The 137,650-nt window shown below is 42.8% G+C and overlaps 6 protein-coding genes, 1 long non-coding RNA gene and 7 other non-coding genes across 44 annotated transcripts in view; 11 read left to right on the top strand and 3 right to left on the bottom strand.

The window, feature by feature from the left end:
• Positions 1–47,020, top strand: part of RC3H1 (ring finger and CCCH-type domains 1) — a 63,983-nt gene extending 16,963 nt beyond the window's left edge. For 4 of the 15 annotated variants that reach the window (XM_085068732.1, XM_085068731.1, XM_085068733.1 and 1 more), the window contains exons 2-20: positions 7,551–7,916; positions 15,005–15,125; positions 16,366–16,605; positions 17,732–17,907; positions 18,734–18,934; positions 20,109–20,241; positions 21,752–21,870; positions 23,385–23,497; positions 26,168–26,449; positions 26,750–26,967; positions 28,245–28,621; positions 29,663–29,794; positions 30,358–30,534; positions 33,339–33,549; positions 34,966–35,056; positions 35,181–35,316; positions 37,269–37,439; positions 38,029–38,144; positions 39,127–47,020. In XM_085068732.1, the coding sequence (XP_084924858.1) occupies positions 7,686–7,916; positions 15,005–15,125; positions 16,366–16,605; positions 17,732–17,907; positions 18,734–18,934; positions 20,109–20,241; positions 21,752–21,870; positions 23,385–23,497; positions 26,168–26,449; positions 26,750–26,967; positions 28,245–28,621; positions 29,663–29,794; positions 30,358–30,534; positions 33,339–33,549; positions 34,966–35,056; positions 35,181–35,316; positions 37,269–37,439; positions 38,029–38,144; positions 39,127–39,280 (3,399 nt within the window). In that variant the 5' untranslated portion in view covers positions 7,551–7,685 and the 3' untranslated portion in view covers positions 39,281–47,020. Of the gene's footprint in view, positions 1–1,810; positions 1,953–7,550; positions 7,917–15,004; positions 15,126–16,365; positions 16,606–17,731; positions 17,908–18,733; positions 18,935–20,108; positions 20,242–21,751; positions 21,871–23,384; positions 23,498–26,167; positions 26,450–26,749; positions 26,968–28,244; positions 28,622–29,662; positions 29,795–30,357; positions 30,535–33,338; positions 33,550–34,965; positions 35,057–35,180; positions 35,317–37,268; positions 37,440–38,028; positions 38,145–39,126 lie in introns of those variants that run through there. The other 11 variants (XM_085068734.1, XM_085068738.1, XM_085068737.1 and 8 more) reach the window with 11 other exon arrangements.
• Positions 47,021–50,203: 3,183 nt separating this feature from the next.
• Positions 50,204–57,952, top strand: SERPINC1 (serpin family C member 1). 2 transcript variants are annotated; one of them, XM_085068755.1, is made up of 8 exons: positions 50,208–50,361; positions 52,897–53,122; positions 53,492–53,870; positions 55,619–55,834; positions 56,174–56,311; positions 56,396–56,789; positions 57,137–57,201; positions 57,422–57,952. In XM_085068755.1, the coding sequence occupies exons 3-8, from the start codon at positions 53,496–53,498 to the stop codon at positions 57,593–57,595; spliced, it is 1,362 nt and encodes a 453-aa protein (XP_084924881.1). In that variant the 5' UTR covers positions 50,208–50,361; positions 52,897–53,122; positions 53,492–53,495; the 3' UTR covers positions 57,596–57,952. The 2 variants fall into 2 exon arrangements, with proteins under 2 accessions (XP_084924880.1, XP_084924881.1); XM_085068754.1 differs by lacking the exon at positions 52,897–53,122 and having other exon boundaries at positions 50,204–50,361.
• A 1,595-nt stretch (positions 57,953–59,547) lies between these two features.
• ZBTB37 (zinc finger and BTB domain containing 37) lies at positions 59,548–80,588 on the bottom strand. Of its 8 annotated transcripts, none has more exons than XR_014853880.1 (6): positions 80,127–80,427; positions 78,584–78,726; positions 75,417–76,369; positions 73,942–74,041; positions 63,694–71,708; positions 59,548–60,068 (listed from the first exon to the last, which is right to left on the bottom strand). XR_014853880.1 is itself a non-coding variant. In XM_085068748.1 (6 exons), the coding sequence occupies exons 4-6, from the start codon at positions 76,337–76,339 to the stop codon at positions 71,220–71,222; spliced, it is 1,512 nt and encodes a 503-aa protein (XP_084924874.1). In that variant the 5' UTR covers positions 76,340–76,369; positions 78,204–78,452; positions 78,584–78,726; positions 80,127–80,427; the 3' UTR covers positions 59,548–71,219. The 8 variants fall into 8 exon arrangements, 6 of the variants coding, with proteins under 6 accessions (XP_084924874.1, XP_084924876.1, XP_084924875.1 ...); XR_014853879.1 differs by having other exon boundaries at positions 59,548–63,799; positions 69,007–71,708; XM_085068748.1 differs by adding an exon at positions 78,204–78,452 and having other exon boundaries at positions 59,548–71,708.
• Positions 80,573–108,676, top strand: NPL (N-acetylneuraminate pyruvate lyase). Of its 6 annotated transcripts, XM_085068758.1 has the most exons (21): positions 80,573–80,724; positions 81,759–81,805; positions 82,317–82,359; positions 82,633–82,678; positions 83,037–83,068; positions 83,456–83,548; positions 84,020–84,044; positions 84,494–84,541; positions 85,262–85,309; positions 85,939–85,967; positions 86,158–86,200; positions 101,586–101,659; positions 102,034–102,121; positions 103,254–103,311; positions 103,395–103,470; positions 104,761–104,853; positions 105,171–105,319; positions 105,515–105,561; positions 106,321–106,405; positions 107,044–107,083; positions 108,159–108,676. In XM_085068758.1, exons 11-21 carry the CDS (start codon positions 86,181–86,183, stop codon positions 108,308–108,310), a joined length of 882 nt encoding a protein of 293 aa, XP_084924884.1. In that variant the 5' UTR covers positions 80,573–80,724; positions 81,759–81,805; positions 82,317–82,359; positions 82,633–82,678; positions 83,037–83,068; positions 83,456–83,548; positions 84,020–84,044; positions 84,494–84,541; positions 85,262–85,309; positions 85,939–85,967; positions 86,158–86,180; the 3' UTR covers positions 108,311–108,676. The 6 variants fall into 6 exon arrangements, 5 of the variants coding, with proteins under 5 accessions (XP_084924884.1, XP_084924882.1, XP_084924883.1 ...); XR_014853881.1 differs by lacking the exons at positions 101,586–101,659; positions 102,034–102,121; positions 103,254–103,311; ... (5 more) ...; positions 107,044–107,083; positions 108,159–108,676 and adding an exon at positions 86,362–86,432 and having other exon boundaries at positions 80,574–80,724; XM_085068756.1 differs by lacking the exons at positions 80,573–80,724; positions 81,759–81,805; positions 82,317–82,359; ... (6 more) ...; positions 85,939–85,967; positions 86,158–86,200 and adding exons at positions 97,130–99,119; positions 99,921–99,989.
• On the top strand, positions 81,363–81,441 carry LOC146434263 (small nucleolar RNA SNORD74). The gene has a single exon (XR_014853901.1). It is a non-coding gene; the product is annotated as a small nucleolar RNA SNORD74 (small nucleolar RNA).
• LOC146434262 (small nucleolar RNA SNORD75) lies at positions 82,178–82,244 on the top strand. Its single transcript, XR_014853906.1, has one exon. It is a non-coding gene; the product is annotated as a small nucleolar RNA SNORD75 (small nucleolar RNA).
• On the top strand, positions 82,481–82,562 carry LOC146434261 (small nucleolar RNA SNORD24). The gene has a single exon (XR_014853893.1). It is a non-coding gene; the product is annotated as a small nucleolar RNA SNORD24 (small nucleolar RNA).
• On the top strand, positions 82,879–82,959 carry LOC146434260 (small nucleolar RNA snR60/Z15/Z230/Z193/J17). The gene has a single exon (XR_014853902.1). It is a non-coding gene; the product is annotated as a small nucleolar RNA snR60/Z15/Z230/Z193/J17 (small nucleolar RNA).
• On the top strand, positions 83,126–83,210 carry LOC146434259 (small nucleolar RNA snR60/Z15/Z230/Z193/J17). Its single transcript, XR_014853903.1, has one exon. It is a non-coding gene; the product is annotated as a small nucleolar RNA snR60/Z15/Z230/Z193/J17 (small nucleolar RNA).
• LOC146434258 (small nucleolar RNA SNORD79) lies at positions 85,120–85,195 on the top strand. Its single transcript, XR_014853888.1, has one exon. It is a non-coding gene; the product is annotated as a small nucleolar RNA SNORD79 (small nucleolar RNA).
• LOC146434257 (small nucleolar RNA SNORD47) lies at positions 86,016–86,090 on the top strand. Its single transcript, XR_014853899.1, has one exon. It is a non-coding gene; the product is annotated as a small nucleolar RNA SNORD47 (small nucleolar RNA).
• On the bottom strand, positions 86,202–90,825 carry HEBP2 (heme binding protein 2). Its single transcript, XM_085068764.1, has 5 exons — positions 90,661–90,825; positions 88,703–88,787; positions 88,473–88,608; positions 88,190–88,355; positions 86,202–87,572 (listed from the first exon to the last, which is right to left on the bottom strand). The coding sequence occupies exons 2-5, from the start codon at positions 88,775–88,777 to the stop codon at positions 87,398–87,400; spliced, it is 552 nt and encodes a 183-aa protein (XP_084924890.1). The 5' UTR covers positions 88,778–88,787; positions 90,661–90,825; the 3' UTR covers positions 86,202–87,397.
• Positions 107,662–110,710, bottom strand: LOC146434254 (uncharacterized). Its single transcript, XR_014853887.1, has 2 exons — positions 110,265–110,710; positions 107,662–109,945 (listed from the first exon to the last, which is right to left on the bottom strand). It is a non-coding gene; the product is annotated as an uncharacterized LOC146434254 (long non-coding RNA).
• Positions 110,711–110,732: 22 nt separating this feature from the next.
• DHX9 (DExH-box helicase 9) lies at positions 110,733–137,230 on the top strand. Of its 4 annotated transcripts, none has more exons than XM_085068726.1 (27): positions 110,733–110,928; positions 113,088–113,228; positions 114,212–114,326; positions 114,561–114,673; positions 115,042–115,187; positions 118,548–118,594; positions 118,996–119,129; positions 119,746–119,835; positions 119,928–120,089; positions 121,391–121,468; positions 121,788–121,979; positions 122,621–122,762; positions 123,244–123,326; positions 124,496–124,652; positions 124,824–124,924; positions 125,534–125,747; positions 125,935–126,029; positions 126,177–126,250; positions 126,885–127,037; positions 128,703–128,863; positions 130,529–130,640; positions 131,250–131,411; positions 131,514–131,641; positions 132,692–132,921; positions 134,707–134,822; positions 136,090–136,290; positions 136,767–137,230. In XM_085068726.1, exons 1-27 carry the CDS (start codon positions 110,818–110,820, stop codon positions 137,032–137,034), a joined length of 3,726 nt encoding a protein of 1,241 aa, XP_084924852.1. In that variant the 5' UTR covers positions 110,733–110,817; the 3' UTR covers positions 137,035–137,230. The 4 variants fall into 4 exon arrangements, with proteins under 4 accessions (XP_084924852.1, XP_084924855.1, XP_084924854.1 ...); XM_085068728.1 differs by having other exon boundaries at positions 110,861–111,000; XM_085068729.1 differs by lacking the exon at positions 119,928–120,089.
• Positions 137,231–137,650: the final 420 nt, after the last annotated feature.

Here is a 137,650-nt window from a genome sequence, read left to right as displayed (position 1 = left end):
TTCATGTCTGAGGAAAGATAAGACATTGCAGTGACAAGATCTTCCCCTCTCCTTTCCTTAGCTTACTTTGCATCTACCAGATGCCTATAGTAGTAGTTGTCAGGTAACTGTTGATTATTCTTGCATGGAAAAGAATTATACTGGTCTCAGTGATCCAGAACATGACCCACTTCAGTTGCTTTCTCTTCCTGAAGTCTACTACTTGGAGTTTTATTTTAAACAAGGTGTTTGTGTGGCTGATTTGTTGCCTTGTTTTAGTTAAAATGAGGTATTGGTTGTGTAATTGCTGACCACCCACATTTCTGCCTACCTGTGTTTATTAATAAATATCTATGTTTTAAAAATTCACCTGGAACAGCTATGCAACCAGTTCAGCTGGAATATCTTAGAAAGGAATGAGAAAGGAAGAGTAGTGATTTACCTAGCTGATGCTGAGAGGTAATATCTGTCTGTACTCTTGAATCTGAAGACTTCTACAAGCTTGTACTCTTTATCTTTGCTATGGCTTCTTTCAAACACATATCGGCTCTGGGAAAAAATTATTTGCTTGCCTCCTTGGCAGCAGGATTGAGAGCTCCAGAGGATTTGACCAGTTGAACCCAAGTCCCTGACCTGAAAACTGCTGGGGATTTTTGAAGTGCCTTCTGCCTTTCTTCTGTTATTCTGTTTGGTTTTCCTTTGATTTTTTTAATACTGGTTTAATCATTGTGTTACTGTTACAGTTATTTTCATTGACAAGTGCAAGAACCCTTAATTTGAAATGAAAAGAACGTGTTGTAGAGCTGTTGTCTGCTATAACTCCCTAGACTTAATCATCTATTGGTAGAAAAAGTTTTCTAGGTGATAGATCATGAAACCATTTGCTATTAAGAATTGGTCACTTCCCCTTTCTTTTAAATAAGCCTTAAGGGATGTATAATATCAACCAGAAATCATGAAGGTGGTCATGTGTATCTTCCCCAAAAATTTACAATTTTATTCACGTGCAGGTTTTATGTTTTGGGGGCATAAGCAAGAGCACTTAAACTTCACCTACGCATGTGTTGTCTTTTAATGTTCATGACCCTAGCGGTGCAAGACTAGTCATCAAATGTTGGGTGAGAATAGGAGTCAAGAAAATTATGTATCACATTTCAAAAATTACATATCAGGTTTCATTCCATGTTTTTCCTATTAAACATGATATAACTAACTTCAACATTTTTCTGTTCTATAGTAAGGCATGAGCTCTTGCCTCACAGGATGTTGTGAAGCTTAAATCATTGTAAATTGCTTTTAGAGCCTCTGTTGGGGAGGTATTGTGGTAGAGTTGTGATGCTGATTGTTTAGTTTTCTTGTTTTCCTTGTGTTATTACAAGGCAGGAAGCTTCAAATAAGGAGTAACATTTTGTCCTTAATTGGCCCCATTTTCCTAAGGTACATCACTGACTCTACCAAATAAGAGATTTTTGCATGAAATTACATAAATTTCTTGTGTTTTTGCAGTCAAAATAAAAATTACTGAAAAAAAAAGAAAGTAGATCTTGAATCTGATTTAACTGAGCTTCAGTTAGTTTGGGACAGAGTTTTGATGGTGTTCGTGATTTTATCTTTGTTTTTCTCCTTTTTTTTGTTTTTAAGAGCTTTATTATACAGCAACTGAAGCCAGCTGACACTTTGAAAGAAGGGTGAGAACATGCGTTATGTATATATGTACAGACTTGCGGGTTTTGGTGTTGGGTGGAGATTTCTTTGTTGGGGCTCTGTGTTGTGGGCAGTGTTTGGTGGTGCTGGGCGTGTTCCCGCAGCATGCATGCACCGAGCAGGAATGAGGAAGTCGGGCACTTGCTGCCAGTGTAGAGTTTACAGTGAAATTTCAGAGAGCAAACAAGAGGGGAAGAAAAGCCCTGAATTTATCAGAAATACTCTTCCGGGCTTATTGTTGTGTTGTTCATGGAGCTTCCTAGGCAGAGGTAAGACTATTTTCTTCTACCTACTCTTCTCTGATCAGGTATGGACTTCCCCTCTCTTTAATTTTTTCCAGACGTTTTTCTGTGGAACTGGATATAGAAAACACAGCTAGGATGATTTATCCTTTTCTGTGAACCGTGAAGTTTGCAGTACAGGATGTTTGTATAAAAACCCATTACTTTTAGCTGGTCAGGGTTTCCCATGGCTTGTCAGGTCAGTTTTTCCTTACATGAGATTTAGGACTTTTTAAAGTATTTGCTGAGGGAAAAGAAGAAAGCTACTTTAGTGTCCTCAGAAATGCTGTTTATTACAATGAGCATACTGGAGTAGAAAACCAGGAGGTTCTGTGAAGCACCGTCAAAAATTTATCTGTTTGGCACTAGACAAGAATGGAAGAGGTTCAGCTGCTGGCTAGAATTGTACTGTGGGTATCTGGTAATCTTTGAGTTAGGAATTGCTTTACTGTTGTCTGTTAATTTAATTTAGGTTGTTGATTTATTTTTAATCTCAAAGTGTCAGAGAGGTTTTGAAGTAGTAAATGTATCACAGAACCAGTCTCACAGAAAAGAAAACTGTGCCTAGTTACTTTTTTATTGGGAAAGTGTTATTACCAAGGAGTAAGGTCTTTAAAGGAGCTAGTGAAATGGTGTTTTCTTTACGGATTAAATAATAGATTAGTCAAGAGTTGTATCTGTGTGAGCAGTTCGGTTGGCAAGCCTGAGTTTGTTTTGGCAGTGAGAAACTGCTGTAGTGTTAAGCTTAGCACTAAATAGGCTTTACTTGTATTTGCTGTTAACTGCAACAGGAAACTGCTTGGTTTAGCTCGGAGTAAGACTCAGCAAAAACGAAACAGCTTCAGGACTAAAACAAAAGCAGATAATAAAAACTGCTGTTATTCGAAATTTTGGTTAAGAAGGTGATGATGCTGTTTGGGTAATGAAATGCTGTGGGAATACATAAAACTCAGGAGTGAGTAATGCTCTTGAGACCTATATCTACTGAATTGCCAGTAGCTAAGCCAGGGATGCCCCTTAGGTGTGCTGAGTCATCTGCTTGAACTGTGACATGACTTACTGTGGTCTGCTGCTGGGAGAGGGCAGTGCAAACTTGGTCGTGATGAAGTAGCACATGATGTGTCCATACCAGTGCATGCTGGGTCCAAATAACATGTTTGTGGGAGAATTTGGGGTGTGTTTGGTACCTGCACCAAAGGACTCCCTCCAAGAGTGCGCTTAATTCAAACTGAAAGCAGAAGAGTTTTCCTGTGTCTCATTGTGTGCAAAACTTGATGCCCAGTGGATGTTGGTACAGACTGTTCTGCATTTTACAAACATCTTTTTGTCAAGAGATTAATCTGCAAAGGACATGGGGAAGACTCTGGTTGCTGTGGACATAACATAGCTTGGACAGGAGGCTACATCAGCCCTCTGCATTGTAGTCGGGCAGAGTAAGGATTGGGTGGTTCTTCGGTGGTTTATGGAACGATCAAGTTTTTCCTTGAAGTACTGGCAGGGTCCCAGAGGAGACGGGTCACTGATCTGATTACAGCGTGACATTTCCAGTCTAGGTTGAAGGATGGAATTTCAAAGATTTTTTTGGCAGGCTGGGAGGCCCAGAAGAGAGGAGAAGTTTTCCCAGGTAGTTCTAGAGGTGGATAAAACAGCTTATATAGGGCTAAACAGGATGATGAGACTTGCATCCAGGTATTTTATATTTTTAAACTCAGAAATAACAAAATCAGTCCGCAGTGTAGTATTCAAGGTATGTGGCTTGGGGCATCTTCTTTCTTAATTACACCTTTTTGTCTTCTGGTTTATGTACTGTGGATCTGTCTTTTTAGTTTTTTGCTTTCTTGGATTTTGACATACCTATTTTCTTCGGTCATGCACAAAGAAGTGTACATGGATATACATTTTACAGTGTTACAAGCTATTGAGTGTGAAATACTTAGTGAACTGAGGGTGGGTTAAAAATGTCATAATATTATGGGGGGTTATTTAAATAGTGATGTCTTCTATAAATTTTTGCATTTGTTGTGTTTTGCTCACCTCTGGTATAATGCTAAAGAGAAACATATTGTTTTAAGAAGCATTGTACCATAAAAGTGAATATACTTTTCCTACCTGACATGCATAAGGATGTGTTCTCTCTCTGTATTTATGATGGTTCCAACAGCAGACAGTGATAATGAAACTGTCTTATTTCCATTATTTTATTGCCATTTGTGGTGTCTCCTGTTTAAAGTAGCTCTTTGGAGTTAGAGACTGGTTTTTTTCCCAGCTATTTCCAAGGTCATGGGGAGTCACTTGTCTAGGTCTACCCCATCTGTAAGCTTCCATGCATAGCATGGAAGAGATTTACATTGTATCTCAGTGCTTGGCTCTGCTCCCTTGCCTAGAGGTAGAAGATCTGGCAGGAAAACAGGACCATATATGTGGAAAGCTATGGCACCAGCAGCTGTACTGGGTTTGGTGCCAGCGTGTGTGCATGTGGCTTGTGAATCCTCAGTCCCTGTGATGCCATTTCTGTCTTGTGTGGGACTGGAAGAATTCCACAGTTTTGTGCTGATCTGCTGTGGAGATTCTTTAGCAGCATAGGGTTTGTTGTTCCAACAGCTATTTTTTTCTTCTGTAGGGAAAAGGTTGGCTGCATCACACCAGGTAGCCATCTGTTCTAGCAGGTAGACTGTGCTGAAATAAATGTCTTTCTGAGGTTTCTCACAGCTGTATGTTCTATTGTCAGTGCTGTCTGTGGCCTTCCTTTGGCATTTAAGCACCAGGACACAGCTGTAGACACTGCAGAGTCTCTGAGAGCTGTGCTTATGTATAAGCTTTGCTTCCCTTGTTCCCCAGTCTTTTGAGACATGCCTTGATGCAAGATCATGGATGCCACTAATTAGTCCCTCCATGCCCAGACTCTTCAAACTTCTCTTTTAACTGTAGAGTTTGTAAATAAATATGACCTATTTTGTTATGCCAGAGGTAAGAGTACACACAGCATGGCTCTGTTTACTGTTTTTGGTTTTTTTTAAATTAGTTAACTAATGTTAAGGTTGCATTCAATTCCTTTCTTCCAGTTCACAGCTTTGGATAGTGGAGTCTCCATGTTCACATCTGCTTTCTAGATGTGATGTGAAACAGCTTCATGTTAGCTCATGGTTTTATATCTCCTCAGTTCGTAAAAACGTCTTCTCCTGATTGCTTGGTTAATAATCTGTTTTAAATAGACTGTTCAGTTTGTTTCTATATTACAGAGGAGTCTGGGAAATTGTTGCTAGATACTTTAATAGCAGCAGTGTGGTTGAAAGGAAGAACTACTATTCAACTCTTAAATTTTGAACCTCAAATGATATTTCATGCAATAGATTTGTCAAGCTGTGTACTGCTCTTTGCAGAAGAGTTTTTTTGTGGAGTTGCTGGGTAACTTCTGTTGCAGATTTGGTTTACAAAGAATGATTCTAGCTGGAATGCTTGATACCAAAGTTTACTCAGTATATAAGAAGTCATGTAGCAAGGGAAAGGCTTGGAAATGAATTTTTTTAAGGGTTTAGGACATTGTCTCTCAGTGAGGTAACCAAAAGTATTAGATTTCGTTTGGGTTATGGTGATACAGTAGTAATGGGAATGATTTGACTGTATGCTGACAAGATGGAAAAAAAATGAGTGCCATTAATGAGGTATTTTGGAAGGGGGAGCCCTAAACAACCTTGACATCTTGGTGTTGTGCAATGCTGGTGGTAGGGTTAATCACATGTGGTGCCTCTTCTTTGTACCACCCTGCCTGGGTAATATTGATTTCTTATTGATTACTTATTGGCTGGGAACCAGAGGCTGTGTGGCATTGAGTGTTGTCTTTTGAAGAGAGAAATAACTTTTTACCCCCTAGAATGATAAAGTATTGAGTTGGAGGGGACTTAGAGGGATCATTGTAGTCCAAGTTCCTGTCATTAGCTTTAGAGCTAAGGTTAGGTGTTTGAAACATGGTTAAAAGCTTAACCAGTAACACTTTGTTTGCCTTGGCAAAATGTTGTTAACTGCGAACAACATTGCACTACATTCTGAAAAAAAGAGGCCTTTATTCCAAAAAGAAAGTGGCAGAGGCTTTTCAAAGTCTCTATTTTAGCATTAATTTTTTTTTCTGATTTAAAATGCCTTGATGCTGAATTGCTCAGGTCCTAATTTAAAGTTTCTCTCTTTGCCTTTAGATTTGAGTTGTAAAGTTGTTTTTTAAGCTTAAGATTTGATAAAAAGTTGCTATTTTGCTTATAAAAGAACTTTCTGTCAGAACAGATAGTTGCAAGCAAGTGTGCAGTCCTTGGTTTGAAACTGAAGCCAGTCGTGTATGGGAAAGAGAAACTAATACATCTGTATGGTTGAGGTGGGGTTCTTGTTGTTTTGCTACTTGATTTAGAAAATTGGTTGTGAATCGGTGACTTGCCCTTTTTTTCTAGATCCACTGGTGAGAGAAAGTAAGTCAGATATCAGAAATTATTTTATTACCAATTTTTTTTTGATAATGATTTCTTAGTATCACTTAATCTACTCTTTTACATTTCTCCACATGTGAGTTCTGCTTTTTTACTGTCCGAAAGGGGTGTCTTATTTTCCATTCCCTTACAATTAGTAACATTTGATCCTTCTAGTATTTTGATGAGAATGTGCCATGTAATAAAACCTCCCAGCATTTCCTCTATTGTAGTTTCAGTGTGGTCTCTCAATATTTTGCTTTCTCTCTCAATATAATCTCTAAGCAGGGAGTGAATTATATAAATCAGGGTTACAGAAGGAACAGTTGCAGAACAGCTGTCAGTCATCCAGTCCTAAATGACTTCTAGAAGTGTTCATCCACCTTTTGAGGTATGGAAGTGCTTGGAGGGCAGACTGAGGGCAAGTTAGCAATGCTGAATTCTACCCAGGAGTGCATGCAGATTCCTGGGGTAACTGAGGTGTGACTGGATGGGTCCCTGTGGTACCATGCAGCTCAGTGCAGATCAGTTTGTGCAAAGGTGCTGTAGTGGCAGCACTTAGTATCACCTAGTGATGTGTGGGAGCTGTATTGCACAGTGTCTGGCTGACCCTGAGCCATTTATCCTATTGCCCCCCAAGACCTGGGCAGTTCACATGTTTCCAGAGTCATTGTATGCCAATCCAGGGCCCTATGGACTCTGAAGAAAAGTTGCTTGTGATCGAGTCTATGGATGAAGCCTTGTCTAAACAAAATTATTTAAGTCTTACAATAAAAATAGTAAAAAATTGGATTAGTGGAATTGTCTTTTTTATTCTCATTTTGTTGATGTCAGTTGGCTCATTTTAAAAAGAGAACATTAAAAGTAAAAGCTAATTAGTCTTATAACTTCAATGTGATAGTTATCTGTCTTGATGTTTTTACGATGTGTAAGAGCAGAAATGGTTTACACTGGCCAGAGACGTTGCCAGAGACTGGCTGAAATTAAAGCAAGTTGTGACTCAATCCTGTATGTAATGTCAGAATTGCACTCCTAGTTCAGCTACACCTTGATGAGTAGTATTTCCTTAGCAGAAAGGAGCTCACATCCCTCTTCCAGTACAAAATACTAACTTCGTGTTTCTCTTTTCTTCTAGGTTATGTTTCACATTATGTGCTGACTGTCTGTACTTACAGAAGATATTTAAAATCAAACAGACTTTTTTGCAAAATTTTGATTCCAGTGGAATCTGTGCTTTAGGTTTTTGTCTTGTCAATTAACTCCTGAAGCAATGCCTGTACAAGCTCCACAATGGACGGATTTTCTCTCCTGCCCGATTTGCACACAGACTTTCGACGAAACAATCCGGAAGCCCATCAGCTTGGGTTGTGGCCACACTGTCTGCAAGATGTGCCTCAACAAGCTTCATCGTAAGGCATGTCCCTTTGACCAGACCACTATCAACACGGACATTGAACTCCTTCCTGTGAACTCAGCCTTGCTGCAACTCGTGGGTGCTCAGGTATTGATGTTTTTTGTAGGTTTTTTTGTTTGTTTTGTTCTGGTTTTTTTTTTTTTTTAAATTTAAATCTGCTTCAGTGTTTTCCTTCTTTTAGGAGGATAAGTCAGGAATAATAAAGAATGACACTGTTAATGATGTCAAGAGAAGGCATCTACCTTTTTGTAGATGTCTACAAAAAGTAGTAAAGGTGCCTGGAACAATAGTTTAAATCTTGATTCTGCTGGTCACTTTACTGTGATTTTTGTTACATCTAAGTCCATAGGCTGTCACCAGAATGGGTTTGTTGTGTTCCCTTCCTTCTTCCCTGACTCTTACCTACCCATGCTCTGCCAAGAGGATGAGCTGAATCAGTGAGCTTATTTTGTGGGAAGGCATTTTTCTGTGGTAGGTTATGTGCTATACTGTATTCACCCTATGGGACCTGTGGTTTGTTGTCCCAAAAACAAGAGAAGACTGTAAAGGATGTGGGACAGATCTCTCTGGTAGCAGTCTTTATGTAGCCTTATTTGAAACTATGCAATGGAAATATAACTTCCTGAGCTGACATGTAACTAAATCCATATAGGTGAGGGGGGGAAGCCTGCTTGACACTCCCCTTTTTGCTAGAATAGGAGCTGGTGAGGTCAGTTGAAGCGGTGATCTGATGGGGATGAGTGACACTGGTACTGGCAACAGCCTCAAGAAAGGGCAGGGATGTGTGGAAAGCAGAATTACCCAGTTCAGTTGCAGCACAGACTTCAAGTTGACAAAAGCTTATCAATGTTCGGTCACTAGTAGTTTCCTAGGCTGGTAGGCAGGATTTTGGTCTTGGGAGAGGAGGGACAGTCATGTCTAACTTACGGGTAAGGAATGAAAATGTAGATGGGGTGCAGTGGTTACTGTTTAGTTTTGTACTGCTTCAGTGTCTGGGCTTAGTGAAATTGAAGGCAGCAGAAAATAAAATGAGATGTGTAGTTCAGGGGAAAGGAAAGAATTGTGGAAGAGCTGTAAAAGGTATGGAGGAAAGACAAGTGCTCTTAGATTGCTTTTTATTAGGTACTGGAACTTAGAGTTCCAGATGTGCTTTTGCCACTTCTTATTTGATTTAGTAATATGGGTGATTTGTTGTTTTTCTTTTGTGGTATGGCATAGAGGTTACTTCAGAAGTTCAAAATGAAATGATGTTTCTGGCTATGCTAAATGACATGCTGCTCTGCAGAAGGAGGCAGTGAGATTGTGCACTGCCATTTCTGTGATGTGCTGCCATCTTTGAGGAGCTTCCAAGCAGTATGAAATCTGTGGGTGAGGTCATAAATAAATACTATGATTCTCTTTCTCTCTTACATGTTCTTCCTTCCTCTCTGCAGTTTCTTGAATAGTTTCAGTTGCATCCGAATGTCCACACTTGTGATGTCTTTTTTTCCCCCTTACATTTTTTAGTTGTTTTGCATGCATTTGTTAAGCTTTATGAGAAGCTGTATGATAGCTTCAACCTAACCTCTGCCTGAATTAAAATTTGTGTAAAAACAATGTCCTTTGTAATGAGATGGAAACCCACCCTGCTTCTGTACAGGTAACTGAGATTCTTTTTCTGGTTTTGCTAGTTAGCTAGCCAGAGTTTTCTCATCAATATGTGTGAGGCATGAAGAAAGGTTTTATAGTATAGTGTTTGTCTTGAGAGCGCTCTGAACTTTAGGTTCTGATTCTGCACTACTGACATCATTTTATGCTCCTTTCTTATCTGAAAATTTTGTGTGATTAAGGTTCACGGCACCTTGTTTCATTATGACCTTAAAGCTACAAATGCCACCAAAAGAGACATAATTCCCACCCCCTTTCTTTGCCACTTATTCCTGATTGTTTGCTACTCCCAGCATTCTGTTACCTGTAACAATAATTGTGGGTACTAGCTGGGTATTTATTACTGACAAACTTTCCCCTTAAGAGAAGTTTGAACCAGCTTTCCTGCCTAATTTCAATGAGTGTGTGAATGAAATCAGTGTTCAGTATAGCTCACTCTCCTTTCTCTTCCATTTCCCTTCCTGGCAGCTGTTGTAGTGTTTACCAGACACTGGACTACTAGAAAATAAGTATGCTACTTTGCTGTGAAGGACGGGGGAATGGTTGCTGTTTTCCAATAGACTAAGGCCATTTTTTAAGAGAATCTTTTTACAGAAAAAGGCTTGTGAAAGAACAAATTTTTTTTTAAAAAGGTGCTTTAGAGAGACTAGTGATTTTTGAACTGCATCCCACTAAGAGAGTGCACTCTTCTGGTATATATCAACAAAAATGGTCTGTGAGCAGCAGTCTAGCTTTCAAAGCATGAGTAGTGTCAAATTCAGTTGAAGGCAATGCCATTTTCTTTTTCCACTTCTGGGTTTAGTTTCAGGAGTGTGTATGTGTCATTAGTGTCCCTTAATCTCCAACAAACCTCTGTACACCTTAATCTGAGTCCACAGAGGTTTGTAATACTTCAGTTTTAAATGGTAAATTTCAAAAAAACAGGTTTCATTTTAGAAGGAAATACAGTAAAGCACAACTAAAGCTTTTATCTGTGAGGGGGAAGAACAGTTTGTTCTTTTCCCTTTGGAGTGACATCTGAGGAATTCAGACATTTATAGTGTTAAGTGCTTTTTTTGCTGGAGGCAGAGGAGGAGACCAGGCAGTTTAAAGAAACAGATCTATTCTGCTGTGGCTGGCAGCATTGACAGGATTCCAGGGCAAGTTACTTTGGCTTTTGCACAAGCACAGTGTGTAAAATGAGCAGGAGTGTACTTCTGGGGAAAACACACTGAATTTGTTACACACTCACCCAGGAAAGCAGTAACCTATTTCTCTGACAGTAGCATTCTCTCTCTGGATAGATTTTGTAACTTCAGTGGTGCAAAGAGTTGGTTTCTTACTTTAATTAGACTCTCCGTTTTCCCTCTCCCCACCACTTTCTGAAAATGAAACCTGTTGCCCAGGTTATAGCCGCACTTTGTGTGAAAATTTGCTGTTGCAGAGACTCAGATTTGTACCTGCTCCCCTGTAGCATGGTACACATCAACACTGGTTACAGGGGCTGTTGTGGAAGGCAGTGGTCATAGAATCACAGAATGGCTTGGATTGAGAGGGACCTTAAAAGCCATCTCACTCCAACGTCGTCCTGTGGGCAGGGACATCTTGCACTAGACCAGGTTGTTCCAAGCCCTTTCCAGCCTGGCCTTGGAGACTTGAAGGGATGGGATATCCACAGCCCCTCTGGTTGGGTAGTTCAGACCAGGCGCAAAGGCCTAAGACACAAATCAACAAGGCTCTATATTTGTGGGATACCTTGCTTCTTAGACTTCCTGGGTAAAGGAATCCCTTGAGTTTGTTTCTGTGGGAATAAGAGTTTGAGTTCTAGCTATTCAAGCATCCATTTACTACTGTATGCAACTGTTTTAAGCGTTCACCTGGCCAGTGTTTTAAAGGTGCCTGATCAGGGATCTGTCATCTAAGCTCTTCCCTCATGTTTTTTTAACCCATGAAACAGCAGCATGCACCTTCCATGCCAGCTGATACAGAGTGGCAGAAATGCCTGTGGTGCTTTAATTTTGGCATAGTCTCCTGCTAGACATGGTAAATACAATTCTAGATGTTAGGCAGTGGAATTGTACATGATGAGACTGGGTGGAGTGATCTTAACTCACAGCCACTTCAAAAGGGGAAGATTGCAAGTGCAGAGCTATTAGAGGCATGTTTGATAATTTTTTTATTTTAACTTGGTGAAAGGAAGTGCCACAAAAGAGGAATTACCTGTAAAGACGTCCTTAATGTAAACTTTTGAGGAACTGAAGATGGTAGGCCTTGGGTTTTTTTGGCAGGAAGCAAATCATTCATTTGTGGGGAGGGGGACGGAAATATTGGTAGAAACACTTTTCAAACAATACAAAAAGGGGTTTGGTCTGTTTAATATGCTCTCATTCTGTGCAATTAGATGTGTAATGGTAATTACTGACAACTCAAGATGACTTTCTTCATCAAATTACACTTAAATCACCAATTCAAAATCACTGCCTGGTATGAGATGATGCTTTAGCATTCTTTTCCGGTCCCCTTCCTCATGGTGTCATAACCTGTCTGTACCCACAGCCACAAGCCGTGCTGATGGGTAGCATTCCATTGCCAGGATACTTGCAGTCATTGCCAAGTCAGATGTGAAACCATTGCAGATTTAAAGCAACTAAACAACTGAGATAATTTTCCCTGTCTTGCTCTCCTCCCCATTGGGAGGTGTTGATTACATGATGTGAATATATTTGCAGTGGAAACTGTCATAAGGGTGTGATGTCTGAGAGCAGGGAATGTGGAACGAGGGTGAAAATAATGAGCTCACTCTGTGGGGCATCTATTCTGAGGCTCCCGAGAGGCATTGTGAACAGCAGTGACCATAGGGTCATGCATGCTATTAAAAGAATATATTGGGAATGGAAGTGAAAATGCTTTGGAGTTGAATTATTTCCCAAATGGCCCTCAGCAATTCCACGATGGAGCCAAAATCAAAATTCACATTTCCTGTCACTTTTATGAATTATGACTTTATGATTTTTTTTCTCTTGGTGGATGCTGTTCTTACAATCATTCTAACATTAAAATATTAAAATAAGTTTTGGAAGTGTATATAATAGAACTGGCAAAAGGAAAATTACCTGTACATTTTCTTGTGAAGTGCACTGCATGAATGAAGTGTGTGTGCAGGAGAAATCAATTCTTTTCTCCTGAATGCTTCTGAAACCACAGAAAAAGCATGTTTTACCCTTCTGTACTACACTTACTTTTAAGAGCTTAAGATGAAAGTTTAGTCTTTGGCTCATTTTGCAAATAGTAAAGTTGTACAGTGTTTAGATTTTTACATTGAAGCTTCTCTTGAAAAGAGAAGGAAGGGGAATGATACGCAGATAGTGTTTGAATAGCTTGATTAGCTCTTGGAAGGTTTTCTCTGCCAGCTTTTTCTTGGGGGTGGGGGAAGCTTTCTATTAGTTGCCTAGACAGTCCTTGTGTCTCGTTGGTGGAGTTGTGCTGTGTCTGGCATTCCAAACCACTGCTCTGAATGTGTGCTAAATCCACTTCAATTCAGGGTTGAAATCCTGGGCTGAACACAGCTTCCTGTCCCACGTCTGTTTTGAGCCCCCTTTGTCTGCTGGGGATGGTGACACTGTCATATTTCGGGTTGATGCTGATGCAAGATGGAATACTCGCAGGAGCAAGTAGGAATTTGCACAAAATATATGACAGCAGTAAATAGGGCAGAGATGGTGCAGTGTCTCACATATGGGCACATATGCTTGAGATATGTAATTTGCTCAATAAGCCAGTTCTGCTGTGTAACTTCCCTGGCAGAAGCAGACTGCTAAAATGGCAGTGTCTTTGAAAAGGAGGTATGAAATCTTCTGTTAATGTGCAGGCAAATACTGAAGGAGTCCCAATAAACCACTCAAAGATAAGGCTTTTGTGACAGTTTACAGCTGACCACTCTAACATACAGAGTTGCAAAATCTCCTTTTGCTGAAAGTGTTCTTGTTTACAGACACAAAAACTCCTCATACCCAAAAGCCAAAACACCCCAATCAAATGCTGGCCCAAAATCAAGATCGAAACCCCAAATGACGTCACAGGTTAACTTCAGTCAGTGAAAAGGCTAACCTTGTTGTCTTGGTGTGATTGAACTTGGGCTTGTTATTCTCTGTAGGAGGAATGAAAGCCTAGATCAGACGCAGCCTCTATGCTGTTTGTGTTAGTTTTAGGATGATACTAACTGTGTGAATTGCAGCTGATATGTTGCACACTGAGACTTTTCTTTGTTGCCTGCTGTAAAAGCAAGATAGTAACTTTTTGTTTTGCTCTGTGTGTCAAATGAGAAATTTAGCAGAGACCCTTATCTAAGGAGAAGTGCAATCATCTGAAGCGCTGCTTTCTATTGCAATTGATAGGAAAGCTGTTCACATTGGTGATGGCAAGCATATCTGTGTGTGTATATGTTTTATATACATTTTCTGCTTTTATTTGGTGCTGCCATCATAATGTTGCTCTTGCCATATCTGGCTTGCATGTGAAGGTGAGCAGGTTTGTAGCTGTATTTAACTGTAGTATTAAAGGCTTTTGCTTTTAGATTGAAGGCCTGGGTTGGTCTTTGTATGTATCTATGTGGGATTAGCGTGCTGTTATTTCCACTGGAAATAAGTCTGAGATCTGTTTGCACTTTGACAGCATGTGCAAAAAGTGCTTTTGTTTAGTCTTCTGAGAAATTCCAATTTTTTGTACTGTTGGACTGGGTGGACTGCTGAATAGTGATGTTGAGGACTGTTAGTTATAATATACCCTCAAATTTGCGTAAAGCTTTAAGAATTTAACAAGGAAAGTAGAAATGAAATTATAACTTGAGGAAAGGGTGGTCCAAATCCCTTGGAAAAAATCCCAGTTTCTGGGGAATGTCTGGAAGAAGAAATGAATGTCACCCGATAAAAAGCCAACACAAAACAGAAAAACCCCAAACATGTAACCAGCCTCTGTTGTCAGAGAAATACTCACAGGGTGTGTTTGTATGCACTATATAGGAAAATTTGGTCTTGTTGCTTTGTAACTGGGTCTAGTCAGAATATGTTCCAAGGGTGTCTTAGTGTATTTGCTGCTAAGTAGTTCTCCCACTAATCTGACTAGCTACCATCACTTATCCCTGGATGATTTTAGAGCTGTGAGACCACAGATACAAATTGCGTTTACCGGCAGACCAGGGTTCTCTTTTTTTTTCCTTGAGTTTTTTGGCCAGTCCGCTTTGGGGATGTTTTAATGTGTTCAATTTTAGCCCAAGTTTTATAGTTACAGGAAGTGCCATGTTAAGCCTTCTGCATCTAGTTCCTGTCAGCCACTAAATAAAGGAAGTCTACTAAACAAAAATTCTTTTTGTTTTCATTTTCGCTGGGATTTTTATGCTGTTTGTTCACTAAATAAGCTGAAAAAATGCTTACTAACAGAAAAAACACAGAAGGGGAAAAAAAGGAAATGCATGGTAGTAATAAGTGTTTGTAAATATGGTTGCCACTTACTTATGCATATTCATGGTGGATGTACATGTCATCTCTCTTCAGGTTCCTGAGCAGCAGCCGATTACCTTATGCAGCGGAACTGAAGATACCAAGCATTATGAAGAGGGCAAGAAATGCGTGGAAGAGTTGGCATTGTACCTCAAACCACTCAGCAGTGCAAGAGGTAATTCCTGCATTTGTTGGAAAAAGAAAGCAAAAGCCAAATAAGATGCAAAACAAGCTGTCCAAATTATTAGTTAGTATGTTTGAAAAATGGTTATAATCCTAGTTTAGAAACAAATTTAAACAGATTTCTTAAACATTAAGGTTATGTTTTCATGGTGGGATGGGGATTTAGAATTGGAGGGTGTCAAAAATAATTCTGAGAAAAGGCTGAGGTGTTTGGCCATTGTGTAGTGAGTTGAGACAAACTTTGATTTGATCTCTGCAGAGTAAAAATAGATAATTTTGCCTTTTTATATCTTAATTTCTGCTTTGTGATAACTGTAGTAATGCAGCTTTTCTGTAGACGATGAATAAACTGAAATGAGAAAGTTACTGCATATAAGATAAGGAAAATTATAACTAATACTTCTTTTATACAAGGTCATATACAAGAGCTGTGTCAATCGAAGTAATTCTAAGTTAGGAGAACTGCACTGTGTTCAAGAGTATGGATTTTGCATGTATTATATGTGTTGGATTTGGACAGTCTGTCATCCTAAGTAGTGGAGTTGAGCATCTTGGGCATCAGGTTTTCAAAAATGAATTTTTTCAAGAAGCTATCTGAGTCTTTGTTGACCAGTGCAGTGTGACAGCAGTATGACTCTGGGTAGTGGTGGCCCAGTGAGCAAGCTCTGGCTGTAGAGCAAATTCAGCATGGCAGCTGTATGTCTAGTGAGTCACTTGCTCCTTTAACCTGAGTTAAGTGGCTCTCAGCATGTTTGTGATTCAGAGTTTTGGCACAAAATTAAACATGACCCAAGCAGTTTAGGGCTTTTGTAAGCTCTAGATCAAAACACTGAAGGTTCCAGATGTAGGCAAGGAACAATATGTTTTGAAAACAAGCAAGCGTTGAAGTCATCCCTAAAGTCCATGAATAAGGGATGAACTGGGAATCTGTATGGGGAGGTATGCTACAAACTACCAACATGGGGAAAGGTTTCATTAGAGGTTCCACCTTCTTAAAAAGCCAGACCAGTCAATCACAAGATTTAAACCGGTGGGGAAGCTGACTCCCAGAAAACTGCTTTTATTGCTAGGTAAAACAAACTGGCAGAAATGATATGCCTTGACTCCTATTCCCTTTGACAAAGTGGACACCAAGAGAACTAGGTTTGCACTTGGACAGTACAGTCACTGAAGGCTGGCACAAGAAGAGGAACGTGAGGTAGTTAATTATTCTGTTTTATTTTATTTTGAAGGTGTGGGTCTTAACAGTACTACTCAGAGTGTGCTGAGTCGTCCCATGCAGAGGAAACTTGTGACATTAGTCCATTGCCAGCTGGTGGAGGAGGAAGGGCGGATCAGAGCCATGCGTGCAGCACGGTCGCTGGGTGAAAGAACTGTCACAGAGCTCATTCTCCAGCATCAAAACCCTCAGCAGCTCTCTTCCAACCTCTGGGCTGCGGTGAGAGCCAGAGGGTGCCAGTTCCTTGGGCCGGGTAGGTAACATCGCAGTATCACTGCTGTACTAAAAGTGTTTTGGGATTGAGCCATTGATAATCAATCAAGCCTCAGGCTGTCCAATTGCCTGAGTGATTTTATTAAGCAACAGCTTAATTTCTTAATAGTAGTCTTCAGAATAAATTACATATCTGTTGGGCTGCTGTGAGTCTTCTTGCAGTTTCAGTGCTTTTGCAAGTCTTCTGTCAAATTCAGAATCAGTGTCCTTCTGTTCTTATTATAAGATAAATGAGAAGTAGTTTCTCACTTGCTATTCCTTGAAACAAGATCTTTCTAAAAGTGATAAGGCTACTGGAAGTGCCTGGCATGGCTTCTTTTCCTTCTTTAGGGCAATAAACATACAAAACAGTCGTGGGGATAGATTTGTTAGTTGTGTACACATTTTTGAGAAATTATGCACTTATAAATTAAATTCTTTTGCTTGAAATGCTAGAAAAAATATCAATGTTCCTTAAAAAAGAGATGAAGTCTCTGAATTGAAAATATAGAGTTCACTTGGTGACTCTTGAAATATGAAGCCAATTTCTTAAACAGTGAAGCTTTTCCTGACTGAAACAGATGAAGACTAACTTTGAGATACTAACTTTCATACCACTTCAGGGAAGAGAGAGGTTGGTTACATAGCAAAGTAATGGTGCTGCAGCCTGGTCGCTTTGCGTGGTACTTGGTTTTTTTACTTGCATGGGAATGAACCTTGCTCTTCCTTAGTCTCTCAGCTTTTTTTTTCTGGGATAAGTGTGCAACATAGGCTATACACTTTGAAAACTCCTATTAATGATCAACAGATGTAGAGACAGGAGCAAAGAAAAATCCTCTTATCAGATAATACCCAAAATAGATGAAATAATAATAACAATGCAGAAAATACATACATAAAGGTAAAAAGTCCTGTTTTTCCCAGTCACAGTCTGGGAGTCCTGAAGGGTTCCTTCTCTCTTTGGCCTCCCTTCTTGTTCAACTCTCTCTTTTCTCTCTGTGGGTTTGTGTGTCTGTTGGGGGGAGTTTTTAGCTGTTCTTCTGACTGTAGGTGAGCAAGAAACTGCAGAAATCTTTCTTGGGCTTCTCTCATTCTTTGTCTTTTTTTGCATTTCCCTTGACTCTCAGCAATGCAAGAGGAGGCTTTAAAGCTGGTTCTGCTGGCTTTGGAAGATGGATCTGCTCTGTCACGAAAGGTCTTGGTTCTCTTTGTGGTTCAGAGGCTGGAGCCACGATTCCCTCAGGCTTCCAAAACTAGCATTGGGCATGTTGTCCAGCTCCTTTACAGAGCCTCGTGCTTCAAGGTATGAAGAAGATTCTGCCTGGAGGTTTCATAATGCTATGAAAATCATTGGTTTTCACCTTCAGTTTTCCCTGTCTTGTAACAATAATGTGCCTAAAAGTATGTGTAGTTATATAAAGTATTGCTCATTAAGTTCCACATGAATTTAGACAGTTCTTTGTCATTCAGCTGTGATGGCAGTGTAGACTGAAACAGCAACTTGAAGCTGTAAAGTTAGGTTTTGCCTCTGTCCAAGTTTCACAGAGGCACAGTTACAAAACCTGCATGTAAGGCAGCATACTTATCTCCTTAGAAATGGCTTAAAGCTGAAAAATCCCTAATTCTGTTAATTCAGTTATGGTGTGGTTAGAATCAAAGAAATAGGAGACTTTTGGGTGTCAGTTGTATGAAGAAAGCTTAAGCTGCTTAATGTACTTCACAGTATTTAATGTCTGTTACTAGATGCTCAACTTAAATGTCATTCACTTCTGCTAAATGAATAGAAAAATGCTTTGTTTTTGCTAATTGTACCCTCAAACAAAATTCTGCATTGCAAACAAAATCTTGATTGAAGTTGTGGATGCTGTAAAGTCATTTAGGAAGTGTGACGCTTTGACCAATATGAGTCAGAGTCCAAGTAAATAATGTTTTTTATCCATTTTATAGTGGTTCCACTCCGTGAAGAGTGTGTTACTTTAGTAGGAGCTGGTCTTCACTGAGTAGTGTCATAGTTGATTTTAGTTTGGGAGAAGGACTTAGTTGCTGACTGAAGATGTCATTTGCCTCAGACTTCATATAATCTTGGGCTTATCCTTCTTAATTGTATTTGGCTCATTTCTCCTTACTAGGTGACCAAGAGAGATGAGGATTCCTCTCTGATGCAACTGAAGGAGGAATTTCGGACTTACGAAGCTCTGAGAAGGGAACATGATTCCCAGATAGTTCAAATAGCTATGGAAGCAGGTTTGCGCATTGCACCAGACCAGTGGTCCTCTCTGTTATATGGAGACCAGTCCCACAAATCCCACATGCAGAGTATTATTGACAAGGTAAAGCCACCTAAAATCAGCCCAGTCCATCTTGTTTGTGACTTATTTATGTAGTAGATTTAAATGTTTTTAACACTGAACTTTGAAATTTTGCCCACATGGACTTGCCTATTAAACATTTGTCCTGTTATTTCAAAACCCATTATGCCCTAAATAATTAGAAATACGTATTTGTAACCTAATGAATCTTGCTCCCTCTGCCATCGGGAAATTTCTTGCTACTTCTTTCTGCAGATGGGAAGCCACAAAGTTTAGCTACACAACTGGGATGTGACCTTTATGGACAGCTGATGAGTGCCAATGTAGTGACAGAGGTTAATGGTCTATGTTTGCAGGCAGGAAGTAAGTGCATAGTAAGTGCAAGTTGGGAAAAAAATGAGTCCCCTCGTCTATACCTGAAGTAAGACAGAGAGGTGAAAGCACATTTCATAAATAAAGTACTTGAACTCTGGAAATACCCAGATCTCTCTGTTTTCAGAAGCAACATAGGATAAACGGGCTTTTAAATTAGGGGACTCATTTGTAAGTGCCTAAATTAGATGGGAAGAACTGAACATTGTTGAATGATTAAGAAAGCTGTGAAACAACTGCTTTGGCTGCTGTGCAGGAGGATTAGCTTCAGGATCAGTGTGCTGTGTATTTATGCCTTTGCCCACCTTTTCAAGTGTCCTGGCAAACATCTCTTGAAGGATCTAGGTAGAATTAAAGGTTATAAATACTGGAATTGTGTGATTTTAGGAAATGGAACATTGCTAGCCTAGCTGTCCTTTCCTTCAGCCATCTTGTTCTTTATTATCTGCTTGCTGTACTCAGTTTAAAGCAGGGTGCAAACCTGTTGGTTTGGGAATAGAGATATTAGACTCTCCAGGACTCTAAATTAAATGGTTTCCAGTATTGTCCTTTTTTATTTTTTCTTGCGTGGCAGCGCAGCACAAAAGAAGTGGGTTTTATTGCTAGGAATAACACCAACCTTTTTTTTGTCTCTTTAGAGCTTTATTTTAACCTGTAATGTCAAAGAATTGTGCATTCTTAATAGAGTTCACTGGAATGGGCTTGTGTGAAAGATGTTTTACTCCAGTTTTGGAAGACAATTATTGTGAGCTTGTGAAGCAACCTTCAGAAACTGTGAGGATTGCTATGCCTGTAGAAAGTTAATTATGATAATTTTTTTAAGTTGCAGACCCCAGCCTCGTTTGCACAAAGTGTTCAGGAGTTAACTATTGCTCTTCAGAGAACTGGAGATCCAGCTAACCTGAATCGTCTTCGACCTCACCTAGAGCTCCTGGCAAATATTGATCCCAGTCCAGGTAAATCTGGATGTTTTTATGAAAACCTTTAAGTTTAGCAAGATGAGCTTAAAACTGTTCAAGAATTGAAAGCTGATAATCAAGTGTAAGGAAGCATCCTCCTGACTCACCAACTTCAGAGTTTTGGATTCCAGAGTACAATTTTGATAGACTGAATAGAGAGAAACTGGGCAAAAATCAGTCTAGACAAGAAAGGTTTGTTACCCTACGAAATTTAGTATTTTTCTTGTTAATATATAATTCTACAAAGATGGGAAATAGTCTGGGAAGAGGAAAATAATTGGAAAGAATGAAACTGGGAAATAAAACCTAAGTTATTGACAGAGAAGGGAAAGATAGAAATTATTGAAAAAGTCAGCAGTGCTGTGAGGATGGACCACCTGAGGGAGAAGGGAAGAGACAAAACAGAATGCTGTAGCTGAAGTTTTGTTTTATACCTGCTAAAATTTGTAAAAACATTATTATATTTCCAAATAGTATGAAGATACAAACTACACCTTCAGAAAATGAAAAGTTGTACTTCTTAATTGTTTAAACAAACAGAAGCTAAACATGCTTTTCCAATGAGGACCACTTGTACTTCACAGCCAAAGGAGATGCAGTGCTTTCTTCCCAAAGTCTTTCATACTGAAATAAGCTGGGGACAAACTTGTGTACTGCAAATTTGTTAGCAAAAAACTGATGTGGAATGTGACATCACAAATAGCCTCCCTTGGTTTCAGTAGCCAAGTCTAGTCTTGATGTTTTTGTCTGTAGTGTTGAGTTGCCTAGAGAACAGCAGGGAAGCACGTTGAAGTATATCTGGAAGAATTTAGTCCTTGTGAGTGGAATGTAATGTATTTAATTGCGCTAAAGATCTTGAAGAGGCACTTTGAGGTCCTGTGCTTTGCAGCAGAGTGTGCAGGCACACAGTGGGAGTGTCAGCTGCTGGAACAGATTCAAAAACTTTAAAAAGTAAATTGGCTAAAAAGAAAAGGTGCTCCTAGAGAACTGAGACTACAATTTATTCACAGTCTTTTAGAAGGTCTGATTCATAGATTTGCCTTGTGATGTTTTTTCCAACCAAGAGGCATTCATTTCTGTTGCTGTTCCATGTCTGTGCCTGTGTAATCAAGCCAGCGATTATGATGTTTGTACAGAATGATTCCACCTCCATGAGTCTGAATGCAAAGTTTTATTATGACAAGAGTTTGTACAGTTCATTTACTCTGGAGTTCTTGGGAGATGTGAAAGTTCTTGTAACAGGAAATAATTTGACATGCTAATAATAGTCTTACAGGCTCGTTTGGTATTTTGTGCAGTCTTAAGTTTGTAGATACCTCTATCTTATAAGAGGTGAATGTCTTAGAATTAAGGTGCTGAATGCTTTATATCTATTAATAGAACATTTTTTATGAACTTGCCTAGTCAAGTTTTGTGATACTAATGGGGGGGTTTTGTACCTGGTTTTGGAAAATCCCTCTGATTTTTCTTTTTATATTCTGTGTTTGCTTTGCTGTCTATGCAACAGATGCTCCACCTCCAACATGGGAACAACTGGAAAATGGACTAGTTGCTGTGAGGACTGTGGTTCATGGCTTAGTTGATTATATCCAGAATCATAGCAAAAAAGGAACAGATCAACAACAGGTAAAAGCTAAATAATTTGGGAAATGGGTACGCCTAAGTTTTATTGGCTGTGTCCTATAGTAGAGGTTTACTAAAGTCACTTGAAAAGATTTGATTTCACAAGGGGCTGATTGAAAACATCACTGCTGGGTCATATTTTTCAAAAAAGAAACAAGAAAGGAAAAAGCCTGAAACAATGCATGTTTGCCCCCAAAACCTGTGGAATTAATTTTCACTAGGATGAAAAGAGATCAGTCTGATCCAGCTGCAGGCTTAGGGAAATGAATAACAACCCTCCTGAGGAGGGGCTGGGGAAAGGATACTGGGGTGCTGCTGTAATCTGTGGGAATTTTCTTTGTTTTATTTTAATGTTCCAGACATGTTCCAGCTGGCTAGCTCTCTGTTAATGAAATTATCCTTATAGCTGTGCTTATGCTCTGTCAAGCTTGAAGACTGAAGAATACTTCATATGAGGGTGCAATCCAAGTTCCTGAAACATTTTTTTTTCAGCAGTGAAATTATGTTGCCAAATATTACGCAGTAGCTTATCTCATAGTTACCTTATCACACATTCCTTTGATCTCATTTTGTTGTGTAGCACAGCTGATGTAAATGCTGCTGAAAGATGGAGCTGCTTGTACCAATCCCACTCCTCCCTTGCTTTGGCGTTCATCCTCTTGGAGAGCTGGTTTGGGGAGCTCAACTGGTAGAAAGATTATCTCTGCCAAAGAAAAGGACAAAATTAGTGTGAATTATTTCTGCTGTTTCACCTTTTTGCATTAATTGGGACGCATAATGAGTGCTGTCACCAGCAAAAGGAAAAGCAGTAGAAATGCATAAGTGGGAATCGGGGCGAGAGTTTTTGTTGTGGAAAGCTTGTGGCCTCGACCTGGTACATGCTGTGCTACTTGGAAGGGAACCTGGAGCCTCCCAAGTGAGAAAGGGATGTCGACTGAGCACTGGGTAGAGTTGTGCTACCTGGCAACAATGGCCAGTAAAAGGCTGTGTGGCTTAGGTTTACCCTGCCTGGATCATCTGACTACAGTAAATGGCAAAAAAAAAAAAACCAAACCAGTTTGCAGGTGACTTCTTACAGATACACACCTTTTGGCTGAGCTTCTCAGAAAACAAGAGTTGGCTTTTACAGACCTTTCCCTTGGTGGGAACTATTGATAGGGGTTTTTAAAGTATTGGTCATTTTTTAATCCTCTATTAATTTTGTCCTCTTAACTGTGTTCTAAAATGTACAGCTGTGTTTCAGTCAAGCTCTCCAGTAAGGAGTTGGAATAAAAATGTTGTAGAAACCTGATAGTGACTTCCTTGTCAAAATACGTGCTCTTGAATCTGTTGGTTCTATCAAAGAACCAAACACAAGTACTTCAGTTGTTTATTTCACGTTAGGTACTTCTGAAGCATTTAAATCTGAGAAAATTATCAACAGTTAAACATTAGGCCTTTGATAAGATGATATGTTCAGCTTGGTTAAGTGCACTTTCACGTTCAGCTATCTCACCTGGTGTCTTTAACCGTGTCAGCCCCCTCAGCACAGCAAGTACAAGACATACATGTGCCGAGATATGAAGCAGAGAGGGGGATGTCCCCGGGGGGCCAGCTGCACCTTCGCACACTCACAGGAGGAGCTGGAAAAGTAAGTGTACCTCTGCTAGAAGAAATCAGTCCAATCTTTGTTTCATCTTGTCTGTAAGTTATTTCTCATATCTAGGAATGAAGGGGAGAGTAGGTATTATGTGGCTGTTAAACTAGCAAGAAACAATGTGATAAACTTGTAACAGTCATCTTTTAGGTTTTGGAGCCGCTTGTTCTTCTATACAAGATAGTTGCTTTGTTCAGCACTAATGCAGCTCTGAAAGTTTGATGTTATGCAAGGTTTTTTGGAGGTGGGCTGTTTTCCTTACTTCTTAAGTGTGACTAAACATGCTGCGTGACTGCATTCACAGTGGCTGTTATTTGGGGGGTACTTCTCATCATGCCTTTATATTCAGGTAGGTTGCTGGCAGTTTTCCAGATGTAAGGAACGAGTCGCTAGCTCTCAAAAGAGCTAAAAACAAACTTTCCAAGATTTTTTCCTGCAACAGTCACTCTTTGTGCAATCTGTCAGAAAGTTTCATGTGGGAACCTTCAGTTGGATACATCTATTGTAGAGTTTAAAAACTGATGGTCATATCAAGTCTGGAGTAAATAATCTACATCCATTGCAGATTTATGAGGGCTACCATTTATGCAAGAGCAAGATGCTGTTGTTCTGCAGGTTGTTTTAATTTTTTTTTTTTAAGTAAAATAGATTATTTAAGAGTCAAAAAAATACAGTATATTTTATGTAGTATATTAGCTTATTACTTGCTTTTTGGGCTAAAATAATTCAAAGAAAAGGGCTTTTTAATGAGAAGAATACTGCAAAGATTTGGAATTGGCATGCAGTGTTTCTTTTTCCTTTCTTAATCTGAAACTCAAAGCATTAATATGTCAGGTCATGGACTGTATAGCCAGCATGCAGTGCATAGGCAAAATACAAAGAAAAAGAAGCAGAGCATGTGGTAGAATGACAAAGACAGTTATTCACATGAACAAAGAATAGGACTTCACTACTTGTGTGTTGTAGAAACAGTTGAGGGGGTTTTTGCCTTCTGTCATCACACTAATGAAATGGAGATTGGTAGTTCTGGTTGGGATGGTTTTGTTAACCTGTGTTGGGTGGTGGGTCAGCATTACACCTCTGAGGCAGTTGTATGTATCATGGACTGTTTGTTAGCTTTGCAGGTAGGAGAGGCCTACTGTAGCCAGACTGACTTGTATGCCTTGGTATTAATGTTGTTCTGGGCTGAAGGACATGAAGGAATGTTTGTTCAGTTTCAGATTCCAGCAGTTTCTGTGGGTGGTTGGGGAACTTGGGAGTTCTGACTGTTCCTTGTACCTTTTATTTTTGCTTAATTCCTTTAAGTAGCTATTGTGTTAGTGCTCCTCCTTTTAAAAATGTTTAGTGTGAATAGTATGCACTGCTGTTGCTGTGTGACTCCTGTATCTCTTTATATAGCTTTAAGTTTGAAGGAGGGTTATGGGGATATGTGTGGTAATGCTTTAGATAGAAAATTACAATCTAAACTTGCTTAAACAGCACCTCATTCCCCTCATGGCAAGGGACAAAGACCCTGTTTGCATAGGCAAGTACTGAACTTTTTAAAATTAATTTGTGTCCTGTACGTGTGGAGACTGCAACACCTAAAAAATAAAACAGCCCCAACAATAAACCCCCTTTTTGCCTCTGTTATGTTGCTATTAATGCATGTGGGCAAATGCAAATATTATCTAAAGATTTAGAAATAACTGCCCCATTTTTCTACAGTAATGTATGAACCTTCCTAGTTCGGGTTCCCATCTCACTCTTTTATTTATGGCATGAAAGTGTTGGCTTCAGCCATGCTGAAGAAATAGCCTCTTGTTCAATGAAAACACTCAGGTCTGCAAATATGACTTCACGCTTGCATTCTGGGATCTGAACAAATGGCAGGGTGTTTAGTGGAGCACCTTTAACTCAGAAATTTGCTCTCCAGTACTGCTGAACTACTGGTTTTTGTGGAACATTGGTTAAAATGCCTATGTTTGTTCAGGCTTTAATCAGAAGCAGTTCGATTTTTGGAATTGGTACATGTTCACAGAGTTTTTACCTCTGCAATCACTTCATCAAACAACAAAAATTGTGTAAGCTGCGTATTGATATGGTAATATAAATATTAAACTGTGCTTTAAAATATATTACACAGTAGTAAACACTTGGCTTATTATTGGACAAATGGAGCAAAAGGGTATAACTTAATATTTTTTCACTTAAATTTTCTGGGTTTAGTTTCTGCTCTAAATAAAATAGGCTTGAACAGACTGTGATTCTTACTCTGAAGCTTGTGTTACTACATTTTATGTGACAGTAGTTTTTTATGTGATGCTTGGTTTTGGCTTTCTTCTCTTGAGATGCATATGTGTAAAGAAAGTAGGATTTTAAAATTTGCTGTGGAGTTTACTTGTGAATCCTTGATGTACTTGTCATTGAAAGTTCATCCTTGTTCTGACTGAAAATGCTATTAATAGATCAACTGTCAGGGAAGTTGTATTCTAATAGGTGTTCTCACAAGCCCCTTGGGGAACTTGAATAAAAGGAAACGTTCAGTATTATCCATGTTTGAAAAATCTTGAAAGTACAACTCCTTTTCCTTTTTTTTTTTATTTTTTTTTGGGGGCGTGGGGGGGTTTGTTTGGTTTTGTTGGTTTTGTTTCAATTTTTGATATATGATTTCTCTTTCTGAAGATTCCGTAAAATGAACAAGCGTCTTGTTCCCAGAAGACCCCTTAGTGCCTCCCTGGGCCAGCTGAATGAGGTGGGCCTGCCTTCAGGAGCTATCCTCTCAGAGGAAGGGGGAGTGGACTTGCCCAATAGGAAAACGTCTGCTTTGCCAAATGGAATTGTGTCAACAGGCAGCACGGTGACGCAACTAATTTCTCGAGGGACTGATTCCAGTTATGACACTGCCCTGAAGCCAGGGAAGATGGACCATCTGAGTAGCAGTGCCCCTGGATCCCCTCCTGACTTGTACGGGTCTTCCTACCTGTTGTTCAGATTGTCATGTGTGTAAATGTGGAGTAAAAACAAAGTAAACCAGTTCTTAAAAAAGAACTGTTCTTGTGTTTGGTTGGGTTTTTTTTAGCAATTACAGAGTAGAAAGCTAAAGCTAAAACTAAACAGTGTTACTTCGTTGTTTGCTTATATTGTAATTGGAGAAGGTGGTACAAGCCTTCAGAAGGTGGAGTGTAGACGAAGGACAGTGTGTTAGATAGGGTACAGTGTGCTTTATCAGGCTTTAATGAGTAGTGCCATCTTTCCACTTTTTAGGCTGGAATCTGTCCCCAAGAGCTCTATTTCTGCCTTGCCAGTGAACCCTCATCCTGTGCCTGCTCGGGCACCAGCAGATCTGTCCACAGTGTCTGTCGCCAAGCAGTTGCAGATGGTACCACGAGGGTCTCAGTTGTACAATGCACAACAAGCAGAGATGTTTTATCAAGACCCCAGAGGAGCTGCCCCATCGTTTGAGCCAGCACCCTACCAACAAGGTAAGACTGACACCAAGCTCTTTCATCCTCATGCTGATTTTAGTCTTTCGTCCCACTCTGGGTTTTAAACCCTTAAATTGAAGTTTTCTTGCAGTTCATGTGGTCTAAAGACACTCAGATGGTGATGCCATAATAAAATGGAAATTGGCAGCATTTTATGCCTTGACTGAGGACTTCATTACAAGTGAAAACAATACTTGTATTGGTGCAAGTGTTGCAAGTCCTGTCTTCAGTTCTTCCTGACTGGGATGGATCAGGGACCCAGTACACTAAACCTTAACTCAGTTTGACTCAGGAAAAATGGAAATAAAGGTCATGTGATGACTAGAGATAAATGAAATTAGAGAAGGGTGTTCACAAAAAAAAGAAAACATTATAAAAGAAGAACTAAAAGGAAAAATTCTAACTGTAATGAGACCAAGTGGAGAAAGATAATATTCAAGGGGATTAAAAAGAAAAGATATGGCTACGTATGTGAAAACAGGGAATGATTCTTAGGCAATGTGTGGTTGCAGAGAGAAATGAGATAAAGTGAAGTTAATACAAAAGAAAAATAAGCAAAGGAAGACTAAAAGAAGTTGAAAGCAGAAAAAGTCCTAGAAAGGAAAGGTGAAATGGGGGAAGCCATTTCTGTGAGAGTTGCAGAGCATTTTGAGGAAAAACAAACTACTTATATTTGTTCATTATGTGCCAGTGAACATCTGAGTTGTCTACAAAAGTTGATGTCATGCGCATATTCATGCTTATTTTAAAATTATCCAGAAATCCCTGATAGAATAATAAAATCTTCAGGTAACCAGTCAATGTGATCTTAGTCTTTGGTGATTTACAGTTTTGAAATGTCTTTCTCCTGTTCAAGATGTAGAACAAATCTTATAATAACTTTAAATCCTAGTAATCCAATGTCCTCTACCCAGCCAGTGGTTCTGATATGTTGGCACAAATTGAATTTTAGTTGTGTGGATGAAGACATACTGGCTGATCTTCAGCTTGCTTTTTAGGTCTTACGTAGCTGAAAGCATTTGTAGCAATCTGCAGAGACATTCTGGTGATTTATTTTTATTTGGTGTGATGGCAGGACTTGTGGGCTCAGTCTTGCCACCTCTTCATCAGCTACTGTAACATTGCCACCATGCTGGTATCTTAGATAATTATACTGTGTCACTTGAGCTTTGGATCAACTTTTGCTTCTTCAGGGTTTTCTGCAGTCAATTTTTGTGGACAATTGTGGTAATCACTTTCTGTATCTTGTTTTTTCCCACCTTGCCTTACTTCAGGAGTGTACTATCCCACTCAATCTATGTCTCGCTTTGTCCGACCTCCTCCATCGGCACCTGAGCCGGGCGCGCCCTACCTGGAGCACTACGGGCCATACCTGCCAGAGCGTGTGGTGAGCCCGCAGTACCCACAGCCTCAGGGGTACCCAGCCCTGGCGCAGCCTGTGTATCCGCCGCACTACGACGGCCGCCGTGTTTACCCCCCTGTGCAGCCCTACCAGCGGGAGGATGTGGTGCGGGGCAGCCCGGTGCCCATCGACATCCCGCCGGCAGCTGTGCCCCTCTATGTACCCGAGTCCAGAGACAGATACCAGCAAACAGAGGCTTATTGCCCAGTGGCTCCACATCTCAGTCAGATCAGACCTGCGTGCCACAGGGTATGGGTTCTATACTGTGGTTTTTGTGGTTATTTTGAGAGATAAACGATAAACTGATTGAGAAATTGAATATTTTTGTACTAAGGATGTGGGCTTTGTGAAAGTCTGAACTTTAGGAAGCTGATCAAAAACTGGAAGATAATTTAGTTACCAGTCAACTCTGCAATTGTAATGATGTTAATATGTAAAAGTAGGCTGCTATTTAGTGCTCGAAGTAGAAAAGCATTGTAATTCCCTTTGGATGTCTCATAAGTCTGACTTCTCCAGCAAAAATTAGGCTGGAGAGGGCTACTTCAGTGCAGATTAAATACAGTGTGTAGAAATGGTCATGTGTGCATTCTTGTACAGCCCATCTGTGACTGACCAGCTCTGTACCTAAATAATAAACTTTAAACATGAAATGTTTGATAAAAGAATTAAATTCTCTTCTTCTAAATTTTTTCTAGCTAGATGGCTAACTGGAGGGTCTTCCTAGAATACGTTTAAGAACTTGTTTTGATAAATTGCCAGCTGGAATTGAGTTCTGTAGAATAGTTGGACTTAAATCATTCAGATTAAAGGCTCTCAGTCCTATTGCTGAGTCCAAGAAGTGTTTTTGATGAAACTTACAGATTTATCAGTTTTGAATTTGCCATGTTTGTGTTTAATTCTATTGCAAAGTGAATAATAAATGTGACTAGGTTATCATCTGTAGAGTTCTACTGATTTACAATATATGACTGTAATGGAGACTTGCCATGCTGAACATGTTCCAGTGGGAACTTTGCCAGGCTGGAATACATTCCCTGTTTGTGGGCTGTCTTTAACACTGACCAGTGTAGGAACATATATGTCCAATATGAAAGTTAACAGCTATACTTCAACAAAATGATCATTACTTGTTACTTTAACAATTCTGTCTGTCCTCTGTATTTCACTGTCCTTGCAGTATATGGCAGTATATAGCTTATTTTGTTCAGATAAACAACACGTAAAAGATTACTTGGTTTGTGCATTAATGGTTCAGGAGCTCTGAAACATTTTTCTGTTTCTTCATTTCAGCCTCATCCCAGCCTGGATGAGCTTCACCGACGAAGAAAAGAGATCATGGCCCAGCTGGAGGAGAGGAAGGTGATTTCTCCACCTCCTTTTGCACCATCACCAACCTTGCCTCATCCTTTTCATTCTGAGGAGGTAAGCATATTTTGACAAAAACATGACATACTGGCATGTTTAGAAAATACTTTGGAGTTTATATGCTGATAGGTGTCGTCAATAAGAAAATCAGAGCAGTGCATCACTAGCAAGTGTTGGGGCAAGTAGATTTTGTGCCTAGGTGGGAAGCCCACGTAGTGCAGTCTCCACTGTTTCAATTAGCTGTTGATCTACCACTGGTCCCAAACTCTTCACTCTTAGTGCCACCAAGAAAATTAATTTTGAGCCATTACTAATTGAAGTAATTGGTCTTCACAGTTACCAGACTTTGCTCCTGACATATTTAGAATTAAATAACAGCTTGATAGAGATTTATTTTCTTAACCAATGTCAAAATATCACCCTCAGACTGGCCAAGTGAGCAGTCAGCCCTGGGAGCATGGCCAGGGGATCAGAATTTCATGCACTTCATGCATTCTATGGCCCAGTTCCAGAGGATGATGTATCTGATAAAAAAATAATCCTGGTGGGTGTTTCTCAAGTTCACTGTAGTTGAAGTGAATAGGGATGACTGTGAAACTGCTTCTTCCCTTCACTTACAGAACCAGATTTTTGTTTTTGTGCAGTACTTGGATGAAGATCTGAAAGTAGCCGGGAAATACAAAGGAAATGACTACAGCCAGTACTCTCCCTGGTCCTGTGACACCATCGGCTCCTACATTGGAACCAAAGATGCAAAACCCAAAGATGTTGTGGCAGCAAGGAGTGTGGAGATGGTGGTATGCAAGGATAAGGGCAAAACAGAAGAAGAGTGGATATTTCTGTGGGTTGGGAAGAATTTTCATTTCCTTTCTAGGATGATGGTAGTGCTTTTGTTTAAGCTCAAAAGTGAGTTGCCATCACAGAAAGCATTTGCAGGTGTGTGAAGCACTTTGAAAACGAAGTTATGAACAGTCCTACGGTAGTGTAGCTGGTACAAAATTCTGCATATAGATGCAGGATAACCACTCTGCTCTGAAGCTACGGATAGCAAGAATATTTTGCAAGGATTATTCTTTGAACTTACTGAAATGCAAAAATTACTCTGTCCTGGCAGTTTGTTAATTAAGCATGTCCATCTGTTGCTGCCTGTACTTCTGTCAGAGGAAGATGCTGTAACTTTTATTCCTTGTAAAGTGGCTGTTACTGCTGCTAACAATGTTCCTAGTTTTTACTTAAAGGACTGTGATTTGTGGCCTCAAGAGTATCCAAAACTTGCATGAAGTTTTTGAGAGAAGCACAGTCAAAACAGTACTAGGCTGCTTCTTCTTGAAGACAATTGCTGACTCTGTGCTGTGCTTATTCAGCCCTTCACTGAACTTTGGGAGGTGAACCATGATCTTGTTTTATGCTGCTCCATTTTTGCTAGATCAGCATTGCAAAATGAAGGGGCTGCTAGGGTGTTACTATTGGGAGTCATGAATGGAGAAGAAAATAAAGGAGTCCAAAATACCACCACTATTCAGCTTCTTCCTAGCATTCAAGCATTACTCAACACAAGAAGTAGGCTGGTGGCCCATTAAAGTTCAAGAGAAAAGACTGTTTAGTCTGAGGGACTAATTTGGAGAGGTTCATCTGTTCTCCTTCATCTCCCATCTGCAAAAGTGATCTATTGACTTTTATTTCCATATTGTCAGAGTCATGGTGACCTTTCTTTGGCCGATAAGAGGTGGCAGGGGAGCATTTCTAATCCGAATTCATTCTTCTGTGGACAGGTGCTCACCTGTTGCAACTACTTAACTAAGTCAGAGTCTTTTTGGTTCAGCTTCTCCTCAAACAGGCTCCTGTTTTTCTTTCTGCCCGATTGGAATTACATGTATCTTTTTGTGGAATTACGTGTCTTTTTTCTGTCTGCTGAATTGCTTTCATCTTAAAACCTTGAAGGCATTGTGGGAAATTGACACAAAAAGGAGGCTTTCTCCTGAAAAAAGCAGAGCAAAAAACTGCATTTCATCTGCAGCTTTAGCCTTTTTACCTGTCCTCTTCCTCTCAGTCCTACACAGTGTGGTTGCCTGGAGTTATCACACTCTCACATTTGACCTGGGGAAGTACTGAGATTACTTGGAATCAGCTTATTGCTGTCCAAGTGGCAGCATCCAGGAATTGATAAACAGCTCTTGGCTTTCATCCCTGCTGCTAGAAAACTGTGCAAACAAACTGCAGCTCAATTAAGAGAAGTAGTAAGGTTCTGGAGAAACAGCCTCTTTTTTCAAGGCTAAACAAAGTGTACTTCTGCCCCAGAACTAATTTTGAGATGAGCAAAATGGGATCTCTGCTGCTCTTCAGTTTTTGTCTCCTCAAAGGAAGAACTATCAGGAGATCCTTACTGAGTTAATTCTTCAGTAATTTTTTTTTTTATCATTCTTAAGAGATTTATCATTTTTATCACTCGTAAGAGATTCCTTTTTTCAAGGACAGGAATAGTATCATCTGAGAGTGCATAATGCTGAATATTCTGCAGATTACATGAAGCTTTACTGAGTAAAGTAAATAAAAAATAAATTAAAATTGGTACTAGCATCCTGTAGCCTCAAGGTTAAAATGTAATTTTTTTCCAGAATTCCAAAGTAGATTCTCCATATAGTTTCGGTTTCCAAGTATTACATTTCTTGAGTTTAGCTTCCAACTTAGTTGTTACTGCCATTTTCACCCCTTTATTCTTGCCTCAGATATGTTAATTGTTTCTAACAGTCCTTAACCCACTGAAAACTTGTAGAGTTTTAATTTTGGACCCTACCAAAGTTTGTAGCCTTTAGACCTTTTTCTTGGTGTAGTGGCCCCACTTACTTTGCTCTTTTTGTTTCACTGTGTATAGTTTTACTTCTTTAGCAAAGTCTTAACTTGATTTTCGCAATTCTTACCATGTTACATTTTCTGGTAGCCAACAGATAGCTTTCCTATTTAACTAAGCTCTTTGAGGAGAGAGTGAACATTTTATCTGTTCATATGCTGACCTATCGAGGTGTTTGAGTCTGGAACTCATTTAGAAACCTGGTTGTTCCAAATAGTACTGCTGCTTAATGAAAAGTGCCTGAAAAGATATGCTAGACATGTACAAGTAAGTACTGTACTGAAAATTCCTATTCTGAGTAATTTGCAGGCTGTTCGGTGATACAATTATTAACCTTGGCATCAGAGAAATTTCTTTTGGATTCTAGAAGGAATATGTATTCCTCAGAAATGCCCACTGATCTCTTCTTTGAGTTTGTTTAGGGGGGAGGCTTTTCCCCCCCTTCTCTTCCCATTTTACTTTCTCTGTCTCAATATCCATTTGCTTCTGCTCTCTTCTTCTGGATTTGATCACAATTAGTTTTGCAGCTTTTTCAGTGTGGTGTAGTAATGGCCATCTTAAGATAGACCATTGAGCGGAGGTCCCCTCTGACAGTGGAGTTAGACACTGAAGAACAGGAAAGCTATTTGAAAGGTGAACAGAATAGTGAATACGAGAGAGACTTATAGTACTGTTACCAGCCTGTTGTGAAAGGAATGTGGTCCTGTTAATTTCTGTATGAGTTTTTGAGTGCCTTTTCTATGTCTTGTCCAGAATGTGGATAGTAAAGCCATGCGTGAGCAGCGACTGGACATGCAGCGACGAGCAGCTGAGACGGGGGATGATGACCTCATTCCCTTTGGAGACCGACCAACTGTGTCAAGATTTGGGGCCATCTCTCGTACTTCCAAAGCCATGTACCAGAACTCTGGGCCCATGCAGGCCATGGCGGTTCAGGGAGCTGCCACCAAATCCATCATTTCAGGTACGATCTGTGCTCCTTGCTATTTTTTTTACTGCTACAATGTTGTACAGGTTGAAGACAAGCTCTGTAAACTTGTATCTTAGAAATACAGCTGAGGTGTCTGTTAATGCCACTTAAAATAACTCCAGATAGGGTTATACTTAGGAGTCTGAATTCAGAAAAAGGTTGCCACAGCTTTCTAAGATCACTTGGTCTGTTCAGCCTTGACAAGAAGAGACTGAGTGGAGACCCCATAGCAGTCTACAGCTTCTTCCCAAGGGGAGGTGGAAGAGCAGGCCTTGATCTCTCTCTGATGACCAGTGATAAGTCTGGAGCTGTATTGGGGTGAGGGGGGGTTAAGTTGGATATTGGGAAAAGGCTCTTCCCCCAGAGGGTGGTGCACACTATACAGGGAATGGTCGTGGCCCCAAGGCTGCCAGAGCTCCAGGAGCGTTTGGACAACACTCTCAGGGACGCATGGGGTGGGATTGTTGGGGTGTCTGTGGAGGGCCAGAAGTTGGACTCTGATCCTTGTGGGTCCCTTCAAACATGGGATATTCAATGATTTGATGACATGTTTGTGCATACATAGTGTATTTGTTAGTGATATGTTGTTGCTATTTGGAAGAAGTTTCTTTGTTCTGCCAGTCCTTCTGATATGAAGCTTGTTTTAAATCTGTAGTAGCAGAATCCAGAAGCTTAAGGCTTTCCCAAATACATAATGCAAAACCATCTTTATGAAGTACCGTACTGCTGCTCTCCTGCTTTTTGGGTGGCTGCTCCTGCAAGCTTAATGCAGCCATTGTCTTGTGTACTGTTAGCCAGAGCAAAAAAGTAGGAGTAGTTAATTTTTGACATGTCTGCTTTCTAATCACAAGTGTTAATATGGCTGTCTGTTTTACTCCAAAAGTTTTTCTCTTTCTTGAAGTGCACTGAATAACCTTAAGAAAATATTTAATTATTATATTACCCCAAACTTCCTTCTAGATTTTTCAGGCAGTAACTTTCTAGACTTTATTACAGGTAGAACTCTGACTTCCCTGAAAACTTAATATTTCAACTGTAGTTACCTAGGTATGTCAGGATTATCAATCAATTCCTGAGTCTTTTAGGAACTTCAGTAGTAAAAACTGCAGTCGTAATGTCTGTAAGTTTTGTTCTGTGTCTTCATCTGCCTGAGTATCTGAAGTCCTTTACAATATCAGACTCTAGAAGGCTGTCACAGACCATTAGACATACAGGAAGAGTTACATATTAGGCATATGAGACCAGTCATACAGAGAATTTCTGGGTTCATTTAATCAGAAGGAATGTTAAACTTCTCATACCTAGAGGATTGGCCTTTTTTCTTCTCTGTCTAGTTCTGTGTTGGCTGAACCACTGAAAGAATGATGTTGTAGTAATGCAACCTGGTTTTCTTTCTGTTCCCTTTGGCAGACTACAGTCCTTACGGAGCCCATGGTGGCTGGGGAGGGTCTCCATATTCTCCTCATCAAAATATACCTTCTCAGGGACGTTTCAATGACAGGTAGGATTGCTTTATTTTTCCTTGCCTTTTTCTAAATTTTCTTTTATCTATATTCTTTTTTCTGTGCCAGCTGAGTAAAGCTTGTTTTGGAAATCTCCTTATTTTTGCTTTTCTGATCCCAAAGGGAGAGACTGTCCATGTCGGATGTGGCTGGTCATGGGAAGCAGTTGCCCTCAGCTGAAAGAGAGCAGCAGCTGCGCATGGAGCTGCAGCAAGTTGACCATCAGATCAGCCAGCAGACACAAATGCGAGGACTGGAGGTTGGTAGCAGCATTTGGAGCAGCACGGAGGGATGGTATGGAGAGAGATGAAGCTGGTTAAAGCTGACCTTTCTCTGACTGTAGTGATATAAAGTAACAACATTTAATCCTGTGATGCCAGGCATCTGGGCTGTGGTACAAGTGTCAGCCTCTCTGCTTAGCAGCAGAAACTTCCTCACACTCCATGTGCAAATCAACACCATATTTGAATCTGCACTCTGTGCTCAGTCTTGTTTACTGTCATTCTCTCTCACTCCCCCTCTGTTCAGCTCTACTCAGAGGCAAACTCATGGTGTAGGTGCCTGTTCTTCTTGGCTTTATTGCCATTGGAAATGTCTGATTTTATGTACAGAAAACCAAGAGCTTCATCAATTTAGTGTTTGGCTTTGTGTTTGTACCGGTTTCTTCCTAAATAGCACAAGCTACAAGAGTCGAGAAAGTAAATATGTAATATATTTAGCTTGAAAAATTAAGGCTTAATATTTTATGTCTCCTAGCTTAGAAGAAATGTAGTTGCAGCACAAGGAAAGATGGGTGTGTGTTTGTAAAAGAATCAATGAGCTGAAATATTTTGGTTTTGTGAGACACAGAAGGAGAAATGTCAAGCCATAATGAATCAGTAGTTTTAGAAAGCTTTAGTTTCTTTTTTTCCTCCTAGGAAAAATCAGTAAATACTTACCAGAAAACTGTTCTAGGTACCTCAGCAACTATTCATGTTAATATTTTCCCAGAAGAAATTGTTGTAAATAGTGGATAGCAGCTTCTGCTGAAGCTCTGGTTACCTAAGAACATGTGTTATAGAGGAGGGTTATTGCAGATAAGAGCTCACAATTAAGTCGCAGCAGTAGTTGCAGTAACATGCATTCTTATTTACTTGAAACACAGCTTGTGTTCTTGTACTCTTGTTTGGGAATGAGAGGAGAAAATGTTTTAAATCTTGAATGTCTGCCTTTGCCATAATACAAGAGTATTGGAAAGTTGCAAAACCACTAAGTGGCCTTCCTCTCCTGCTCATGATTGTTGTGATTGTGTCAGCGTTAAATCTTACAGAGCTGGATGTTGAGCCTTGATTTTGCCATAATATGAATTTGGCAGAACTAGTCAGATATTTTGAGTAACAACAGCTTTCAGTTTATCTCTTGTGTTCAAAGCTGCAAGTAGATATTGGAAATCAAGGAGTCTTCACTGGTTTACCAATTTACAAGGTTGCAGCAATCAATTCAGCCAGCAGATGAGGAGCTAGATAATTTTGATTTTTCATGGCATGAGCTTTTCTGCTTAAAGATCAGCCACAGGTTGGATTGTGTGCAGTACAAGATGGTGTGTTTATGTATGCAGAGCACACACTTGCTGAACTGATTCGGAAGTATTAGCAGATTTTCAGAGTGGCTGACATAGCTACTGCTTTTAGTAACTTGAAACTTGTAAACAGCCGTGGTCACTTGGCCCCTCTCTGTTTCTCTGTTTCCTCATGTGGGTCAGTAGAGACCTACATATTGGCAACTACATCTCTCAAGATATTTTATATGATATAATAATAATTCTGGCTCTGCTGTGGAATTATATGAACTCTAGTGCTGTAAAATAAAGCAGCAGATTTACTTATATGCAGTTCTCTTTTGTTGAAGATGTCGCTCAAACGACTAGTGTTTTTGTTCGTGGGCTTAGTCTTGGTTTTGAGGAGGGAGTGGTATATGAAGTAAACACATGCAAATTTATGACAGCAAGAGGTATTTAACACTGCTTGTTTAAAAATTAAAAGATTTGTCTGTGTGTAAATAAACATGTTGAAACTTGCACTGGAAGTGATTTCAATTGGGGTGTTGTGAAGTGTGGTGAGAGGTGGCCTTGGTTTTGCAAATGAGGAATACTCTGCAGTTACGGCCTTAGAGCTCTCTGTGCTTGGTGTGTCGTGTGCTCAGTTGTATATGTGCTTGGCTTTATGCACTTAGGCTGTTAGTAACAGGCTGCTGTTGCAGAGGGAGGCGACTACCCTGGCAGGCCAACCACAGCCCCCACCCCCACCTCCCAAGTGGCCTGGGATGATCTCAAGTGAGCAGCTGAGCTTGGAGCTTCACCAGGTGGAAAGGGAAATTGGGAAGAGAACCCGTGAGCTGAGCATGGTGAGTGCTGGGAGGGTGGGAGGCACAGAGATGCAGTGGAGAGCCATGTACCTGGCTTGCCCCCCTTTCATCCTGGCAGAAAGGCTCCCTGCTGGCTGCCCACACCTGGAGTCATCTATGTGACTCTTCACCTCTTTATTCTTCAAAACCTCCTGAGAAGTTTCCTGAGTCTTCTTCATTAAGAAGTTTAATGTAGCCACTTTAAAATGCTGTTATTTTGTTGCCATTTGAAATAAGTGTTGAATTTGATGGAAACTAAATCATCTCCATGGTTACTGTGCCATGAGTTCTATAAACTCCTTTAACATGAGAAACCTCTTCTGCAGGTACAGGCTAGTGTTCGAAAGTCTGTGTGCTGTTGCAGTCTGTGGCTTTTGCTTGTTTTTACAAGGATTATCTCTTCCTTTCAGGAAATACTGTGTCCAGAGTGGATGAGCATATCTAAAAGTCCGGTTTTTGTCTCATGGCTTTTGTGGGTTAAACTCTGTGACTGCAATTTACTGGCCTTCTTCTTCGTCCTCTTAAGGATGAAGTCTCCAATTTTTTCAACATACTCTTAAAGAATTTTTCATCTGTCCTTTCTTTAAAGGAGAGTCAGTCTTCACTGGATATGAAAAACAAACTGGGCACCACTAAACAGACAGAGAATGGACAATTAGAACCACAAAACAAGGTTCCAGCTGAGGACCTTGCATTGACATTCAGGTAACATGGGCCTTCAAACTGTCTTTGTGTAACAGGAGAATAACTTCTTCAGGGTCACTTTCCGAGTGAATAATTCCCCTTGCCTCACATGAGCTGTGATGGGGAAGCACCTACTAGGAAAAGAGGATACAAATCAAGTTTTTATAGTGCAGGCATGAATTAAGGACCTTTCTAGCTGGTGAGTAGGTGAGCGGAATGAGACTGTATATTAATTAATGCAACAGAAGACTTGCAGTGTCCATCAGAGCAGGAATCCATCTAGTCAGTATTGGATGATTAGTTGGGAGAAGCAGGAGTTACACAGCCACCACAAAAGAAATCTTTATCTGCTGTTTTAGTTTTGAAGAAAAGAAGTCTCCCAAATGTGAGAGGAAAGTTATTCCATCCTGCTAAGGTTTGTGATGTAGATGTTGTCTAGGAAGGTATGCACTTTGAAACTAAGTTTTAGTTGTAGGTAGAAGACCTGTGTAGATGCTGGGATTGATTTCAGTTCACATTTAATAGATGGCTGGAATAAGATGTTGGCTGGGAATGCTGGAAGTCTCCACAGCAAGTATTTTCAAATGGCCACAAGCATTTACATGTATTCAGGCTAGCACTGAACAGAGAAGCTCAGTTGTTGACATAACTTCATGTGTGAGCAGCTTGGAATCTTGGTATTTATTCAGAATGAGCATTTTTTGTATAAATACACTATTGCTGATGAAGTCTGCACCTTCTATTTATAACCAATGCTGGAGTTCTGTGCTGCACCGTCAGATTGACGCTTTTGAGAGCAGGAGCTAATATTTTCTTATGGTGCTCTGAAAGTAAGGAAATCAAAACAACTTTATACTTTCAAAATTAAAAAAGAAAAAGTTACCTAGGTAAGTTAAATATTCTGGAGTGTGTGCACTGAAGTCCTCTTACTTAAAAATAAATTTGAAATCTCAGTAATTCCTTTTTTTTACCCACTTCCCCTTTCTCTTCAACTTTTCTTTAGCAGTGATGTTCCAAATGGATCGGCTTTGACCCAAGAGAACATTGGCCTCCTGTCAAACAATATGGCATCTCTCAACCTGTCAGAGGACCCCGAGGGAGGAGGAGATGGCCATGACTCCCAGCAAGCGGGAGTGACACCAACAGCTGCTCCATGAAGCAAGGCCAGCACACCCTGGAGTTCTTTCTGCTGGGGTGTCGGCAGCTTCCATCATGTTTTTTTCCAGGAGTGATTGGAGAAACCCAGGAGCAGCAGCAGCAGTAGCAGAGCAGCAGGTCCAGAGGCAATGTGCACAAACACAACTACTAGAAACAAATCCTGCACATAGTTCACATTAACGCATTTTTTAATTAAAAAATGAAAATTAGCAGTATCTGCAAGCAATTCAAATTAAATTTGTTTTTGTTCTGTGAATGAACTTTATTTTAATAACTTTGGACGCCTTGAATCCCAGGGCTTAAAAAAAAGATATTATATATATACTCTGTTTGATTAATTGTATGATCTTAATGAAGTAGGTTTTTTCTTTTACTTTCGTATTATTACATACCCAGTGCATAATTCCATATCACCTTTATTTTTCAATTACTAAAACAATCTGACTGCTTCCTTGTATGGTTTAAGGATAAACAAGGAATGAGGGTTGGAGAGTAGCTGTGAATTGCAGTGTCAAAAGATGTGCAGCAAACTTCATGCTTAACACAATTTCTCCCATTGTGGCCAGGACCTGAACCTGAGCTTCTTGGTGAATTTAAACTACAAATGACAGAATCTTTGCAAAGGTGTGGATCTTTTTAAAGGTTGGCATTGTTTAAGGTCTATCTATGTTAGAATTTACACCTGAGAATCAACCTGCAGTTTGTCAGTGCTGCAGTGAATCCACCTGAGTTGCCTATTTCATGGGGGAAGAATTGCACCAAAATGACCACTGGAGGTGCAGCACAGATCCTGCCAGAAGTACTGAGAAGCAAATTTTGCTTGATAGATCTAATATTTCTCTAAGTAGATGCTTTGTAGGTATAAGTCAGAGAAGACGTAAGTGTCTTTTGAATTTATTTCTTTTAATTAAAGGTTTCATTCTTGCTGCACATTTTTTGACTTTTTCCACATCCTGGATGTGAAGAACTCTTGAGAATGATTTTTCAAGTGCTGCTCCCTCTTTACTTCCTTGGCCTGTTCTCATTTTCTCTTTCTGGGTTAGACTACTAAGTGGGAAAGCACTGGTTATGTAATAAATTACTGCATTGCTTTGGTTGGGTAAAGCAAGAGTTAATAAATTTTCTTGGGTTTTAGTTTTTTTTCCTTAATCTTAACTCCTTCTGAGGTCATAGCAACCTTGGGCTAAGCTTTGCATTCATCATACTGTTAAATAAAACAAAAGGGGGGGTGGGAGGGGATACAGTCCCACTATTGCCTACCAGTAGGAGAGTCCAAACAGAAGACTCTTTTGAGTAGCAATTATTTAATTTGCCCAGTCAAGGCACCGCATTTATATACTATTTCACATTGAATTTGATTATGCCCTACAGACCTGGCTGGTCAAGGATTTGATACACATATTGGCTTGGGATTCGAGCTTTCTTTTTTATTTAAATAAAAATTTATATATAAATATATATATACATATATACATAGTTATATCTGTATATATATTGGGTGTGTTTTAAGAATTTTTTCGCATGAGCGCAGCTGTTGTGATCAAATGTCTGGGAGGTAGAAGCACTGAATGAAATTAAAGGCATTTTTCAATAAACCCTGCACACACTTTCCATGTCTTCACATGAGTTTATTTCACTCTTAGTTGAACTTCAGCCTCTTAATTGCCAAGAGTAGTTCCAACCTTGCTTTTTTCCAACCCCTCTTTTAACTTTTGGCAAAGAATCTTTGCACTGAAAGAGCTTCATCTCCCCTTGCCCCCATCCATCTATATCTCCTACTTGAGGTGAAGAATTCCAGCCACTCCCCGTGGAGCTGAGCAGAACGGGGGTGATGCAGTTGGGAGCCCATCAGGTCTGTTCTTCCCTTCTCTGCTCTGGGCATGAGGAGAATAAAGGTCTTCTGGCTGCCAGCTCCCAAGTCACCTGACACAGGCCCCCAGGCCCTCTCCTATCATCCTTCAGTGCAGAGCACCACCCTCAGATCAGCCTTTTCCTTTATTTTAATTAGTTTGCTCTTTCCTGCTGTGTCTTTATTATAAACACAGAGAGCTCATCTTAGTCAAGATAATTAGTGCAGTATTCTAATCTAGGAGGACAAGCCCAGAATGTTCCTTTTTTTGACTGTAGTAATTGTAGATGTAAAATTAATTTTCAAAGACGGTTATTATAAGTTGGACCCTACAGATTCATTTGTAATACTAGGATGAAAATCTGGAGGGGGAAAGACCTCTTTACCTTTTATCTCCTAGTTCCCTTGCCAGGTTAGGGATTATTCTTTTCTCCACATTTTCTCCTGGAATTCTTCAGAAAATGCTATTCAGATTGCTGGCCTACATATGATGAATGCTTTCAAAATCTGTGGATTAGAAGGGGGACCTTACTGTTGGGTTTTTTTCTCCTTCATCCAGCTCTCTGTGCTGTACTTTGTGCATAATGTCCTTGTTGTGTTCAACGTGTCCAGGTGAATGCCCTGTTTGCCCAGAATTATAGTTAGGCTTGTTAAATACTTTGTTTAACATCTACTTAACAGTATTGATTTTTGGCTTTGTTTCATCCCCTCCTCCTCTTACCCTTATTCTGCTTTTTTTTTGCAGAGGTTTAGTTGATTAAACAAGCCAAACAGCAAAATGCAGTGCATGCTCCTAAGTTTTTTCTGGAAACTGCACCTAAAATGTTCCAGTTTTGTGGAAAAACTGTGAGGCCTCAGAAGACAGATAGCACTACATGTAGTGTCAGCATTGATCATTTCAGCTAACAAGCCTGAAAATATCTGGCGAGACTCTGTATCTTGCTACACTTACTCCTGCAGCCCATCATTGTCCCAGTTGTGCAGGAATTCTGGTCACCTCAGGGAAATTGCTCTTGGCTATGAAGTGGCTTAGTTACCTCCATTGGGCAAGAAGCAGCAGTATTACCATGGTGTCAGGGCACTACTGAATCCTTTGGTAGGGAGGTTAAATTTTCTGCTGCACCAGACAACTCTGAACCCTCATTGACATCTGGGTTTCAGACAAATGGACAGCATGGAGAAACCTTCAGAACAGGAATCTTCAAGTGGTAGGTTAAGCTTCTGTTTGTCAGTGATTCAGTTAGTATATAGATGATGTCTGTTTATTCTGTGATGTTATTTCCTTCCTGTCAACATCTCATCTTTCTGTCCTATGACCTAGGTTTTTTTCTTGATAGAAGTTTAAACTTCTGCCCCTCTTGCATGCTGTCCCATTTCAGAGTAGGACTTCCTGTGGATCTGAGCACCTTTCAAGCTAGCAGCACTTTTATCCCCGTTCTTCTGTAGTTCTCTGTGTAGTTTCTTCTGAGCCTTCTCTCACCTTTTTGCATCCTTTCCTCCCGTGGCTTGCCCATCCACCCTCCCTGATTGTGTAACAGTGACAGCTTGCTGCCTCAAAACAGAGCATTCAAATGAATTCGCTTAGCCAATAACTTCTGTGAAGTTGCCTTTTCTAATGGTGTTATTACTCAGTGATGCACAAATGTGATATTGCCCCTACTGGTAGGCAAACAGGGGATCTGTATAAACATGGCAAACTGCTGTTTTTCTTTAAAGGAGAGCCAAAGACTTGTGCTTTACGTTTTGTTTTTTTTCCCCCCTGATGTAGCCATCTTGATTGTCAGACATTTGTGTTGGGTATTGTAAGTTGACTGTATTATCCTAATAACAATTTCCAGAAGTTAATGATTGTCAAGCCTTGCCCACACATTGAATTGTGGAAAATCATTCAATTTAGTTGTACAATTTGCAATGTACTGAGATGTATCTGAGGTGCTATGATGTGTTTTCAGTCTCTCATGCACTCTCTCAGCTCATGGAATGGCTCATTTAGAGAGGGAGAAGGAACACAGAAATGTTATAATCAAAGAAGCCTTGTCTTTAAATGTTGAAATCTAAATTGAATATTGATTGAAAATTTCTTCAATTACAGTAATAGATAAATCTGTATTACAAATGTGACTGACTTTTAAGCCCACGGGGACTGAAAAGATTTGTGAAATGCTAGCATTGCATTAAATTAGATGTGGAAGAACCAAACTTGTATGATGATATTGTCTCTTGACAGCAAGGACTGAGTAAGGTGCGGCAAATTTTGTGTAAGGGTTAGGAGTGAGGCTTTTATTGGCAATACAAGAAAGCTGCTTGCATTTCACTTCCTTGAGCTACTCAAACTCTAGCAGACTTGTTACTGAAGCTTTTAGGTTCAGAGACAAATCTCTTTAAGTCTGAGTAGCATAAACTCTCATTTCTGTTGCCATTTATAATTTTGGACTATAACAAAGCAGACTTACAAGACAGTCACCTGAAAGACCCCCAGCATAAAGTATCTTTGTGGCTCTTTCAGACCGACTCTTATGGTCCAAGAGATGCCGTGCCAGTGTTCAGGAGGCTCAGCAGCAGGAGTGCCAGCCACCTTCTCTGCTCTAAAATGGGAGGAAAGACCCAAACATATGAGCAGTGTGCAAGTTTTTGTGCTTGTCTATGTGTGTGTATGGAGAAGTGTTTGTGGTCCTGGGATAGATAGAAGGAACACAGAGCAGTGCTGCTGGGGCATAATGTTACCTTCACATTCAAATTTTGTCATCATTCACTTTCCAAAACACAGCCTTCCATTCCTGCCTCCTAATGTTGCTGATATAAAAACAGTTCAAAAAAAGTCACTTAATTTCTTGTGTCACAGCAACTTAATTTCTTGTGTCACAATAAATCAGTTGCTGGGGGGGAAGGTGGGAAAGAGAGCAAGAGTTCTTGAGTTGTCTGCATTGTAACGGAAAACATCTGCCTTGCTTGAGTAACTGTAAGCTGAATTTCTGAGGAAAGTGAAGCAGCTCTTCTAAAGCCATCTTTTGCATACAGCCATAGTGCCAAGAGCTTGATTTACCTGTGCTAAATCAACATTCAGATTATTATCTAGCACAAATTGATTTGCTCTCAGATCATATAGACTCTTAAAATGTCAAAAACTTCACTGGGGAGTCTCATTTCTGTAGTCAACTGTTATCAACTGCATTATTTTCTGTTGGAATGTTGGGGTGACAGACAAGAGTAAGTTAATTCTAGTTATACAACATAAGAAAGGGATTTGGAGAAATGTTGTCCCAGCACAGTGTCTTTTACAGTTAACGTGTGGTCTTTTTTCTTCTGTAGGAAAAAATAATGCAATTGCTTAGTGTTGCAGCCTTCAAGGCATTTCTTGTGATGCAGGTAGAGCCTTGGTTAGCAGAGAAAGGAAATCAAACTTAATGTTGATTTTCTTTATAATTTTATTTCCTAACGGCAAGTGCTGTGGGAAGTGTGGTAAACAAAGTGGCTGCAGCTTTTTCTGAGATTTCTCAATAAAAAACCACATGGCAGTGTGGGTTTGTCTGCATCAGGAACATCACAGTCATTTGATGTTTAAAATATGGGGCCATAGTAATCTAAATTGGATGCCTGTATCTTAGTAACATGAATAATTAACTGATCTTTCCCAGGCAATCTCTGTAATTCCAGTGAGTTTGTGTGTGACTTTCAATGCCAATTGACGGATGTTCAGCAGTTGGCAAGGTTTAGATGCCTAACTTCATCCGGCAAGGCAGCTTTCCTTGGATATACTGGTTGGATGTTTTCATATGCCAGGAAACAACTGTTTTCAAGATCTGAAAGTTTTAACAAAACACAATTGTTCACATTGGTTTGAAAAGTACAGTCTTGGGAGAGACAAAAACAACAGGTGTTGCAGTCTCTGGAAATAAAAAGCATTGGACATGATGGAATTACCTGTGAAATGTACATGGGGTAAACATATCTGTAAGCAGAAAAAAAAGCAAATACTGTGAAGTATTTGATATTTAAGAAATTACTTGCTTCTTTGTAATGTTAAAAGATTTTATTAATAGTTCTGTGGCAGACAGTACTCACAAGTCTTTGGCATCCAAACCGGATTGTATATCAGATGGATCCTACAACTGGATATGTGCACTGACCTCTTCATTTGTAGCTTTCTAAAAAGAAATTTGGCAGTAGCCTTTTATAAATGCATTAAGCAACCCAAGAGAAAAAAACCCCATTCACATCACAGCTGGTGCACAGTTCATAATTGGTACTGTTCATCTGCAGCCTCTCGTAAGTGAAGCTGCTCAACATGGGCAAATCTAATGACTTCCAGAGTTTCTCATAATTTTACGGAGCTCCCATTCCCCCTTCACCCTGTGCTTGCTCTCTAAGCAGCCTCTGTATGAAAAGGGTCTTTCCTTGAAGTCAGCTTAGCAACTGCTGTAGCTTGGCTATTTTTCGCTATTTTCTCTAAATGGTAGCGTTGTGTTAAGCTCTTTCCCCTCCTTTTAGTTGTTGCTGTGAGGAGGAAGAGGTGAAATAAGGCATGTGTGAGAGGAGGAGGAAGAATTGTGGGATCTATTTTGAGAGCTCCCACCTCTTCTTTGAAATCATCTACTTCCAGTTGTGGGATTTCTTGATATATGATTTTTTTCCTGGTTTTTGTAAGCCTAATTTTCTTTGATCTTGTTAGTTCTGTACAAGTCTCCCCGAGACATTCTGCAGTCGTTATCACCTTTTTGGGTGGAGTTTATTTTATTTTTTGTTTGGTTGGTTTTTTAAATAACTTTTTAACATTGGTGCATATGTGCTTGGGATAGAGCTCATGTAATTTTCCAATCGTATTGATTGTATGTGATTGTGCCCTGCAGAGGTATATTTAACAAAAAATAAAATAAAAGGATAGTCTAGGTAATAAAGGAGACCATGAGGTTCATTGAGTCAGGTTATGAACTATTTCTTAAATTTATTTAGGATCCTAGATAAGTGAAATTCCATCTGCTCTTCTCGTGAATCAAATGCTAAACAAAGTGTCATTAATTCTCTCATTGTGTTGGAACTGGGTTTTTTCCTTGCTTTTCTTCTCCTGCTATTTTCTTCCTTTCATGTTTCTCTTTCCCGTAAACAAAAGTTCTCAATTCTTCATGGGAATGGCTGGCTCTGGGTTGATATTGTGGATATTTGTTTGTAACTATTAATATATTCATAATAGGAGTAGAGATAAAGTAGAATGTAAGAAGAATTCCATACATTTAATTCTTTCCGAGTTAGGGGAAATTACAAAATCTTGTACATACAGGCCTCGTCCTGGGGGAGATGTTCAGAGGTACATGGGGAATTGCTGTGTCATTTCCAGGAAAGGGTAGGTGCTTTGCTACCTTTTGGGAAAACTGAGATAACAAAAGGAGTAGAAGAAAATTCTCTATATCCAACTCCCTCTGTCTTTACTCCTACAATATACTTTTCAGACTTGAAAAGCAAACCTTATAGATACTGTGCTGGAGAGAGTAGATTAAAGGGAGCAAAAGGCAAGAGGATCTAGAGAATTGAAAGTTAGTATTTGTCTCCTTTATTTAATCCTCAGACCTATAGAGCCAACGGTGTCACTTTTGTATGAAAGAACAAGAGAGTGGAGACCTATTGTACATGCATGGCAGTTACATAGAAAAAGCCATATGTTGAAATGCTATTTCTTCATCCCACTTCACCTTGCTTTTCTCCCTCTTAAAGCTGACTCAACCTCACCTTGCTCTCACATAATGTCTAAGGATCCTTTGAGTTGCAGATTGAACAAAAAAAAAAAAAAAGAGTGGAAAGGTGATTCACTATTTGGTTTGTAAATAGATGGAAGTGTCTACAAGGTCTTACCTGCTTTTCTGTCAACATTTATATTAAATGATCACTTAACGGAGAACACTTTGAAATACCTCTTGTTTTCTGTCTGGGATGAATGTGCATTCTTCTAAATTTTGTGTGAGGTGTAAGACTGTCGAACTGTCTGCATAAGATTTTCACCAGCTCAAGATGTGTTCTCTGCTGGGCTGGAGCATAACAGATGCCAAATAGCAGAGAAGCCACGTGCCCTCGATCTTGTCTGCTCTCTTCTGACTCCACCTGTAAACAAAGTGGCTTCTTCATTTGTTCACCAGAGGTGAACATGAAAAGATACTAAAAATAATCAGTTTTGTTAATTGCTCAGAGTCTATATATTTAAAAAGCAAACCAGACCCTTCAGAGCAAGGAGTGAGCAGCATTCATGTAATGTTGAGCCTGGTTTGGAACTTGCCTTAAAGTGAGAATAAGGTTTGCTCCACAGTCTGCTTTGTGGTTTTTAGTCTTCTCCTTTCACTTCTTTTTGTGGGCTTTAAGAAGTCACTCAAGCTGCTGCTTCAGTGAAAAGCTGTTCCTTCTCCTACTCCAGGGCAAACACAGCCTTCTGCCCTCAGAGTTTGTGCATGTTGTTCATTACTATTGTCTTTATTCTTGAGCCTGGGCACCACGGATCCAGCTGTGGTGTTTTTTGCTGTGTTGAAGCCCATCACTGGTGTTATTAGGCCCCCCTCACAATTTCACACTCTCTTGCTGGATGACTTGAAGCATTCAGTTCCTATAAAGGAATGGTATTTAGTGGGAAATCCAGCAGAAAACTATGTTTCATTTGGTGATGGTTTCCTTACCCTTTCTCCCACTAGTCTGAGGATTTGGTATCCTCATGTAGTGACTCACTTTAGAAGGAAAAAAAAAAAAGAATTCCTACAGTGGTTGGCTTTTAAAAGGAAGATCTGAAGTGCTGTGGAGAGTCAGATCGCTTTGGGAGGGAGGCGTGGGTGCTGTGCATCAAGAGGGATCAGGGAGAAACTGGCTGGGTTTCTGTGTGTGGAAAAGAGGGGAGACTGGGTTCAAGCGTATGGTACCTGCTGGAATTTTTTTTTCCTGTGGATATGGATACCCAGAGTAGAAAGAACCTTGCAAAGGCTAGCTCATGAGACTCCTTGATTCCATCTTGCTCTGTGAGTACATGAGTTGTCTTCCCTGTGCATAGCCATGAAACTCAACAGTAGGCACCCAAAGCACAAAACAAAATTAAGGAAATTTATGTTCCCCTCACCAATCAAGTATGTTTAAGAGCTCTTTCTTTCCAGCTAGGATTTCAGTTGTTTTGGTAACCTACTTCCTCCTAACTATGAACTCTTAACTACAAGTGACAGCTTGCTGCCTCAAAACAGAGCATTCAAATGAATTCGCTTAGCCAATAACTTCTGTGAAGTTGCCTTTTCTAATGGTGTTATTACTCAGTGATGCACAAATGTGATATTGCCCCTACTGGTCACTTGTAGTTAAGGGTTCATAGTTAGGAGGAAGTAGGTTACCAAAACAACTGAAATCCTAGCTGGAAAGAAAGAGCTCTTAAACATACTTGATTGGTGAGGGGAACATAAATTTCCTTAATTTTGTTTTGTGCTTTGGGTGCCTACTGTTGAGTTTCATGGCTATGCACAGGGAAGACAACTCATGTACTCACAGAGCAAGATGGAATCAAGGAGTCTCATGAGCTAGCCTTTGCAAGGTTCTTTCTACTCTGGGTATCCATATCCACAGGAAAAAAAAATTCTAGGACTACAAGTGTGGGAGAGACTGGAACAAAAGCATGATGCTTCATCTGTCTTGCCCAAGGCTTCCAGGCTTTGGTGCTTGATGGTTTTGAGCCTCTGATCCTTGCTTTGGGTCTGGAAGCAGCAGTTTAGGAGAAAAACAACCCCTACATTAGAGCAAACAAGACATCTAACAGTTTGTATTAAGACCCTGGCTATCTTAGATGCTTCCTTAGGGATAGCTCTCCTCAGATATGGGTGCTGGGATATTGCTTGGAGCTGATCCAGCAATAAACTACTATTTACGTACTGCACTCAAAAGATACATTTACCCAGCTACCGTGGAAGAAGTGCCTTGGGAGCTCTGTGGGATGTGCAAAACCCTAGTTGTTTACTTTTGGTTTTACTGCTTTAAAATATCTCTGAGAACTGGGAGAATGGAAACCTGGTGCTGGGCTGTCTGCCTGGTGTAGAGCATCCTTAATTCACCTAGAAATCCCTGTGTTCTGTTAGCATGTGAGTTACCTCGAAAAATTAAACCAGCAGCCACCTGAATGTACAGAGCCTGAGTCCTTCCTTTCTTGTGGAGGACATTTTTTACATTACCCTTCAATTTATCTCCACAATCTGTCCCATTTAACTACATCCCACACTGCGACAAGTAAGACCGTTTACCCAAACCAGTTTGGAGCTGTGTTTTCCCTTAAGACCTGAGCTCTTACTGGAGGCCAGGGACAGGACAGCTCCAGCACCTGCTAAGCCAGCCTGCTCCTGGGTGAAGTTCAGGGGCAATGCTGCTGAATTCGTAGAGCAGCTGCATCCTGGATCAGAAATGGTGGTGTTCTGTCCTGCTTACTACACTGCCTTGTGAATCTGGACAGGAGTTGGAGTAGCTGCTGTTAATCCTCAGCTTTCAAGCTGTGCAAGCAAAAGGCCACAGAATCACAGAATATCCTGAGCTGGAAGGTTCCCACCAGGATCACAGAATCCAACTTCTGGCCCTGCAAAGACATCCCAACAATCCCACCATGTGCATCCCTGGGAGTGTTGTCCAAATGCTTCTGGAGCTCTGGCAGCCTTGGGGCTGTGACCATTCCCTGGGAAGCCTGTTCCAAATGAATGTGTTTAAGATGGGATGTATTTGAAACTGCAGAATGTGAAGTGGGGCAGCTTCTCCCAACTTGTACCTGTTCAGGAAATGGGGGACAAGTGACAGAATCTGGGACAGATGGGGGAAAACATTTTGCTTAGCTACAAGATACCAAAATTAGGTATACAAATATCTGATATCATTTTATTCACACTCTTGAAACTTTTGGGGCTTTTCTCATGGGATAAGCAGTTCGCTTTCTGTTGGCAAAAACTGAGGGTATGTACTCATATGGGGTAGGTGGTCAAACTTTCTCTTGTCAGATTGAACTTTAAAACCTCTTTCAAACTAAACATTGCCTCTTTTTTTCCCTACTATTTGCTTAACCTTCGGCAGCTGGTCATCAGCCTTTGGCCTCAGCATCCTACTCTCCTCCCACCATCCCTCCTGCTGTCTCAGCTCTGCTCGAGCACAGAAATCCAGTGGGGAAACGACTTTGGGCTCAAGCAAGACTGTCCTCTCAAAAATTTGCATTTAACTCCTAAAAGCAGAAGGCTAGAGGTACAGGGGCAGGTAAGAGGAGCAGATTCCACTAATCTTTCATTGTTAATAATTCCTTGATACAAGTACTTCTCCCATAGTAAGAGTCTATGAATTTTAGCTGCTGACTGAGTGGTTTTTTGATCTATTAAGAGAGGGTCCTCCCACCCCAGCTCTCATGAAGGCTGTCTTTCTAAAACATCATTCTTGACTTTTATTCCCAACCGGCAACAATGCTTCGTGGTATGAAGAGCAGTTCATGAAGTTGGGATGTTTTGAGTAGTTGCTGGATGGCTGTGAAAGAGCACTGCTGGTTTGCTTTGCATTCTGGTTTTGGGGTGTGAGGTGGTGGGGAAGGTTTTGAAAGAGCCTGAATTGATCTTGATGGTTTGAGCTAGTTCACATTAGCTGGGTTGTGCAGCACAGTGCATGGGTGCTGTGGGACATTCACACCATCATCAGTAGCCCCAGTAGGTTCAGCAGAGTGGGTGCTGGGGCTGTGCAGCCAGTTGGTCATTCTGTCCTGCAGCCATAAAACAGTGGGATGGAAACAGCATGTGCTGGCCAGAGCCCAGCTGGGTTGCACAGCAGCCAAGGGATGGGGCAGTTTCTCAATGCTTCCCTGGAGCCTTCTGATTTTGAGCTAAAACAGCAACTTATTTTTTGGCTTTCTGCATTTCTTTTTGTTGCTTCACCCTTGTAAGAGCCTTTTCAAATTTCTACATTCTCCCTTGCCGGTAACCACTTCCAGGCAGTGCTGTTGCGGGAATACTTTTGGGATCGTTCCAGGTTGACACATTGAGTGTGTGACAGTGCTGCAGAGGAAAAGGGAATGTTGAAGAACTGTGAGGGAAGGAGGAGTGGGTTTTGGCCAAATGCTACGACAAAGAGCTGGTCTAAGAAATAGCAGGGGCTCTTGCCTGTAAGAGACAAGATTGGATGTGTCAGAGGCTGGGTCAGCCTTAATGGATAGTATAGTAGATATAAGGCATTAGCACAAAGTCCAGTATCTTCCCTGAATTGATGAAGTCAGGACTTTACTGCAGAGTAGAAACAGGGAGTCTTTCTCATTTAATGAGGACCATGTGAGGATGGATGTGCCCTCCCCAGTCTTTTGCTCTGGCCTTTAAGTAGGTGATTAGATTAGTAGCACTTTGTGTGATGGCAGACACCACCAGCTGCCTCTGGCTTGACAAAAGCAGGCATTTGTCCTTGTACAGACAGGTCAGTACATGCCTTTCCCTGGAGGTGGGTGGAGTGACAGGTCAGGGACTGTGGTGAGGTCGTCCTTTCCACGGTGGGACCAGCTGCAAGTATGTTGGTGCTGTTGGAGCCACAGGACCAAGTGTGGGTGAGAGAGGGCTGCTGCAGGCAGTGAAGAGCTCTCCTCCTGGCCCCAGGGTTGCTGAAATCTGGAGTGTGCCTTTCTTGCTGGCTGATCTTTCCTGTTAAAATGAAAGGTTCAGAAGAACAGCACTTCCTGGAGTACTTTCAATTGTCTTAATATTTTTCTTTTCTCTTGCCCTCTTGCCCTGGGTGTTTTCTGTTTCTGTATTTGGTTGACTTCCCTCCCTTTATAGATTTTTTTTTGCCCTTTGTGGTGTCACATGTGTGCTAAACCTTTCGCAAGATAGTCTGTGTGTCATTACCAGCGAGAGCTGTGGCCATGGCCTGAGTGAGTCCCTCTTGTTTTGCTGTGCTATCAGCTGATAGAGGGGCCCTTGGGGCTCCACACAGTCTTGGTGCCAGATTAGGTAGTTTCTGCTTTTGCAGAGGAACTGGAGCACAGATGAAGTCATTGGCCAAGAGGCTAGAGAGGGAGTTATGGAAGAACCCAGACGTCTCCTTCATCCCAGATCAGCCTTTGAGCTGCTCCCATTTTCCTCCAGCAGTTGCTGTCCCACCAGCACTGAAAGATCACAGACGTGGAGGTCACTAGTGCTAAATGCAGGTGACTTAATTTAGTTTTTCACAAGGCAATGCTTGGTAGGCATGGCAGTGAGTATGTGGGGGCAGGTAGTGACCTACCTGAGTTAGACACGTGTTTGAAAAAGTGTCCTGTGGCAGGCAAGACCTGGGCAGGCTGCCAACCCCCTCCAGTAGTTGTTTCCCAAGCTGTTGTGGCTGTGGTGCTTAAGTTTTCTCCCACAGGGTGCATGAACAAAGCAGTCATGCAAAGGGCATCTCAGAACCACAGCACTGAGGACATGCTCTGTCAGCCCTGGGATGGCTCATAAGACCTTGTTGCCAGAGCTGATGGGTGATGTGATTTAGGACAAAATTCTTCCCTTTGAGGGTGCCCAGAGAAGCTGTGGCTGTCCCATCCCTGGAAGTGTCCAAGGCCAGGCTGGATGGAGCTTGGAACAACCTGGTCTAGTGGAAGGTGTCCCTGCCCATGGCAGGAGTTGCAACTAGGTGATATTTAAGGTTCCTTTAAACTGAAACCATTCTGAGGTTCAGTGTGCTTTAGCAAAGGGGAAAATATAAATTATCTCTTTCGTGTTGGGAGATTTCCAGAGATCTGCTTTTGCTGGAATACAGTGATTAACATTACCCTGCACTCCTCAGGTACTACAGACAACCAATTTGCATTGAGGTGGTATGAACTTTGGACAGGAATTTGTGCAATGCACCAGCCATACCATACATCTTTATAAAGTTTGTTTTTGGGGATTAAAGATGCTCAGTGCATGGAGGGACCAGCTTCCCTGATAAGGAGACCTTATCCTTATCACCTTTCTTCTCTGCCATAGCATCTCCTACATCAGTAACTGAAAAATACTGTAAAGCTGAGGTGAGTCTGGCAGGGTCCGTACATTATAGCCACCTCACTGGCCTATGAGGAGGACTCAAAAGTCCAAATCATCCATTTTGGTAGAAACTTGTCCGGGCTCAGCCTGCTGCTTAAAAAAGATGGCCCCCAGAGCACTGGGAAAACACTGGTTTCAATGTATTGCTTCCACAAACATGTGCTCATAGGCAGGCTTTTCCTCCTGGTGTCTATCTGTTCTCATTTATCCTGCAGGTCCAGGGCAAAAGAGTAATTGGAGAGGACCGTGGGACTCCTGTCCCTGTGATGTTGGCTGGAACAGGCCCACAGGCTGTGGCAGCAGTGTAGGTATCATGGACAGGCAGCATGACTAAGCTCTCTCTCTGGTTCCAGGACAATGCGTCTCTTTGTGGTGTGTCTGCTCAGTGTCTGGGGGCTGTCTGCTCCTGACCAGTACACCGTGGAAGACATCTGCACTGCAAAGCCACGCGACATCCCAGTGAATCCCGTCTGCATCTATCGCAACCCCGAAAGGAAGCCCCCAGAGAGTGAGGGGCAAGAGCCAGCAAAGGGCAAGCTCCCTGACTCCACCAACCCCCGGGTCTGGGAGCTGTCAAAAGCCAACTCTCGGTTTGCTGTCATCTTCTACAAGTACCTGGCTGACTCCAAGGACAATGGAGAAAACATCTTCATGTCACCCCTCAGCATTTCCACAGCCTTTGCGATGACCAAGCTCGGAGCCTGTGGCAGCACCCTCCAGCAGCTCATGGAGGTTGGTGGAGATTCCTCAGCCTTTTCCTGTGGCAGGTCTGAAAGACAGGAAAGGTGATTGTGGCTGATGGCTGCTCTCAGGATCAGGACAGTTCCTTGCCTTGGGAAGGAAATCCCAAGTTGAAAAGACCTTAAAGCTCATCTCATTCCACCCCCTGCCATGGGCAGGGACATCTTCCAGGTTGCTCCAAGCCCTGTCTCTGGATTTGTGTAGATCCCAACTCTTTCCCCTTAGTCCCTATTTGGATCCAGCATTCCTGGGTTTGAGAGGTTAGTTTTCATCTGGAGGAAAGGAAGCCCATTTGGAAGGTGAGGGAAGGGAATAGGAGCAGTTTGCTTCTTGCAGTTTGAGCTAACCCTTTCCTTATGTAAAAAGCAGGAAAAGCCATTATATCAATTCCCATTGGGAGAGGGACTTCTTTGCATTCTCTCTCTCTCTTCCATGGGACAAAAATCAGGCACATGGGAGACCTTCCAGTCCACCTGATTTCCAGGGCAGGAGAGCCTGTACACAGGGAGCCTCTCCTTCCCCCTGTGGCCCCTATACTCAGGGGATAGGTCTGCTCCCAGACTGAGAGGTAATTCTGAGTTCTGGCTCTTCCATGGGACTAATTTAATTCCCTGCCTGTCCCAGCACCCTTCTCACTGTCAGACCCACTCACCTGCTATGTGGGCTTGATGCTGCCCATACCTTCTTCTCCAAGGGGAGACCTCAGCCCAGAGGAGCCTTTTTCCCTGCAATGAGGATGTGTGAATCAAACTGCTCTGCTTGCCCCCTCTGCTGCTGTTCTTACAGATCTTACTTCTGGAACAAATAATCAAATAATGTTGGTGCCTCCTGCCGTTATCCACACAGCCTGAGCGGAGTACCTATAACCACACCTCCAAAATCTTCACTTGTGCCTTCCGCTCTGGGCAGCCCTTCCCACTGGAAGGGGGCCGTTCTTCCACTGAGCCACCCACACCTGCCCTTCTAAGCCCCCTTTTTCCTATGAAAGGGCTGCTAACACCACCTTTGCCTCACAAGAAGCAGTGCCGAAGATCCTGGATGTTCATGAAGAGCAGCGGGCTGTGAGACTGTGCTATTTTCTGTGCCATAAAGCCCTGAGGTTGCGTAGCAGTAGACAAATCATAACTGTCCTTCCAGCTGGGAACAGATAAAAAATTTCCTGTGCTGCAAAAATGTACCCTCAAAATGATTGTTACATATTCCTATTCTGTGTAAAAGTTGATAAGGTGTACCAGAATTAGTCAACAGGCCATGAGAATTCCTCCTGGGAAGGAGCAGCCTTCAGCATTGTCACAGGAGGGTTTTGTTTAGTGTACATGAGTCCTCCCATGACCTGGTATGACCCAAGAGCTGCTTCCAGGCCCTGTTAGTGATACGCTCATCTCTGGGGTGTGGTAGGGGGTTATGAACAGTGTGTAAATTTAAACAGCACTTAAAGGGGAAGCTGGGACCAGTCAAAGGCAGCGTATGGAGAGCAGGAAATCTGGTGTTGGCAAGAGGAGCGTCACCTCTGCATCTGAGCAGGGTTTAATCCTCCATTTGGACTCTCCATAGGAAGTCTTGGGCTGGTGAGGTGTTGATTTACATAGATTTGGGTTCCCAGTTACACATGGAGGGTGAAGCTCTGAGGGCCTGTAGATTTCTTGCTGTTGAGGCAAAGGCTGCACCATCACTTGCTCTGGGACCCAGAAGCACAAGAGCCTCCTCATGGATCCCTTCTTGCTGTTTGGCTTGTCCAGGTCTTTCGATTTGACACCATTTCAGAGAAGACATCGGATCAGATCCACTTCTTCTTTGCCAAACTGAACTGCCGCCTTTACAAGAAAGCCAACAAATCCTCAGAGCTTGTATCAGCCAACCGCCTCTTCGGGGAGAAATCTTTGGTCTTTAATGAAACTTACCAGAACATCAGTGAAATCGTTTATGGAGCAAAACTCTGGCCCTTGAACTTCAAAGTGAGTTTGAACTACTCAGGATTTTGCTTTCTTGTTTGGGTCTACCTTCCCCTCCAGCCCCTCCCCCCCATCACAATCCTCTGCTTTAGTTGCATCCCTGTTTTTTGCCCAGAGGAAGTATTCTGCTCTGGGTGTGTGGGACATGAGTGAAGGCAGTAAGGAATCTGGGACGCAGGTCTTCCTGTTTCAGTTCACTTTAAACACAACCACATCCCCAGTTCTCATTCCTCAACTTCATTGTCCTCCCCCAGCACATTTCCTGTGGACCTGTCTCCTGCAGAAGGGGTACAAAGGTGTTTTAAACCCTTGGCTTAACCTTTTTTTGGTCTCTTCCTTCAGGAAAAGCCAGAACTTTCTAGGCAAATCATTAATGAGTGGGTGGCTAATAAGACAGAGAAGCGCATTACAGAAGTGATCCCAGAAAGTGGTATTGATGATCTCACTGTCTTGGTCCTGGTCAACACTATTTATTTTAAGGTACAGCTAACAAAATGGGGGAGGCAGCACATTTGCCTGGAAGAGACATGGTGCTCATATTTATCTTCCCTCTCTCCTTTGAAGGGGCATTGGAAATCACAGTTCCCAGCTCCAAACACAAAACTGGATATATTTCATAAAGCCAATGGTGAGACCTGCAAAGTCCCAACTATGTACCAGGAGTCTAAATTCCACCACACATTCATCCCCCAGGACAAAGTCCAGGTGCTGGAGCTGCCTTACAAAGGGGATGATATCACAATGGTGCTGGTCCTGCCCAGTGCTGGGATGCCATTGGAGGAGGTGGAGCGAGACCTGACATCGGAGAAGCTGCAGGGCTGGATAGACTCCATGAAGGAGGTGTCTCTCTTTGTGTACCTCCCTCGCTTCCGTGTTGAGGACAGCTTCAGTGTCAAGGAAAAGCTGAGGAAAATGGGGTTGGAAGATCTTTTCAGTCCGGAAAATGCCAGACTCCCAGGTGAGATGTGGAGATGTGGTGGTAGATGGCAGAGGTGAGGGGCAGCCATTCCTCCTCCTGAGGAGGCAAGGCAGTAGTGCAGCAGAACGTGAGGAACAAGAACATGAAAGCATTTAGGTGTTGCTGCAGTCAGTGAGGGACTCTGGTAAAGTCCCACCATGGACACTCAGCCCTGCTCTTCACTGAGGTCATGGCAGTTTAACAGTCCGTTGTGCATGGGGGAGGATGTTTTTGTTTTAGGGCAGCCATACCTTCTGCCTGATTCCAGGCTATGAAGGATGAGAATGTGTTCTCTCTTGAGCTGTCTCTAAACTCACAGTTTTACCTCTCTCCATTTTGTATTTCAGGTATCATTGCGGAGGGCCGCACAGACCTGTATGTGTCTGAGGCTTTCCACAAAGCCTTCCTTGAGGTGAGCCTTGTTTTGTGCCGGTATGTCTTCCTCTTGCTTTTTAAAAATATGAAATACTAAAGGGGAAAAAAAATAGCTCTGAACCTACAGTTGTTCACTTCCTCAGCAGTCTGGGGCTTTGGAGGAGGTTGGCCCCTGCTTTCTGCAGAGGAGGAGGATGAGCCCTCCCCATGCTGCATAATGCCTGTATTTTAATCCCATCTTCTCTCTTCATTGGCAGGTGAATGAAGAAGGCAGCGAGGCATCAGCTGCTACAGCTGTCACCATCTCTGGCCGTTCCTTCCCTATGAACAGAAAAATCTTCAATGCCAACAGGCCCTTCCTGCTTTTCATCCGGGAAGCTGCCCTCAACACCATCATCTTCATGGGCAGAATAGCTGATCCTTGCTCCTAAAGGGGCTCGTGGGGCCTTGCTTCTCCCTGCCCTGCCTCAGGAAAAAGGGCAGTAGGGTATTGCCACAAAGCCTGGGCTGCTTCAGGGGTGGTTGGCCTTGCTGTTTGGTGCCAGCTGCAGGGAGCGACTACATCCAGCTGGGCTGTCCCTGTTCCTCCTTGCCATGTCGGGTGAGGGGGCTCATAGGTCACCTTACCTGTCCTGTAAGAGCAAGGGAAGCTGAACTTCATCTGGCACCAGTATTTTTGTGGCACCCAAGTCCAGTATTGCTGTCCTTCCCGTGTCAAACCCTCCTCCCTTTCAGGCCTCAAGCTGTAACTTCTGATCCCTTGGTTCATTAAAACCTATAGATCTGTACGTAGCAGACTGCTCTCTGAATGCACAGTTTACACTAAGCCACTTCCTATACTTCTTTAAATTCTTCTTTTCCAACAAATGGGACCCCACACCGGAGAGCTCAGTGGAACAGCAGCAGCCACAAGGCTGGTTCTGGCTGGGCCAGGAACACCCTTCTGCAGCTCCATGTGGGTGGGAAGAGCTGCCAAACAGCTGTGCCCTGCTTGCCAGCAGCTCTGGTGCATCCTGTGTGCCCAGGTGCTGAGAGTCACTAGTGACAGTCTTGCATAGCTAAGGCTTTGAAACTCTTTTAATACTAAGACTTCAACTAAATTACTGTAGCAGCAGTGTCCATGAAACGTGACAGTGCACAGGTAAGGTAACCAGTACCTGTAGCTTTGTTGAAATTATTCCACCTGCAAGTTTACTCCAGGACCTGAGATATCCTGGCCTGCTGCCAGGCCACATGTATGATCAGACCTCTAATCCTTTTAGGGTGGCTGTACTGCTGTAGGACCTTTGGCAGGGCTGTCTTCAAGATGCAGAACAACATGATCAGCTTTCCTCTAAGATTTCTGCATTTCAGGCAGCTGTTTCAAACCTAACAGGCAGTGAGAGTGCAGTTCCAGACCTCAGTAGGTGATGGAAGTGGTGTGTGCAACGGGCTGCACTCCCCAGTGGGCCATTTACTCTGGACTTTGTAGGACCAGCGAAATATCCACCTTTGTAAAGGCTTCTGTCGGCAGGAATTGCCAGAGCAGCCAAGCAGTGAGGGAGTTAACCTGGATGGAGCTAGTATGTCAGAGCTTTGGGCACTGGATGTCTAGTTTTGGAAGCTATCAGAGGTTTGACTCTCTCCTGCTCCTAGTAGAAAAGTTTGAGCATCTGCTCAAGTGGTGTGTGATTTGGACATGCAGAGCCACCTCCTCCATTGTCCCATGGATTGTGGCAAACCCTACACACCTGAGAGGTGTCCTTCAGTGGCTTACATGCTCCCCTGGAGCAGTACCTTGGAAAGAAGCTGGGAATGTAACACAGGGCTGGGGCCCTGGGAGAAAAGGGGAAGCATTTTGACAATAAGGAGGAGTTCAGAAAGCAGCTCTTCCTGTCCTCCTCTGGCAGTTGCCACTGTGGCTTTTCTTGCTGGATCCCATCTTCTGCCTGTGGACCTCACTGACAGACACACAACCTCCTGTAGTCTCTGCCTTTTTCAGTAGTGCTCCAGGCTGTGGAAAGTGGAGGCTGGTGAAAGAGGAAGGCTGAGGCAGTGCCTGGGTCTCCCATGGCATCGAACCAAAATGCTTCCCCTGCCATCTGGTTTTCCCAGAGCTCGGAAAACCTCTGAAACTTGGCCTGCAGCAAGAGCACAGGGCTTGTTCCTCCTGGTGGGACTGAAAAGGGCTGAGCATGCTGAAGACATGAGACAAAGCTCATCCAAAAAGGACAGAAGCCATCTGAGGTTCCAGGAACAGCAGCCTGACACTGCACAACCTCTCCCAAGCTGCTCAGCTTAGGACAGCATGGAGCTGCCCACAGCCAGACCAGGATCTCCCCCAGTGGCAAGGAAAATCCACGTTGGGTCAGAACCAGTCAGCTATTAGACACAGACAAGGATCTGATTATTAAACCATTTAATTCTCAAACCACTCACATGCATAATATTCTTTTACACAGTGTTAGAAGGAAGAAAGAAAATGCAATTTCTTTTTTTTTTAATACAAACAGAATTTCAAGTATACAGTTATAGAATTTTCCAAGATTCCTACCCAAGTTGCTAAGTTTTCATTCACATTGTTCTTAAAGCTGTCCGATGAGAGCACTTTTTGCTAAACTGCTTTCAATGCAATTGTACAGTCCCCTCTACCTTGGTTTTATTTCCCCCTGTCCCAACCCTGGTTCTCCTACCACCCCTGCACACAACCCTCCAGCAGCGCTGGCTGTCCCTGGACAAAATGGCCATAGAGCTTCTGTCTGTCAGTGCCTGCTGGAAGAGGCAAAGGGAAGTGGTCAGGGAGGACCAGTTTGGGAACAGCTTGAATCACTGAAGAACAGTCTGATATCCACAAGTTACAGCAGGCTCACTCTTCAACCTGCTGCAGACTAGTCTGAACACTGACTTTTTTTCTTGAAATAAGGACTGCAACCAAAAAAAAAAATAAAAAAAAGACTAATTAGTAGAGCAGGAAATTTCTTAACTGCGAAATTAAGTCTTGAGTGTTAGGATACCTGTCCTAAAAAACTTTGATTTAGAAAGTTTGATTTATAGGTCACTATTTGAAGGTGACAGAACAATTTCTGTTACATATGGTTACTCTGCAAACCAGCTCAGAGCAGAATCAATGTGGGACACACAAACTTGGATTAAAAGAAAAAAAAAAAACTGAACTGCCAAGGGCTCCATATCCACATTATGGAAAAACCCCACAACCCCAGTAACAACTTTCTCCTTGCTTTGCTGTTCAGCTTAGCTCAGCCCTGGGCTGCCAGCTGGGTTGTAATTGGGTGCAAATTCTGACCTGTTAAAAAATGGGCTTTAAATCTTCTTGACAGGCAAGGCTGGGCTTCTCTTGACAAATTAAAAAGTCGCCTAACAGCCACCAACCCTGTCAGTGCTCAGGCACAGCGGGGGTGCTCCGGGCAGCGTGGGGGCCATGCCAGCCTGGGGGGCTGCTGGAGGTAGAGCTGCCATGGCCAAGGGTCTGGCAATGTTGCTCCCCCCAAGCTGTGACTGACCAGGAGCCGTCTGCCCGTACAACTGTGTCCCAAGCCAGCAACAGCTGTACTCATCCGACCAGTTAAAGTGCATTGCTGCAGAAAAGGGTTTGATTTTTTTTTCTTTTTAAATTTTTTTTTTAAAGAGAAACCTATTTAAAGTGCTGTTCTAGTTTGGAAAGAGACTCTGTTTAGAAAAAAAAAATGGCACCTTTTCACATGAGAGATCTGCTCTCTGTATGTGTGTGGATATATATATATGTAAATTTGCAGAGCCAGATCTGCTGACTAATGAACAACATATAAAAGTGTTTGTGTTTTATCTTATTGCTTTTTTTTTTTTTTTTTTTTTTACCGCTGCCTGCTCTCTTGGAGGCAGGAGGGAGATGGATTCTCCTTTTACCTTCCCCACCATTAACTGATTTCCCAGTGCAGGAACGTGGTCTCACAGCTCTGGCCTAGGGGACAGTTCACTGTTACGCAGCACATAGGAGGTGACAAAGCCCCCCCTGAACTGTCACAGCCCCATGGCCAACTTGTAAGCGGTCACAGTGAGGAACTGGAGGCCAAGAAAGACTCTGGACTCCAAGGGGCTCCCGTTGCTCCTGCCAGATGCCATTTTCATAGAGTCACTTTACAGAGCAGACCTGCATTTCTGAAACACAGAGGTACGGAAAACAAATCTCTTTAAAGTGAAAGCTTTGCTGCTAGAGTGTGTAGTGTGGTAACCTCAGCACTCCAAGAGAGAGAGGTAGTTACTGTCCTGTGAATATGCTGCTGCTTAATGCAACTCCATTTCTGGAGTGATTGCTCAAAAAAAAAAATCCTGTGCTCTTCATTAAGTTATCCCAGTTAAATCTTTCTGCTGAAGACATACTTGACTATTCCCTCTAAGAGGTTTTTATATCTTAGAAATTGATTGTCAGTTATGTTTGTTACAAGATGAAATTTTATTAGCAAATCGCTATACAAAGCGACTTCCCTTGTTAACTCTTACAATTCTTTCCCACTACTCAACTACCCATGCCCTGTTTGGGGGTCACATCCTGCCTGCTCCTGCAGTAGGACAGCATTTCCCGCTCTGAGCGGTTTTAATGGAAAAAAACGAAAGTTTTAAAAAGAGCTACTGATATCATATTCACAGTGTTATACAGGAAAGGTGGGGTGACACCAGGGAAATGAGGGGAGCTCTGGGGACAATGGGGCCACGGCTTGTGGGAGCTCCAGCTACTGTTTAACACACTAGAGGCTTGGGAAAGCTGCATTCCTTCCCTTCCCAGACTAAAGCAGTGCTTTGAATACCTTGCTTCCATTTCCATGAATTAACATCTGATCCAGTCTTCTCATTCTTCCCTAATCTTCCCTGCAAGCGTGGGGCACAAGGTGAGGAATATGTTACAGCAAGAACATCCAGGTGCATGTTATTCTCTTCCTAATTCATATTCTAAAAGACCTTATTCAGAAAAGTCTGTTTTGCCACCCAGGATTGCTCTTGCCTGTCCTAAATGTCAGCTATGTCACACACTAACACAAAAGAACCATGACTTATTTGAACTACCACACTCCTCTCTCCCTTCCCAATATTCCTCACAGGCACTTGCCCTGTGACAACACAGCCCTGGAAACTGTCTATGTCAGTTTTCTGCTCAGGCCAGCACCTTAGGGAAGGGCCCAAGGAATATGTCTTAAGTAAAAGGTATGATAACATTCTACTCTCAATCCCACCTGGGGTGCTTCCTCCAGCAGCACAACCCTGGTTTAGGAGACCTTCTAACCTGTGAGAAAAGTGCCTGCATGCCACCTACACCCTCCTTCCCTGCATCTCTGTCAGAGAGCCAGGCTGCCCCGTAAACAGCCTCTGCAAACAAACATCAACTGAAAGAACCCCCTGGGCTGGGGACAGCCACAGTGGGGCTGGAGCTTCATGCCCCTTCCCCAGATTCAATCTGTCAGAAGGAGAATAGCACTGCCCACCTCTTGTTAGTGTCACCTACAGCTGCCACTCTCTTCCCACTGGCGTCTTGTAGCCAAGAGTTGTCTTCAGTTCCCAATGCACAGGAAAGGAAGGATTCAAGAAAAGCTTAATGGTAATCCAGAGAGTTTCCTTAGACATGTAAACTCTCAGAATATACTATTGGGGGGCACAAACCCCCCATCAAACCAATGTCCAAGACACGTGGAGGAATGAGTGGACCCCAGGGAAACGTCAAGAAAGAGCTTTTGAAATGTGACCAAATGGGTAACCAATTAATCGGCATCATCAAGTTAAAATTTGTTTCTCTCAGACTAGTTTTGTGACTCCTCCCCCTGCCCCAGACTCAGCAATTTCTACTGGAATTCTAGTGGAAAGCATCCCTGCCCATGGCAGGGGGGATGGAATGAGATGAGCTTTGAGGTCTCTTCCAACCCAAACCATTCTGTGATTCTGTGATTTGAGTAACTAATTTCAATTGTATTTTATCCTTTTATACTGCTGCTTTCTGCATTTTATGACCAGAAGTAAATTAATCAATCCAACTTCATTTTTCATGTCTTATTAATTTCACTGTTTCATAGCCAATGGTATTGGGTCTGACTGCAAAGGTAATGGGAATATTTAAATAAATATGCCTCACTGCACTATAAAAATAATGCAGCCATTTCACCATAGATCTGAGGGGAAGGGTGTTAGGTACATTAATAAAAACTAAGCTGAAGGCTTAACATAGCTGACAGTCTGCAAAAAAATTAATGCACTGATTTTCTTAAGTACTGCCTTAGGTAACTGCAGTGAAATAATAGACCAGAATATGTCAGATTAAACAAGGAACTTACACAGCAGTATTTAAAAATACCTGAATATGTTTCAAAAGCTTAACTGATATGAACTAGGAAGCCAAATAAAGCTGCCCATTTTACATAATTCTAAAAAAAAGTAAATGCAGTTTGGCGCAGTCTAATGGAAACAGGAACTCAGAGTCTGCTCTCTCCCAGGATGGAGATTTCCCAGATTCTCTGGACAACCTGATCCAGTGCTGTTTGACTGTACTCATGGTGAGATAATATCATACCTAATCTGATCTTCCCTTGTATAAACTGCTGCCTACTGCTGCTCCTCCTTCCACTGTGTGCCTCCAGGAAGGGTCTTGCTCCATCTTCTCTGCACCCTCCCCTGAGCTGTGGAGTTTAAACAGGAGAAATGATATAGGTAAAGGAGAAAGCACTGAAATGAAAATAAACTTCAGTCTTCAAAACTTGCTAGAAAACTTAACACTCAGAAAATGGCACTTTGATCTCTGGTACCACTCATTCCACCCTTCACTTTCCCCCCTTCAGCTCCTTCCAACAGAGTTTCTGAAATGCTCACAGCTCACAGCATTTCAATGCCGCCACAGGGGACTGATCCTTTTCCTTCTTTACTATTCACAGCTCCAGCATGAAAAACACTGGTGCCGCTCAGCTCTCATGTGCGAGGACAGGCATCTTTGGCGACCTGTCTAGCAAGGCAGCAGCATTTCCTGCACCCTGCTGCCCCCATGCAGGTTCCAAACTCAGCATCTCCCTGCCCATAGCATCCATGGCATGCCAGACACATGCACTCCTCCTCCCAGTGCTGCTTTGCTGCCGTTCCACCGTTCCACCCAACCCCCTGAGCGGTTCCAGTGCCACCAGCCCCAGCCAGGGCTGAACATAGATGAACTGCCTCTTTATTTCAACTGTCTTCCTCCTCTCTAGAGGAAGCAGAGCTGCTGCCAAGCCTGCGGGACATGTTAGAGGTGAATTTGTTTTTAGCACTCGCTAATTCCTTGGAAAGGTAATTACTCCCTGGCACAGAAAAATCAGCAAGATCCATTATTTCTTCCCATTGGTGACACTAGAACATGAATCTTCACAGAAGTTACTAAAAACCCCCAAGCACTTCTAGACATCAGGAAATAGCAACAGCTCATTTCCTAAAACTTTAAATTAGACACTAAATACATCAGTGTCTGGTTTTGTGGCTTCCTCCCCAGCTCCCAGCTGTGCCAGATCACAGGCTGATTTGCTGTCTTCTCCCCTTTTATTTCTAGCTTTGCCAGAACGTCCTTGTTTTCCTGCAAAACTGTTAAGGACCACGAAAAACATCTTCAGAAAGCCCCACCATCCAACTTTACCCAGCAAGTTTCAAATCCTTTCAAGGATGCAACTCCCCAGCAGCACAAGTTCTGAAGTCTTATTAGTATCCATGTTTTTGTCACCACAGACCTTTCAGAATTCCCACCTTAAAAAGGTTGTTCCGATTTCCCAGACACATCATTTCACTAGATGTAATACTTTGGTTTACAAGTGGATTAAAATATAAATTAAATAAGAATAATGCTAAATGAGTTAATATTTAAACACTTTATATTTGTTTTTATATATGTATATACAGGTATGTGTGTGTGCACTCCCTAATGACAGCTAGAGGAAGCAAAAGTCATTCTCCAAAGCCTTCTACTCTTCCAACTAGCATGGTCAACTTATCCATTGCAACAATTCCCTGTGCATAAAAGCTAATGAAGCACTGGAAGGTGGTGCTGGTGACCAGCCGGATCACGCAGACATTCAGGAGCAGAAAGATAATAAATTATAAGAAGCAGTAGTAACTTGTTCACAGTTGGGATGAGGATAATCTTATGGGAAACCTGAATTGCCTACAGTCCTAGGAATAAAAAGCCAAAGGTAACTGAAGGTTACAGATACACTGCAGTTAATCCTAAAAGCAAAGCTCAGATCTGACACAAAGAAATGGCAGAAACCATGTGGAATTTCTCCCAGCAGCCTAAACTCTGGTACCATCAGATTCAGCAGGAAGCTTTCCAATACCTCCATCAAAACCAGTATTCGTCCTGGGGCTGCTCTGATCACTGCCTCCATCTCAGCAATGGATGTTTTCCCAAGTAGGAAGATTCCTTGAAGCCAACTCGATCCTACATCCAAAAGAAAATGTTCCCAGTCCTTTCTTGATTCTATCAGCTCAGACATCACATTCAATGTCTCCTAATTCCCAGCCTCTGGGTTTTCTTACATTTGCCAAGCCAAAGCCTTTCAGCAGATGGAAATATTTTAGAGATGGTAGGACTCTTCAGATAATTTTATAACCACTTGAGTGGGCTCCAGGTTAGGAATAACCTATATTTCTAACAAGACTAACTGCAGCAAAACTTTGGTCTGCTACATTTTATTTATAACCAAACCACAACAACAAAAAACCCCCACAGAAAGTCTACTCCAAATCTACTCTGTTCCAAAATGTTCTGGTAGATTTTAGTTTCAAGAAGCAGCCAGTGGTGTTTGCATAGTTCTAACTTCTATTTGGTTACAAATATATGTACATACATGTGCATGTGTGTATTTTTTGTGAAAATATCCTTTGAAGGACAATGATTAAAATATGGATTCTGAGCTCCTCTTTAGGCCCTTTCACTGCAGCTGTGAAAACTCTGTGTGTGGCTCTCACCTTGTGACAGGAGTGATGCTCCCCACATTATTTTGCTATGCCAGTGGATTCCCGACTTTCCAACTGCACTCCTGGCCTCAGGCTCAGCTCCCAGGGAAAACTCAGAGCCCAAACCATGGCATCTCCTTGAGTTACAGTTTCTTGACTTATAAAATGGTATGAGTTGGAAGGGACCTTTAGAGGTCTTCTAGTTCAACCCTCCTGCCATGAGCAGGGACTTTTCCCATCCCCAAAATATTTCCAGCAGATCAAGAACAGCATTTGGTGTCACCAATCTGCAGAAACACTTGGATGCTGGCACGGCTAAATTGGCAGGCATGTCACAGATCAAAGAGGAGAATTTGGTAAAGTTTAAATAATTTCAAGTGCTATTTTTTGTTGGTTTTCAAGATGCACAATCCTGCCTACCTCTCAAGCCACCTTCCACCTAAATCAATGGCACCTTTGCAGCTGTCTTCCTATATATACATTTGATTCTGCAGGAGAGATGAAGTCAGCAGCAAATAAAAGCTACAACTCTGATCCTGCAAAAGCCTCCTTTGGGCTGAATCACCCAAAAGCACCAAGGACTCTGCTCCAAAACCAGACTGCTTGGAATCACTTCCTGAAATGGGCATCTCCCTGTTAAGTGACATTCCTACTGTAGAGATGTGGGACAGAAACACAGCTACAGGGCTGTCACAGAACGAGAGCAGGACAGGCAGGGAGAGCTGTCCTGTCCATTTCTTTGAACCTTGAGCTCACAGAGGGCTGAAATCCTGTCTGTGTGCCCTCTGTGCTGAGCCAGCCCCGCAATGCTTTTCAACGGGGCTACAGCTTGTTCCTAGTGCTATTCCAGATCTGGACAGCTGTCAGATGGGAACGGGGCCAGTCACCTTCGACCTCACTGAGTTTAAAACAGCAGCAGACACACAATATGCTTTCTGTTCTTCCTGCCTTTCGGGCACCCAAACTAAAGTTAAATTATACAGATCACAGCTTTAGAATATTGTAGAGAAGATGTAGGAAAGTCCAAGGACTGAACATGATGGTGGATGATGCTAGGAGAACAAAGAGGGATTGCACACCTGCACTGGCTGCTCAGGCTATCCCTTGATCTTACTAAGTAGCTCTAAACATGTTCTCAGCCTCCTGTTACAAATTATAGCATTCCATAAAGCCTCTCATTCATCCCTCTCTAGCTGCTGGAAATACATAGCACAATTTGTTTTCACATTCTCCCACTGCATTTTGGCCTTCTCCTTTTTCCAGCTTTACATCGGTCATCCTCCTGAGGTTTAACTTTTCTCCAAAGCAGCAACACAGTAATAACACAATTCTTGTTATTTTCACAGCTATTCACAGGGAACCTGGCAGCAGCAGGGAACAGCCTGGAAAGGCAACCATCACATCACTTGGGTGAGACTTGGCACCAGAGCTTGCTGCAGGCTTAAGGAGATAACCACAACTCTTCACATTTGCGAGGTGAGTTCTTTGACAGCAAAGAACTAAGAAATGCATTCACCTCCAAGAATGCAAACTATAAACCCAGAGTGTGTTCTCCCTATTGCTTGAGGCAAGCAAACAAATGGGTTAATAAGCCCTAACTCTAAAGCAGACAGAAATGTTACATACAGAGGTATTAAAACACGAGAGTTCTCTTCACATCCTCCTTAAATCACAGTTGAAATCACAGTTTTGGCAGAAAAAGATGCAGCTAGATGTGGGAATGCAAAACTGTGCCTCAACTCATCACAGAAGCATTCGCACTTGGAAAGTTGGCATCTGATTCTCCACAGTTTTGGTGCAACTGTAAAGAGCCACACCAACGCAGAGGGAACAGAACACAGTATCATTCTGTTAGAGAAAGCACCTCTAAGTGGCTACACCACTGCCAGAAAATTCACATGAGGTTTTTCCATGCTGTATATGACCTCCAACCCCTTTTTTGTCGAACCTTGGTCTCTCTTACACTGAGGAAGTCAACCATCAAAGGAAATGTTTAATAATTCCTTCAGAACTGGTTCCACCGTCTAGTGCGGATGGGCCTGAACTACTTTCAGCACTGTTCAAGAAATATTAGACATCATGATTCCCACACATACATACACATACGCATCCATTAAATGCACAGAAATAATATCAAAATGATTCCCACTACCATACCTTATATTGACTCTAGCTATAAGCTATAAACTTCACCTCAGCGAGGCCCGGGCAAGAATATTGGCTCTTTTGCATGCAATTAGAAATGATCATTTATACAGTGGCAACCTCTGCACAACAAAAACCCCAAAACCAAAAAACAAAAGCAAACATAAAGGAGGAAAAAATAAAAAAACTTTCACAAGCTTTGTTTTCAGCCTAGTAAGGTATGAAGGACCAATTTCACGGTTTTCACCAGGCCACTTTAAAGTAGTGAATCAGCAAACAGGATGCGCTGTTGGCATCCCGGACTGTTCGGATGCTCCTCCGTTCACAGTATTGATACAGTAAAACAAAAACCTGCTCAAGAAACTCACAGCTATATCATGGGAACAAAGGCATTCACCATTTTGTGTCAGCCCTTCTTCATTACAGTTGCCATCTGACTCAGAAAAATGTTGTTTGTGTAGCAGTTACTGCACCTTCACCCTTCTCTTCACAGCAAGCTTAGCAGGGAAACTTTCCCACTATATTTTTATATAATATATGTATATAAATAATTTTATGTTTTTATAGTTTGGTAGTATTCTTTTAAAACTTCTATTTTAAAACACTTAAAAATCTTTTAAGCATCTAAAAGTAACTTTTGATGCTCTCTAGTGTGAACAGGATAGGACTTCAAAGTTTTAAACTTTTTTCTTTTTTGGTAACTTCAAAAGCTATGACTAAAGCAGCACATCTTCACTCCTCCCCACACCTTGATTGCAACAAAACCTACCTTGACCACCCTCCCACCTCATCCTCTGCCACTGCTCTCTGGCAACCTCACTGTTTTGGTACCATCCTGTTTGACCTTCACCAGGAAACCTGAAGGAGCTGGTTGTTTGGGTGGCCAAATCACTCCCTGTGTGATGATGCACTTGACAGGAGAGTAGGAAGAAGGGACAGAAGGAAAACAGAGGTGAAATATCAGTTTTCCTGTTTGAAATGGTCAATGAAATGGTACTTTGCAGGTGCCCAGCTCAGAACACCTGCAAAGGTTCCTCTCATAGGAGCACAACCCTGTTACACATGATCCTAGCACCGAGCCCTTCCCCACACACAAAACCACATTAGAACCACATCTCTTTTTAAGAGATGGGAGGAACAGTGAGACCCCTCACAGAGAAAAAATCTATACAGCAAGGCAAGAATACATCACCCTTCTCAAAATTATTCCCTCCAAAGGGGCAGGAAAATTATTTGAGTCCCAATTTGCAGATGGGGGAAAGCAAGGGCTGGAGACATTTTCATGTGCCCGAAACTGTGCAGTCAGACTGTAGGTCAAGCTCTATTGTCAGTTGGTCAGTCTCCTGCCTGTTAAACCCCCACTCTACCCACTCATCCAGCTTTCTTGCTGAAACAAGAGGAAGTGTATTTCTTTTCCAATGTCTCCTTGTTCCTCCCATCACGTTAAGGTTCAGAACTTCAGCATTCCTTATCATACACATTGTACATCCTCAAGAGAAATCCTTCACTAAACCTGATACGTGCAACCTGTCATTCATTCCCCCCTCCATCATTAATAACTTGGCATCAGAACCAGAGACAACTCTTAAAATATTGCATATTTTTTTAAAAAAGGTTTCAGGATTTTTGCATTTATCTATCTGTCCCATGCTTTTCTGTTTATGAACCACATAAGCCCGTGCAGACACCTACAATACACACGCAGGCATGTCTCTCCAGGTTTGCTAAACTTGCTCTAAACATCAGAGCTACTCAGAATACAAAAATCTAAAGTCCATGCAAGGGGACAGAGCTGTGATTGCTCTAGGAACCGTTCACTTTTAAGTCTCCTGAACTGTTATAAGGAAATAGAGTAGGGTTTTCTTTTCTTTTTGCATTTCATTGATAAAAAAGTTATCAAACTAGTTTGTAGAAACAGGTTTAAAAGCAACCACCCATGATTGCTCAGCTGTGGCGACAGCATTGCAGTATTTCCATATCCCATACTGCTGTTCTAAAAAATCAAGTGTGCGTCAAGGGGGGAGCAGGGGTGAAGGAGGACTTTGGTAGCCAGCCTCTAACTCCACAGTCCAGCCAGTCCAGAAAAACTCTTTCTAACCCTTGGCAGCACCCGAAGCATGGCAGCACTCTGGCCAGGATGTCAGAGTGCTCCAAGCTCTCCAGACCAGCACCAGCAGAGGATAACCTCCTCTGAAAGACCCCTCCAGCCCTTCTCCCAATGCATCAGAGTCTCATGCAAACCTCACAGCTGCTAAATTCCACTCTCAGTAGCTGAAGTGCTTCCTTCACATTTTGCTGACCTCTGGAATACCGCTTTGTGGCTGTGCCCACTTTAACAAGGGGCACTGGGGCCACATGCCTGGAACAGGCAAGCCCAAAGCCCTAAAACAACAGTTTAAATAAAAACGTATAGAGACACACCGAAAATAAGACAGGGATAAATGTGCTTGGGCAAGGCAGGTTCCACCAGGACAGTCTTTTTGTTTTCTTTACTGTGGCAACTACGTGGGGAAGGGAGAAAGGCAATGGCCCCTTGCCCCTGCTCTCCCCTCGAGTGGGAGCAGTGGATATGGCTCTGTGGCTGAACCCGGCACTGCCAGCGGGACGCCCTGCTGGGCCACAGCGCTGTCCAAAAATACAAATGACTGCTCGTCCCAAATCACTATGGAACAGTAAAAAAATTTAAAATCCTGTCAGATCCCTGAATAAGAAGTTGATTGACACAGTTGCTCTGTTTTTCTCCAAGAGGAGGAGGAATAAGGGAGAAAACCATTTAACACTCTATGGGGGTGTGCGTGTGGGTGTGTGAGAGAAAGAGAGATAAAGAGAAAGATTTTTCTATTTTGGCAATATCTTGGGAGCTTCTTTCTGTTCAGTGGTGGCATTGCACTAATTATAGTACCAGCCTGCCAGGTTGGTGCTGACTCTTTAGAGCCAGGAATGGGAAGACAGTCCTTTCTCTCAGGATTCCACAGCCGCATTTCAATCAGGCCCAGTTGTGGACACAGATCCCTGTGCTGTCTCCCCCACAGCCACAGCCTCCTCCTGTGAAGGGGATTCCTCCTCTGCCTGCCCCCGGGACGTGACAGTGGTCTCGGGGGAGATGCTGTGGGGCCCCTCCAGGGGCAAACAGCCGGGATGGTTCTTGCGAAAGTGCTGGTTGAGGATGGCCTGGAAAGGGAAGCTTTTGCCACACACGTGGCAGTGGAAGGGCTTGTTGCCTGTGTGCTTGCGGATGTGATATTCCAGCTGATCCTTGCGGGTGTACTTCTTCCCACACATGCGGCAGACAAAAGGTGTGATGCCCATGTGGAGCCGCATGTGCCGGTCCAGGCTGCCCTTCTGGTTGAAGGATTTGGCGCAGTAAATACATGTGAGCCGCGGGTTGTACCGGAACCAGCGCTCTGAAACCTCTTGCTCCCGCAGATATTCCACGTAACCGCTCACTCCAAGCATGGCTGATTCCTCCCCCTGCCAAGGAAATAGCATAGATTTAAATAACAAGCAGCCTAAAACAATTTGCAGAGAAGATCAGGCCCAGGTCCAGCCAGCAAAGCATGTGCCAAACCTCGAAATCAGCAGCACTAATGTCTGCAACCTCAAGCACACATTTAAGTGCTTAACTGGGGCCTTGGGGCTGAAGACAAATGAGCAGTCAATTAGAAACCATTGCTGCAGAGGTCCCTTCTGCCAAGTCATTCCCTGGATCTGGGGAAGAAGACAGTCCTTGGAAGAAGACACCTCAGAAGGGTGTTTGGCCACCAATGCAGTTGTGGACCATGTGTCAATACTTGTTACTTTCTTAAAAATTTGTGCCACTTTTATTAAACAACTTGAGTGTATCCCCTTCTGTTTTCCTTACTAAAAATTGAAAAAAAATGGTGATTGATGAGCTTGTAGTAAAACAAAGGAGGAGCAAACCACAAATTGTCTCTGAAAGTCTTCAGATGTTATTTTACACACGTATTTATTCAGGTGTCATTTTATTCGGGTTTCATTTTATAATGAACATTTGCCTGCTTGGCTGTGTAACCCAACCCAGCCCTGTGGATGTGCCTGACCTGGCTCGCACAGCAAGGACTCCTCTGTATTTTCTGAAGCCACACAGACAAACAGTCAAGGGCAGCCTGAACCACAAGCCTGGTCTCAGCACATACACTTCTGGCCATCGTATTCAGACTAAGCAGAAACAGACCAACTCCCGAATACTTTTGTGCTCAGGACGCACTTTTACTCTCCCAATGCTGCTTCCCAACAGAGCCAAATGTGGAGAAGCAACCAGTGTAATAGCAGGAGAGCATCTCCTCCGCCAGCCAGGGCTCTTCAGGCATTAGCAGCAGTGTACCTGTGCCAGGTGCTGCTGAATCCAGCTGTGCAAGCATAGGGAAGCTGTTCAGGACTAAAGGAGATACACAAAGCTCTGGTTCTTTCTTTCCACTCTACCACTGCCATTGGGCAGAGATCATGGGCAGGCTATTTTAGTATGGATATGGCAATGCCACGAGAGTGGAAGGTGATGATACTTCCCCATGGTGTGTAAAGCCTAAGGTTTCATGCTTGAGGTCATCTTGCAATGGAGAAGTAAGAGCAGCTTTTCTGTAGGAAGAGTGAAAATTTCTTAGTATGTCACACTTCCCCTAGAGAGCTGGTTTGACCTGAAATTTTCTCAGTGTCTTCTGAGGACACAAAACAAAGCTTTGAGACTTGGGAACAAAAAGGTATCTGTTGTTTTATGGAAGTGTCTAACAAAGCCAGCAGACAGCAATCACAATTTCTTCCCCTTTGCTTCCAGGTCTTACTCAAAGGCAAAGCAGCCTAGTATCCCCTCATCTGCCTCCAGCCAAGCCAACTCCTTTGCTTATGCACTGACACATTCCCTACTTGCCACGCTCACTAGAGTCCTTCTGCACTGTGTTGGCTGACACACTTGCACTACAGTGGCACTGTGACACTGACTAGGTATGCAACAAAATTAGACCAAAATGATAAGGCACAGGTATTGCTGCTGTGTCCCACTTTGCTGCATTCTACAGCCCACTGCCCACCCATTTGTGTATCTCTCCCTCCTACCCCAAAAATTCTGTGCCCAGAAAGCAGAGAATTCTGAGCTCCTTTTTGTTGCAAATTCTGCTGTGCAACACAGTCACTTGGAGACAAGACAGAGACCTCTGTACAAATCCACAGCTTTTTTGCACTCTACCCCTAAGGGCACATAAATCTCCAAGGTTTATTGGTGTAGTGCCTGGAGGGCTTTTGGGAATGGCTTTGGTACCAGCACAGAAAGGTTCAGCTGTTGTCACCCGTCTTCCACAGAAGCCAAGCCACACCTCCTCCCTCAGCTCATGTATTTGCTGCCAGTGTTTGAGGGCAGATACAGTTCTGCGAGCAAATGGGGTTTCTCCTCAGGAGTTGGTGGCCTGCCCAGAATGAGGGTGGATATTTATGCCCTCAAACAACAAGAGGAACTCCTTGTGTTTTCCACATACCTGGCCGAAATCCCAAACAGCCAGAATCAGTTTTAAATCGTACATGGCCAGCAGATGTTCTCCTGTGAGCAAGTAAGCCCTTTGCCAAAGCAAAAGGTCCTTGTATCACACACATTATTGCTTGAAAAAATATAAACTATGACACATTTCACCCATTAAAACACAGTCCCCTTCACCTTCAAGCCAACATTTACTCACAAACTTCTTTATCTGCCTACCTGGGAACTGGGCTGCTTGGGCTCATCCATCCGCCCGGGAGACTCACTTTTTGATCTGTACCGCTCAGTCACAGCAACCATGCTGCCAGAAGGACTAAATCTGTGAGGTGGGGGAAGAGTGTAAATGGAATTTTTAATGGGCATCAAGTCACTACGGTGTTTAGAACAACGGGTAAGCAATAGAGGCACCTGTATAGCATCTCTTCTTCCTTACCAGCTAACACACAGGAGGTAGAACAGTGCAAGTATAAAAGAAAAACCAAATCATACCAGTCTGTGGTTTCAGTCTAAACATCTGGAAAATAAAACTAAGTCATTTGACTTCCAGCAGAGAGGGGCTGCTATCATGAACAAACCAATATGGGCCTGATGACTCAAGAACTGTACAGCAGGACAGAAACCACTTCTCTGAGGACACCTCTCCTCCAGCACCCACACCCTCCTCCTCCATTCCCAGTGTGAAACACAAGGGATGATGGACTGCAGGTGGGAAACAGTGCATATAGACTGCAGTGCAAAAAGAGATGCTGGAGACTAGCTGATCCAAGGAACAGAGCTAAGGAAGTAGGAAAGCATCACTCTCCCAAGGCCCAGCTCAAGATTGTTCCCACTGATTGATTTATTAAGTGACAAGTGACAGAATATCCACTGCTTCCAGGTAGCTGTTTCCCCATGGGATTGAGTGAGAAGGGAGGCAGATGTGAGGAGAAGCACCAGAATTACAAACGCCCAAATACAACAGACCTGCCCTTTATCAAATCTGTGTTCTGGCCTGAGCATACAGCAAGAAAGCAAATGCTAGAGCAGAGGGGAAGCAGATGGATGGAGAATCAAAACATCACTCATTTTCAGCAAAGGTTTTCTCCTCTCTCATATAAATCAAAACAACAGTGGGGACCACTGGGCTCCCCACTTCAACTGCCTCAGAAGATGCAAACCCAGGGGCCACTGCTGTCATGGACCATGAGAATACCTTGACCTACAGCTGGTGCCTGGCTTGTTTCTCAGCCAGAATCATCCCCCGATATTTGGGTCAGAAGGCACCAGTGCAATGACACTTCATGTAACACATACGTATATGACCTTGTTAATTTGAATGCTGAACCTGGTTGAACTGAAGATTTTCTTTAAACAAAAATCTGAGGTTGAACTGAACATTTTCTTTAAACAAAAATCCCACCTCAGCTGAAATACTGGGAGGTAGAGATCCCAGCTTCTAAGAGTTAATAAATTATTTCCAAGGCTAGCCTGCACTGGGAGATCCTGGTCCAATAACTATCCAGCCAAAATACTATTACCCAAACTGGACACGCTTCCTAACACCAGGTAAAAAAACCTCCTTTGGCTTTTACATTTAAGATGGCCACAGAAAACAGAACGAGCAAATGTTCCAAAGCGACTGACCCAGCCAAGTCAGAATCTTGCATAATGTCCTCTTACAGCCAAGGTGAGTAATTAAGTTAAAGAAAACCCACCTGTCGATCTCACTGCTGGTTGGCCTGACCACTTTGGCTCCAGAGGAGCCTAAGGCAAAAGCCTCCTGGCCCAGTGATCCGTGGCCTGTCGTGTCGATCACCATGGCCGTGACTTCCTCAGCGCTGCTCCCATCTTCTCCCGAGGGCTGGTGCTCTGCCCCCAGCCACTCCTCCAGGTTCTCTGTCTTAATGCGCACTCCTCCCAGCACCCGCATGTCCTCGTCATTCCGTGTCCCGCGCTCTCCCATTCCTGTCTCAACATACCACTGTCCCGCTCTGTTAATCCGCAGGATGGGCTCCCTGCCTTCCACATCTGAACTCTGCTCGATTATCTGGGGACTGGTGGACTCCTCGGGCGGGCTGAGCTCCCGAATGTCCAGCACTGTGCTAACCTGGCCCAGGCGACTCCCCTTGGTGGTGCTGTGACGTGGGCTCAGGGAACGGTTTAGATTTGGCGTCACCCGGTGAGACTCAGGTGGTCTCTCCTGATGCTTTGTCCTGGTCTGGCTCAATTCTGCTTCCACCTCTGCCACGTTAATTTTGAAATGAATCCCCTCGAGGATCTGTGTGCATTTGTCTATGATGTGCTGCATCTGCAAGAAACTGGCGGCTGTCAGGTAACTGATGATGTCAGCCAGCTGCAGACATATCCTGCCAGTGTAGCAGAAGGAGAGGAGCTGCTCGAAAACAGAAGGGTTCTTGATGACTGAGATGGACACGGTGCTCATCTCATTCAGGGACATGTGGTCACGGAAGTAGGGCGAGCTGGCAGCCAGCACCACCTTGTGTGCACGGAAAGCCTGGCCCTGCACATTGACCACAATGTCACACAGCCGACCCTGCATGCGCAGCTGGTTCAGGTGGCTCAGGACAGAGTTACTGAAGTCAGGAATCTCCAGTTGAATGTTCCCACTCTTCTCCATGGCTGTCCCAGCTGCTGGTGCACAACTCTGCTGGAAAAGGGGGAAAAGATCCCATCATTAGCAAAGCCAATAATTTGAATTTAGAACATTTTTCACCTGCTTCCACACAGTTTGAAACACTGGGGCTTTTAGAGATCTTCCTCACCATTGAATTGCCACACAGCTGGCAGCAGCTTTCTTATCTCTCCATGCTATGCATCCCCCCACACAAGAGTTCTGCTAAACCAATTCCCAACAGACCCCCATTCCCTGTGGCTTTAGTGTGCAAAACACTTTGTTCTGCCAGCCCAAATAAAAGCACATATGCATGTAAAAAGAACATTAAAAATGGTATAGGTACTAAAAATAGGCACCTAATTGCATAACGGATTAAAGTACTCACCATTTGTACCTTCTAAGCACTTTGAAAAGGGAAAGTAATAGGGAAAGCTTTGTAAAACAGAAACCGGGAAGGAGACACCAGGATCAAAATCCTCCTGAGACTTTTGAAAAGCTGGCCAGAACACATCTGACTTTAAGGCATCCTAAGCGCCTCATTAACCTGAGATATCCATCATATCTGGCACTTCTGACACATGCCAGAAACTACATAACAGGAAGGTGAAAAAAAAGCTGCAGCCCAGGAGAGCTCACAGGGCCTCACTCAGGATCACTTTTGTAGGGTACCAAGAGGATTGACTTTGGTCATCACTAATTTCCCATCCTGGCCATACCCCAAGTCAGTAACTCCTGGACTCTTCCAAGTGCAGCAACAATGGGACTGTTCAGCTCAGGCTACAATTCCCAATGGTGCTGCTCCACTCGGACTGTGACCCACATAAATGGTTTACCCAGGCTATATATGGCCCATCCCTTGTTTCCCACCTCAGCTGGGATGTTCCTGGTTGTTCCCACCTCTACCACACAAGAGCTCCAGCTAGGCTCAGGGAGCACCTCATGGCCCAGCTAGTGCAGCTGGGGGACCCTTCATCGCTCAGCCAGGTCTGCCAAGGCTTATCAGGAGACTATGAGAACTCAGAGCAGGGCCAGGGATGTGGGGTAGGGGATGTACCACCACACCATCACATTTCATTTTTCCAAAGTTTGAAAATAAGCCCTGACCATATATGGTAAAAATTTGGAATGAACCAAAGTTAGACATAAACTCATCCAAAAAGGAATAAAAAAGTAAATAAGCTTGTTAAAGCCCACTCATGACATGACCAGATTCCAAGCTGAATGGCATTGAAGTGTGGATTGAGCAGAGTACTGCAGATGTCAGAACCATTTCAGGCAAGCTGGAAATACCAAGGCTCACAATGCCCACTCCAAGAAATTACCGAATCTAAGGGATCAGCACACAGAAGAACATGTGTGCCTTTGAAGGACTTTTTATTTGAATTTATGAACATTGCAGCATAGTATGTCCATAGGCCCAAGCAGGCTTTGTGCAAACTTGGCAAACCCAGTTACTAAACCTGAAGCTGCAGGACAGCCTATCAATGTTGTGGACTTGTGCCAAGGGATTACTGAGTGGTAGGATGGCTCCATGTCCCTGGGAAAGTGAGACTGGAGTGCACAAAGCTTCAGAAGGTGCAGCTGAACAGTGCATCTTAAGGCTTCTTCTCTCCTTCCCCTATTACAGAATCCCAGAATGGGACTGGATTGGATTGTATTGGAAAGGACCTTAAAGCCCATTCTGTTCCACCCCCTGCCATGGGCAGGGACACCTTCCACTATCCCAGGTTGCTCCAAGCCCCAGTGTCCAACCTGGCCATGGACAATTCCAGGGATAGGGCAGCCACAGCTTCTCTGGGCACCCTGTGCCAGGACCTTACCACCCTCACAGGTAACAATTTCTTCCCAGTACCCAGCCTAAACCTACTCTCTGTCAGTGGGAAGCCATTCCCCCTTGTCCTGTCACTCCATCCCCTGTTAACAGTCTCTCTCTGTCTTTCCTGTAGGTTTCTTTCAGGTATTGGAAGGCCACAATTAGGTCACCCCAAGGCTTCTCTTCTCCAGGCTGAACAACCCCAATTCTCTCAGCCTTTCCTCAAAGCAGAGCTGCTCCATCTCTCTGATCATCTTGGCACCTCCTCTGGACTTGCTCCAACAGCTCCATGTCCTTCCCTATCTTTAGGAGAAAGCAACAAAAAACCCTACAAAAATCAGGGAACCACAGTGCACAGATCTGTGTCAATACAGCATTGGGAGCAGAACATCAACTGCACAGAAAAAGGGGAAATAGAAAACCCAACATCTTACCTGGAGTACTGTGCGTTACATGCAGTGGGGACGAAATGGGGGTGCTACTTTCTTGTTCTCCTTTCTTTCTTCTTTCCTTATTTTCTTGTTTTCCTTTCTTTCTTCTATAGTAAGAAGGTTTGAAAACTTGTTGCCCCCTTCCCCTTTAGGAGGTAAAAAGAAAGAAAAACTGAAGAGCAGAGGAACTGGGTTCTCCCAAGCACAGGCACAAATGTTAAGCTTTGTCACTCTTGGATTTTCCCGAGGATCTAGCTCGCCATCTTCCCAAAACATTTGTTCCTAAAGCAATAAGCCCCAGAGCACTCTCAAGGAAGGCAAGGGTGAAACACCCATGTGCACCCAGGGACGCAAGAGGGAGGCAGAGGCTGAGCTTGGCACATACAGAAAGAAAAGGGGAAAAAAAAATCATCAGACCTTAACTGCTGAGTGTGGCTGGGTATGGCCATGGTCAGAAGGCAGCTGCTCCCCAGGGCGCCCAACAAATTATCTGTGAGCTCCTGCTTCAAAGGCAGGGAAAATCCATTTGGTCTTTATGACCCACAGAGTTCTGCTCACCTCAGTATCAAGGAACCTCTGTATTATGATCCACTCAGAGGCTGGCGAGAGGGAATCTGTCTTGTGGTTGAAACTACCCTGTCAGAGGCTGATTTCCCTGCATAAGGGATCTCTTGTCAGCTTCTGCACCTCAGCCACAGGGCAATGACATCCTGATTTTTCTCTTCCCTGGGAAGTCCATCACTTCCACCCACCTCTACCTGCAGGCTGAGCTGAGTCTCAGCACAGGGCACACACTGAGACAGTGCTGTTTTTAATGCAATGTGAAGTGTCACCAGCTGAGACTTGGACTTTACTTATCTCAGCAAATGCCTTCCAGCCTGTAAGACAGCTAACGAGAGCGAGAGGAATTTTCGATCCATCAGGTAAAAAGCAGAGACAGGCCACACAGCATATGATGTCACCCCGGGAACTGCACTGAAAACTCTCAACTTTTGCTTTAGGATTTATCGTGACTGGGCAACTTCACAGAATCACAGAATATCCTGAGCTGGAAGGGACCCACAGGGACCACTGAACCCAGCTTCTGGCCCTGCACAGACATTCCAACAAGCCCACCCTGTGCCTGAGAGAGTTGTCCAAACGCTCCTGGAGGTCTGGCAGCCTTGGGGCCGTGCCCATTTCCTGGGGAGCCTGGGTAGTGCTTGACCAGCCTCTTGAGGAAGAACCTTTTCCTGATATCCAAACTAAACCTCCCCTGACACAGCTCCAGCCGTTCCCTGGGTCCTGTCCCAGGTCCCAGAGAGAGCTACTTAGAATCCCAGAATGGTTTGGGTTGGGAGGGACCTTGGAGCCCATCCCATTCTACTCCCTGCCATGGGCAGGGACACCTTCCACTATCCCAGGCTGCTCCAAGCCCCAATGTCGAACCTGGCCTTGGACACTTGCAGGCATCCAGGGGCAGCCACAGCTTCTCTGGGCACCCTGTGTCAGGGCCTCACCACCACAGGGAACAATTTCTTCCCAATAAACCTACTTAGCTACTTACACACTCCAACAGGATTCCAACAACGATAAAACCAAATATAACTCTAAACTGAGACGAGCGGCGGTGGCTTCTCGCCCGTTCCCGCCCCGCCCGCAGGACCCGGTTCACAGAGTTCGATGTCTCCCCGCCCCGTCGCTCCCGGACCCTCCTCCCGCGGAGCCCGTGGCTCGTTCTGACCCGTGACAGCCGCACCGGGACACCGGACTGGGGGTGCGCGGGGCGGGCGGGGCCAACACCCCCCGGCCCCCGCCCTTCCCACCCTTGGCCCCGCGAGGCGGTGGCCGCGCCCCCGCCCCCTGCGCCTCCGCGGCCCCGGGCGGCCCCGCCCGCCTCTCCCGGCCCGGCCTCACCTGCTGGGGGTGGGAAGGGCCCGCAGCGCCGGCCCGGAACCGAAAGGCGCCAGCGCGGGCCGCGCCCCGGAAGGAAACGCCGTGCGGACCGTGGGCCCGCTCCCCGCCCCTGCCCGGGGGACGCACCCTGGTGGGTGTGGCCGCGTGGGCACCACGTGACCTGCTCTATATAAAGGACGGGCGCGCGATGCTCCTTCTTTTTCCGGATTGGGGGTGGAGGGGTTGCGGTATTCTCTGTGGCCCCGACGGTGAGTGGGGGGCGATTCCCTGCCTGAGGTGTAGTGATACCGGTCCGGGGGACGGCGTGGGGGCTCCGCGGGTGCGGGTCGATTGCCCACGGGCGGTGGCGAGAGAGGATTGAAGTGGATTGCGCCGCCGGGCCTGGTTCCGCGGCCTAGACCACTGGGGGCTCCGCTTCATCGGCGGCACTGGGGAGGTATGGGGTCGGTTCTGTAGAGCTCCACACGGGTTTGAGAGAGTAACAATTCAGGGTAATACCTAGTATTGGCTGAGGTGTCGAGTTACGGGGTCTTGCCTACTAGCTTGTTGCCCGTAAAACTACTCCTGGAATATGGCGAGGTCACGTGCCTGCTGTAAATGCAAGCAATAGGTCTCCGGTTTTTGTATGTTTGGAGTTCATAATTCCGCATTGGGCTTTAAGGAGGTGGTTTTTTGCACCTAAATCGGAAACGTGCGAAATGCAGCAGTAGCGTTCCGGAAGGGTTAAGGATTGCTTTCACAATCCGAAGCATTAGGACAATGCTTTTAGGCACATGCTGTGGCTCTTGGCGACAGTTCAATACGAGTCTTACGAGTTAAACGTGTTGGTCTTTGTGGGCCGTAACTCAGCACATACTAAAAAAAAAATTACTCACTTCACTTCCATCTGCTCTGCACATGATGAGAAATATGTTGGTAGGGACATCTGAGAGGGTGATGAATGCCAACATAGCTGAGCTGGGCATGGAATACTTTTGATGGCCTCTCCGGGATGGCTGAGACATCACAGGAGCCTTTCTAAGCAGCCAGGGTTCACATCTGCCCGACTGACCCGGTGATGATACACCAGAATCAAAGCTGTAGAAAACAAAGTAATTTTGTGATCGCTTCCTGCTTATAAATACATAATAGCAATTATTTGTGTGGCTTTATTTCTTTGAAAGGCAGAAGAGAGAGCTTAAGACTCAGCATTTTGGATATTGTTTGGATTTTTCAAAGTAATAATTGTGAATATTGCATCCTTTTTGAAAGAAGAGAAACTAATATGCTTTCTTGTTTTCAGTTAAACATGCGTCAGGTATACTTTTCCTTCTTGTGGCTTCAAAACAGGTAAATGTTGCTTCTGAAATACAGAGTTTTAATTAACAAATGTTGGATTCGTGTACACCAGACTCTTGTATCAGGGAATTACAGAATTGGTTGTTGTAATTCTGGAATTGCCTGTAGAGTCTCAGTCAGGCCTCGTTTTTCTGCTGGGAAAAGGTCACGTGTTTATTTGTCCTGGAGAGTGTTTATGAGGCTCGTGTTGTTCCTGAACCGCTGCTCATCCTGTAACCAGACTGCAAGACTACCCCAGACCCCTTTATTCTTCCATTACTGCTGTTTCTCTGTTCACAGCAATAAATAATGTTTTGGGAAAACTGCCTGGAGGATGTTACAGAAAACATGTAACTGTGGGGATTGATGTTACGTAAATCTCAGAGCCTATGATGGTTTCAGTATAAGAGTAGTGGACAGAAGTGATTTCTGAAAACTCCATACTGAGGCTTTCTAATGTGCTTGTGATTGCTGGGGAAACTCCTAATTCTGCAAACATCTCCAAGTGTTTCATCTCTTCCAGATCTGCCCCCAGTTCTGGAGACTTGATGCTACTTTTTCCTAAGGTAAAAAAAATAATGTTGATAATTGAACGTAAAACGGTGCCTAATGTTTGTCTAGACAGTATCTTCTATTCTGATAACATCAAAAAGGAGCTTAATTCCCTGAACAAAGCTTTCCCTCTGGTGCCACAGTGATGACACTTATTTGCTACTCTTGACCAAGAGAGTGATGAGTACTTTTACCACCATAACAGTTTTCTGAGGCACAACAACTCAAAATTCCTATCAATGCTTTGACTGCTGGATATACTGTTCATAAAGTTTTTTTTCTTCCAGGATTTGAATACTTCTCATGAAAGATGTGTAGAAGGAACATCACCTGGTAAGAAATACATACTTTATGTAGGGGTTTCTTCCACAGAGTTGTTGAAATGCTGCAGTAAGTAGGGTGGGATGGTTTAAGGATTAATTTCTACTAAGAGAAGAAACATTTTATACTTGCTAGTATTCAAACTTTCTTTTTTGGGGAAAGCTTTTCAAAGCAATCACAAGCACTTATGGCTTGGTGCTGTGATTCCAAAACAGATACAGTGATGATGGCATAGTTCAGCAGAATATCCTGTGATGATCACTTCTGTGCTTCGCCCCTATCTGATGTGTCTGGCTCTTGTCTCTTAGCAGGAGCTGTGGGCTTGGCCACAAAGGTGGAAGGGATCTGATTTTATTTTCTATTGTTGTAGGCACTGGGAGATGAAGCTATAAGCTGTACAAGGTAAATACTGCGTTGCCTGCATCTGTGAAAAGCAATTTCTATCCCTGCTGTCTGGAAAGGTTGCTGTGTGATGACTGCATAGTTCAGCAGATTACCCGTGGTGATCACAGTTACTGTCTTTCGCCTCTGTCTGATGCAGCCTCCTGTAGCGTAGGCTATTTCAAACAAATCATGTGGGAAGCTGAAGGTGAAATGCTTTCTTCTGCTCCATGAATGTGTTTTGAAAATTTATCTCAGAACACCAGTAAGTGGTTTAAACATAAAACAATTAAATAGGATGGATGGAAAGCGTAGGATGTACTTGTGAAATTAAGCACAAAATACAGCAGAATAAGGTTAATCAGGTGTTAGTGCTCCAGGTTCTAAAAGTGTTTTGTTGCTTTGCAGGCTGCCCTGCACAGAGAAGCCCCATGCCTCTTGTGTGAGAAACTATTTCACCTGTTACTGATGTTGGTGAAGACAAGGCCTTCCTAATTGTAGGTAGTTAATATTTTTTAGATAAATGCTACTTTTGTCTGAGCTGCATTTGAGTTTGGGAGATTGCTTTTGAAGATGTTTGTGAATTTATTTTGGTTTTGGAAAGTGTGAGGCAAAGATAAGTACTGTGAATTTAGTGTCCAAAATGGTTTTCCTGGTTCTGCACAACTTGGATGGTTACACAGTGCTCATGTCACTGAACTCTGCAATTCAGAGGTTTGCTTCTTCCTGCAGTTTCAGCACTCTCTGGACCTGGGGAGTTGACATCTTGTAGTGTTTAAGAGTGCTGGGAACTGGCTTTACACCCTGCCTTTAGAAGGGGATGGGAGTGTTGCAGCCTACTGTAGATGATGTTGAATCAGGTCTCTGATCCCCATGAGGATAAAACTGGACCAAACTCTGATACGGTATTTTACTGGGACTGTTCTTATAACTTCCTGCCGGACCGTGGTAATAGAAAATTTTTCTCTGCAGGCTTCCAAATGTTTCTCTTTGTGAGGTAAGTACTTGTTTTAACTTCCCAAGTATTAACATTTTAACATAAGCCCAAAAGTTAAGTATTTTAACTGCTTGTCAGCTACAGAAAAGGGGCAAAGGCTTGGTGGCTGCTGCTTTCATCTCAGCCAGAATAGGAGGGTGTTTTAAAGGGGAACTGTTGGCTGAAGCCCAGTCTTGACAGGCTGGTGTGTGTTAAACTCTTCACTGTGACCTCTTGAAATGGCTCTGATGGCACTATTTGATTGTTTGCCCTCTTACCCATAGCAGCCTTGCCCCACAGGAGGGCTGTGTGGGGACTGCCAGTATGAGCTGCCTGTGTGATGAGATGTGACTGCCTTGACTTCAGTTGTGGAAGTCTGCAATTAGCTCTATCTGACTGCAGGCACCTGACTTGAATTTCATCCTCCTGTGCTTGTTTCTGTAGTGTTCTTATGGTTTGCTCTGTTCCAGGTATGCTGGAGCTTGGAAGTGGTACACCTGGTAGTGCTGCCAGCAAAGGTAAGTTGCTGACACAAAGGAGACTGGTCAGAACTGTGTGATACAGGGAATGAGGAAGTTACTAGATCTCGGCCTTTAATTACAGTGCAGCTGCAGCATTAAGCAGGGTTCTTGATAATTTTACTACCTTTATCAGATAAAAAGCCCACTGATTTGCCAGCAGCCTGCAGGATTCACTCACCTGAGGTGCTGCATATCTCATACTTTATAATTAACTGCTTTCTGTAACTGAGAAGAAATAGTGGGTACCATTTTAAATGTATGTCTGGTGTGGACTACTTGAATTCCTAATTATTGAGAAAAGCTCTGTGCTACTGGTTTGCCACAAATTCTGTGCTGAGTAAACACAGTACAATTATTTTCTGTTGAACTTCTTGCTGATTAAATTTAGTGGGCTGTTTCAGGGAGTAGCACTGATCTTGAATGCTCACGTGGTGAATTGTTTATCTTGGTGGCAAGATCAGAGCTCTTATGGTGATGTGAGTCAGGATATGGTTGGGAGTAAGATCTGAAATGCTGAAGTCAGATCACCCTTTAAGAAGAAACAAGTGATAAAACATTAAACTGTTCTAAGCATGTACTGTTTGTGATGAATTCTAAGCAATGGGAATCTCTCTGAAAGAGGCTGAGGAGAGCTCCTGTGCTGAAACAGTACCCGCATTCACACTCTTAAGATCACTGCCAAGAAGAGTATGTTAGTACAATTTAACTTCTTTACAGGGTGAAGCTAGTGTCAAGTTTGTGAAAAGCAAGATGGGTGTGTCTGAGGTAAGTGTAGAGTAAATAAGGTTTGATAATTTCTGGAATACTGTTACTCTGAATGCATAGATAGTGATGTCTAAAATTAGTCCTGTAAGAGAGCTGATTTGTCTTCCCTTTATTGTATCAGGCTGTTCTGTGGGCAGCATTGTAGCACTTCACTCTGGAATTTAAAAAAAAAATCTGTCTGCTGTGGCTGTCACTTCTCAGCAGTTTTTACTAATCTTTACATTGGCTCTACTCAAATTTGGCTCAAGTTCTAGATGATTGCTGTACAAACTTGTTTCCAAACTGGTTCTCTCTTTAAAAGATGGTTTTTATCTTGAAAACCTATGGGACTTCTCTTTTAGGGTTTTAACATTATGAAATACAACTTTGTGTTGGGAAAGACAGTATCACAAAGCAAAGCAGTAGCTTTATACTTTCCCTGATTATTCCAATGTTAGTAATTCTATATTTCCAGTTTAGTTAGGATTTGTAAGCTTTGTGTATCCTATTTGTGTTTTGCCATTTGAATTTGAGTTGCCAGTTGAAAGTCACCTTCTAGGTAAAATAGTTTGGATAGAAATTCACAGATAAATAAACTTTGCATATAATGCTTCTGTCTGTTATTCTGAAAGTACTTCTCTCTTCATTAGGGAAAGACGGCTGTCTGCAGCCTCTCTGGGTAAGTCCACACAATATGAATTGTATTAAAACTTCTGGGAATATTTGTAGCCACTGATGAAATTGATTCTGCCAAATGAAGAACTGTGATATTACCCTTTCCGTTCCACTTTCCTCTGAGGTTACAAAGCTGTTGTGGAGCTTTTAGCAGCTGTGCTACTGCATATGCTAACTGTGTTTTCTTGATTTAGGTGAGGAGGCAACTCTGAACCTAATGTATGAAGAACTGAGAAGGTGAGTGCTGTAATAAAATTTATTTGCTGGAACAAGTGATGATAACCTTAACTTGAACTCTCTCACTGAACAGAGATGAAATTCTAAGGTCTGAAATGTTCCCAGCAATTGTCTTGTCCTGGTTTGGTGCTTTATAATGGTTCTTACGTCTGTCTTAATAGGTGGAAGATTGCTGATAAATGAATTACACTTGCATGAGCAGCAATAAAGAAGCTGATGTGTTTTTACCTCACTGGTAGTGTTTGCCTGACACTGATTGAAGCCAGTAAAAATCTGCAAACTTGTTGTGACTTTTCTGACTGGAACAACTTATGTAAAACAGCTCTAGACTAGTATATTAAAACTTTTAATGCCTGGTTTAAAGAGACTAAACAAGGTCAAACGCTAGTCCTGCAAGTGTCTTGTCACCTTGCTGGTGTGCAGGCTGCAGGTGACGTGACCATTGCCCATATTTGGACAAAGCTAATTTAAGGAGCAGTTCAAGTGTTCTAGGTGAGAGCTAAACGTACTATTTGTATATTTGCTACTAAAATAATTGGCCACCTGGTATTACGTTTTCAGGTGCAGATCTCAGAGCAAGTGTGCAGCTTGGACTTGGTAACCCTTTTCTAAGGGTTCTGGGTTTGAACAACACAACACTTGGCCTTCATGAGGGAAAAAAGTTCAGTGGAGAGGTGGGAGATTTTAATAATACTAATTTAAGAGAAAGTTACCGTTTAAATCACTAAGGCCTACTAAGATGTTTCTGCTTCCTTATGCTTATTAATGGAAGCTTGCTTCTCTGAAGAATTCATTTCAGTTCTTCCCTTGTCTTAGAGCTGATGTCAACAGGAGGAAAGTCAGCTCAGTGAAGCACTCCCTCTCCATAGCACTTCAACTAGTGCTTTAGCACGTCTAATGAGTAAAGCTGGATATCCAAACTGTTAAGCGGGATTATTATCAGATTATCAGTGTTGCCTAGAACTTTTCAATAAAAGGAGTAAGTTTGTTGTATCTCCCTCCCACTGCACCTGGTATGATTTTTGAATTACATTTTGCAATGCTTTTAGCCAGAATAGTATTTCATCTTAAAGAAAATAAATTTGACATTGCGTCCACATGCAAATTAAATCTCTTCTGCACTAAAGCAAAAGCCATTAATAGGGTCTGTTTTCATCCAGAGCTGATTAGTAGCCTCTTAATATTTGCCCCGTCATTTTACTTTTTAAAATACCACACTTCATTGTGCCTGTTAAAGAGCTTGAAGGGACTGTCATAGCCTGCAGTATAGAAGAAGTCTTCGTGGAATGGTTGGCCTCGGTTTCTTAAGGTTCTGGCCAGGGCTTCAGCTTCCTCAGCATATTTCTCTGGAGAGGCAAATCCACCAAAGGACCTGGTAAAAGTGAAATACAGAGATTTTTTTGGTTCAAGCCCCTGGCTTTAATTTTTAGACTAAAACCTCAGACTTGCAAAGCAAGTTTGAGCACTTGTGATGCAGTTTGTAGATGGCTCATGCAGAACTAGCTGTTAAGCAACATATGGGTATTAATGCTGTTTGCAAAGGTAACATTTAAAACAACCAAACACCCAAGTTGACCGATTCTCAAGAGTGTTAACAAAGGCCAGGCGTTGGTTTGGGTGCTTTTCCTGTAACAACTGCCATGCATACATGGCAGTTCAAGACTACGACTAAAGGGTGCTGGAGAAGTGGTTTAGATGTTCTGTAGCACTGTCTTCAGAGATGCAGCCTCCAGAATCATCTTCTAGGAAAGTCAATGCAGTTTTTAAGTGTTCACTAAAAATATCAGTGTTTTGCAATGTAGTCACTTCACTTTGTGTTTAAGACACCCAAGTATAAAGTTTCCTAATGGTTGGGTTTTAATAATTAAAACTCTGAACAGCAGAATATATCCACACTTAAAAATCATCTGTAAGAAGGCGTAGCCCACACTTAAGGGGGCAGCTAGTGATTTGGATTCATCTGGTGTCAACTGTGCTGGTTTTGCTTACCGGACAAAAAGAGCTGCTGCCTTCCGTTCCTCAATGAACACATCAGAGTCAGTGGGCTGGGGTGGGGAGTCCTGGAGTTCAAATGGCACAAAGAAAGAGATCTTGAAGTCTGTGCAGCCAGATTTTACCAGGCAGGTCACAGGCACCGTCATGTCAATCTTCATTTCTAGAGGAAAGGAAAAATAGTTGTCAAAGCTGCATCCTCCAGTTCCTCTACTGTTCTATACTATTGGGGTTCATGAGCTACTGGTACTTCTTGCCATTCAAAACCAGCATGTCCTACCTTTTTCGTTTTTTCCCTGGATGTAGTGGAAGAGTTTCCAGAAGCCCTGGCGCATTGCTTCTTTCTGGGTTTCTCCCCTAATGACTGTGCTGACCCACTTTGCTGTCTCATACTGACGCAGTTCATAGTCCTTTGCCTGAAAGGTACGAAAAGTCACAGTAACTGTGAGATGAGTGTTGACTGAAACTACTGGCTGCTTTTTCAAATCTGCAGGCAAGTATTGCAGTTACCATTGCCTCTGCTGAGCTCCATCGAGGAGACTGCAGGTCCAGGGACAGAAATGTTTGCTTGAAGGATTTGATCATGTTGCCAGAGCTGAAAGGCAGGTGCAGTTCATTGGCATTTCTTAAATCAATATGGCACTAGGGCTTTTCAGTTGTTGCTGAACTGGTTGAAGGCATGAAAATAGGCTGAAATCCTTTTAGCTCTGCAGGAACAGAGCACCAGGACCAAGAAACTACCTCTACTGGAGGAAGTGTCCTTTCAGGGTATGCTGCCCTTTTCCATGACAGGCATTTCCTGACAGCAAAGTGAGTTTCTGTAAGTGGGAGTTCTGTGAAAATCTGTAAGTAAAAAGGACTTCTATTTTGCTCCTGGATGAAAAGGCACTAGTGGTGTGGTGATCTGGCTTAACTATTGGGCCTCTCACTATAGCTGATAACTTTCTTAAAGGCCTTTAGCCTCAGAGTTGTGTGGATAAATGAGATTTTCTGCATTCATGAATGGATAACTATTTTCCTCCATAGCCTTCATAGGGGAGGAAAAAGGTAAAAACTTAAAAACTGTCCCAAACAAAGCAAGTGAAAATATTCAAAACCACAATTGAAATAATCACATCTGGTTAAAAGCTGAGATTTTAGTGGCCTTCATATATGACTTAAATTGTAAATCAGGCAGACAGTGGTGTATGACCTACATTCTGACAAAGTCTCGGTCTTCCGTTACATTACAATGTCCCTTGCTCTTCGTATTGCAAAGACAGCACATAATCAGTGAATATCTAGATTGTTAGATCATAGTATGTTATCTTCTCAGACTATAGCTTAATTACCTGTTTCTTGGGTAATGATGTGAGTTTTGTAAAATCGACTGCCTGGGTCTACTCAACATTCTTGCCTGTTCCATCTTGTGACATCTAGACTACTGTTGAATTCTACTAATCCCCTTCCATACTCTGCTTAGAGGTGGCTACAAAGAGTTTTCCTTGGGATCTGAAGTTAAAAAGTTTGTATTAAAACATACCATAAAAAGCACCTGCTGTTGGCACTGATTTCCCTTAGAATCCTTAAACTAAATAGTGTGTGGAGCCCCTTGCGTGTTGAGCTTTTCCCAGCAGCTCCTTCAGTTGTCACCACAGATCAAAGGAATGTCAGAACCACATGGCAGGATACTTGTGCCAGTACCCTTCCCTGTCCCAGCCTGAAGGTACGTCATCTCCAGCAGACCTGACCAAAATAATGGTTGCCAGCGACTACTGCACACTTGTACTCTGTTAATATAATAAACTTCATCAGTGGTATTTACAAATCAACAAAGCATAATAAAGCAGGAATCTGTATAATTAAAAGCAAATGCAAGCAATTACACTGAAACTTCCTGCAGTAAGTTATTGCTGTTTCAAAGACAAAGATGCTGCTTTGTTAGTTCACTTGCTCTGCTGCAACATGACAGAAAATACATGCCTCTTCATATGCTCCCTGGGTACATGAGAAAGCATAGTAATAGAAGTTTAACACTTGTAGTAGCTACTGAAAAAGCTGGTTCCTCTCTGCCCTTGGAATTCCAGCCCCTTCCCAACACACCTTTCCTTAACTGCTGGATAGATTTCACAGCTCTTGCTTTTATAACTTTATGGCTAGGACTGTCAGTGACTGGGTGATAGAGATATTTTTTAATTACATAAAATAGTGCTTTAGGATGGGAGGGACAAATAGAAGAATCCTACAGATACTTGCAGTTGCATTCATTCTAGATGTGCAGGAAAGCTGTATGGGTGGATATTTGAAAGATCCATCTATTTGTATAAATATGTCTATAGGGTGTTTTAAGTTTTCCTACAGCTGTTCATACATGGGCCAGAGGGACAGAAAGGCAGGTTCCACTGCTGACACAAGTAAGTGTAGCCAGAATATGCCATTCCACAAGCTACTAGTGCTAGTAAGGAAATGAAGAAGGTAGACATACTTACATTTTCAGCTGTCCTTGTCCTACCTGTTGCAGTCTAGCTGTTGCAGTCCAGCTCTCTTGCAGAGGCTGTACATCCTCATAAGGTGTATGTCAGTGTTTATTTGAGTTTGGGCAAGCTCCTCCCATGCCTCAGCCCTACTGGAGGGGGCTACTGTTACGAAAACCAGAAGGCTGGAGACTTGTGCTGCTCTGGGCCTCATTGGAGAATCCCCACGCAAATGCCAAAAGCCCCACCTACTGCCCACGAGGCAATACTGGGACCAGTGTATGATCTGGCTCCGTAAACAGTTTTGCACCCTTGTGTAACTTCCCCGGTTGCTATGGCTGTGTGCCCACTTATGTCAGGGTCAGCGGCAAATTTTGTGCTTTGGGAGAAAGGATTTTGCATAAATAACGTGTGTGTCCAGTCCCCCCGCCGACTCAGATTACGGGAGAGTGGTGCTATACAGAATGCCAGCTTTTCCTTTTTACCCCGGGGTAAAAGGTAGGTAGAAATCTGGCTGCACACTCTGCTGAGACCATCCTCACGAGATTTTTGCTGGCATGCTATGAAAGACAGACAGTGTTCTCTGATGGGTGGCTGTTCTGAGTGGTATTTGAGGCTAATCAGCCCTCTTAGCCCTTGGATATCTGCCCAAAGGGGTTATACAAAGCTTTTGTGAAATCCTGTCCTGCTTATAATACACACAGTGAAGCTGGACTCTTCATTTAACCAGCTGCAGCTCCAGACATAGTTAGGTACCAGCACAATAGGGCAGATTAAACTCCGCAGTTTGTATTCTGAGAACACCTCCCAGTTTGTCATGGTTTGTGCAAATTCCTTGCAGCCAAATTCAGCTAAGCTCTTGGGGACATTTGACATCAATAGCTGGGAATGACTTTTAATGGGAAACACACTTTGCTTGCAGGGAGCTTCATCAGGATGCTGTGTGATACGCTCCTATTCTGAAAAGGGAAATAAAACCATGCCAAATGGCAATTGTGAATTTATCTCTAAAGCCGCAAAGCTCTCCAGAGCCACAGAAGAAGGTGGTGTACAGAGTCATTTACTACTGGAGTTTATTAGAACAGGCTGAGGCCTGAAATGCAGAACCAGTTCTCTGCATACTTTGTGCTTTTTGTTTTATTTTTATGTAAAATGTTTCTCAATTTTGCCTGTGGACTGCTTGGGTCAAACAAGAACACTAGGAGGGTGTTTGGAGGAGCAGAAGCTGCTTGGTCTTTGTTCGGGAACTACAGGTGTGCAAAGACATGAACTGGTGTGAGGTAAGCTGTTGTCTTACTCTGTCACCCCAGGGATGGGAGTGCTTTTGAACACATCCAGAGTAGAGAAGGCCATATGAAAATACCCATCAACAGTAGTTTAGCAAAGCAAAACAAGTTTACCCAATGATGAGCACTGAGAAGTATTACCTTGGAAGGGGGGTAATTGCTCTGTAGAATAAACACAAGCCCACAGTGGATTCTTCATTTGGTTTCTGAGCAGAGAGGCCCAGAACAAACCCTCAGTGAGTTTGTATCTGTCCAGCTGATGTCCCTGACAAAGAGCTGACTGTTCCTGGTGGAGCACCCCCTGGCTGGAGAACAATCCTCAGTGTTTTCCTGAGAGATTGTTTTCCAGCATTCTTGTTTTTACACGTAAACATTGAGAGGACATGTCAACAGCTGCATGAGACAGAAGGGCAGGCATGGGGATTCCAAACTGTAGGGAATGGGGATGGGATTATGATGAAAGCTGACACACTGTATCACTAGTACCTCTGAAGAGTGGAAAATCCAAATATGCAGCAGCCATTAAGTCTCAAAGGTTCTGTGACACATCTATGTAGTGTCATAAATATGCATTTGGGACTTGGCTGACATTTTCTAGAACAGCTGACAAAGCAGTATTTTTCTCTACCCTTGCATTAAGGAGCACAAGCACATAAAAGCACATGGTGTGTACCTTAATTTTACTGTCTTCATCTGTGCTGGAGCACTGTAATGAACGGGTACTTAAATAATAGCTTTGACTGGATAAGGACAAGGACAAGCCTGTGATAAAATCACTTGTGATTTCCCCTTTTCATCTCTGTAACAAGACCTTAAGCAACACTCTCCACAGCAAAACAGCTTCCATCTGCTCTGTGGCAGTATTACAATTACTGCTGTCACATCCATGCAGTTGTGTTTTAAGTTACCTTTATCCCTAGAGGCAAGCACAGACTGCACAAAAAGCAGGAATCTTTTCCACTGACCTAGTTGTGTCAGGACTGGAGGAACCCAGGGAAAAAAGTTTATTGTTACAGTGTGGTTAATGGTAACTTTGAGTCATGTTTTTGCAGCTGACAAGTCTGTAGTGTAATAAGAAGAATTGGGGTGTGAGAGACAGACAGGGATATGTGGTCACTCACGTTTTATCAAGTGGTCTCAACCCAAAGCCTCAGGCAGTTCTGTGTTGCTGCCTAAGCCTGTCAGAGAATCTTTGACAATGATTTTATTTAAAAAGAACTGAATCTCTTCACATATAAATGGCTTTTACTTTGGCAAACATACGCTCATCACATGGTGCAGAAACCTCACTTCACAACAAAAGAGTTGAGCATGTAATGTTACTGTAGTTACTGTCCAGGGCAGCAAAAGTATCCTTATAAGTTGTTGAAAGAACTGTTGTTTACTGCAAATTCATCTCCCAAAAGAAGCCTCTTATCTCCTTGCTGTAAAAAAGACTCCATTTTACATCATATTCATTCATGGAAAATGAAGACACAGAAGTGTACCATCCTTTAAAGAAGCAGTTGAATGTACTGTAGTACTGTTCCAAGGAGGTTCCTTATTATCCTTCAAAATTGTGGGAAGGAAATCTGCAGTGAGGTAGTATTTAGACCTTATGCTCTTACCTACAGATTTTATGGCAGCAGGGGGAATTTGTTACCATTGGATTCACCTTCAGCCAAAAATCACCTGCTTTCTGGAAATGTGTATGTGGATTTTGTCCATGTTTTTGCCTGATTCCACCTAGTTTGTTACAAATGACACATGAAACTACTGCATCTCCCAGCTTAGTGTCAGTGTTACCTAAATCTGCTGAATGAGTGATTCTGTGCTCACTTCATCAGAGAAGGCATGGAACTGGCTGCACTTGACCAAATAAAAAGCTTCCTACACCCAGCACCATTCCAGAGCACTCCTGACTTGGCATTTTCCAAGATTTCTCTGCTGAGGCTCACATTTTGAAACCATTTTAGGTTTCGGGAATTAATCCCAAATGAATCCGTGCTTCCAGCTACCATGAAAAATATTCCAAAACCTTTCTGTCTTCTGTGCATGGAGCCCAGAGAGAAACTATCTCAGCTTTATATACTGGTTTGTTCACTGGTTTATTTCTATATTAAGGGTTATTTTTAATATGGATCTGTTTTGGGATCTAGCTAGAAACTGAGTTCCACAAACAATTGTCTTGGCAAACTTCTTTAGCTAGTGAAAGAAGTTACCTAGATCCACAGAAACTTCCAGACCTCTCTGAGTGCTGAGAGGAAATTAATTCATCATTCCCTACAATTTCATCCACATTCTGGTCTTGACCAATACTTCTCAGAAACAAGAACATGAAACAAGGTAAATTTTTATCTTTAAGATAGGAATGTATCATTAAGGGAAGGAGGTAACAGTGCTTGCTAGAAAAAAGAAGTCTTGACACAAGTTTATTGCATTGCTATTTTTGCTTTTTTATAGTGGTGTTTAGCAGTGACTTAAGCCTAAAGTGCGACAGAGTACACCTTGTTTGCAAACACAGCTCTGAAGAGGAAACAGCTTTCTGGGCAGTAACATAGAAAGCATTTTCTTTCTTTGATTCCCCTTGCCAGAATTTTAAGATGATCTTTTCCTTCTCTTTTTCTTCACCTGCTTTTGCTCTCTCCTTCTCTGCCTCCCTCTCTCTCACTCTCCACCTGCTCCAGTCTATGTGCTACGTGGAGTGAAACCACATGGCAGCTCCCCTGCCCAGGACCTGGGTTAAGCTCCTGACTGTGCTGAAGAGTTGTTCTGAAATGGTGGGAACAGCCCCACAAGTCTGAAAATTACCCAGAGATGCAGAAATTACCCTAGAGAGCTCAGGGTTTCCCTATATAGTCCCAAGAACCTGAGAACATGTCCAGAGATGATGGAAACAGGCCCAGAGAGTAGGGATTAATATGTTAATGAAAATATTTTCCTTAAAATAACATTTTCTACTTCTTCCAAAAAGGCATGAAGCTATAACTGGAACTGAGGGTTTGTCTCCTAAGCTTCTCCCTCATCTTACTGACATGAGTGTGAATCATGTCAGAACTTCTCCCATCTTTTAACAATGGGGATGTTGGTAGTGGATGTGGGAGTTTGGTGAGCACTTCTGTTCTTTAGCTGATGTAAGGCCTCCAGAGAGGGATTCTTCAAGAATCCGGTCTCTCTCCTGTCCATTCCCAGAATGAGCCAATGCTGCACTCTGCAGCAGATGGCACTGTTGGTTGTATTCAGAGGTGAGCTTCACTTGAAAAGTAACATCCCTCACACTCTCTTGGTTGCCACTGGTCACTTCAGCTCCAGTGCACCTTGATAGTTCTTTCCATTTCCAGACATAAATTTGATTATACTTTTGTTGACTCTTAATGGCAAAGCATCTTAACATCTAAAAAATTAACAACTTGGTGCCTTAATCATCTTTTATGCAGCAGACACATCAGCCTGAATTAGAGAATCACAGAACAGTTTGTGTTTGAAGGGGCCTTAAAGAGCTTATAGTTTGAACTCCCTATCGGGGAATGTCTGTGTAAGAGAGTTAAGAAAATGCTAAGTTGGGAAAATCCTCCAGGTTATGCTTAATTCTAGAACAGTCAAACTGGCAAGTTTTCAGGTAGAATCAACAGAAAACTTAATAGTGTAAAATGCAAATTTAGGATCTGAGAAGTCATTATTTATTTTGATTTTTACACCTTTAGATTTAGGGCAGAGTAAATGAGGGAGGGAGGGAGATAATGACATCACATCCAATCCCCAGATGTTGTACTTCTGAATAGCAGCCCGCCATGATGGTATTTAACAATTTAATCACTTTCACAGGTGCGCTCTTTCTGAATTTTCATTTAGGCTTGAGTACTTATTTGTTCTGCAAATAGACTTGGGTCTGTCTTTGAAAGAAAATTACATCTGGATACATTTACTTATTGCAGAGAAAAAGAGACAAAAGCATAGTGTAATTATGCCAGACCAGAAGTGCCCTTGAGAAATGGGAAAGCCCAGATGTCAAAACTGTATATATGTAAAGTGAACTGTGATTTGGGGAAAATAGAAGTAAAGGATGGGTGGTAAGTTGTAGTCAGTGTAGAAAGAATTGGAAAAGTTTATACAGTAACAACAAAAAGTCTGAAGGAGACTTGCAGGGCCTTTGGCTTTAGTAATTAAGCTCCTTCAGCAAATAATTTATTTGAATAATGGAGTTCTTATTAAATATATGGGTCCACCCTGTTGGCATATGGCAGCAAAAGAGTGTTTATAACTTCGCTATTTGAAATTACCTTATGACGTTATTTAAATAAGCTTTTGACATTCATCTTCTTTTCCTTATAGAAAAGTTGCTAAAATCTATTCAAAACTGTGTTTTTATCGCTATACTTTGGAAAAATAGCAACTGCGTTTTGTTGCTGCTTTCACTGGTGTCCTTATTGCCCTCTGAGTCTTGGCACCACTGACACTGTACTGTTTATTTGCAAGTGGGAAGACACTTTTTCAGTCACAAGGTGCTGCAGCTGCAGACAGCTTGAACTCCTCTTCTGCCTTACCTGAAATTTACAGTGCAGATTTTGGAACCTGGATGTCAGTTCATGTATTCAGGTTCTCCTGAATGTAAATTCCCACAGCCATTGAAGCATTCCTTTTGGCTAAAGCACAGGGGTGTGGGTTTTTTTGGTTTTTTTTTTTCCTGGTATTTCAGAAAGTCTTAGAATCTTTACCATCATTTTCTTAATTGCATTTCTTCCACAAGTAAGCAAAGACTGCCCTGAAACAGGAAACCCTCGGTGTGTGATAGTGGGGGAGACGGACAGGGGCTGTGAGGGGAGTCAGAAACAGTGACCAAATATGGGAAGACAGTCCAAACCCTGAACTGAGGAGGTGATTGGCTGGGCCAACTCTAAAATTTCTCAAAATGTCTCTGAACCACTGTAAGATACTAAACTCCTCTAGGCATCTCTAAACTACTCTGTACGTCTTCTAAATTGCTCTAAAATCCTTTAATCAGCTCTAAAGAGCTGTAGGGAACTCCGTATTTCTCAAACGAGGCAATTGCCTCAAATGAGATGTAATTTCCACAACTCTAAGCAATCTCTAAACCACTCCAAAACTCTTTTAATCAACTCTAGACTGCTACTGAACCATGTTAAATACCTTCAACACTTTATTGCCACCTTTAAAATACCTTTACACTGTTGTGGTTTAGGGATCCACCACATCACACTTCCTGAAACAGCTCTAAAGATCTGAAAAATAGTTCCAAATTCCTCCAGAACTCCTCAGAGGCACACTAAGTAGTTCTGAGGTGCTGTAATATCTCTTCATAGAGTGCTTGAGTCCTCTAAACTTCACTAGCATCTTTCTAAACCTCCTCTAAGCAGCTTTTAGATTCATCTGTATCTAGAACTCCTCTGTATTGATTTGAAGATCTGTGAATTTCCTCTGGGCCTCTTAAACTCCTCTAAGGACCTCTAAACCTCCTTGAATATGCTGTGAGGTACTCTGAACCCCTCTAAAATACCACTAGACAGCTACAAAACACTTCTGAGGAGCTCTGAAAAAGCTATTATTACACTCCGAAGTTACACCTTTTAAAATCTTTTAACTGATTCTAAAACACTCCAGAGTGCTAAACCAGTGTGAACTTCTTTAAAGAACTCCACAATACTCTAGAAAGCTTAAAGACCTCTAAAATGCACTACCACTGCTCTACAACCTATCTCAACAGTCTAAAACTCTTCTAATTGGCTACAAACAACAGTTGGAAGTTACAGATTCCTCTAAAATTTCCACTGTGAAAATCCTCTAAACAACACTACTACTCTGCTTAAAGTAGCTGTAAAATGCTTCAAAACAGATCTCAAGCCCTCCTCATTTTTCTTGCCACTGCTCTAGAACTCCTTTCTGCAGTTCTGGAACTCCTGCTTAGAGACAGTGCTAAAACTCTTCTGAAGCCCTCTTAAACCACTCTGAACTGCTCTAAGTTGATGTAACTCCTCTTAACCCCCTATAAACAGTTCTAAGCAGCTCTAAAGTCCTGTGAAGTGTGCCTGAACTCCTGTAAAGCACTAAACTGCTTTAGCTCTTCTAAACCTCTTCTCACCACCTCAGAGCACCTCTAAACTGATTTAAAGCTGCTCTATGTTGCTGCAAGCAGCACTAATGTCTCTAAATGCATCTAAAATGCCTCTAAATGTCTGCTGTACAACTCTGAACTCCACCATGCAGCTTTAAAATTGCTCTGAAGAGCTCAAGGCAGCTCTAAAACCCTTGTATGCCAATCTGTGACTCCTACAGAGTTTTATGCAGCTCTAAACCACTCCAGGCTACTGTAAATCTTCTGTCTGGTGCTGTCAACAGCATGAAGTAGCTCTAAAACTGCATTAAAATATGTAGAAAACCATGTTGACTTTCTCTAAATGGCTCTGTAGAACACTGAATTGTCTCTGAACTTCCAGAAATACACTGGTGCTTTGGGGAGGTGGAAGAAGTTGTGAGAGCTGGAACTGTTGAGCCTGGAGAAAGAGAAATTAAGCATGGGAAAGGAAGAGTGTAGAGAAAGGAAGAACAAGATGAGCCTCTAAGAAAAGGGAAATACACGTGCTTTGTGAGGAGATGCTAGTAAGGCCAAACCCCAGAGAAAGTGATCTCTGCATGCTAACAGCCCACGGTGAGCATATTTTGGAGTGGAGGAGGAATACCACAGCCCCAAACTGCTGGGATTATTATGTGAATACATTAAAAATGTGCTCCTGGATCACACAACGGGGGATTGTTCTCTCTGTGAGCACTGGGTGCTCTGAAAACATGCTCTAATGGCAGTTGTGAAAATGCACACTGAAGACAATTTTTAAAAATATTTTTTGAAAGTGTATTGCTATTAATCTATTCAGGGCAGTACCTTGCCTTATGGAGTGCTAGTAGTCTGCTGTTCAGATCTACTGGGAGCAGATTTGACTCCTGGCCCAGCTGTGGCTCTGATGGGAGAGAGGATTGTGCTGTGCACAGCTGCCATGGAGCCCACACTCCACATTGGACACGGTACACATCTGGTAAAACCACATGTTGGGCTGCATGCGAGGAACAGGTGGCCTGAGCTCCATTTGTCTTTCTCACACACGGACATGGATCCGTCCATGTGTCCCAGAGCAGGGACACTGCACTGTCATTGGGAGTGCTTCCAGCACCTCGGCAGGTCTGAGAAGACAACATTAGGTGAGATATTTAGAAGAAATTCCTCCCTGTGAAGGTGGTGAGGCCCTGGCACTGGTTGCCCAGGGAAGCTGTGGCTGCCCCATCCCTGGAAGTGTCCAAGGCCACGTTGGATGGGGCTTGGAGCAACCTGGTCTAGTGGAAGGTGTCCCTGCCCATGGCAGGGGGTGGCACAGGGTGACCTTTTAAGGCCCCTTCCAACCCAAATAATTCCAAGATTTTATGTTTGTCTCCATCCTATTAATATTTAGCGGTTCATTTATTTATTTTGATGTTGAAGTTTGCAGATAATGATGAATAACCCAAACTAGCCTTATCTCTTGCACAGAGTGTGAGCAGTAGGAGCCTACCAGGAGCAGTAGGGTCGCGGCTGTGCTGAGGGGCCATGGGGGGCTGCGGGGCCGGCAGAGGATGCGCTGGGCAGGGGCAGGCTGGGTGGAGATGGGGAAGCTGATATGGAGGGTACGGTTAGGCTGTGGCTAGGCTGTGGCTAGGCTGAGCAGGGCTGGCTTTGCAGAGCCGGCCGCAGCTGCCGCGGCCCCCGCCTCTGTCGCCGCCTCCTGCCCGCACAGCATTTCCCAGGGCGCCGCTGAAGCGGCCCTGGGAGCCGCTGCCGGGGCTAAGCGAGGTGAGGGAGGAGCCGGGTGGATCCCGCCATCCGCTTTCTCGGGAAAGGCTCGGAGCCCGCGTCTCTGCAGAACCGCGCTCCCTGCCCGGCGGGCTCGGCTGCACAGCCCGCGGGGTTTTCACCTTTTCACAGAAGGACTCGAACAGAGATGGCAATAGCTCTTTTTTTCCAAACAGCTCAATGAAACCCGGAAAGAAGTTAGAGGGTCTTGTCGCTGCTACCATCACTCCAATGACTCCGGATGGGTGAGCTGTCAGAGTTCCACTGATTACTGTTTGCTTCCACCCCTGTTTTCGTTCTTTTTTATTCGGAACTGATCTGCTTGTTTTCTTGCCTTTTTTTTTTTTTTTTTTTTTTTTCCTCTAATGGGATTGGGGGGACTATTACATTCGTCCAACTAGGACCAGAGTGAGATTTCCTTTTCTCTGCTTGCTTCTGTTGCCCATCAAGTGCTGCGGGTCTGGGTTTGGAGAGTTTGGATTAGTCTCATATCCCTTTTTCTGTTGCTTTGTAGGTGCAAATTAAATCATCGTATAGTTACATGTGTAGAGTATTGCAGTGTTTTCACATTTGTGTAAGGAAAATTGCAGTCCTAGTTAAAAAGAGCTCTTGAGAGCTAGAAAATAATTGTCAGAATCTGAAGGCCTTTTAGAGTTCTCTCTGCCCTAGCTAAGTCATGCGTGCAGTCACGTGTGTCTGTGTGCTCACAGAATTGGTATAAACTTGAAGAAAATACTGCAAGTGCAGCACTGTTTTGAAAATAACATCAAACTGAAACTTGAAATTCAGCTTTTTTCAGAGTAGGGGTGGCAAACAGAAGCCTCCTCACTGCGTTTTGAGGCTGCAAGACCAAGTTGTTTGGAATCAGCAGAGAACCCTGAGCTCTGGTGGGGGATGTGTCAGGATGTGTACGTGCTTTTGGGAGAGACAGTGGAGATTTGCTAATACAGATGTCAAAAGTGAACTTTACTTTAAGTGCTGAAAAACATGGCTCCATCCCAGTCTGGGAACTCATTCCGTTGCAGTCACTGCTTTGATTGTTGCTTTAAAGGAAACTTATTTCTGATTTTTTTTTTTAATACAACTCAAATTTATTGCAACATGGTATTTAGAGAGTGACCTGAGCCCTCTGCCTGGACTGCATGGTCCTTATGAGATATGTTCTGGGAAGGCAACTATGGAATTTTGAGTGATGTATAAAACCGGTCAAGGCACCAGTATTGACTTCCAGACCATAGGGTTGATCTGTACTTTGGACAAATGAAAACAACAGTGAAATATTATACAGTAGTAAATGAAATAAGTTTGTCTTGCAGAAAAGATAACCCTAGAATTCTGTGTCCCCTTTTTGACAGGGAATTTGCTTGCTTTCCTCATCCTTTCATGAGAGAGTGATCAAAGCCACATTCAGCAGATGCCATTTCACTCTCCATATCCAGCAGTTACAAGCATAGTTTAACCATTGCCAGCACTTGCACAAATATCTTTGTGCTCTCAAGAGGACTCTTGTTTCTCTCAAACGATAAAAAGGTTTTAATGTCTTCTGTTCTCTTGTATCTCAAAAAAAAGTTCTCTGCTCTGATGAGCCTACAGTAATTCCCAATAAAAGTTTGGAACAGTGAACTACTTGTCATGAGGAAGAGAAACTGGAAGAGAGAATTCAAGAGCTGAGCTGAGCTACTTCAGACATTAAATGTCGAGGGTTTCTTACCTCTGGGTAATCTGTGTGTATACAAATGCAAGACTTCAAAATACATGGTGTTTTTTTTGTTTCTTAATCGCTATGTTTAAAATAACTGTGGGTGGAGACTTAATGGTTGCTGTGGTTCCTTTTATTGCAGACAAATTAACCTCCCAGTGATTTGTCAGTATGTGGATTATCTGGTAAATGAGCAGAACGTGAAGAACGTTTTTGGTAAGTGTTTTTTAACAGACACTGTGTTACAGCTCTTTTGCCTGGATGGGAATCCTGTGTTATCTTACGCAATAGGAGCTGTAGTGGGAGGGAATGTGGATGTGAGATCATCCTGGCCATTTATATTCACCAGTGGAGAGAGTGCAACAGGTACTTAAGGCATTTGGTTTTGCCCCCATTTCTGTGGGGGATAAAATAAGCATTGCCTGCAAAAGGTGACATTCCCAGAGATGAATGGATAATGTGTTTACAGAGAAGACTCATCTGAGTGATTCTTCCCAACTCAAAAATGTCAGTTCTTGTCTTCAGTGAAACCGATGTGTGTAGGAGGCCTCAGCCAGTGTGTTGTGTTGTGTTGTGTTGTGTTGAAACAGTGAATGGCACAACAGGAGAAGGCCTGTCCCTTAGCATCAAGGAGAGGAAGCAGTTAGCAGAAGAATGGATGTGCCAAGGAAAAGACAAGTGAGTAACTGAGAGGGAGTGGGGGATTGCAGATCTTGTGTTATAATAATGCCTGATTGCAAAACCAAGTTTGATGATGCCTTTTTTTTAAAATATTTTGTTGCTGGGCTTTGTTCCTCAGCTCCTTTATCACAGAAGTATGTTTTTGTCGCTGCCAGTTAGCTGGTGTCTGTTTCTGTTGCTTAGAGAGCTTGCGAGAGTCCTTCTCCTTGGTACGCAGGGGGCAGGTGTTGAGAAAGGGCTTGGAAAAGAAGGGCTGTACCTTTTGCTTACTCTTGAGGAGAAATGAAAATAAAGAGCATTTCTGAATCTTTTAGTGTATTACATTATTTCGTGTTACTGAAGCTCAGGTGTCAAGTGCTTAACTACATCCCTAAAGGTGCAAAATCAGTGACAGAAGAAAGAATTCAGTCTGGATCTGCAGCTGTGTATCCAGTTGCAGCTCCATTCTCCATTTCTTGTACCTGTCATAGCCTAGTACCCCTCACTGCTGCCTTTCTCTTGGTTGCTGGGTCAGAGGATGTGCAGAGGAGGAGGTATTTTGGGGGAGAAGGATAACGAGCAGAAACAAACTGGTCTGAAGGATCACAGCTTTCAGATTCATAGCCTTTATATCCATACCTCCTATGGATATAAAGGAGAAAAATAGCCATGGGATTGATGGCCTGGAACATGGAGGATTCCCTTGGCAGAGCAGACAAGCAGTCAAAGGTGCTGCTGTGAAGTTGAACTCTTCTGGTAGATCTGCAGAGAAATAGGTTTAGAAAGTAAAGATATACTTTGCTTTCCTTTACTCTTTGCAGCCTTCCCTTTAATTTTTCATGTCTTAATTTCAATTTCCTACTAAAATGCTAAGATTTATCCCTCCTGTCAGCCTTGCAAGTACAACAGCAAGAAGTCACACATGATTCATGTTTACAAATGTGTTTTCTTTCTTCCACCATCAGCTGCTTGTCACTGTCAGCATTTGCCTCATGGTCCTGCTCATCAGGTCAACACAGACTCAACTTTTTTTTAGGCTCTTGCTCTGTGGCTGCCTGGCCTGAAGCAAGCCATTTTGGCAACCTGGTAGTTTTTACTATCACTGAAACCTCCCCAGAACCTTCTGAATTTGATTTTTTTTTTGGTGCAGATTGGATCATGTGATCATTCATGTGGGGGCACTGAGTCTGCTGGAGTGCCAAGAGCTGGTGTGTATATGGTATTTTTCACTCTGTGTGTGGAAAATAGAAGCAGATGTACCTTCAGATACTTTCTACTCTGTCTTTTATAGGCAAGACATGCAGCAGCCATAGGTGCTGGTGGCATTGCTGTCATAGCCCCCTTCTTCTTCAAACCCACAAACAAAGGTGAGTAGATGTGATTGCAGAGGTCTTTTTATTGCCCTCCCAACCTTCATAATAAATAAAGGACTAATGCAGTCAGCTTTCTTTGGAAAATATTCTGGTGACAATATTTGCACAACTGTCATGGGAAAAGCAAAACCTGCAAGAAGCATTTTTTAAAGATCAGCGAGAACAGAATTGTCCTGGTAGGAAGTGGGAAGGATGTCTTTTGGGATGTATTTTGTTAGCCTCTTGTAAAAAGAAGAGTTGCTTATGGAAAGACTAGTTAACTAGTCTGTGTTCTGAATCTATGGTTTGGGGTTTATGCTTGATCTGGGCTGCACTAGGAAGCAGCTGGTTCCATGCTGACTCTTGCTGGGCACTGACCAGGTTGAGGAACTGCTGATACACAGGTGTGGCTCTTGTTACTGAGGTGATCAGGTTTGGTTCTGTCCACCTAAGATCACCTCAAAACTTACAAACTGAGTATTTTGTCCCTAAGATCCTGACAATAACATAAAAGAACCACATGAAGTGAAGGTTTTTAAAATAAATATTAAAAGTTGTCTAAATGAATCCTGAATGGAAATGTTCATATGAAAGCACCAGAAGAAACCAGAGTGGGTTGTCAGAATGACTGATATTGACAGCCGGGATACAGTGGCAATCAGACTGCACAAAAGCAGCAAAAAAACCAGACTGCACACAAGCAAAAAGCACAAAAGTCAGCAGAAACTTTGCTGAGAGTCGCATAGCAGTGAGTGTTCAGCACTGGGGGTTTTTTGCCATTCTTCCTTCTTTGTCAAAGATTGTCTGATGTCAAAATTGTCTAAGATCTGTGAAGGATGCAGTGAACAAGATTCTCAGGAAAAATGTCAACCATAACAACTCTTTCATTCCTAAAATGGTGCAAAAAAAGTTGTCCAAAACCCTGTTCATCATCCTCACCAAGCAATACCGCAGGGAGGTAAATATGAACTTGATCTCTTGTCCTCTGTTGCACACAAGTGATCCTGCTGAGACCACTTGGCACACAGGTCCGGCACATGTGAGAGCATGCCTGAGTTACACCTGTAAGAATGAATACGAGCTACTGAAACTGGTTTGGTTTAAAAGTATAATTGTCTTTGCCTTTCTTTAGGTCTTCCCTGATTTATGTCACATTCAGTATTTTATTACATGTAAAGGGTTTTGTATGACTCCCTGTGTGTGGTGCACAAGCTGAGGCCTCTCCACACCCCTGATGCTGTGAATCTGCTGTCTCCCCATGGATAGTCTCATTCTCTTACGGGATACTTGACTCTTTCTTTCCAGATCAGCTGGTTGCTTTCTTACAGAAGGTCGCGTCTGAAGCCCCTGAGGTTCCATTTTATTACTATCACATTCCTCCTCTGACAGGTGTGAAGAGTAAGTACAGAGTACAGATGTTTGGTTATTTGCTCTGGACAGCAGGTTATGTGGTGTTTCTGAACACATGAATTTATATTTAGTCTTAAATGTATTGTTGCCAGTTCATTCCTAAGCTTCTTCTGATCTGGTAAAAGAGTCTTACTCTTTGTTGTCTTACTTGTTGTTTTAGAGCTGTATAGTTTACTAGGCTTAGGCCAAAAGTGAACAGCTTGTAAAATACGAAGTCTTTCTCTCGGAGACAAGGCAGGGAACTCTCCCAGAACAGGGCTGTGTGCCCTCATATGAGATTGCTAACTGAATTCTGAATTCCACAGTTCGTGTGGAAGAGTTGCTGGATGGGATAAAAGCACGGATCCCCACCTTCCAGGGTGTGAAGTTCAGCGACACAGACCTCTTGGACCTGGCACAGTGCATAAACAAGAATGAAACAGGGCAGTTTGAATTTTTTTATGGGGTGGATGAGGTAAGAAGCTTCTCTTAAAAATAATTTCTTCTAAGGCACTCTCTTGCTTCAGCCTTGGGGAAGAAGTAACCCTGGACATTCAGTGCAAGACAGTTTTGCTGCTCCCTCCCAGCACCCCCTTTTTTTACTTGACTTTATTACATGAAGTAAAATGTTTTTTACCTTCTTTTTTTCCCTCTCCCCACCCCAAAATAGCAACTGTTGGGTGCACTGGCAGTAGGGGCAAATGGAGCAGTTGGAAGGTCAGTATGGCTTGGACTCCTTCCCCTCACACATACCTTGTGCTGTTTTATCTTCCACTATGTGCGTAGTATTTTCCTGACTGACTTCCATCATAGCAATGGAGGATTTTGCAGGATAGGGATGTACAGAGGCAAACAGAGACATAATCTAGCCCCAGTCTTAGTGAACCTGGGATCTCAGATTATTTTACTTTGGATGATTACTGCTGTGGTTTCTAAGCTGACCCAATGGTTTCAACATACCTTTTATCTTTGTGGTAGCTTTTGAAGTAGGAGATAATTTCTGTCTTCATTGGGTAAGGAACCAAAGCCCGGAGAGGTTAAAATCATTAGTTCACATGAGCAGTCCATGAGGAAAAGGGCTGTTCTGAGTTTAATTTCTGATTTATCCTCTGCCCCTCATACCACACTGATTAGATTAATTACTGTGTGATATCTGTGTTTCCATCTAGACAATCCATTAAATGAACAAGCAACTGGAAAGTTAAGTGATAGATTTTCCTTATTGCCCGATGGTGTCTTTTTATTTTTAATTTTGAAAACAGTTCCATTTGGAAAAAAATGGGAAGAGAAATCTGCTCTCTAATTCTTCCATGGAGCTTGACAGTAGATTGCACCACATGTAGATTGCACAAATTTCTCTCATAATAATAACGACAATGTCAACAGCAAAAGCCTGTGGTTATTTCTTTTGTTTCACTGGTTTTAAGTTCCTCCTTTGCATTTACCAATTCTATTTTTGGGGGGTTTTTTTGACAGTACATACAACTATTTGGGCCGACAAGCCAATCTGATGTTGCAAGCTTTTGCAAAGCCAGACCTTGCTTTGGCACAGAAGTATCAGGTACAGCATCTTCCCAGGCCCTGCTGGGAGCAACCTTCTTTCTCTTCGAGCTATACTGTGGCTGTTCTCCATGTGGTTTTGTCATCCATACTGAGGCAGCTTTATTAAAGAAAAATTCTTTCATCTCCAACGCCCCCTTCTTGTTATTCATCCCTCCTCACCTTTTTGACCATTCCTTACTACCCTTTAACCAAGACCTGCCTCGCATCAACTTACCTCGCTTACCCTTCAACTCTCTAATCTCATCTGTGCAAGTGAGCAATGGTCTGGCCTTTTTCCTTGAACAAACCCATGGTGGCCAAGCCCCTTGACTAGGAATATTCTGAGGATCACCTAATTGAGGTAGGGCAGAAAGCTGTCCCAAATCAGCTCTGCTTTCATGCCCCTTGGTTTTGGGCAGTTTGAAGATTTATGGGGAGTTCTGAGCCATCGGTATACAATCTCATGTTTTTATTTGTGGTATCCTTCCCCTATTCCAGTGGAATTCAATTTGTATTTCTCAGAGACTGGCCAGGTGGCCAAGGGCTTTTCTCAAAGCTGTGCAAACGTTATACAAGATACATAAGATATAGTAGTTTTAGATGATTTTGCACCTTAAAATTTGAGGGTGTTAATAAACTACTGTCGGTCTTTTCTAGTTTCTCACTGGGGAATTTCTCAACTTTGTCATCAAACTGGGTGAGTAAACAGTAAACACTGCCTTTTCCCCTCATTATGTTTAAAGGTGCAGACTTTGTGCTCCTCAAAGTCTCGTGTTGCTGTAGTCTTAGAACTTCCTTCCTGAAAGATTTTGCAGTGAAAAACTATTTCATCTGCTGTTTCCCAACCTAATGGCAGCTGGGAGCTCAACAAAGGGAGCTGACTAAGCATCCCTGACAGATTCCACTCTCCCTTCCTTCCTTCTGCTGTGAAATCTCACAGATTTAAAGCTGTGACTGTGATTTACCCTTGTTCTTATCCTGACTGTTTCTGTGGGTTGAGTTTTTTTGTTAGGTTTGCTTTCCTTACGTCTCCAAAAGCTCATTTCTAGCTTTATTTTCACAGTAATTTTTCTGAAATGGTGGTGCCCAAGTAGAAAAACAGCTCTGATATTTCTCTCTCCTGCCTTGCTGTAATTTAAGAGGAACTTTGTTGAAGGCTGTACAAGGCCAAAACATGTTAACATTGAATGATTTCTAGAAACAAAATCAAGTTTAAATATAAAAAGCAATTAAAACAAAGAAGAGTGGTGTAGGGAGACTGCAACAGACAGGAAATGTTTAAATTAAATTAAATCAGACATTTAATGAGGAGAACTGTTCACTGTGGGTTTGCTGTACAAATACAAGCCCTGATGAATCTTGCTGAGCTTTAGAGCCTAATTATATTTCTTGGGTTCAAAGTCAGAGGAATTCCACTTTTTTTTTTAGCCTCATAGGCAAACACTAGATTTCCAGAGGTACATAAGGGGTCATGAGCTATAGACAGAGAGCAGGATGTTGCCATTCTCAAGTCTTGGCTCTGTGTGAGTCTGCACCGGCGGATGGCTACATATGAATAAATATAGTAAGTAGGTGTAATTTTTACTGCAGTGCCATTCCTGTCTGCAGGAATTTTTCAATTATAGTGTTCTTGCTTCTGAGAAGTGCTTGAAGCCTGATTGATGCTGGATTACACAGAAAATCTATGCTGCTGCTTTTTTTGAATACCTGTATTAAGGCTGCTTTAAGGAAAATGGTCTGCAAATGTCCTGATTTTACTTTTGTTTACCTAGGTTTTGGTGTTGCAGAGACCAAAGCTGTAATGACTTTTGTTTCTGGTATTCCCATGGGACCGCCACGGCTTCCTCTTGTTGATGCCTCCAGTGAGTTCATCGTCAAGGCCAAAGCCAAGCTGGACAGCATTGTGTGGCCTGATGATGTCTGATCATAGAATCATGGAATCATCAAGGTTGAGAAAGTCCTCTAAGACCATCAGGTTCAACCATTAACCTGACACTCCCACGTCCACCACTAAGCCACATCCCCAAGTACCACATCTGTCTATGATATTGTTCACTTCCATGTCGATCTGAAGGTTCCTTTTCTGGGATTCTCTGCCATGTGGCATATTCCCCACATGATGGGCTATGATTTCTTTCAGGCAACTGGCAATGTGCCCAAGCCCCTTCCTGTTAAAGCTGGCTTTGCTGGGGCACATGTGGCCCTGCATTTTACACTGCTGCCCTGGAGCTCTGCACAATCCAGCACAGACTGGGATTTAATAAAAAAAGCAAATTTTTCCCAGTTGGAAGAGGAGGCTGATGATTTTTGCTTAGAAAGGAGGAAGATCAGTCTCCTTTTCAGCTGGATGGTGTTTTGTCCTCTCCATGATGACTCTACACTATGTGTTTAAGCAGCAGTTTGACACCATCAGGTTGTCCAGACTGGTGTCCGTTAGTCAGAGTCACTAGGACACTGTCTGTGCATGTAAAATCCTGCTGCTGTCTGATGTCTGCGTTTATACACCTTAATGCAAAATTTAAAAAAGAAATCCCTTTTGTAACAGCAAGCTTTGGATCACTAATAAGCAGGTATTTCTCAATTTTTTTTCCTCAGGACAGAAACAAAGCCACGACTGAGCTGTGCACCTCCATGTGGCAGTGCAGAATGCTGTCAAGCAGATAAGGAAGGCATAGAATCATAGAAACCTAGAAGGGTTTGGGATGGAAGGGACCTTAAAATTATCTTATTCCAACCCCTGCCATAGGCAGGGACACCATCCACTGGACTAGCCTGCTACTGTGCCAGGCTGAACCTGGGGCTCTACTGCAGGGAATGTGATTCCAACCTGGCCTTGGACAATCCCAAGGATGGGGCAGCCACAGCTTCTCTGGACATCCTGTGCCAGGGCCTTACCACCCTCACAGGGAAGAATTTCTTCCCAATATCCCATGTAACCCTGCCCTCTGTCAGTGGGAAGCTATTCCCTCTTGTCCTGTCCCTCCACCCCTTGTCCGCCTCTTGTCCTGTCCCTCCACCCCTTATCACAGCTCTCTTGGAGCCCCTTTAGGCACTGGAAGGGGTGCTAAGGCATCCCTTGAGCCTTCTCCTCTCCAAGCTGAACACCCCCAGCTCTCCCAGCCTTGTCTCCAGAGCAAAGGGTCTCCAACCCTTGGAGCATCTTCAAGGCCTTCTCTGGATTCGCTCCAGCAGCTCCATGCCCTGATGTTGGGGGCCACAGAGCTGGAGGCAGCTCTGCAGGGTGGGGTCTCACCAGAGAAAATCATCTGCTGTCAGATTAAAAGGTGCGGTTTTTTGTGCCCCGGGCTGAACCTCTTACTGGCTGATGGTCCCTGTGGCTCACACATGAAGGATCTCGTGCCCTGACTGCTCCTCACGAAGGGAATGATGGCAGTGGGGCTGGAAGGAAGGGAGATTGATCCAGGATATACTGGGGCACTTGGGTGGTTTTGCCACAACCAGTGGCACCATGGATGACAACAACACAATTGTGATGGATTGTATCCAGAATTTCACTTTCAAAATTCTTCACAGGTAAGGCCTCCCTCTCTTCCTGGATCTGGAAAAAAAAATCCAGAACATTTCAAAAATCTCCAAAAATCAGCCCGTTTTGCTCCACATCTATACTTTGCCTTATTTTTCTACTCTTTTCCCTTACGCAAAGGAGGAACTGCCAAAGAACAGGCCATAGTTTCTATTTTTTCCTGGCACAGCACAACTCATCCCCACATCCATCCCAGTGGAACATCCAGCACTTCTGAAAACGTGGTGTGTATTTGTACTGAAATCCAGCCTCACACACTTTGTGTTACGTTCAACGCCTTCTGGAAAAGAAAGAGCCTAGTCCAAAGACGACAGGTCCCAGGAAGCACACTTACCCTCTGTAATTCCCGATCCTGCTCCAGACGGCACATGAAATCACTTTTCAGATCCATGCTTATTTGCTCCGGAGTGAGCTGCAAGTGCAAGACGTTGGTTGGAGGCTTTTTGACCCCTTTTCTTATCCACATAATGACTTCAGTATTTGATCATTCACACCAACATCGTGATCCCAAATACCAATAAAGGATCACTTCCTACATAACTCCCTGAAACCAGTTACGCCTCTCAGCTGTTTTATTTCCTTCATTCCACATATTAAACATTCATCCCCATAGAAGTCCCTCAGAAAGATCCAAAACGCTGAAAAAGAACGATTGTTTAAGTACTTTGCTTGAGAAGCACACTATTCAGCAGGAAGCCAAGGCGGTGCTGCCTTATTCAGGAGCGCGGTCGCGGGGCGCTGGAGGGAGGACGGAGGTGACGCGCTGGGCGCTCCCCTGCTCCCTCCCGGCCGCCGTCCGGCTGCGCGCAGGCGCTGCGGGGCGGGGCTGCAGGGCGCCCGGCGCCTGCTGGAGCGGGCGGCGCTGCCCCGGTGCCCCCTGCGCGGCCATGGGGGACGTGAAGAACTACCTGTACGCGTGGTGCGGCAGGAGGAGGGTGATGCCGGCCTACGAGATCCGCGCCGCCGGCGGCCGCGGCCGGCAGACCTTCCTCTGCGAGGTGCGGGCCTGCCCCGCCGCAGGAGCCGTCTGGGCGCCGTGAGGGGGCCTGGGCGTCGCGAGGAGGGCTTAGGTCTGTGCGGCGGGTTTAAGGATCTAGAAGGGGGCTGTTGCTCTCCGGGGCCCTGGACAGACCGTGCCGGGGCTCTGGACGCTTTGCCGTGGCTGTGTCGGGAGTCTGAGGGCCCTGAGGAGGTCTGGGGTCGTGCTGGGGCGTGTGGGGGCTGTCTCGGGGGGTTGGAGGCCGTGACGAGGGTCTGGGCTCTGCCAGCGGCAACTAGTATCGTGCCGGCAGTCAGGCGTCGCTGCCGGAAGGGACCTGGAGCTCTGACGGGAGTCTGAGGACCCTGTCAAAGGGAATGTGGGGCCCTGCAGGGGATCTGAGGGCCGTGATGGGGTCTGGGCTCTGCCAGGGGTGTCGGCGTGCTGCCGAGGACCGTGCCAGGCCGGACCCGGGGCTCTACCGAATAGAACATGAGATCAGTGCCGGGGTTTGGGAGCACATCTGGCGGCCCTGTCAGAGGGAACCTGGGGCCCTGCTGGGGGTGCTGCCGGATTCTGGGCTCTGCCAGAGGGAATCTGGGATCAGTGCTGAGGGTCTGGGGTTCTCTCCGGAGTCTGGGTCATGCCCGACCTGGATGGGAGTCACTGGAAGCCGAGGGCTCGGGAAAGGCTGGGCCGGGCCACTTTGAGCCGGAGTGTTCTCGCTGTGAGTGCGAGGTGTGAAATGAGTGGAAGGAGAGAAGCAGCCGGAACGGTGCTCTCACCGGGAAAAGGGATTGTTTTACTGAAGGGTGGTGTGTGTCTCTGCACTGTGTGTGACCCTTTGTGCAGTTAAAATAGTTGCTGAGGCATACCGTGCGTCACCTTTGCCAAGCACGTTGGCCAGCTCTTGAACTTGAGATGAAGTGAATTAAAGAATTCTTGTTGGAATAGTTGCTACTCTGCACTGCTCTAATAGTACTTTATTCCTGCCTCTGGATATTGGGGATATGGGAGCTGTGAATTCAGGTTGGCCCTGACAGGTAGCTGTCACTGTGAGGCCATGTGCAGAACAGATCAGTTAATGAGTAATGCCAACACCTTAAATTTGTCATTTTACCCTTCTCCCATTATTTGTCTTCCATGTCAGTAACAAAACTAAGAAGCACAGTGGCATTAAAGCAATTTTCAAGGTGTTATAACAGGTTGAGCAGTACTCGGATTGAATGGTTGTATGAATAGATATACTCACAGAATCATGGAATGGTTTGGGTTGGAAGGGACCTTAAAGCTCATCCAGTTCCACTCCCTGCCATGGACAGATATCTTCCACTATCCCGGGTTGCTCCAAGCCCCATCCAGCCTGGCCTTGAACGCTTTCAGGGATCCAGGGGCAGCCACAGCCTCTCTGGGTACGCTGTGCCAGAGCCTCACCAAACTCATAAGGAACAATTTCTTTCTAATATCCTATTTAACCCTGCCCTCTGTCCATGTGAAGTCATTCCCCCTTCTGTCACTCCATGCTTTTGTAAAAAGTCATGCTATACATGCATATTATACCATATATAAATATTGTTATTCTGGTTCTGGTATGTTGATATGCCATGAGTATGCATGGAAGCTTAACGGGTGGAAGGATCAGTCTCAAACATCTCTCTTACTGATTTTCACAGCCTGGTATGATGCCTGTGAATCTAGTATGGTTACTGTATGGTTGGAGGTACCATCGTCCAGTGCATAGAATTGCTGTTCTAAAGTAAAAAAAAAGCAAACCAGAAATAAATCACATCTATGTAGCTGCAAGAACATGGAGCTATGGCTAAGTGGACACAAGGTCACTCGTGTCCTTTTTGTTCAAGGGCTTGGGATTTAGGTTGAGGAAAGTGATGTTGGGCAGTTTGCTGCTGTATGTTGCCAGGGTCCCTTCCTACACTGTTTTTTCTTCTTCCATGAGGTTTTGGAAAGCTTGTGCTCTGAGAGGAGAAGTTCTCAGAATGTGGGGGTTTGCTTTTCAAAACTGACAGAAATACATAGCTATATATAATGGTATGTAACAATACTTAGTAATATTATTTGGTTTTTATTTATCAGCAGTCAGAATTTGGTGTTCCTATTGGTGTTGCTGGTCTCCAAGCCCCTTTCAGCTGCATGTGCCAGAGCTGTGTGTTGTCCTTGCAGGTCCGAGTGGAAGGCTTCAACTATGTTGGCATGGGCAACTCCACCAACAAGAAGGATGCGCAGAGCAATGCCGCCCGAGACTTCATCAACTACTTAGTGCGGGTGAATGAAATGAAGAAGGATGAAATTCCTGCTTTTGGAGTAAGCTGCTCTTTCTTCTTACCAAAGACTAACCTGTCATTGTGGTGCCGTGCTCCCAGTTGTGTTTCATCCCTGGAGTTCAGTCTGGTGCCCCTGTGCAGTGCTGAATGTGAGGGACTTCATGCACTGCTGGACGGCTGGGACACATACAGCATATCATGGAATTGTGGAATCATTTAGGTTGGAAAAGACCTTTGAGATTATCAAGTCCAGCTGAATGTTGTAAGATGATCTGGTAAATACAGCTGTGTGTTGGGCTGCAAAGTTGATGAGGCTGGAAAGAATTCAGAGTCCCTGTGAAGTGTAGCCTGGCTTTAAAGGTACTCACACCTGGGAATCTTTAGAAGCACATTGTAATATATATATATATATATATATATATATAATCTTGTGTGCTTTTAAAAAAACCTAAACCAAACAAAATAATAATCACAGATATATCAAACCAGACATTGAAAATGTGATGTTTTTTAAACCATCATTGCTTTAGGTGTGTAACAGGATCACTGTTTTTTATGATGTTTTATGAATTCTCAGCAGTGACTATTACTTAAAGGCTGAGGAGGAGGAGGAGGGTAACTCTGTCACTACAGCAAGTTTAGAGAAAAAAAAAAAAGTGTGTAGTTATGTGTTATCTGTTGAGAGGACAAGAGTCTTTTTCTAGTGCTCCATTAAGGATCTATTGGCTTTCTCAGTGGAGGCAATCTCCTTGCCTCATCACCCTAGGTGGAGCTCAATGGGAACAGGACCGCTATTTTGGTTTTGCTGTGCCAATTAGTTTCATGGCAGTCCACTGTTCAAATATTCATAGTTGTATTACTATTGAGGTTGCTACTGGGTAGTAACTACTGCATAGTTGCTGGAGATAACTGTAGCATAATGTTGCCTGAGCTCTTTAAACTGCCTGAACAGTTTCTAGCTAAATAGTAAAATTACTTATTCTGTGCTGATGTGCTGAGGTTTTCCTTCATTCCCTACTCTAGCCAGCAGCAGGTGATACCCCCACTGGAGGACAGGAAGCAGCTAGAGATGTCGCTGGTTGCTGTTCAGCTCTGGGACGACCCCTTCCTCCACATTTGCTTTTAAAAAGTGAAGTAGGTAAGACTGAAAACTGTAATTTCTGTGTATTTGAATGTGTGCAGGTGGTGATTTCTCTCCCAAATTGTGTCACTCTGCAGACGGGACACCGAAGTCATAGTTTTGAGGCAGAGGCATAGATGACTGCATGAGATCTGAGAGACTGGTTGAGATGGCCAGGCAATGCCTCTCCATTGCTAAAAACATATTTTGGGGAGTTATTTTATTTTTGTTCATGTTTTTTCTGTGTGGTAGACAATGGACCAGGTGCAGCACCTGGAAACTGTGGCAGTCATGGAGCTCAATGGGATCAGGGTGCAAACTTGCAAGATTATTATTCAAGGAAAGACGAGCAAGAAGTGCAGAAGGTAAGTCATGCAGTGGAATTCTCCTTTATTTTTTAATAGGTATCTTGCATCCCCTTTAATTTGTTTTTTGCAGTTGTAAGCAAGCTTCCAGTTTTCTTTTTATATTTTGCTGTTAGTTTAAGCTGCAGATTTAAAGCTGCAGATTTAAAACTGCAGATTTACTTGTTGACTTAATAAAGGTAATTTGTTGAAGCTGAACAAATAAATCACTCTGGATACTCTGAATATCCAGGAGTTGTATAGGCATTTTATTCTGAAAAGAAGGAATTACTGAGGGTTTTTTAGCATTTTATAGCATCTAGGTGAGTTACTTTGAAGACTTGTAAGAATGTTTAAACTGGTAAATGATTTTTTTTTTTCCATATTAGACCTCAGAGTCCGAAGTGGACTTAAATGTGGATCTTCACGGGGGTTGGACCTTGGAAAATGCCAAGGCACGTCTGAACCAGTTTTTCCAAAAGGAGAAGATCCAGGAAGAATATAAATATACTGAAATGGGCCCCGATCACAACAGGTTTGGTAGTTTTAGTCACCATCTGTGTATGAAGTGTTGAAAATATTTTTGGTGACAGTGGCTGTTCATACTTACTTGCAGTGCTCCATAGAGACATAGTGTTCTTTGCCAGGACCAACAACATCCCTAAATATTGATATGGGGCTGAGGAGCCTCAGTGCTGATATCTGAGGGATTGAAGAAATTTCTGAGAAATTCTGGATATGCAGCTTTTAAACTGATTTCTGTGCTGCAGTCATCTGCTGGGGTGTCAGTTTGAATGAAAAGAGAACTCAATTGCTTGTGGTAATTGTTCTGTGACTGTTGTTGCCTTTGTGCATTTTAAGTAAATCTTAAATATTTAAATTTGCTTGTGTAGCAATGTGCTTTAAGGACATTTTATTTCTATTTTTATTATAATTTTCTGGTGATGGAGTCTTCTTTTGAAGAAAACAGTTTGGCAGAATCATCCCAAAGGAGTTCTGAGAGTCTTAAGTTTCAGTTAAGCTGGTTATTACTCTTTTATGACTTTTAGCCATTCCACCAGAGAATTTGCATATGCTTCTCCTGAATGAAAACAGCTCATAACAGATTGTGCATAAAGAATTGATGGTTTTTATTATTTTATCCCTATTAGGAACAGTCTTTACAAATCATCCAGACTTTAGGACAGTGTAGTTCTGGTGAAATACACATTATATTTCTGGTGAAATATAATGGTGGTTTGTGGCTGGAAACAATGGCATCCTGCTGCTGCTGAATTCTCCTGACTGGGTTTGGGGTTGAGGTTTTGTGCATTATATAAACTTGTGTTCTATGAGAGTTAACATTTTTAGAAAGACAAGAGAATTTTCTTGTTATAACCTTTCATGAAGTCCCAGTTGCAGGACTTACGGTATTCTTTTGTTACTGTGTCTTCCAGTAATTTGGAACATCTAAGAGATGTGTATTGGTGCAGAAAGTTGTAAATTCTCATTTAAAACCTCATTTTAAACTCATTGAAAAGTCATTTTATCTCCATTTATATATTTCAGGCAAGGCCATTTCCTTCACTTAAGTGAGTGACATAAAAATTTAGTTTGTACAGTACTAGGAATTTAAATTATGCTTGTTGCAGGCATAGTTTCTGAACATCCTGTAGCTTAGGGGATATTTTTGCAGCTCATTTTTTGTTACACTTTCTGCAGGTGAAAGCATTAAATGCCATGTACTTGAATTTATGTATTTGAAATTTAATTGAGCAGAATGAAATTATACAGATGACAGTATGTTTCTCAGCCTGGTTATTGTTCTTCTGAAGGGCATTTCAGAGTTTCCTATTTACTCTTAGTTCAGGGAAGCTTGTGTGGATTGCCCTGGATGCAATGGCAGAAGGGGCTATTCACTCCCTGCTGCAACAGATCAAATAGGCATGAAACAATCCTAATGAGTTCTAGGGCTCATTGAGAGACTGTTGGAAAACTATTGGATTTAATCCTTTTGGTATGTGAAACAGGAGAGGGATGTTTTCGGAGTCTTGAGGACATAATATAGTTTAGGTTGTTGTTTTTTTTTAAAGAAATACTAAATGTCATGCATCTTGCCTATCTGTTTTGGGGTTTTTTTTTAGGTAATGATCAGAGATACAGATTATAACTGGTATGTCAGCTGTGCTCTCAGAGATTTGTGGTCAATTAATCATATTCATGGTCTAAGAATTTAGTAATAGCTGGAAAATTTGAATTTGGAAACTTTAATTATGGCAGGAGGTATAAGTTATAAATTTAAAGATGGCTCTCCTAAAACACAAAGCAGGAGCTCATATTAAGGGATGGGATGTGGCTTTGCTGCATTGGGATGCCCGTGCCTCCTTCTGTTCCTGCTGAAGAGTGACAGCACAGACCTGTGCCTGCTCACACATGGGTTGCTGAGGCTGGACTAGGGAATCATGTGGGATTCTGCTGCAAACTCATTTCTGGTGTTGCTGTTCTCCCCTCAGGTGGAGGAGAATGAGATTGAATGCTGACTGTAGGCCTGGCTGAGAAACATACTGTCATCGGTGTCTTAGGTGGCTGTTGTGTCCCTGAGAGCCAGTGGCCTTTGACCCCTGAAGCCACTGTGCCTGAAGGTCAGTTTGCTGATAGCACAGGAAGGAGGTCTAACCTGAAATTTAAATCACTCACTTAACCTTTTTTATTGTTTGTTTGCAGCAAAAAAAGAAGGACACAGGTGCAAGGTGCAGCCTGCAGCTGTGCAAATGCCAAGGCCTAGTTTCCAAAGAGGATCTCAGTCCAATAAACTCCAGTCATACACCTTAAGTCACATTTGCCAGTTTAAATCCTGTGTTACAGGAATTTGGGTTTAATATTTCATGTGGCAAATACAGGCATAGGTTTGGGATTCTTAAAAACAAGGATCATGATTTCCATCCTCCTCTGTTAAAGATTTATTTTTTAACCCTAAATTCTTCCCTGTGAGGGTGCTGAGGACCTGGCACAGGTTGCCCAGAGCAGCTATGGCTGCCCCATCCCTGGAAGTATCCAAGGCCAGATTGAATGGGGTTTGGAGCAACCTGGGATAGTGGAAGGTGTCACTGCCCATGGCAGGGGTTTGGAATGAGATGATCTTTAAGATCCCTTCCAAACTAAACCATTTCATGATCCTTTGATTCTGTGAGTAATATGCCACTTGACCTTTAAATGAACTGGTTACATGACTACTAAGCAAACCTATTGGGTTTGCTACCAGTTACCCTTGAGTAACTCAATTACTCTGTAACTCTGTTACTCAAGTTCTGCCATTTCCAGAGTAGGGCAGTAAAGGAATGGAAATTCATGCAAACTCAAGTATTCTGTCTCCTGTGCAGATAAGTTCAATGGTTTTGACTGAATGACCTGGTTTGGTTTTATTTGTGCTCTGAGCTGATCAAATGTGTGGCAGAAAGCAGAGTAACTGTATTAAATGCTGTATCTGGTCATTAAACACAGGCTATTAGTGGGTTATATTAGTGTTGTACCAATACCGATGTGGGATACCGTTAATGGTGCATTGGGATGCATGTTAATGTTCATTAACATCTCACCTGCTTTATAAACATTGCCTTAAACTTGGACAGCTCAGAGCATATTTCCTTATAACATGACTTTGAAATTTCAATGCTGAACAGGGGCATTTTCAGGATTCTTCATATCAAATCTACTGGTTCTGTTGAGGGTAGGTGTGTTACCTGCTGACTTGGGGTTAAAGGGACTAAAAGCAGTAATATTTTACCTTGGTCATTGATGAATTGAGAGTTTCTGACTGAGGACTGAGATATTTGCCTAGAAATATTGGAAAGAGTAAATATTTTTGCAGTGTCAGCTATTGGTAATTGTTTGTTTGTGTTCTTTCTTTCTCTTGCAGGAGCTTTAATGCAGAAATGAGCATTTATGTGAAGCAGCTGGGCAGAAGTAAGTGCTCCTATTTATTTTTTAACTTAGCAAGAGATGGGTGTTGGTATAGAGGAACATTTGGGGATACAGAGTTTATTATAATTATGTGTTGGAGCCACTTCCGGGGTAAAGGATCATTTGTGTGATGTTGCTGGGTGGTATTGGATAATCATACTTCTTCAGGCATTGACTGCAGAAAAGCTTCACGGGACTTATCAGTAAGTAATGTCACACAGCCAGTGTGAACTGACTAATGGAGGGGCCTGGTTGGATTTTATGTTGGAAGTCTGTATTTATCAAGATTTGAAAGTATCCATGAAACTTGGTCTGAGTACAGAGTCAGAGAGCCCAATTCAGTGTCTTCTGTGGAAGCTGCTTTTCTCCTCAGCTGCTACAGGTCTGACCTCTGTGTGCTGCAGGGATTTTCAGTCGTGAGCACGGATCAAACAAAAAGCTGGCGGCACAGTCCTGTGCCCTTTCCCTAGTCAGACAGCTCTATCACCTCGGTGTCATTGAGCCTTACTCCGGGCAGACAAAGAAGAAAGGAGAATTGGTGAGTTTGGCAGGAGAGACAAGCAATTTCATAACACAGAACCACTATCATAAACAGGAGTGAGTTAAGAGTTTCCTCTCCCTATTTAACATCTTTTTAACAGTTTTTAAGAATTTACCAGTTATTAATTTTTGTTGTTTAGCAACTGTTTCTGTTCTGGCCAGTGATTTGGATCAGAATTTTAACTTAATGCCTATGTGACTGGAGCAGTAACTAATTTCACGTTCTATTAAACGAAATAGGATTTGTAACAGATGTTACTTTCGGTATAATTTTTCTACAAGTTTGAATATTCCTGTTTATGATCAGCTGTTGGGATTAATTCTCTATCACACGAGCATTTCTGGCAATTCAAATATATACACATACCAAAGAATATATGTTATTGAGGTATTTGGTTGCAAGTTTGGGAATGTGTTCCTCTGAAATTACATGCAGATATTTTAAAATACCCTACAAATTCTTATTCAATGAAAAGTCAGCAAAACATTTCAAGAATGTGAGTTTTGAACTAATGGTACTCCTTGGCCTTGTTTCACAAGGAGGTGTTTGATGGTTCAGCTCTAGTGCTTGTGTTTTTGTGTATATTGACTTGTAGTTTTTAAATATTTCCTAGTTGGAACCCTATGAGGTGTTGCTGTCTTCTGATTTAGAAAATCATCTGCAAAAGACTGTACGGGAGCTGTCCCTGGAGATTGTGCCTTCGGTGAGTGTGTGGTTCAGATACTCCAGTATGGAACATCATACCTGCTTGTTTAATCATTTATCTCTTTGCTCACTCTGCTTTTGGTTTTATAGCCTGAAGATCCTGGTAATCCAGTTCTGATCAATGTTGGAAAGTTGGCTCATTTTGAACCCTCGCAGAGACAGAGTCATATGGGAGTTGTTCCCTGGTCACCACCTCATTCCAACTGGAACCCTTGGACTGGCTGCAATATTGATGAGGGTCCTCTGGCAAATGTAAGACAGCTTAAAAAATTGATCTGTTGCTTGATTTCCCCATGCTTCTGGAACTTTTAAATGCTTCTACTCTGCCAGGATTTAAAGTATGAGCCATTTCAAAGGAGAAGACAGTCCACTGATAAAATTTCTTCCCTTCTTGACCTGAAGGCAGGGAGTTCTTCGTGTTTACTTTGTGTTTTATCAGGTCTTGAGCAGCAGTGTCTTGAGTGTCTCAATTCTCTGCTTTGTTTCACCTTTTGCCTGCTATTGTGCAGCCCATACAAAGTTTATGATTGAAATTAGAAGGTAAGCTCATGGACATGTTTTTATAATTCTCTTGCTTCTCTTTCCCATACTTCCATACTCAGACTCTTTTTCTGGGAGGAGAAACTGCTCCAAGCCAGTGCCACTACACAAGCAACCAACTTCTTACTTTTTGTCATTTCTAGTCCCATTCAGCACAGAACAAAAGAGAAGGAACAATGTGGCATGATACGATGAAGGAGAAGGGAAAAAAGTACTGGTTTGCCAAGTTCAGAGGGTAATTTGGTCTGACTGGTATAACCTGATCAGAAAAGCCTCTCAGGACAAGAACTTATTTTCCAACAACAGCCAGATCACTTATGGCCAAAATAATAATTCAATCATTTTTCTACTGAAGTTTTTTCCATAAATTACATTAATTTGACATTGATTATTATATATTGGGGTGTTCTTTTTAATATATGGAACTGAATTTAGCCGTTGCTGCATAAAACACATAACCAGTATGGACATTGCAAACTCAGCTGGCTTCAAATCTCTTCAGTATTTTTCCTTGCTAGTTCTGATTGATGTAGGTGACTTGACTTACTTACAGTAAAAACACCTAACCCTTTGGTAACAAATTTGCATTTCTTCAGAATTCTGTCGCAGTTGAAATACATGATTTGCCTGCAAATTTTTTTCCTTTTCAGCTGCTGTTCTAAGGGGGGGCTGTGTTAGGTCATTCCTCGTATTAAAAACTCCAGTTTGAACCATCATCTCGTTGGCTTCCTGCTGAATAGTGTGCTTCTCAAGCAGTCAAAGTGTTTAAACAATCGTTCTTTTTCAGCGTTTTGGATCTTTCTGAGGGACTTCTATGGGGATGAATGTTTAATAGCTGGAATGAAGGAAATAAAACAGCTGAGAGGCGTAACTGGTTTCAGGGAGTTATGTAGGAAGTGATCCTTTATTGGTATTTGGGATCACGATGTTGGTGTGAATGATCAAATACTGAAGTCATTATGTGGATAAGAAAAGGGGTCAAAAAGCCTCCAACCAACGTCTTGCACTTGCAGCTCACTCCGGAGCAAATAAGCATGGATCTGAAAAGTGATTTCATGTGCCGTCTGGAGCAGGATCGGGAATTACAGAGGGTAAGTGTGCTTCCTGGGACCTGTCATCCTTGGACTAGGCTCTTTCTTTTCCAGAAGGCGTTGAACATAACACAAAGTGTGTGAGGCTGGATTTCAGCACAAATACACACCACGTTTTCAGAAGTGCTGGATGTTCCACTGGGATGGATGTGGGGATGAGTTGTGCTGTGCCAGGAAAAAATAGAAACTATGGCCTGTTCTTTGGCAGTTCCTCCTTTGCGTAAGGGAAAAGAGTAGAAAAATAAGGCAAAGTATAGATGTGGAGCAGAACAGGCTGATTTTTGGAGATTTTTGAAATGTTCTGGATTTTTTTTTCCAGATCCAGGAAGAGAGGGAGGCCTTACCTGTGAAGAATTTTGAAAGTGAAATTCTGAATGCAATCCATCACAATTCTGTTGTTGTCATCCGTGGTGCCACTGGTTGTGGCAAAACCACCCAAGTGCCCCAGTACATCCTGGATGAATACATCCGAACCAACCGAGCTGCTGAGTGCAACATAGTGGTGACACAGGTGAGGAGTGTTTGGCCAATGCGGCCACTGCAGTTCTGTGATGAATATGAGAAATCACCTGTTGCTTAGATCAAAATCACAGAACTGTGGAATGGTTTGGGTTGGAAGGGACCTTAAAGATCATCTCGTTCCAACACCCTGCCATGGGTAGCAATGCTACCTACTAGAGCTGGTTGCTCCAAGCCCCATCCAACTTGGCCTAGAAGGATTGACGGCTGTGTTGAGGAACCTTATTATCATTGCAGGGCATCATTCATTAAGATACCTCCTCAGCAATATAGGTGGGCGAAACCTCAGCATCATGTGTATTTTCATTTGGAGTGTTATTCTTTCAAAGATCTGCAGTTTGGATAATGTGGCTTGAACCTTGCCCAGGTGAAAACTCCCAGCAGAATGAGGGGAAATGATTTGGGAAACGCCAGCGGGTAGTTGCCATCTATCCTTATATCCCTCCTTCGTTATTTCATATGCAGGAAAAGACCCTGTGCTGTTACAATATTAGTGTTTAACGATTACTTTGTAAATAAATCTTAGGACAGGACACCTGTAGCATTTATGATTTCTTTTACTGCGTTCAGTGGTGTTGTGATAAACTTCTAAGACCTCCTCATTAAGTTAGGGAAAACTTTTCCACCCCTCAGCCCCGGCGGATCAGTGCGGTTTCTGTAGCGGAGCGTGTGTCCTATGAGAGGGGAGAAGAGCCTGGGCAGAGCTGTGGATACAGCGTGCGGTTCGAATCTGTGCTCCCTCGGCCACACGCCAGCATCATGTTCTGCACTGTAGGTCTGTATTGCTTCCTTACGTTTGGAGCTTATCATGGGTCTGAACTCTGAGTTAGCAGCAAAAGCCAGAATATGGTCAGATTAAAATTTTTATAAAGTCTGCTTAGAAGATTGAAAAGGTCTTTTTTTGGATAGAAGTTTGCTGGCATGCTGTTGTGCAAAGAAAAATTAAGATTTTTGTTTGGAGAGCTGATAATACAGGTCTGATATCACACAGAAATATTCCCATGAAGAGATAAAATTGCTATTTACTGATTGTCCTTAAAAGACAGAAGCAGCATTGGGTGGGAAAGATGGAAGAGTCTCTCTTGTGGTAATGTGTCATGCCCTCACTGTCACTTGTACAAAGGAAAGTGTGGCAGTTAGAGATGCGGGTGGAAAAGGGGCTGAGCAGCCTGCACACTTCCTGATTTTTAAAACAGGGGCTGGGAGGGGGAAAGTTGAATTGTTACATGAACATTTACCTGCTGTGTCTGGTTTAGGTGTTCTTCTGAGAAAGGTGGAGACTGGGATCCGTGGCATTAGTCATGTTATTGTTGATGAGATCCATGAGAGAGACATTAATGTGAGTTTACTGGTGATGACAGTCCTAATCTCTCAGTGGTTCTGTTCTGTTTAACTTCTGTATGTGTTTGTGTGTAATGAGAGGAAACTGTGTCTTACAAAGTGTCAGATGTGTGAGTTTTCCTTCTTTGATAAGATTTTTAGAAACTCTTAATTGTTCCTTACCTGGTTAGCAGAGCAAGGATTTGTGCTTCTTTGCTGCCCTCTATTTTCCTGTTAGGATCCCTGGTGGAAAATGGAACACCACAGTACAAACACATCTTGTTTGTAGGTCCTCTCTGGAAAATGGAGCCCCACAGTGCAAACACATCTTGTCCAAGCTGGGGAGCATGCTGAATGCCACTGTTATTTTGGAGTGCTGTTTCTACTGACACTGTTGTATTACTGGTGGTAATAACAGAACCTGCAGTCTTGTTAGTGATTTGAAATAGATATTGAAATGCAGGGTTTACATGAAGTAAAATATAAGTTGATAATAGAATTAGGAGAGGTATTGAATATAATTTGAAATGGGAAACATTTTCTGTCCCCTTGATTATTCTGTATGGTTTTCAGCTTTGTCATTCCATGAGTGAGAGAAACCATGAAGTTCTGACATGTTTAAGCTTGTTTGGGCAGAATTTGGGACTCATTTGGATAAAATTGCAACACACATTTTTCTGGTGCATCTCTTTATCTATTAAATGTATGTTAATTATGTAAAAGATAACTTTGGAAATTGTGAGTGAGATTGGAATTTGTCTGTTGAGCTAAGGGCCTGCCTAACTAACTGCATGGCAGAACTAAATAGGTGTCATATTTAAACAGAACTACAAACTTCACACACACCTGCACTTAGTAATTCCTATTTATTTTAGGATCTATGGCTACTTTATACGTAAGCTAAGTTTAAAAAGACTCGAGGTTGTAATGTATGGTTAGGAAGGAAGCAAACTATTTTTGGAGAATAGAAAAACCCTTCTTTATACTGGAAATCTTAAAAATCACTTATCCGAGGCATTGCAGCAGTTTCAAAATAAAGCACTGACAACTGTTTCTGGTTTTAGAACATTTTTGCGCTACTTGTTACTTCTCTTGCTCAGTAAATGTGTAATTCCCTCTGGTTTCTTGGGAAGATAGTGTTTTTTATGGATATGAAGTTAATGATGCTATTATTCTCTTTCTATGCAGAGTGACTTCCTTTTGGTGGTGCTGAGGGATGTCATTCAGGCATATCCTGAAATCAGGGTTGTCCTCATGTCTGCCACCATTGATACCAGTATGTTCTGTGAATACTTCTTCAACTGTCCCATCATTGAGGTCTACGGGAGAACCTTTCCTGTCCAAGGTAAATCACTGATTGCAGCTCCAGGAGCTGCTTCAGTTTTTATCAATCTTGCCTTCATACTCTGAAACATCCTGATTTATATCAGGAGACTCTTGAGAATGCGTGTAAAGAATTATATTCCCTTGCACAGGCTTCTGGCAGTCAGTCCTGATCATCTGTCTGTCCTTGCAGATTATTTTTTGGAAGACTGTATTCAAATGACTCAGTTTGTCCCTCCACCAAAGGAAAAGAAGAAGAAAGAGAAGGATGAAGAAAGTGGTGAAGATGATGATGTATGTGTGAATTTTATAATGTAATATGAAAAATTAAACAAGTGCCATTTTTAGTACTCTAGCTTGAGTGCAATTCATTTAGTATTGTTGAAGTGAAACATTTGTAGCAGCTTTCCTATTCTTAATATCTGAGATGGCTGTTAACTTCAGTAATGGAAATGAATTTTCTCCTTGCCCTTGTAAACTGAAAAATTTATTTTTCGTTGAAGCTAAGGTTCTCATGTTTTGTCAACCTACTTCTTTTTAAAGCTAAAACTGAAATGCTTTTTAAAGTGAAGATTAGTGACCTTGGAAGAAGAAATAGAGAAATATGACCTTGGTGGTAGCTTTTTAGGGTGAAATTTTAGGTTTTCTCCCTTCTTCTCTTGCAGTTGATGTTGTCAGTGCTTTGTCAAGAAACGTTGTAAGAAACTATCAACTTCACACAACTTTTAATTTGTAGGTTTGAAACTTTTGTTTAGGCCAGTTATTTGAAATTTTTTAAATGGCCTTTTTTTTTTTGAAAGGCAGCTACCCACATACTCATTTTCTTATTTGCATGGTCAGCCAGTCTCCATAATTTGAGTAAATTAATTTATATTATTTCTTTTTCTTTTTTTTTTTTTGTAGGCCAACTGCAACCTTATTTGCAGTGATGAATATGGCCCAGAAACAAAGCAGTCCATGGCTCAGTTGAATGAGAGAGAAACCTCTTTTGAACTCATTGAGGCCCTGCTGATTTATATCAGGACTCTGAATGTCCCAGGAGCTGTCCTTGTTTTCTTGCCTGGCTGGAACTTAATCTATACAATGCAGAAGCATCTAGAAATGAACCCACGCTTTGGTACAACCAGCTGTTCTATTATATTTCATCTTTTCCCAAGGAAGCTACTCACTGTGTGAAGATGGAAGTTGGATGAGTGGCTTAGGGAGCTAATTTGTTGTGAGAGTGAACGGCCAGAAATTTTTGTGTTATGGAAAGAAGAAATGAGATTCACATAGTTACCAACCTTCTTGTATTCCTCTTGTAGGAGGCCACCAGTACAGGATTCTGCCCCTGCATTCCCAGATTCCTCTGGAGGAGCAGCGTCGAGTGTTTGGTCCTGTGCCTCCTGGAGTGACCAAAGTACAGAGCCTTCTCTGTGTGCAGTTCTGTTGGGCTTTTGGGGAATGTATTGCTGACTTTTCAAATAAGTTCTGTAGTTTATCTTGCTGTGCATTCTTGGCTTTTTCAGACCCAATGATGTCACTTTGCACTTCCTGGTTTTTATAGGTTATTTTATCTACCAGTATTGCCGAGACCAGCATTACCATCAACGATGTGGTCTTTGTTATTGACTCCTGCAAGTGAGTTCATGAAGCAGCTTTTTGTTTCATAAATCCTACCCTTGTGAATGCAAAAGAGGTTTTGGGAGCACACTGAAGTGCCATGTGTTCCCATGCTCCCTGAGCTGAGCTTGAGGACTCTAGCTCTCTCAGGACAAATCAGCATTGTCTTTAGCTGGTCAGCACAGTGACACACCATGCTGGCATCTCAAGGGGCTGCGCTGGTCACGCTGGCACTATTCATGTGAAGTGTCACTGGGTCTCCACACCAATTTGATAGATGTCATCTGCCAAAGGAATATTACAAACCCTCAGTGTCTGGCTGATGGAAAAGAGGAAGATTTTTGTAGTCTGTTACAGTTCCTGCCTTGCTGTGCCTGTTTTCTGAGAAAACTACACACAGAGAGCTCATGAATTCATGAGAATTTCAAGATTTTTGGACAGTTGTGAGAACATCATTCTGTGCAATAGTTTGGGCCACTGCTTCAGAAAGATTGTGCTGTTTTAGTTTCCAGACTGATGCCTGACTAGCCAAAGCTCAGGGGTGGTTGGCCTCTTAAAAGCAGTGTGGCTGCACGCAAGAAAATAGGAACTGATTTGCAAAGGCTTAAGATGAAGAACTTTTGATCCTAAGTGTTTTTTTTCCCTGTATCAGGCAAAAAGTGAAGCTGTTCACTGCTCACAACAACATGACGAACTATGCCACAGTCTGGGCATCAAAAACTAATTTGGAGCAGCGGAAAGGCAGAGCTGGGCGCGTGCGAGCCGGGTTCTGTTTCCATTTGTGCAGCAGAGCTCGCTTTGAGAGGTGAGTCTGTGCTCTCCAGAAATAAAATACCCTCAGGGAATTCTCCCAGATCTGTTGGGTGCTGCTTCTGGTCAAACTGGGGAAGTCATTGCAGAAAACACAGAGAGGAGATGGATTATGTTGGTTCACACTGAAATATCTCAGTTCTTTGGCTTAAAAAAATGTACTTATGCTATGCTTTTACCTGTAGTATGAGGTGGCTAAATAGTTCATGGTTTCGGTAATAACAGTGTCACTGCAACCTACTGAACTTCTCAGGAGGAAAATGATACTGCTTGGGAATTGAGGCAAGGCAGAAAAGAACTTTGCCTAGAGGACAAGGCTCTGGCCTGCCTTCAAGCATTGGGGGCACCTGGCATCTCCATGTAACAGGCCATTTTGCCATGAAAGTGGTAAAAAGCAGGGAAGGCAGAAGTTACTTTTTCTCCACCCCCATTGTGTGTCCAGGAAAGCCCCTCATGCTGCTATAGCACCCTCCCTGCTGCTGAAACTTTTGACCTCTTCTCTCTGCCAGACTGTTTTTCTGTTCTTAGGGCCATGGAAATCTCTTTGCTGGTTGGAGAAGGCAACCCAGCTGATACACTCTGATCTCTCTCCTAGAAGTTTCAGTGCCCCTTGCTCTGGCTGTTACAGCATAGCTGTGTTTTGATGTTCAACTTTTTGTAACCTCTTGAAAGCATCAGTTGATCAAAAACTCTCCTTGGATTCCTCAAATTTGTTTATTTACTCAATCTGCTATTGAGTACAGTGAAGTGATTTTAATTAACAATTTTTGACAGTGAACTGTTTCAGGCTACTGAAGTAATAATAGGACTTCATGATTTTAAGGTTACTTTCCTTCAGAGAATATAAACCCAAAATATACAAGTTCCATGGTGCTTAGGCAAGAGTGTTTGTGGACTTGTGCAGATAGTTTTTTGAAAGGTACCATCTAAATCTGGTGCCAGCTGAATCAGGGTATCTGTTCAAGGTGTGTTGAAACCTTTTCCAGCTGCCTGTTGCTCAGTGCAGTCAGTCGTTGGAGTTCATATTTTAACCTGCAGGCTGAAAAATCAGTAAGAATACTGCGCTAAAGACTTAAGAGCTCTATGTGTTTCCACCAGGTCTTTTTCCTACAAAAAGAACCCACCTGTGGAAAACATCCAGCATAAATACTTATTCTTCTTAGTCATCAAAGCAGAAATGTGCAGGAAGAGTGGGTTGTTTGGAATCAACAGAAGGACGGATAGCGAAGTGCTTATATGTAGGGCAGGCTGAAAGCAGATTGTCTGTCAGGAGTGGAAGAGCTTCCTTAGCAGAGTAGGAGAGAGTTGTAAAGGACAAATGTGGAACTGGACACAGCTGTGCTGGGAATTGTGCTCCAGCCCTGTAAGCTGTGTGCAGGCTCTCTGTGGTCAGCTCATGCCAGAAGCCACAGTGGGCAGTGGAGACGTGAAGGCTACTCCCTCTGTGCATTCCCAGTGTAAATTTACCAAAGAAGAATGGAGAAGCACAGAATTTTGTGGTAGAAGAGCCCAAGTTCCAGGAGCACAGAGAGAGCCAATGTGTGGGCTCAGAGGCAGAGTTTGCTTTGGAGGTCAGTGGTGTCATTCTGGCGGAATGACCCCTCATGGTGATCAAAGCCTAGATTCAGAAAATTGGGACTTTGTTCTCTTCTCATTTCAGACTTCAGACTCACATGACTCCTGAAATGTTTCGAACACCACTTCATGAAATTGCTTTGAGTATCAAACTGCTGCGGCTGGGAGGGATTGGGCAATTCTTGGCTAAAGCCATTGAGCCGCCCCCTCTGGACGCGGTGATTGAAGCAGAACGCACACTGAGAGGTATCCTTGGGTGCCCATGGGACTGTGTGGTGATCCTAGGCTGGTGGAGCTGGCTCCCGGTGGTTTTCCATGTATGTGAGCTCTGACAAACGTCTGTACCACCTCTGGGTGGATTGGTGAAGCAGTACATTCTGGCTGACATAGCACCCTGGAGGCACTGTGTGGGTGGCAGTGGCTTGTGCAGCTAAAGAAATACTTGAATTCCCAATAGAGTGCCATTCCTTTCAGAAACTTGAGCCTTCAAACTTGAGTCTTGTTTTGTTGTTTTACCAGTAAATTATGTTAGCTTCCAGCTTCCTGTTTTCCAGCCATGGCACTGCTGTGTTTAACATAGATGCAGTCCAGTGCCTAAGGCATTCACAAAGCTGCTATAAAAATACTGAAAAACAAAGCTTGGTAATTTATTAAATAATTACCACTTTTTACAGTTTGCTGACCCAGTATCTCAGATTTTGTCAAGTAATTAAATCTCCAGTTTATGAATCTGCATGAAGAACAGAAGAAACTGGGGTGTTAAGTTGTCTCTCCACTTACTTCAAGGAACTAACTAGAATATGAATAAAATAGAGCAGGAAAGAATTCTAAATTTATGTCTTAGATGTAATGCATAAAAGTGATCGCAAACCTCTGCACACTTTGTAAATGTCACTAAATAAGCACTTCTTACAATTTTTAACAACTGAAATATCTATTTGATTGTTGATTTTATGGAAAAATTGTGTGCTGAGCCTAGGTTGCTTGTATACAGGAGGGAGACCAGAATGAAAAAACATAGCTGGGGATATGTAGTCAGGTTTAATTGCTTTCTGTTCTGAAAGTGCTATTTGTGCTTTTCATACTGTGCAGCTGGGAGTTGCAGAGCCCTGGGAAAAGGCAAATGTTTTCAGCTCTAACACCAAATAGCTGTTTCTGCAGGTGCCTCCCTTTCCTGAATGACCTGTGATTTTTCAGTGCAGGTACACTGCTAGTATATTCTTAGAAAGGTGAAACATATTATTCTTTAAAGTATTCTTTAGGCTTTGGGTTCAGTAGATACCAAGAAAAATGGATTTGATGGTGGCTAAGGAGTCCTTTATGTGTTTCCTTTCCCATTTAATTGCTGAGGCTACAAAGCATCTTTTTTTTTAATGTAAAGAAAAAAACCTTTGGTAGCTTTGAGGATAAATACAGGTGATAATTTTTAGGTAACAGGAGGAGGGAAAGGCAGGTAAAGCCTCAAGGAAGAGAGAGTTTGTGGTATTCTCTTTTTGATGAAGAGGGTTCTGTGATTTGGCAATGGCAATGAGGACTCCACAGCTGATTGTGACAGGGCTGCTTTGATTTTCCTGAGGCAGAAATTAGGTTAGATTCGTTAGATCAAAGGTGGTTTAATAGTTTAATAGGGGTTTGTACAGAAGCAGACTAAAAAGGAATTGAAAATTATGTATGTGAATTACATTGTCATTATTCTAATTGCAGAGGAGGTAGTAAAACCTCTATAAAGCTGAAGCAAAACTTGTTTGACCTCAAACCAGTTTTGAAAATCAGGTTGGCAACACTGTAACCAACATTAAACTTAAATATGAATAGAGTTCTATTTAGACACAATTATTGAAACTCTGAATTTCTTATCTAAAGATTCCAGTGTTAGCTAATTCTCTTTGATAACAAGGGGTCTTGTTTCAGAGCTTGATGCCCTGGATTCCAATGATGAGTTGACACCTCTTGGAAGAATCCTGGCCAGACTTCCCATTGAACCTCGTCTGGGCAAGATGATGATCATGGGCTGTATTTTTTAGTAAGTTGAGTGGTTTCAGTGGTCTTGTTCTTGTTTCTCTGGGTTCCTGAGCCTCTTGACATGCACTGTTAGAGAGAAAAACCAGTACATGTAGATGAGCAATAAATGTTGCAGCTGGGGAGAGGCTTCATGGAAATTCAGAGTTTCTCTTCATGGGAGCAGAGAAGAAATAACTCCCAGTGTAGGGAATAAAGCAGTCATGAAATTCAGTTAACAGCAAGACAGCAGTGGAGGCTGAATATTTCTGAATTAAGAGTGGACTTGAAATACCTAGCTATAACAGTGAACTAGAGGTGGGGAGATATGGAATTTAGCACTGAGATAAGGAGAAAATCAATCTCCACATTTTGCTTTAGTACAAGATCTGTTCCTTGTCACTGTGATGGCTGTAGGGTCCTTTTCACCAGAAGAAGGTGATGTATGGATGGAGGGGAGGGCAGATAGAGCTAATTTAACATCCACTTCCAGGGAAGTGTTTCAATGAAGAACTCTAGCAGATAAATTCCTGAGGTCCCTAGCAGAGAAGTTTTCCCTGGTATCTGCAGCCTGCAGCAGGTGCTGGCAGCACTAACTCTGAATGATCCGAATCCCTTCTGTGGTTCCTTTCAGTGTGGGAGATGCTGTTTGTACCATCTCTGCAGCCACCTGTTTCCCTGAACCTTTCATCAATGAAGGCAAACGCCTGGGTTATGTCCATAGGAATTTTGCTGGGACCAGGTATTCAGATCATGTAGCTTTGCTCTCTGTCTTCCAAGCCTGGGATGATGCAAGGTACGTTGTCTGGCACAGCAGGTGATGGAAAGTTACAGGTAACACAGGGTGAGCTTTTCCTTTCCTTGGTCAGACTTCTAATTCTTTCTGTTTGTTTTTTAGGATGGGTGGTGAAGAAGCAGAGAAAAGATTTTGTGAACACAAAAGACTCAGCATGGCCACTCTTAGAATGACGTGGGAAGCAAAAGTCCAGCTGAAAGACATACTTATTAGTTCTGGCTTTCCTGAAGGTGATTCTCATGGAATTCAGTAATTCAATGATTGCATTTTTCATTCTGAGATGATAAATAAATAACCAGGATAATCTGTGTTGAGCACCCAAGCACATGGTGGTTATAGTGGATTTGCCAAAACATTACTCCACTTTTACAGCTCCGTTCAGGTGGAATTTTAGTGTTCTCTCCTAAAGTTGGATGGTTGTGATGCGACATGGGGAGATTTTGGAGGCTGAGGTTAGAGCTGTGGGATTAAAAATGAAGTAGCTGTCCTTAGAGTGTTACAACCCTGATTTTCTTTCTCCTTCACTTGTTGCATCTCCAAAATGTGCTGTACTGTGCTTCCCCACTCCTTCCATAGGCCTTAGTGTGGAGTCTGTGTTCTTTTCTGTGACTTCCTGGGTTTGTGCTGCAGGAGGGGGATGTGCAGCAGTGTGCGAAATTATTGCCATTTCTAGAGAAAAAATAAAATTCTTAAACTTGACCAGGTTCTGGATTTGCCTAACACTGCTGAGGAGCTCTGTGACATGCTGTGGCTGCCTGGATTTAGCAGATGTTTATCTCTCCTCCCTTTTTTTTTTTTTCCTTTTTAAATTCCTTTAATTTTTTTCTCCTCATGCTGTTAGGGTCACTGCTGCATTTCTCCTTAACTTTCTTTCTGGGCAAGATGACCTGAAAACAAGCCACCAGAGACTCTGGGGAGGTTTGTAACAAATAAACTAATAAAAACATCCATTCTAACCTCCCGCAAAAGATCTGTCTCCAAAACAAATGACAGTAAACACACTGTGGTACAGCACATTCTGGACAATCCCCTCCTTGTTTTTGAAGAGTTTGAGAGAGAAAAATACCTCTTTGTAGCAGTATTTTTCAGCTTTTCATTCTCCATTAAGAAATTAAAAACTGAATATAGAACTTAAATGCTCTGAGTGCAGAGGTCATTGGAGATCACATCTAGCAGTTCATTCAATCAGAAAAGGCATTGATCCAGGATCCTAAACAGCTCTGTTGTGCTCTCCTACATGACCTGTGTATTTGAGCCACTCTTCTGTTCTCTGCCAACAGAATGTTTGATGACTCAACCATTTAACAACACTGGCCCTGATAACAACCTGGATGTTGTAATCTCCCTGCTGGGTTTTGGGGTCTACCCCAATGTCTGCTACCACAAGGAGAAGAGGAAAATTCTTACTACTGAGGGGCACAATGCTCTCATCCACAAATCATCTGTCAACTGCCCTTTCAGCAGTCAGGACATCAAGTATCCATCGCCCTTCTTTGTTTTTGGAGAGAAGGTAGGGACTTTGGGTTTGTTCTTGATCATGTGCTGCCCAATGGTTCAAGAGGCACTTTTTGGTTAAGAAGTCATAAGGAAAAAATGGGACTGCAATACTTAGCTTGTTTTTGGGGGTGGGCTGGTCTGTTGGTTGATTCTCTTTTCAGAAAGCGAATGTTTTGTGGTCCTGGTGTCACTCAGCCGCCTAGTAACTTCCAGTCAACCACTTTCAATAGAAGTAGAAGTGCATAGAAAGTTCCTGTGAGTTTTGTGACAACAGCCAGGTTATAGAGAAAGATCTAAATCATTATCTCCTTTAAGAGTTTGTTTTAGGAGCTCTTCCATACTAATTAGGCATCAGAGAATTTTTGCTCTTATCACTTCCACTACTTACGAAGCCAGGAAGAGAACAGGAACTTGGCATATGGCAGTAGGGTGCTCCTGTTCTGGCCTATAGGTAGTCTGTCATCTCTCAACGGTAATTCCCATTTCCCAAGCATCACCCATCCATGACCTTTTGTCGCTGTTGAGCAGCTAGCAGAGTAATGAATGCACCAGTTCTCAGTGGCAAGAAGGAATGACCTTTATTGTTTTGATTTCATCACATATATAGAGTTCTCAAAAGTCACCCAGATTGGTCAGTCAGAGGCCTTCCCCCAGGCCTGATTGGCCAGGCCTGCACTGTCCAAGTTCTGGGACACTGTTCCAACAACATCCAAACTTTATCTTTATTTATAAAACACAAGAAAATTTCTCATGGGAAAAACCTGTGCTAGCCACAACCTTTACCTTCATCCTGTGAATCTGTTGTATGTCCTGTGCATGTCCAATGGAACCCCTGTGAGCTCTCCTGTGCTCCAGTGACAGCAGTCATGAACTCAGCTACTCCTGCTGGAGGAGCAAAGGAAGGCAATGCTTTTGCGTTTGGTAATAAATGGAATTTTAAATCCTTTGGGTACAGCAATCTTGTCTTGACAGTGGGGATTCCTAATCCATAGTTCAGAGCTGTGGTGAGGCTTTGCTTCTCCTTTACCCTTTTTATCAGAATCCCAGGAGGATCAGACCTTTGATTCACCTTGACCATCTCTCTCAAGTGAGATCCCCTAAACCCAGCCAAAGACTTTTGAGCTTTGCTTTCTTAAACTGAAATACCCATAGTGAGTGTGACTGTGAGTGACTAAGATAGGGGCTTAAGAGTGGCTTGGACACCTAGGTGAGGCTGGGTGCAGCTCTCTACCTGCCCATTAGGTACCTCTTCTGTTCCTCTTTAAACTGAGGGGCAGGAGACATGTGGCAGGGCTGTTACCTCTGGCTTGACGTCCAAGTTCTCACTTCAAGTTTGAGCTCCAGATAAGTGTAACATGACACAGCGCTGGCTGCACAGATGTCTGGCAACTTCCACATGTGCACGAGTAGGACCTCACTAAAGCTTTTCATCACAGCCCCAGCAGTCGAAAGGTGGGAAGAAAATTCAGATGTGCCTTGGTCATTTTTAGGCTGGCAAAGCATGAGGTGGCACTTGTAAAATCTAAGTTGCATAACTGCAGACATGGAAAATGAATATTTTAAAATGAAAGGTAATTTTTGCTGAGGTGTCACAGCAGCGAGTGCTGAACGCCTGTAAACTTCTGCCTGGCATTTAATTTTGTATGTGCACGTGCTCTTGCAATTTCCTGACATTATACTTAGCTTTGTTTTGTGTTGTTTGGTTTTTTTTTTACAAGATTCTCCAGTTTCAGTGTCCAGAGGAAGGTGTAGAGCTCTGTTTTCCGTTTCAAGAGTAATTTTCCTCTTTCATCTACAGATTCGAACACGAGCCATCTCTGCCAAAACCATGACTTTAGTGAGCCCACTGCAGCTTCTCCTCTTTGCCTCCAAGAAAGTCCTGTCAGATGGCGAGCTCATTCTGGTGGATGACTGGTATGGATCTCATTGGTGCTCAGAATCATGGAATCATGGAGAGGTTTGGGTTGGAAGGGACCTCAAAGCTCATCCAGTTCCAACCCCTGGCTGAGGGGAAGTGTCAGCTAGCCCAGACACAAATGTCTGTAGAACAGGGACCCCAGAGCAAGCTATGCGCCACAGGTATGTCAGGAAGGCATCACCTTTGTTTCCTGTGAGGAAGGGATGGGTTTATTGGAGCCCTGTTTCATGCACATTATCTGCCTAAACAGAAAACACGACAAGGCAGTTTCCATAAAAACTGCTGGTTGTTTCCTCTTTAAGTGAAACGTAAGAGGCACTATGTGTTTTGAACCTCAGATAAAGGCTGTGAAAACCTTGCTTTCAAGGCTCAGAAACACAGCTTGAGGAGAGAAATGCCTCTGGCAGCACAAAATTTATGGCCATCACCAAATAGCATCTGGATGGTTCTTTTTTTCTTTTACACCCTGATCAGTAAAATGGAGGCAAAGAATTCCTTAAGCTTAATTCACTAACATTTTTGAGCGTTGGACCTTTCAAAATCTTGGAGTCTCATGTTTTCTGTTTACTTTTTTTTGTATCTTGCTGTTTTGATGCAAGAGGTTACACGTTGAATTTGTCTGAGTGTAGAATGATAGAATCACAGAATGGTTTGGTTTGGAAGGATCATTAAAGCTCGTCTCAGGTGGACACGTTAGAGTAGACCAGGTTTTTCCAAGCCCCATCCAATCTGGCCTGGGACACTTGCAAGGATGGGGCAGCCACAGCTGCTCTGGGCAACCTGTGCCAGGGCCTCACTATCCTCAGAGGGAAGAATTTCTTCCCAATATCCCATTTAACCCCACCCTCCACCAGTTTAAAACCATTTCCCCTTGTCCTTTCACTGTCTGCCTGTATCCCCTTTTTGAAAGCCCTCCTTAGGCACTGGGAGGGGCTCTAGGATCTCCCTGGAGCCCTCTCTTCTCCAGGCTGAACATCCCCAGCTCTCCTAGCCTGGTTCCAGAGCAGAGGGGTTCCAGCCCTCAGAGCATCTTCATAGCCCTTTGTTAAATTTCAAGAGCAAATTTTGCCAGAATAGTTACATTTTAACTGCCAAATTTTAGGGATTGCCTCCTTAAATTCCCACCCCTTCAGTGACAAATTAGAACTTTGGAGATGAGAATGTAGGTTTCAGGCTGAATGAAAAGCCACTCTGTAGAACCTCTTGCTTCCCAGGTGCTCCCCTGGAAGTCATGGCAGCTCTAACACCCTCTTTGTACTGCAGGATCAAGCTGAAGATGCCACATGCAGCAGCCGCCTGCATCACTGCTCTGCGTGCTGCCATGGAGGCCCTGGTGGTGGAAGTGACCAAAGATCCTGGGATCATCCGGCAGCTGGACCCTGTGCATGAGCGGATGTTGAATGTGATCCGGCAGCTGTCCCGGCCGGCAGCCTCAGGGATGGCGCTCACGGCTGCCAGCACCAGGTAAGAGCTGGAGCTTGGGGGTGAGGATGGAGGCTTTAGGCTTTGGTTCCAGTGCAATGCTCTGAGCACATGTGAAATGCTCATGCTCAAAGCGTGATGCAGAGACATCACTGCTTGTTTTCACAGCAAGGACACATGGCTCTCAGGAATAAAAGCTGTCATTCGCTCTTCCAAAACACAATGGCTTTTAAAGAAAAGATAATCCAGATTTAGTTTGGGCAAACCTTTTTCTGGAAAGAAAACACATATTTGGGTGGGCTTGCCCCACTCTGTTGTCCCTTGTTTCTGTGCCTCACTTCTGAAGCAAAGGAAACTTTTGAAGTGGAAAAGATACGAAAGCGCAACTGTAGTTCAACCATCGTATTCTGTTCACAGAAAATTGAGGTGGCATAGCTGAGGATCTTGGCAGTACCTGTAACCTTTAAGAGATGGAATTTGTAAGACTGCCTCAAGTGTACAATGTTCCTCTTTTCCAGGTTCAGGGATGGCCCCCGCCCACCCAAGATGGCTCGCTACGACAACGGCAGTGGCATCTGGGGCTGGGGAGGTCATGCGCGCGGCTCCAGCCACAGGGGCAGAGGCTACGGTGGCTCTGGCTACTCTGGCTGGCAATACCCAGGTAGTCCCGGGGGAGTCTACGGAGGTGGGGGCAGCTACCGAGGAGGAGGAGCAGGAGGAGGATACCGAGGAGCAGGCGGGGGCTTCCAGGGAGGCTACAGGGACACGGGCAGGGGTGGGTGGTAATGATGGAAGTTCAGTGAAGTCTTTCCACTTTAACAGAAGTGCATTTCCTTCCTAAGTTCCGTTCTTCCTCTTCCCAGTTTGTTGGCCTTTTTCGTTCCTTGGTACAAGTACAGCTCTGTAATATACATGCCCTTAGGGAATTTCCTGCAAGTTGTATGATTTTATTCTTAATAAAGAGTTTGTTTCTAAAGACTTACATGCTATTCCTTTGATTTAGTATTTGGGTTTGGATTTTGAAGGCTTCTGTTGCTAATTGTGGTTGTTGGAGATACAAGGCATTCTGAGGAAACCTTTTCAGTGTCTAAAACCATTTCCTGCTAAACAGATTCCAAACCACATCTTGGGCTCAGTGGGGATTTCACTTAGTTGTCTAACAAGCTGTGCAAAAGGCGTTGCTGCAGTGGTTTTCCAATCATGCCAGGCAGCACTTGGTTCCCTTGCAGCCAGTCTCCTGCATGCTGTGTGACCCTCCATCATGAGATCTTCAGCTGATCCAGATCATGTGGGAACGTGGAATACCTTTCCAAGACTGATGTGATGCTGCTGGTCTCTACAGAGCCTAGAGTGATCTCAGAAGCCTGAATTGCTCCCTTCACCCAAGGCAGTGTTCATTACT

The sequence above is a fragment of the Lichenostomus cassidix genome, chromosome 8 (genome assembly GCF_008360975.1).
Source record: "Lichenostomus cassidix isolate B80296 chromosome 8, HeHo_3.0, whole genome shotgun sequence".
Lineage (NCBI taxonomy): Eukaryota > Metazoa > Chordata > Aves > Passeriformes > Meliphagidae > Lichenostomus > Lichenostomus cassidix.
This window is presented reverse-complemented; position numbering and strand designations above follow the sequence as displayed.

Bases quoted from the DNA above. Each gene is read 5' to 3' on its own strand.
- SERPINC1 (XM_085068754.1), top strand. From the start codon at position 53,496: ATGCGTCTCTTTGTGGTGTGTCTGCTCAGTGTCTGGGGGCTGTCTGCT. The intron at 55,835-56,173 runs GTGAGTTTGAAC...CTCTTCCTTCAG, and splicing joins TCTGGCCCTTGAACTTCAAA to GAAAAGCCAGAACTTTCTAG. The intron at 57,202-57,421 runs GTGAGCCTTGTT...CTTCATTGGCAG, and splicing joins TCCACAAAGCCTTCCTTGAG to GTGAATGAAGAAGGCAGCGA.
- ZBTB37 (XM_085068749.1), bottom strand. From the start codon at position 76,339: ATGGAGAAGAGTGGGAACATTCAACTGGAGATTCCTGACTTCAGTAAC. The intron at 74,042-75,416 runs GTGGGTTTTCTT...CCCACCTCACAG, and splicing joins ACCAGCAGTGAGATCGACAG to ATTTAGTCCTTCTGGCAGCA. The intron at 71,709-73,941 runs GTAGGCAGATAA...TTTCCTTGGCAG, and splicing joins CCAAGCAGCCCAGTTCCCAG to GGGGAGGAATCAGCCATGCT.
- HEBP2 (XM_085068764.1), bottom strand. From the start codon at position 88,777: ATGATCAAATCCTTCAAGCAAACATTTCTGTCCCTGGACCTGCAGTCT. The intron at 88,609-88,702 runs GTAACTGCAATA...CGTACCTTTCAG, and splicing joins GGAGCTCAGCAGAGGCAATG to GCAAAGGACTATGAACTGCG. The intron at 88,356-88,472 runs GTAGGACATGCT...CCTTTCCTCTAG, and splicing joins CCAGGGAAAAAACGAAAAAG to AAATGAAGATTGACATGACG.
- NPL (XM_085068756.1), top strand. From the start codon at position 99,925: ATGAAACCCGGAAAGAAGTTAGAGGGTCTTGTCGCTGCTACCATCACT. The intron at 104,854-105,170 runs GTAAGTACAGAG...TGAATTCCACAG, and splicing joins TCCTCTGACAGGTGTGAAGA to TTCGTGTGGAAGAGTTGCTG. The intron at 106,406-107,043 runs GTACAGCATCTT...GGTCTTTTCTAG, and splicing joins CTTTGGCACAGAAGTATCAG to TTTCTCACTGGGGAATTTCT.
- DHX9 (XM_085068726.1), top strand. From the start codon at position 110,818: ATGGGGGACGTGAAGAACTACCTGTACGCGTGGTGCGGCAGGAGGAGG. The intron at 115,188-118,547 runs GTTTGGTAGTTT...TTTCTCTTGCAG, and splicing joins ATGGGCCCCGATCACAACAG to GAGCTTTAATGCAGAAATGA. The intron at 126,251-126,884 runs GTGAGTTCATGA...TCCCTGTATCAG, and splicing joins TTTGTTATTGACTCCTGCAA to GCAAAAAGTGAAGCTGTTCA.